We start from the raw sequence: 144,179 nt of genomic DNA on the forward strand, positions 1-144,179 counted from the left end.
ATATATATATATATATATACACACACACAGATAGACACACACACACTAATATGCAACTATTGGGCTTCTATCAATGAAAAACAAACTACTTTAAAATATTTTTTATTGCTCTGCACATGTGGTTGATTTATTTTTTAAAAAGTGTTTAGTTTTTCAAAAAACAAATTAGCCTCTGCAGATGTTACAATGATACATCAGCAACTCAAATAATAAATTGAAGTTTTAAAAACATGTAGTTAGTATTTATGCATTAAAGTAATTACATTAATTGATCTAAATGCCAAAGGTATCATCTGTCTTTGCTTTTAAGTATTAACTCAAAATCACTTTCCTCATGAGGCAGAATAAATATATGAACTCTCATTAGTCTCCCAAAGGTATTCTTTTAATACTAATCAAAAATTTTAATTGCTCCAAGACCAAATGGTTAAGATAAAAATTACATAATCTGTGAAGCTTAGACTACACATGTGAAGTGAGAAATTATACAACGGATAAGATTTTTTCCTCAATTTTAATAACATTTGTTTTTTAAGTAGGTTATCTGAATAATATCCTTCATTTTCTAGTTCCTTTTGATGTTTACATAAAATAGTAGTGGGATATTACTTTAGTAATACAATGCAATGAATACAATATTTTCATAAGTGCATAGTATTTTAATGAATATATAAAAACCTGGTATTTTTCTTATAGAGTAGTACTATCTATTATTTGCCAAGAGTATATTACATGCAAGACATGCATCTAAGTCCTTTTCTTACTAATATATTGATAATTAAATTAATCCAATCCTCAAAACAACCCAGTGGAGTAGGCACTATTTTTATCTAATTTTACAATTTAGAAACGTAAGAAGGAGGGCAGCCCCAGTGGCTCAGCGGTTTAGCGCTGCCTTCAGCCCAAGGACTGATCCTGGAGAACTGGGATCGAGTCCCATATTGGGCTCCCTACATGAAGCCTGCTTCACCCTCTGCCTGTGTCTGTGCCTCTCTCTCTTTCTCTCTCTCTCTCTCTCTCCCTCTCCCTATCTCATGAATGAATAAATAAAATCTTTAAAAAATAAAAACATAAAACAGAAAGAAACATTAGGAAGAATAACTGATTATGAATTTGTTGGAATGATGTTTGTGTGGTCATGTTTCTGATCATGTGCACAAGTATGGCTGAAAAGAATTATGTGGTTTTTTTTTTTTTTTTAGTTTTTATTTATTTATTCATGAAAGACACACAGAGAGAGAGAGAGAGGCAGAGAGAGAAGCAGGCTTCATGCAGGGAGCCTGATGTGGGACTCGATCTAGGACTCTAGGCTCATGCCCTGGGTGGAAGGCAGACACTCAACAGCTGAGCCACCCAGGCGTTCCAGAATTATGTGTTTTCAACAGTCGTTCTTTCATAGTTTCATAAAGGCCACCATCTTCTGATTTATAACTAACAGTGATATTGCTAACTAAGATGCCACTTATAAATTGCTGGTCGTGGCTCAGGTTTTTAATTTATAGAAACAATGTATTTGACCAAAATATTGATGTTTACAATTAAAATCTCCATAATTTAATTACCCAGAAATACGTCTTACATGCTACCATGATGCTAGCATTGTTACCTAATCATAAATAGTTCCATAATTGCATCTTTCTGGCAATAATATCCTTGTATTAGTAGATGGTCTAATTTCTTGGATGCTGCAATTGGTGATTACAGAGATTAATGAAATGTCCATATTATGGGCAACATTAATGGCACTGAAAAAAGGTCTCAAATTGGATGTAAGAATAACATAGCTACCCTACCCAAATATTAGTATGATTATAATTATTAATTTAACTATGTTAGTTATATATTATCAACTTTTTAACTTTTGGGATATCTATAGTATTTTTCCTTTAGAATAATATTTATAGTTGTCTTAACATATGCATTTTGTCATGTAACAAAGGGTTCCTCTATTCTGAGCTTTGAATATTTTTCTTAAACCAGGAATGGGTGTCAAATATTACCCAACGCTTTTTACATCTCTTTTTTTTTTTTTAATTTTTACTTATTTTATGATAGTCACAGAATGAGAGAGAGAGAGGCAGAGACACAGGCAGAGGGAGAAGCAGGCTCCATGCACCGGGAGCCCGACGTGGGATTCGATCCCGGGTCTCCAGGATCGCGCCCTGGGCCAAAGGCAGGTGCCAAACCGCTGCGCCACCCAGGGATCCCTACCCAACAATTTTTATTAAGATGACTACATTTTCAAATTTTATTCTATTGTTAAGATTTTTAACATCAAAAATTGTCCTGATTTTTTTTTTAACTTCAAGAGTGCTGAGATAATTTACTTTGTTTTGTTTTGATAAATTAAGTTACTTGCTTAGTTTTGATAAATGCTCAATGGTTATTAAGATGTTCACATTAGAGAAAGCTGAGTGATAGTGATTTGAGGACTCCCTGTACTATCTTTACAACTCTTCTATAAATCTAAAAAATTTTTAAAAATTCTTTTAAATGTCCCTGCCAATTTTAGGACAAGATTGTCTTATGGCTATGGGGTCATTATCCAAAGAACTCTTTTAATCAGTTAATATTAGTTCTATGGTCATTATAATTCTTGGTCCATGATAACATGTTTTAAAAGCCGGTATTCAATCAATAACAACTCACTTTAGTGAACCCACTCTGAAAACTGTCTACCTCATTTATTAAAAGTCAGTCTTTTAGTGAATTTACTGTGGTGGACATTACTCTAAAGATGATGTCACCACACTCATATATCTCTACCCAACAGAAAATATAAAGTATTACATGCCACATTCTTAAGACAGATGTCAACTCACTCTAAACTCTACAACCAACACCATCTTAAAAACAGAGGCTTACCAAATACTTTGAAAAACATCAGAATGCTTTGCTTAAGGACACCATGTCTGACCAGCATAGTACTCCTTTGTTTAAGAAAGCAATACATTCAAGCTTTTTCTTTATAGATATTAAGTGGTGCTTTCATAATTTGACAGTCATTTAGTCTTTTAATACAATTCACCTGGAGCTCATAATGAGTAATGGAGAAGGTATAAAACACTTAGACTACCACTGTCTCATTTTTCGAGGTCACAAGGTCTCCTATCTCTGTTGGTCCAGAAGACTATATCTCTCAGACCCAGAAGTAGACTGTTCCCATACTGTCAGTCATTGTTTGTAGTGACTAGTTCAAGTGCAGGAAATTTGTTCCACATTGGGCCAATTGGAAGCCTTCCTGGATTTTTAAAAATTGCTTTTATACAAGTTTAATACAACTGTAGAATCTTCTTCCAATGATATCTTACCTGGGCACCATGCTGTTGATATAAACCTCCCACCCCTATGTCCAATGGCACCCAGGGAAACCTGTATTGCTTTAGTCACATGTTATTCCAAAGCCTACATTCAAAAACTCAGAACTTGAACAATTTTATGTTTCTCTAACAGCAATACAACGATCTTTTTAGATAGATGTCCCAACTAGCTTAAATTATCACACTAAACATCATACATAAATGTAGACTACTCTGACTCAAACTGTATATAAAAACTAATGGGGGTGGGGGAAATGCCTGGGTGGCTCAGCAGTTTAGCGCTGCCTTCAGCCCAGGGCGTGATCCTGGAGACCTGGGATCGAGTCCCATGTCGGGCTCCCTGCATGGAGCCTGCTTGTGTCTCTGCCTCTGTGTGTGTGTGTGTGTCTTTCAAAAATAAATAAATAAAATGTTAAAAAAAAAAGAAACCTAATGGCGGTTAAATAGGTGGTGGGAATTAAGGAGAGCACCAGTTGTGATGAGTACCAGGTGCTGTATGGAAGTGTGGAATCACTAAATTATACAACTGAAACTAATATTACACTGAATGTTAACTAACTGGAATTTAAATTAAAACTTACAAAAAAGAAAAAAAAATCTAATGGAAAAGAATGAAGAGCTCTTTAGAAGGATATGATGAATACATTTAAAAATAGCTACAATATATGAAGGAAAGCTATATTCAAATAATAGAAATAGTTTTCCAACTACAAACAAACCCCAATGGAAGTTTTATTTCATTCTTTTAAAAAAAATATTTATTCACGAGCAAAACGGAGAGAGAGATATAGAGGCAGAGACACAGGCAAAGGGAGAAGCAGGATTCATGCAGTCCCAAAGTGGGACTTGATCCCAGCACCCTGGGATCACACCCTGAGCCAAAGGCAGATGCTTAACCGCTGAGCCACCCAGGCATTCCATCCCTTCCATTCTTTGTCACATGTTTCTTCTATCTGCAATTTCTAAACAAAGTTGTATTTTTAGGAGATTAATGATAGTAGATTATTAGGAGTTGCAGTTATCTTGTCAAAGAGTCTAGTAGGAGAGAACTTCACTTGGAGGTAGTTTCTGCATAAGTAGAAACTTTAAGAATATGTTACTCACTGAGTACATTTCCAGGGTTCCTATGTATCTATGGAGATTTAGTATATAAATATTATAATCTTATAACAATTTAGTAGTTTGTTTTGGTAAGTAAACGTAACAAATTTGTACGCAAAATCCAGTTACTGAATTTGTGATGAAGAGATCCAAAGTTAAGTATTTCTAATGTGTATATAAAAACAAGTTTCAAAAAATAAGTTTAAATAATATTATTAAAAGGATTTTGTTTATCTCAGAGAGAGTGAGAGAGAGAGCATGGTAGGGGTGGAGAAGACAGCAGGAGAAGCAGACTCCTCAACTTGAGCAGTGAGCCCCAACTTGGGGCTTGATCCTGGACTCATAAGATCATGACTTGAGCCAAAGGCAGATGCCTAACCAACTGAGCCACCTAGATGCCCCTAAATTGAAATAATCTTATTGGCACCAAGCATTCCTACTTCAATTCCTACCAAGCTTTACAATGAAATTTTGCTGCAGTTTATATGAATTCATAATCCAAAATATAGTGGTACCATAAATTATATATAATTTATGGGTTTGATACTCCCAGAGAGGCTCTTGAAGAATGCAAGGTCTAGAACACTTATCCATTCATCAGTGCAAAACAATATTGTAGATATCATAATAAATAATTACAAAAAGTAAACACTCTTCTCGGAGTTTATACTCTAGTGAGTGAGAAAAGACAAAAATCAAGATAAATAAGAAGATATATAGAAATATATGACAAATGCTAAGGAGAAAAATAAAACCAGAAATGTAATAGGGAATGTGGGGTAGAAATTATAGCTTTTGGTAGATGTGTGTGTGTGTGTGTGTGTGTGTGTGCACGCGTGCGTCCACACATGTGTTATGTAATGCTTTTCTTTTAGTGCAAGTAGTGCTTTTTGAATCTCTAGATTCTTGCTTCTCATAGTTTTGGGAAAGTCTCATACTGATCTTTGCTGTATTCATGCTTCTCTCATTCTTTAATGCCAATTGTACTTATATTAAAGGTTTCAATATTTCCCTTATGTCTTTTATCTTCTTTCTCTTTCTGTATTTGTAAATCTATATTTTTATTTCAAAATATTTCCTGTGACCATTCTTAAGATCTCAATTATCAATTTATCTACACTTTTTCCTTTTCTTAAATGTAATTTGAGTTACTATCAAGATTTTCAATTCTTTATGTTCCATTTTATTTCTTTAAAGTTAATACTTCTCCATTGTAAAACCCAGCCTTATTTGCAATAAACATTGTCTTTTTCAAAATTCTATATTCTGTTAGTGAGTTAACACTTGAATAACAATTACTGCTTTTTTTATAAATGGGCAAGAAAATCTGGACAAAAATTAAAAAATAAATATTTTAAAAATTTTTGACAGAAATGAGAAGGTAGATCCACAGAGTTGTCTATAAATCACATTTTGTGGCTGCATGCTTTAAATATTTTGGGGAAATTCTGAAAATATTAATTTATTTTAAAATAGAGGCTATATTTCTTCAGCAGATTTGTTTCATGTGTTTAAGGACACACTACAGCTGTCATGATGGATGGTAAACGTAAAAAATTATCTTGTGCACTTTGAAACAATAAAAATAATTATTTATATGAATAGCTAATATAAATTACTAAGTCCCTAGAGTTATTCAGCTTCCATCTATATTATGTATTTAAGTTTTATTTCTCATATATATTTCACCTGACTTACAATGAACAATTTCCCTTTTGATTCAGCTATCTCAGAATATCTTGGTGGCTTCATGGCATGGGCCTTAGGACCAGGGCTGGTACACAAACTCATTGACAGAGGTAATAGTGTTAATTTTTTTTTTTATAACCACTTAACATGGGAAAAGTTTATCTATCTAGGAGCAGATGATGTACAATGAACTTACTAGGGATATTCAGAAAATCAGTGAACAAGAATAGTTGGTAACAATTGTGTTAATATGATTTACAATATGGTTTTTCTCAAGCTTCTATTTAAATTCAAGCTAATTAACATACAGTTTGATATTAGTTTCAGGTGTAGAGTTTTGTGATTCAACACTTTCCCACAACTCCTAGTCCTCATCACAAGTGCCCTCCTTAATCCCCATCACCTATTTTGTATAAAATATGTTTTAAGTTAAACTACTCACCTAGGGAGAGTGAAGGATCTCAGTTCACACATGAATGATACAATTGAATTGTACATGTCAGGGAAACAGCAAGTGTGTGTTCACTTATAAGTTGATAAAAATGAAAATAATCAATTTACACATAATTTTAGAATTTACAAACCTCTTATTTCTACCTGTTTCCATTCCTGATTTTTCAAGGTTGAAAATGTAATTTCAAAAGGTGGGCTAGGGATCCCTGGGTGGCGCAGCGGTTTGGCGCCTGCCTTTGGCCCAGGGCGTGTCCTGGAGACCCGGGATCGAATCCCATGTCGGGCTCCCGGTGCATGGGGCCTGCTTCTCCCTCTGCCTATGTCTCTGCCTCTCTTTCTCTCTCTGTGACTATCATTAATAAATAAAAATTAAAAAAAAAAAAGGTGGGCTAACATGCCAAGGTTGTATAACTACTTAGTGGCAAGGTAAGTAACACAACCTGGACTATTGATTCCAAATTTAATGTCCTTTTCACTAGAGTACAGTTTTGCCTTTTGCCATGATATAATATAATAATTACAAAATGTATTGTATAGTATAGCAATAACAATATAAAATAATATAAAGTAAAACAAAATAACACAATATAACATATAAATTAATATATTGTCCCTGTTTTTATAAATTAAATTTTATTGACCTTTTATAGGAAAAGTCTGTGTCTTTCTGATTTAGAGTGAAGGAAATGGTTTAGTTTCCAACTCATGCAGACCAATACTTTTTCAAATAATAAAAAGGTATTAGAAAGCAGCCATGCATATAGATGACACATCAATGTCAAATACCTCTTATATTTATAAATATTTAACCTCAATCTGTGTACCTACTAGCAAAATGGATCCAAACGGTTCTTGGATCACACAGGTTCACTGAATGCGCGCTGAGTAGCTTGATTATAGAGGTAAAACAAAACAAAACAAAACAAAACAAAAACCAAACTAAAAACTCCATAAATAACTGCCTAGGTTGTTTTGATTCACAGTTCTACAACCTACTACTATTTATTTTGTTAAGGTACTTATATCTTTGTTTCTTATGTTTCTTATATGTGAGAAGTGTAGTAATAATAATAGTGAACATCAAATTAGTTCTTGTGAACATCAAATTAGTTAAAATATAAGGCACTTAGAACATGCCTAGCATGTATTCAAACATTATGGTACTAGCTATTATTATTACCTCTTACTATATAAAGCTGTCATAGATTCCAAAGATACCTGAACTATTTACTCAAATGTTAATTATTGTTTACTCTGAACCAAGGAAAATAAAAGTGTATCTCTGGATAATATTGGCCATGAATAAATGTAAAATTTGCATAAGGAAATCCAATTAAAAATAATTATTTTACCTCCTTTGGTAACCACTGAAACACTTTTTTAAAGATTTCATCTATTTGTTTGAGAGAACGACAGAGAGAGAGCACAAGCAACAGAGGGAGAGGGAGAAGCAGACTCTGCTGAGCAAGGAGCCTGATGGGGGACTCCCTTCCAGGACCGTGGGATCATAACCTAAACTGAAGGCAGACTCTCAACTGACTAAGCCACTCAGGTGTCCCCATTTTTTTTTTTTTTTTTTTTTTTTTTAGTGTAGGCTCCACATCCATCATGGGTCCAACATGGAGCTTGAACTCATGATCCTGCGATCAAGACTGGAGCTGAGATCAAGAGTCAGACTCTTATCCAAGTGAACCACTCAGACATCCCTCACTGAAACATTATTTTAATCAAATCTTTATTTTTGTGGACGAGTTTTAGATTCATAGCAAAGTTGAAGGGATAGTATAGAAATTCTCTATGTACCCCTGTCCCACACATGTATAGCTTTCCCCCATTACCTACTACCTACCTACTTCCTACTAAAATGGCAGATTTGCTACAACTGATTACATCATAATCACCCAGAGTTCAGAGTTTATATTACAGTTCACTCTTTACATCATATATTCTGTGGATTTGGACAAATGTATAATGACATGTGTCTATCACTATAGTATCATGCAGAGTATTTTCCCTGCCTTAAAAATCATCAGCACTCTATTTATCTCTCCCTTCCACCAACCTCTGACAACCATTGATCTTTTTACTGTCTCCATGGTTTTGCCTTTTCCAGAATATTACATAGTTAGATTTATACAGTATGTAGCCTTTTCAGATTGGATTCTTTCTTTTAAAGATATATATTTCAGATTCCCCATGTCTTGTCTTCTCCTGGCTTCATAGCCCACTTCATTTTCACACTGAATAATTTTGAAGCATTTTAAAAGGACTATGCTCTCCAAATGAAATCCAAATTTTAAAATGTCCATTTAAAAAAAAAAAACACGAAGGTAATGTTTTTCAAGCAAGGTTGAATAAAATCTGTTAGCTAGGAGCTACACCAACTTTTTGCTCAGTACACAACCTTCTTATTCAGATACTTTCTTTTGAACTCTCATTTACAATATACTACAAATATTATGTCCTTTGTTTATAATTGAGCTTCAGTTTAAAGTACCCACAGGCAATGATGCAGGTCACTTGTTCTCAACCTCATCTGCCTTTCTTTCAGAATTGTTTACTTCTTCTTTCAAAATCTCAGGTCTATAAAGAATTTGGAAGTCCTTCATAGAGGACAAACACTAATTTTTAAACATGAACTAGTTGATGTGTTTGTATTCAATATATGAAAAGATAGAATCATACAAAATGTTTTTTGGAAACATGTAAAGTTTATTCAAACCAAAATCTAATTAATGTATCATAATAAGATCATCAAATTATCAATACATTCTTTTCTCACCTCTGACTATATTCTGTCCTTTTAGGTCTCATCTCACATATCTCATTTTCTGTGAAACAGTTACGAATTTTTAATATCAATGATTAATCCTCATTCCTTTTAATGTCTAGGATGCCCAGCTTGTACATTTGGGCACTAAGTTGTCTGCTTTATACTATAGTCATTTTTTTCTTTTTAATCCATATTGTGAGCTCTTTAAGTTTAGAATTATGTCTTATCGATACTTGTAACTTTTTAAACTTAGTGTTTTTTAATTTTAAAATGTAGCCACCTAATAATAAAATTAAATCAGTCCATTTTGGCATGCCAATTGTGGAAAAAGAGGTCACAAATTACTGAGTTTTCAGGCAGGAAAAACTGGTGAGCCATTGATAATTACACAGATATTGATCATTTTATAGCTGTAAAGCTCACTTCCCCTCAAAAGCAACACAAAGTAATATAAAACATAGATTACATGAGAATAGCTTGCTTAATAACAAGCAATATTTATATAGTGATTATTTAATGTAATCTGATTTAATTTTCATACAATACAGGGAAATTATCATTATCACTTCATAGATGAAAGAAGAGACATTTGAATTTGTCATGTTGTAAACAATGGACTTAAGCCTTAAATCCTGGCATTTTGACTTTTTATATAGATTTCTTTCTTCTACACCATCGTTGATGTTATAATTTAAGTATCATTTTCTTATATATTTCTGGCTGATTACATTATAAATTTCCACTAACAAATAAGTCCACTTTTCTTACTTAAATTTTAATATTCTGACAATGGGAACCATTTTTGGCACTGGTTTAAACTATGATACGCAAGTGATATCTGGTCAATAACATTTAAACCCATTAAAGGATTTATCTCCCCTGCTTCTAGATAACAAAATTTTGCTTTCAATGTAATCTGACCAACACATTGACAGTGGAAGGGAACAGAAAATAGAACTAATTAAATAATAATTGATGGGTAAATTGCTCAATTCTTCTTGAATTTGATGAAACGGGGCATACTAGTGGGCAGGCTCTTTATCTTAGAATATCTATCTTTGATGTAAAGTACATCTAAAGGATTCTCATGAAAGAGTTGCATCAAAGTAGCCTAACCACTACACAATCTATTTCCAACAGTTGTCTGCCAGTATGAGTGCTTCTGTACCATTATAAAAATCTGTCAAGCATTCAAAACCAATTACACACAGGATGTCAAGTGTTGTCATGCCAGCTGTCCTTTTACTCCTGAGGGGCTCCCACTGTCCATTTTCAGTTAAAAATATATCCTGCTATCTTGAGCTTTTGCCAAGATAACCATTGCTATTTTTATGTCCATCTCTTTTTTTTTTTTTTCCATCTCTTAAACAAAAGTAAATGTGATTGTCTTTGAGTGGCCAATAATTATCAAAGATTACAGATGATTTTCCTGGTCACTGCATTCTACAAACTTCAATTATCAAGAAAGCCCTAAGATTAGTAACAAAGATGTCCACTCTCACCACTTTTGTTCAACATAGTACTCTAAGTCCTAGCCACAGAAATCAGGCAAATAAATAAATAAATAAGAAATAAAAGGCATACAAAATGGAAGGAAGAAGAAAAACTGTCACTATTTGCAGATGACATGATACTAGATGTAGAAGACCCTGAAGACTCCACCAAAAAAATTATTCGAATAAATGAATCCATTAAAGTTGCAGGATGCAAAACTAATATACAAAAATCTTTGCATTTCCATAAACTAATAATGAAGTAGCAGAAAGAGAAATTAAGAAAACAATCCCATTTACAATTGTACCAAAAAGAATAAAATACCTAAGAATAAATTTAAACAAGGAGGTGAAAGACCTTTACTATGAAAACTGTTAAGAAACTGATGAAAGATATTGACGCCAATATAAATAAATAGAAAAGTATTCCATGCTCCTAGGCTGGAAGAATTAATATCATTAAAATGTCCATACTACCCAAAGCAATCTACAGATTCAATGCAATCCCTAATAAAACATCTGCAACATTTGTCATAGAATTAGAATAAATAATCCTATTTGTTGGAACCACAAAAGACCCCAAAGAGGCAAAGCAGTCTTGAGAAAGAACAAAACTGGAGGTGTCAAACCACAGGTTTTCTGATACACTACACAACTGTCAAAACAGTATGATATTGGAACAAAAATAGACACATGAATCAATGGAACAGGTTAGAGAGTCCGGAAATAAGCCCAGTTTGATAGTCAATCTGTGACCAAGGAGGAAGGAATATATAATGGAGAAAAGACAAGTCTTTTTTTTTTTTTTTTTTAATTTTATTTATTTATTCAAGAGAAGGAGAGAGAAAGAGAGAGACAGGCAGAGGGAGCAGCAGGCTCTATGCAAGGAGCCCGACGCGGGACTCGATACCGGGACTCCAGGATCAGGCCCCGGTGGAAGGTGGCGCCAAACCACTGAGCGCTGACCCACCGGGGCTGACGCCCCCCCCCGCCCCCGCAAGTCTTTTTAATAAATGGTGTTGGGAAAACTGGCCAACTACATGCAAAAGAATGAAACTTGACTGCTTTTCTTTCTTTTCTTTTCTTTTCTTTTCTTTTCTTTTCTTTTCTTTTCTTTTCTTTCTTTCTTTCTTTCTTTTTCTCTTTCTTTCTTTCTTTTTTTTTTTTTTAAGATTTTTATTTATTTATTTAAGAGAGACACAGAGAGAGAGGCAGAGACACAGGCAGAGGGAGAAACAAGCTCCCTACAAGGAGCCCAATGCAGGACTCAATCCCAAGAGCCGGGATCAGGACCTGAGTCAAAGGCAGATGCTCAACCACTGAACCACCCAGGTGTCCCTCTTGACTGCTTTCTTACAACAGACATAAATAAACTCAAAATGTATCAAAGGTCTAATTGTGAGACCTGAAACCATAAAATACTTAAGAGAAAAACAGGTACTAATCTTGGGCAGGGATCTTAGCAAAGTATTTATAGATTTGTCTCCTTAGGCAAGGGAACAAAAGCAAAAATAAACTACTGGGGGTGCCTGGTGGCTCAGTTGGTTAAGTGTCTACCCTCGCATCAGGTCACGATTCCAGGGTCGTGGGATTGGAACCCCACATCAGGCTCCCTGCTCAGTAGGAAGCCTGCTTCTTCCTCTCCCTCTGCCCCTCCTCCTGCTTGTGCTCTTTCCATGTCTCAAATAAATAAATAACATCTTTAAAGAAAATAAACTACTAGGATTATGCCAAAATAAAATATTTTTGTATAGCAAATGAGGGAAACCATCAACATAACAAAAAAACAACCTAGTAAATGGGAGAAAATACTTGCAAATGATATCTGTTAAGGAGTTAATATCCAAAGTATATTAAGAACATATACAATTCAACACCAAAAAACCTCAAACAATCTGAGTAAAAAACAGATATTTTTTCCAAAGAAGACATATAGTCTGCCACTAAACACATGGAAAGATTTCAACACCACTAATCATCAGGGAAATGCAAACCAAAACCACAGTGACATACCACCTCATACCTGTCAGATAACTAAAATTAAAAACACAAGAAACAACAATGTTGGTGAGGATGTAGAGAAAAAGGAATCCTCTTGCACTGTTGGAGGTAATGGAAACAGGTGTAGCCACTGTGGAAGCCAGTATGGGGGTTCCTCAAAAAATTAAAAATAGAACTACCATACAATCAGACAATCACATTACTGGGTATTTACCTAAAGAATACAAAAAGGGGATCCCTGGGTGGCTCAGTGGTTTACCGCCTGCCTTCGGCCCAGAGCGTGATCCTGGAGTCCCTGGATGGAATCCCACATCGGGCTCCCTGCATGGAGCCTGCTTCTCCCTCTGCCTGAGTCTCTGCCTCTCTTTCTTTCTCTCTCTCTCTCTCATGAATACATAAATAAAATCTTAAAAAGAAATAAAAAAATAGAGAATACAAAAAGGCTAATTTGAAAGGATATATGTATGTTTCTTACAGCATTATTTATAATAGCCAAATTATGGAAGCAGCCGAAATGTATATCAATAGATGAATGGATAAAGATGTAATGTGTGTATACAATGGAGTATTTCCCAGCCACAAAAAAGAATGAAATTTTGCCATTTGCAACAATATCTAGAGAGTATGATGCTAAGCAGAATAAGTCATGTTGTCACTATTTGCAGAGAAAGACAAATAAGATTTCATTCATAATGTGGAATTTTAAAAGAAAAACAAATGAACAAAGGGGAAAAAAAAGAGAGAGACAACCTAAAAACCAGACTCTTAACTGTGGAGAACAAATAGGTGGTTCCCAAAGAAAAGATGGGTGGGGAAATGAGTAAATAGCTGAAGGAGATCAAGAGTACACTTACTAGAATTAAAAAAAATAAATAAATAAAGTAAAAAGAAGAAGAGAAGAACACTTAACATAAGATCTACTCTCCTGGCAAACGTTTAAGTATACTATTCAGTATTATTAACCACAGGCACTGTGCAATACAGTAGAACTCTAGGATTTTTCATCTTGTGTAATTGAAACTTGTACTCATTGATTAATACCTTCCCATTTTCCCTTCCCTCAATCTCCTGGCAACCACCATTTTACTCTCTGCTTCTGTAAGTTTCACTATTTTAGGTTCCTCATATAAGTGGCATCATGTAGTATTTGCAACAACATGGATGAACCTAGAGAACATTATGAAAAGTGAAAAAAGCCAGACACAGAGCTAGATGGTATTCTTGAGTGTAATAATCAAAAGCAGAACTTCCTAGTAATTAACTTAGAATAATGCAAAAATTGGTGAAGATGCACTGAACTGTATTCGCTAATGATGGGAGAGCAAATTATTCAATGGAAGTTATAATGTTTGAATCTACAGAAATCATTATTTTATTCATTCATTCAAAACAATAAACATTTTAGGTGAGATAACTGAGGCACACAGGCAAAATAATTTGTCTGACATCACAATACTAGTTTATTAGGTAGGTAGGATAAATGGTTACAGACCCTCAAACTTTGGAGTCCAAAACCATCACGGTTTAGTTCCTTGTCACATAATTGGTCAAGTTATAGTTCAGATAACAGGCAATTTCATGTCACATAATCTTTCTAGAATCCAGGCTGATGGATGCACTGCCACCTTTAACTTCTGGCTTCTGGAAGTCATGCTGGTCGTTGTAATCCCAGCCTAGCTTGGGAAAATGGAAACAAACAAACAAACAAAAAGCATGGCCACTTTCTTAAAGACCCTGTGTTGGAAGAGAAACACATTACTTCCATTCATATTTCATTACAGAGATATTCGTACAGGCCCACACTTAACTACACTTGAGGCTGGGGAATGTAATTTTGTTGTGTGTCAGTGAAGGGGAAATAGATTTTTGTGGACAGTTGCAGATTCTGTCCCAATCAATAAGTGACAAGTAGAGATTTCAACATGAGCAGATAAGAACAGAGTTTATGCTTTTAAATATTATTCGAAGCAAAGAACTGGCATACTAGAAAATTTTACTTTTGTTTTATTATTTTTTAAGATTTTATTTATTCATGAGAGACACAGAGAGAGAGGCAGAGACACAGGCAGAGGGAGAAGCAGGCTCCCTGTAGGGAGCTTGATGTGGGACTCCAGGATCACGTCCTGAGCTGAAGGCAGATGCTTAACCACTGAGCCACCCAGGCATCCCCCCAAAATTTTACTTTTAAATAAGTCTCTATAGTTAGATATCAATACAAATAAATACTTTCAAATTTAATTTAATCGAGTTTTAATTAGCTGTTTTTGCCCTGGACCTCTTTCTGTCCGGCCCATAGCTATTTTTTTTATTACTATTTCACATGGAGTGTTTAACAACTGTAAATACTGTGCATAGAAAAGTAAAGCTGCTGTCGACTCATCCAAGGTCTTGCTGACTAAAGTCAAAAATGACGGATCATGGGAAATTAGTAAAATTAGAATGAGATAGGGAGCCACTTTCATTCTGTAGCATTTTTTCCTTGTACACTAATTATTTTAATAATTGAAAATAGAAATAATTAAAATAGAAATGTTACCGGATTGAAATTTATTTACATATATTAAATACTTTATGTATATATATACATTCCTAAATATTACAAATGACATTCCTCTGATATATGTCTATCTGTAAACTGTCTACCTATTATCTTTACATGGTGCTCTCCCATATGGTTTCCTTTTGATTACTGGATATTTGCAAAGGAAAATAGTAACTGAAGCCCTAAAATACTGCTATTTTCTTGAAGCTATTTGAAATCATACCTAAAAATCACCATTGAGCCAAAAAGAACCACTACACAGATGTCTCACCCCAAATCCACAGAATTTGTAATTCTATTGATTTACAAAGCCCATTATTTTATAAAACTCCAAATCTCTCAACAATAAAATATCTAATTGTTCCACCTGCCAATTCTTTGTGAAAATAGAAATATTAATTTAATTTTAATTAAAACGGAAGCAGGAAACATGCAGATTGGTTAGGTGAGAGGAAAAAATTCTGAGAGGTCAAGAAATTTTAAAAGTCATATGCTTTTCAAAGAATTGTATTTTTCTTTATGTTAGATTATATCAAAGATCTATTTTAATATAAAAATTCTGTCATTCTAAGCAAACACATGTATTTGGCACATAATTTTCATGGCTAATACTTGTGTAAAGTTATTTCGTAAGCTGCAATTTAAACATGCATTAAAATTAGTTCCTAGAATTGAACAAATAAAACATACTTAAAAGGCGTCATATAAATATTTTTGTTTACTTGGAATTTCATGCATTTAGAGATGATAACAAGTAGTAATTATGCCATTAATAGCTGTGACTACAAAATAGTAATAATATTTAATGACTTTAGATACTATATTTTAATATATGTGCCACTGATTTGAGGTACTATCACTTCTGAAAATAAAGGAAACTATGTACAACTGGTACAGAGAAATAGCTTCTAAAAGTAAAATTATCAAAGCAATTTTTCTTGTTACTGTAGTAAATGGAATAAAACCAGGGAATAGAGAAAAAGAGCAAATCTGCACCAGCAGCTAATTTTTGGCAGATTGATCTTTCAGGAACCATGGTAAAAAGTGCATTTTAAGTAGCTATAATTTTGTTTTAAATAGAGAGATTCTAAGACACAGTCAGAGATGCCTTGGGAATAGGAAATGAGGAAGTAATATGCAATTACTTTACTTCTGAATCTTCAAATACTTTAAACCTACATTTGGGTCTTTAATTGGTAGGTCTGACAGTTTATATGATGGCTCAAAGTCCTTTACAGTTATACCTTATATGTCCACATTGATATTTTAATTTACATTCAATTGAAATTTTCAGTTTCTGTATTTTATAAGTCCAATTTCAAACTACCTGCTTAAGAATGTTCTTCTTTAATATTTCTATATATTTTTAAAATGTAAATTATATGACAATACAAAATGTTAATAAAAGTTTATTTGGAATCCTATTGCTAAAAATGCTTTCATAAAATTATAATTCATTATTAAATTCCTAATTAAAAATTTTCATTGTCATTTTAATTTGATTAATCAAAAATTGCTTTAATCCTTTAACTTGTTTCATATGTAATGATGGATTTAGAAGATTAATAAATGTTTATTAATTACTCCAATAATGATTTGTCTTTACTTTTGGATCCATGGTTTGGTGTCTGCCATTAATTTAGGGAAATTCTCAGTCATTATTGTTTCAAATATTCTTCTGTTCCTCTCTCTCTCTCTCTCTCATCGCCTCTCCTGTTCCCATTATGTATATGTTACACTTTTTGAAGCTGTCCCACAGTCCTTGGATACTTTGCTTTGCTTTTTCAGTTTTTGTCATCTTTGTTTTTTGGTTTTCAAGGATTCTACTGATATATTTCTAGCTTAGAGTTTCTTAACTGTGTCTAGTCTACTAGTAAGCCCATCAAAGCACTCTTCATTTCTGGTACAGTTTCTTTGATCCCTAACGTTTCCTTTTTAGTTGTTTCTCAGTATTTCTCTATATATAGTTCATCTGTTTTTGCATGATGTCTATTTTGTCTATGAGAGCCCCTCAGATATGAATTATAGTTATATTAAATTCTTGGTCTGATAATTTCACCATTCCTGCCATGTCTGGTCCTGTCGCTTACTCTATGGTTTTAAATTGTGTTTTTTGCCTTTGGTTACCACTTACAATTTTTTCTTAATATTTGGATATAATATAATAGGTAGAAGGAACTGCTGTAAATATTCTTTTAGTAATATAGCAGTGAGGGGAAGGGTTCTCTACTCCTATGATAAAGTCTCAGTTTTTTAGTGAGCCTCAGCGTATGGACTGTGATTTTCACAAGAGTTTCTCAGTTTACTTCTCTCCCATTACGTAGGACAGGATGGCAACCGTGGGCTGGAGTTAGGAATTTCCCTTCCACCAGGGCAGTTAGGCTCTGACAATAGCTCAGCTGCTTTATGTTCTCATTAACTAGTTTCCCCTGGAACAATCTGTGTCCCAGGGGAACTGAGTGTATATTGTGGAATATTACAAAATGATTCCTTTTCCCCTCCTCTCTGCTGGAAGCAGGAGGTGCAACTCACAAAACTCTGCCCCCCAACACCCTCATGACAGGCCCCCTGGAGTTTTTAACACTCTGATTTGTCTGCCTTGGGCCACCAGTAACTTGCCACTTAAGTTCAGGTCGTCCTACTCGGTCAGCGCTTCTATGGCAGTTTCAGCTCATAAGTCTCTCCTTTGGCAAGCCATGACTCCCCATATTCACCTGTCTATACCATCTTGGAGTAGGGATGTGCCCTGTTTCCACACCTCTCAAACATTCTAGAGGAGTTGCTGATTTTTCGGTCTGTTTAGCTTTTTACTTGTTGTTAAGATAGAGTGACAACTTCCAAGCTCCTTATATGCAGAACTGGAAAGTAGACATTGACATATTAGGTTTAAAGATGCAAATAATCTTGATAATCTCATTAACACTGACAGCAGGTTAATATTAATATATATATACATATAAATTCAAAAATATGAAGAAAGATTATCTGATTTAACTTTGAACAAAATTTGAACATTTAAATAGACATTTCACTAAGAATATACCCACCCATATATGCATGCAGGACACACACATACACAAAGTTCATTCTCACAGCCTTGGTAGTTACGGTCTGTAAAATTGCCACAAATGCTGAATCACGGAGTACTGAATGATTGATCCTACCAGAAATATAAGGTTAGGTTCCTGTGAGTCTCTGGTCACAACGTTTTTATCAAATGATTAATAAAGAGCCTGTTTTTTGTGTGTTTCTCTTTAAAGATGCCTACTCAATATATATTGTTGGTTCATTCATATTAAAGTTAAAAGCCAACAGCACTGGGCAGCCCCAGTGTCTCATGAATAAATAAATAATATCTTTAAAAAAAAGCCAACAGCACTTAGGTTATGAATGTATAAAAATTACCTAATACATATTTTCTGTCAGGTCAGTTGGGGGAAAATTTTAATAGCAAACTCATCAATGAAAACATAAAAATAAAAAATCATGGCACTAAGTAGACTGCAGAATGGACACTGTTTACAGTATGAGAGATGAAACAAGTAGGCAGAGCACTGCTTTGTTCACCTTCATCTAGGAACCATCATATTGGAGGATTTAACTTTTTTACGGCTCTTCACATGTCTATAAATGACTGTAAGTATTGATTTGAGAGATACAATAATTTTACCTAATAGGAGGTTTTGAAATATGAATCCTTGGATAATGAAAATGTGTATGTGTATATGTATGATATATGTAGATTTATTCTATAATGAATATATAAGTATGTTTGTATATACAATATATAGAAATAAAATATGCACATGTTTTCTTTATATAGCTATATATTTATATAAGCTCATAAAAAATACACATTATAACTATTCATCAGGAAAAATATATATTAATAGTACAGTGAGATGCCCAGTAGAATGGCTAAAATTAGAAAACACTGGTTACTGAGTGATAATAAGGACATAGAGAAAGAGAGCTCTTATTTAATAGTAGTAGGAATGTAAAATATTACACACACTCTGGAAAATGTACTCTTTTTAAAAGTTAAACATAAATTACTTTGTAACTCATCATTTTAACTACTATATACTTATGTAAAATAAATGAAAACACATGTTCTCAAAATGACATATAAAAACAGTTATTGCAGCTTTATTACAGCCCAAATCTGGAAACAACTGAAATGTAAGTCAACCGTTGAATGGATATGATTGAGGCTGTGATGGGAAATGACTGAAAAAATAAAAAAGAAATGTTTTTTGGGTGATAGAAATGGTCTATATCTTGGGGTGCCTGGCTGGTGTGGTTGGTTAAGTGTTTGACTCTTGGTTTACACTCAGGCTGTGATCTCAGGGTTGTGAGATCCAATCCCGTATTGCTCTATGCACAGCACCAAGTCTGCTTCAGGTCCTCTTCCTCTCCCTGTACCCCTCCCATTCATGGTCTCTCTCTTTCTCTAAAATAGATAAATCTTTTTTTTTTTTTTTAAGAAATACTCCACATCTCTATTCTCCTGGTGGCTATGTTGACATTTACATTCATCATAGTTTATCCAACAGGACACTTAATAAATGCTTTTTGTTGAGTGTAAAGTATACATTGGTAAATTAATATGAAAAAAAGAGACAAAGGACTTGGTAAAAGTAACCTATTTTATGTGCAAGTCACAAAAATGTATATCAAAACAATCAATATAATATGAAAATATGTTTAAAATCTTTGTAATAAGGCAAATTCCAATCGACACTATCAAGATACAATTATAAATCTAAAAAATCTAGAAAAATGAAAATGTCTGACAATATTAATGTTGACAGATGTCTACAGTTATTTGAAACACTATAGGTAAATTTATCAATGGATGTATCCACTTTGGAAAATGGTTTATTATTAATATGGTAAATTTTAAGATCTATATCCTTTGACATATCAATCCCTAGAAAAAAATTTGAGTCATGTACAGCAAAAAAAATATGCAGCATGTTCAAAACACCATTGTTTCTTAATAATTCCCAAAGGGAAACAAGTTAATAGTTAAGTATAATTATTTCACAGAATATTTTATAGCAATAAAAAAACTTTAGCCACATATAGCAACATGGATGCATTTCTCTCATATTGAACAAAAGAATGAAGTCACCAAAGAATACATAAAGTATGACTCCATTTACATAAACTTGAACAATATTAAAATAATTATCAGGGTATATACATAAGTAATAATATTATACAAAGGTAAAGGTAAGATATATCCAAAAGAATTAGTGCTTGATTCTAGGAGGAGATAGAAGGATGTGATATAGTGAGACATAAAGTTTACTGACAATATCCAATTCCTAGCCAATGTGTTATAGGCAAGTGTAGTTACTTCAAAGTTTATACTACAGTTTTATTGTACATCACACAAATACACATAGACACATACACACACAATAGTAAAATAAATCCTTGTGAGATACTTTATGGGCATACTGCTTTGGAAGAACACAGTAGGCAGACAAAAGGTAATGTGCTACATGTAAAATAGAAAAGTAGTGGGTTTTTTTACTTTAAAAAGTTAGTTTCAGCATCCCTATTTATACCAATAAGGAAGTAGCAACTAACTATGTTTATTAACTCCCAAGAAAAGAAAAAGAAAGTAAGGCTGTTGGGAGGGAAAATGAAGGCAGTGCAAATACGGAGAAGAGAGAGTGTTGTCAGACTCCAGATACTCCACCTAAATTTGCCTATTATATACTTTCCTCTTGACCAGGGGTATCAATGATATTTCCTGTCTTCTAGAGTTAAAGATGAGAGAAAACTGATATACAATTTCAGTCAAAAAATAAGGCCCAGGGGCATCTGCCTTTGGCTCAGGTCATGATCCCAGGATCCTGGGATCGAGTCCCACATCAGATTCTCCATGGGGAGCCTGCTCTCCCTTTGCCTATGTCCTGCCTCTCTCTTGGAGTCTCTTATGAATAAATAAATAAAATCTTAAAAAAAATAAAGGCTAGTATAAAATCAACAACCAAAAAAACAACACGTGTTGGGGAGGATGTGGAGAAAGGAAAGGGGAACCCTCTGGCACTGTTGGTGAGAATGCAAACTGGGGCAGATACTCTGGAAAACAATATAGAGATTCCTCAAAACTTTAAAAATAGAACTACTCTATGACCCAGCAACCATACTACTCGGTGCTTACCAAAAGGATATGAAAACACTAATTCAAAGGGACACATGTACCCTATGTTTACAATAACATTCTAACAATAGCCAAATTATGGGAAAGCCTAAATATCCATTAACTAATGAATGGATAAAGAAGATGTATACATACATATTCAGCTATAAAGAGAATAAAATATTGCCATTTGCAGTGATATGGTTACAGCTAGAGAGTACAATGCTAAGTGAAACAAGTCAGAGAAAGACAAATACTATATGATTTCACTCATACGTGGAATTTAAGAAACAAAACAAATGAGCTAAGGAAAAAAAAAGAGAGAGAGAAAGACATACCAAGAAACAGACTCTTAATTATACAGAACAAACTAATGGTTATCAGAAGAGGTCGGTAGAGGATAGATGATGGGGATTAAGGGATGCATTTATAATGATGAGCGCCGGGTGATGTATGGAAGTGTTGAATCGCTACACACACACACACAGCCATTCATTAGTGTGCAAGTTAGATGGAAAGCTTTCCTTCAAGCCTAAGTTCCAAATTGTGATTTGGATTCTCGTCTGCAGCTCACATTCCTATCTCCAAATTCTCCTTAGATCAGGCTTTAACTAGAACGTATTTGTCTCATGGAGAATCATAAATGCACATCGCGCTTGTTAATTCATATGGGCACATTTAATCAGTCTGCTTGCATCACTTGGCCAATATTTCATTAGCTAAAAGTCAGTAGGTCAGGGTAGTATCTTCTGCCTCAACAGAGAGGCATAGAGTAAATATTTGCTGAATAACAATACAATTTTTCAAAGATGTAGATGACCTAAAGTTGAGAGCCTGGATGAAAGTTTTTAAAGGTAACCTATTTTTGACTTTCCTGATCATGATTAACTACATTTGAAACAGAATATTAAGGAAGACATTAGTGACACCACTTATGCATATATATTTTAAAAGAATATTATGGGTTTATATATTTCTAGTGAATATAGAATGACATTTTTGAAATTGTAATTCCTATACACCTTAAAATGTACATTAATAAGGCCAAAACTAACACATTTGAATAACTATGTAAGAGTTAGCATTTCTTAAGTAGCTAAGAAAAGTTTTAGACAGGGAAGAAAAAAATTATAAAACATCTGTTCATTAGTGCATTTCATCTATAGGTATTCAAGTGAAACCTATACACTAAATACATGCTTAGACATAGAGATTGCTATTTGTCAATTGACTCATGACGCCTGGGTTTCATAAAATCAATTTTTAATCCCATAGTTTACTCTATATTTTTAACTTTCTCTTTGAAATTCATTAAATATTCTTTTAAAATAACAATTCCTTTTTAGACTATGAACATGCTTAGCTTGATAATTGTTCAATACCAATACCCAAAATATTTAAGGAATACTATCATTCTAATAAATAAAGGACACAAATGGAATAATTTCAAAATCTACATGCTGGTCAGGGTATTCTCAATCTGCTTCAAGATTTTTATATAAAAATAGATCACTAAAATAAAAACAAATAAATCCAAGAAAATACCAGGAGGTAAATTTGCTTTGGTCAGGATTATTTATCTTGCAATATATAGACTGTGAGCATGCCAATATAGTAATTATTTTTAGGAAAACTTTTAATTTGATAAGAGCTAAAATTAATAGGATAGTCATCTGAAATACCGTGACTATATTTACTTCTAATATTTTTATAAATACCATCCAGATTAAGTGTGGTACTTGGTTATAGGGAAATGCAAGGTAAAATATAGATGTTGTCACAATGACTTATGAGTCCTCTAGGTGAGGACAGGTATTAACTAATTCTACTGGTAAGAAGATCAAACTACAGAGAACTGACTCTCTCTAGTTTGTCATGTGAGTCCAATTCACAGTAGTCATTGATGATAGAAATAAATTAATCTCCTAGTCTCCTGACAATGACTGTTCGTCTTTCAAAGATTATTTCAATTATACCTGCTTGAAGAAATCTTATCTTTTTCCTGAGCAGAACTATTTATCATTTAGTCTCAAAGACCATAATATACCACTTTGTTTTCATAAAAATATATTCAATTTACTGTACACTTATAATTCAATAGCAAGTTTTGGTAAGACATGGACTTTAGTCAAATTATTTCAATTTATATACTGTCATCTTGCATAAATGAGATCTTTAGAAAATGCTAACTGAAAGAAACTGTATATAAAGCCTTGTGGATGAGAATGTACACATAAACTTCATTAGAGGAAAAAATAATATCAAGTGGGAAAACTTATTTAAAAATAGGTGGAAAGGAAACTATATTCCATTTTTCTTTTTCCAGTGGGTGACTTTATGTAAGAAGTTAAGAAGCGCAAATATATTTCCAACTCTAAATTAGCTAAAATCATTTTTGAAGGAATACTGGCCAAGAAATGAGGAGTGAAGTGAATTGACTTAAAAAAAAAAAAAAAATGAGACGGACGCCTGGGTGGCTCAGCGGTTGGGCACCTGCCTTTGGCCCAGGTTGTGATCCTGGAGACCAGGGATCGAGTCCCACGTCAGGCTCCCTGCGTGGAGCCTGCTTCTCCCTCTGCCTGGGTCTCTGCCTCTCTCTGTGTGACTCTCATGAATAAATACAATTTATTTATATTTATTTATTTACTTATTTATTTATATTTTTACTTTTTATTTATTTATTTGTTTGTTTGTTTTTATTTATTCATGAGAGACACAGAGAAAGAGAGGGAGGCAGAGACGCAGGCAGAGGGAGAAGCAGGCTCCATGCAGGGAGCCCGACGTGGGACTCGATCCAGGGGCTCCAGGATCGTGCCCTGGGCCAAAGGCAGGCACTAAACTGCTGAGCCACTGAGGGATCCCCAATACATAAAATCTTAAAAAATAATGAGAAATAGTCAACTGATGCTTTAGAATTAAAAATGGAAGGAGAGATACAGGAGAAAATATAAATGTCATGATCATGTCAACTTTAAAAACAGGCTTAAAATTAAGTTACGATGGGCAGCCCGGGGGGCTCAATGGTTCAGCACCTGCCTTCGGCCGGGGGCGTGATCCTGGAGACCCTGGATAGAGTCCCACATCGGGCTTCCTGCATCGAGCCTGCCTGGGTCTCTGCCTCTCTCTCTCTCTCTCTCTGTCTCTCTCTTTCTCTCTCTCTCTGTCTCATTAATAATTAAATAAAATCCTAAAAAAATTACTTAGGAAATTTGACAAGTCAGAGATTAGTATTGAATTATTAAATGTTTCTAAACAATAATGAAGCCTAAATGATTTAAAATTTTCAGGGAGCTCAAGGAATTCAGGATAGCATCCATACAAATAAGAAGGAAGATTCATAACACTTTACAGGATCCCAATGAGTTAGCTTTGAAAATTGTGGTTTTTATCCTTATATTTTATGTCTGTTTTGTTTTGTATCAAAGGCAGTGCTTATTGCTGCCTGAAGCCTGGTTCCCTCTCTCTTTTCTTTCATAGAATTTCTATTTTAGTATTCTGTTTCTATGGTGACAGACTTCTTTCTCATTAATAATGTTTTACTATTGATCATATGTTAGTATGATAATATTTTGGAGAGGTTGGTTAACTAAAATATAGTACCACATGTAATTTATCTGTTTATTACATTTTTAATAAAGCTATTAGAAATTTAAAAGTACATATGTGACTCATGGTATATTTAAAAATTTCTATTGAGATATAATTGACATAGAACATTGTATAAACTTAATGTATACAAAACGTTAATTTGATGTATTTATATCCTGCAATATAATTACCAGCAAGGCTTTAGCAACATCTCTTTCATGTCACATAATCAGCACTGTTAATTTGTGGAGAGAACATCCAGTCTCTTACCAGCTTTGAAGTATATAAAACAGGATTGTTGACTATAATTACTAGTTTGTACATTATATTGCCAGAACTTATTTATCTTTTAGCTGCAGGTTTGTACCCTCTAACAACATCTCACCAATTCCCTCACCCTCTAACCCCTAGTAACCACTATTCTACAATTTTTATGAGTTCAGTTTTCTTAGATTCCTCGTAATACTGATATACAATATTTGTCTTTCTATGTCTGACTCATCTTACTCAGCATAATGCCATCAAATTTATTCATGTTATCACAAATGGCAGGGTTTCTTTTTCATACATATACATATATATATGTGATATATATATGATATACATTATATATGTGTGTATATATATATATATAGTGATATATAGGGATATACAGTCACATATTCTTTTTTTAGGGAGGTTGGGGCAGAGGGAGAGAGAGGGAGAGAACCTTAAGCAGGCTCCATGCCCAACATAGAGCCTGACACCAGGCTCTATTTCACAACCTTGAGATGGTGACACAAATTGAAATCAAGAGTTGGACGCTTAAGCAACTGAGCCACACAGGAGCCCTTATACTCACATATTCTTTATACATTCATCTGTTGACAGACACTTGGGTTGTTTCCATATCTTGGCTATTGTATATAATACAGCAACAAACATAGGAGTGCAGATATCTTTTCGATATCCTGTTTTCATTTCTTTAGATAGATACCCAGAAATGGGATGCTGGACCAAATTATATTTATATTTTTATTTTTTTGAAGAACCTCCATACTGTTTTCCATAGTGGCCAAACTGAACCAATTTACATTTCCATCAAAGATGCACAAGGGTTCCCTTTCCTCTACACCCTCTCCTACAGTTTGTCTTCTTGATGGTAGCCATTCTAGCAAGTGTGAGATATTATTTCTTTGTGCTTTTGAGTTTCATTTTTCTGACAGTTAGTGATGTTGAGTATCTTTTCATAAGTACCTGTTGGCCATTTGTATGTCTTTGAAAAAAATGTCTATTCAGTTCCTCTGCCTATTTTTAAAAGGGGCTTTTTTTGTTTATTTGTTTGTAATTGAATTGTATGATTCCTTCCTATATTTTGGATGTTAAACCCTTATCAGATATATGGTTTGCAAATATTTTCTCTTGTTTCATATGATGCCTTTTCAGTTTGTTGATTGTTTTGCTGTGTAGAAGCTTTATAGTTTGATACAGTTTCACTTGCTTTTTGCTTTTGTTGCTGTGCTTTTGATATCATATCCAAAAGACCATTGCCAAAATCAATATAAAGGAGCTTCTACCCTATGTTTGCTCCTAGGAGTTTGCCTTTAATCCATTTAGAATCTATTTTTTAAGTCTATTTTTTCTGATAAAAGTATGGCTACTTCTTTTTTCTTTTGGTTACCATTTGCTTGAAATATCTTTTTCTATAACTTCACTTTGAGCCTATGTGTGTCTTTAAACTGATAGGTGTCTCTTGTGGACAGCATACATCCATTTTTCAGCTTGTTTAGCTCCTGTCTGTACTTTCTTATAACAAAACCTCTTCACTTTAAGTGGTAAAAACCATTGATCATTATTCAAATTTATATAGCCTCTGTTTCTTAAGAAAGTTTATCATATCCTAAGACAAATGAAATTTCTACTGTAGTAAAAATCTGCTTCAGTTTCATAAATAAGATTCAAATATCTAATCTATTAGCAATTAATATCTGTGTAGAGTATTGAAAGGATATTACATTATATTTTCCTTTCCCTTCCATAAAAACAATCTATTGTCCCACCACCATTTTTAGGATAGCCCTTTCTTCCCCAGAGATCGCAAAGCTAGCTATGTGTGGAGGGTGTCATAGGTTCCTTTCTAGTATCTACAGTCTCTTTCATTGGTCAATTGTCTTTATCCCTACCATAATACCAAACTCTCTTCCTAACAATAATTTTATAATGAGTCTTGATATTTGGTAGGTATATCAGATCATATCCCTTTCACGATAAGTCCTCATCATATATTTCTTATTTAGGAATATGTTGGCTCATTATGCCCATTTCATCTTTCACAAAATATTAACATTAATGTCTTCATAAAAATACTTTGAGCGACACCTGGGTAGTTCAGTGGTTTAGTGCCTGCCTTCAGCCCAAGGGCGTGATCCTGGGGTCTGGGGATCAAGTCCCATCACAGGCTCCCTGCATGGAGACTGCTTCTCCCTCTGCCTGTGTCTCTGCCTCTCTCTCTCTCTCTCTCTCTTTCTGTCTCTGAATACATAAATAAAATCTTTAAAAACATTTTAAAAATAAAAATACTTTGAGATACTGATTCAAACTGCATCAATTTTACAGGTAAGTTGTGGGATGATTGATATCTTTACAATATTGAATTTATCTAGACATAAACATAATTTATTAGAAAACATATTTAGAAATTCTTACAGTCTTTAATAATGTGCTATATTTTAACTATGAAGGTCCTATAATAAATAAAACATATTTTATCTTTATTTTTATATACCTTAATTTTCCATATGATTGTGAATTTACATTTTTGAATTTGCAGTTTTGAACTCTTCATTGGTGCTGTAATAAATTGTATTTATTTTTTGTGCTTTCCACTTATACCAAACATTATCATTAGACTCTGCCACTAATTAAACGTTTTCTGCAGTATTAAGGTGGTTGTGTGAATAGTGAAGGTTTTGTTTATTCTTTTTCACCTTTATGTCATTTAATATATGTTTTGGCATTTTTTTTCAGTGGCTAGAAATTCCACTACAATATTCATTAGAAGTGATAATAGTGGTCTTTGCCTTGCTATGATTTTTTAGGGAAACATTTCTACCATTTTAACATTAAGGATAATAAAATAATCCTCAGATTTTTGGCAGATCCAGTTGTGACCACTCATGATCAAAACTGTGCCTCAGGAAGAACAAACAACTGGCACTAAATAAATATCTGCTGAATTGATAAATTGGTGGAGCAAGAGATATGAGGAATTAGACTAGGGTATCATTTCTTGTTTATTATTAAGATTCATACCTGTACGTGGGCAAGGATAATGTTAAAAGTAACATTAAATATATTTGAATTTACTCAATAAAAGATAATAATTCTTATGAGAAAGAGACTTCAACATCTCTTCATTACTTATTGTACTTGTGTATATTTGATAGTGTATATATCTGAACACCAGTTATTATATCTAATCTAGGGGGGAATTGGCAATGCCTCTGAAAATTATTCAAAGCATGGCTGAAGGTGACTACCACAATTACAGGCTTCATTTTCCCAGAAAGGTTTTCTGTGGACTGTAAAAGCTTAACTAAATGTTAGCAACTTGACAGGCTGCACCTGCAAAAGGAATATTTTATTTCTAAATTACTATTCTGTAGACCCCATAATATTTAATCTTTTAAAGTGCCATAGTGATTCAGAGTAGATAAAATTGAAATGCATGTTTTCCAGAAGACAGGAACCGAAACCTATTAAGCCAGAAAACCTAGACCATTAATTTTCCTCTACCGTCTGTAACGGAGGTTTGTGATAGACTTGTGATGGATCCCTTTCCTCAGAGATCATTTCCTGCCTCTGTCTGTGCTCAATAAGATGTAATATCATCCCCCTGATAATAGGTATTTGTTACTTAGCAACAAGTTCTACTTGTGTATACTACAATTCATGGTTAATATATCTACACACTCTCTCCAAAAATGAATAGTTATAATGTTTTAGGCTGAAATCATACTTAGATTGAACAAAATGTTTTAAAAATTCAAACCAACTCTGCTAGCAGCTCTGAAAAAAATATTAAACTATAAAATAATCTAAATTTAAAATGATATAAACATGTTCAATTTGAATAAGTATCAGTACCTCCTGATTGTTTTGGCTTTTAAAGGTTGAAACTAAATAGAAGTGAAAATAATAAAAAATAAAGTATGATTTCCTTAAGAAATGAATGAAGGGGGTATTTTCGTTGGAATAGATTTCCCAAATTGAGAATTTTAAGTTAAACTGTAAACCCAGAATGACTAAGTACTAATGAGGCTGTTTGAAAGCTGAATGTGACTGAAGGCTACTTCAATATATGAGAATATTTGTTGGGAAAATGAATTTTCTGGCACTGTGATTTGTGTGACATTATGTACATTTTGGCTCAAAAATAAAATAAGTTGCCATAACATAAAATAGAACCATCTACAAATTAACCTATCAAAACATAAATACAGTTGATTCAGGACAAGTTAAGTTCCCATTACAATAAAAAATTAAGTGGAGACTGGATTATGTTTTGAGAGTGAAGCCAAGTGGGAAATTTATGCACTGCTAGAGAGTGGTACATATTAAATATGATTAATCCTGGGTTTTAAATTAAATAATAACAATAATAAAAAACCTGCAATCATTACATTATTTCTCCAAAAAGTTCTCATTAGCTTTTTTTATAAGTGATGTACTATTTAAATTGTTTTTAACAGAACAACTATATTTTTTAGAAGTATCAATGACTAAATGTTAAATGCTGTATTTTGCTGGTCATATATATACAAACTATGGATGTAAAATGTTGTCTTCTCAACACATCTATTCAATATTTAAAACTGAAATTTTAAATATGTATGATAATGATTCTTAAGCTTCTGAAATGTTACAAATCCATTAAAAAAAAATTAAAGCTGAGACTCTAACCCAGGAAATTGGATACATAAAAGTTGTTTTAAATAGTATTTAAGTATTACATTGGAGAAATCTAATAAAATACAATATTTAATGAAAAATATTATAACATAATTGACACAGAAAGCTATAATTTTGCTCTTCTGGTGTAATAATGTGAATACTCAATCTGCTTTTCTTCTGTCAATAAGAGATTTTTTTAAAATTATATAAGGCAAGAAGGGATTCTTTTGCTTCTTATTATTTGTGTTCTTCAGCACCATGCATATCAGATTTCTTTTAAGCAGAAAGAAGTCAAGTTTCTGTACTGTAGAGTGTTTTAAAGTCAAACACCATATACATAAAGTATTTTTCTGGATCCCTCTTAAAACTATCAGAGGATAGGCATGAGGAATAAAATTTGAAGAGTGGTAATAATTGATGTCTTGAAGTTTAGAAGAAAACATTGATTTCCATTTGAAATTTTTTTTAAATGTCCATTTCTTATTCCTTAATCCTGCTCTTGCTACAACTTTAACTTCCAACAGTTACTACAGGACCTTTAATTTCCTGTTACTACAGGAACTTTAATTTTAATGTGACTTAATATATCTTACCACTATAGCCTTTAACTTCTATGCCTAGATTAAGTTTGATTATTATGTACAAATTAATTGCACAATTTTATTTTTTATGGTGGCCAAGTAGTTATCTTCTTTTCTTATTTTAGAATCAAAGAAGAAAGGATGTGTTAAAGAATTCTTTTTTCTCTAGAACTGCTTCATATCTTGCTTCTCCATTTTATTTACTTTGTATACAAATATAAACTTCAAGGCATAGCTCTTTATTATTAAAGTATTTTTTCAGATTTTTTTTATTTATGAGAGAGATAGTGTATGTGTGAGATAGCATGAGCAGGGGGGAAGTTCAGAGGTAGAGGGAGAAGCAGACTCCCTGCTGAGCAAGGAGTCCAATACTCTGGACCCCAGGACTCTAAGATGGTGACCTAAGCAAAAAGCAACCACTTAACTAACTGAGACACTCAGATACCCTATGATTATAGTATTTTAATAACTAGTCTATGTAAGATTTATTTTTTGTTTGTTTATTTTTATAATTATAACTTAAATGTTATGTGTTACAAATAGTCCCATATATACAGAAGCTAATCTTCTGAAGAACAACGTTATTTTACTGAAAAGCAAGTTGTGTGTGACAATATCCTATGTCCTTAGCACACCAACAATATATGAGATCTCTAAATATCTCATTTCTCAAGATTTTAGAACAGAGCAGACACTACTCTATCATCCTGGGTTTTTTCCCAGGCTGCTAAATTAATTTCCTATAGTTTTCAATGATAGTTAAGTTTTGGAAAAAAACTCCAACTATCTTTTATAATATCAATAATTATTTTATTCTCTGGAATACTGGTACAAATGAAATTTATCGTCCACTCTTTTAAAAGTGAACTGTATACAGTTTTTCTTTTATGTCAACAAACTATTAGAATATTTGCATACACTCCTATCTTATTTCTTTATTTTCACTCCGATCTTTTTCTATTTTATTTTTTTAAATTCTCTTTATTACAAAAATAAGCAAAAATTTGTACAGAATGTGAAACAAAAGTAAGAAATTAAACAGGGTTTCAACACATCAACAGCTTTGTTCAATAAAAATGTATAGGAGGCTATTGCTACATAACATATACTCTACAAGTGGGAGGCTTAAAATAAGAAGCATTAAAATTCACTCATGTGTCTACTAGCTAGCTTGGAGTGAAATGATTTAGGCAGGACTAGCTAGGTTCCAAACCGCAGGTCTATGGACTGGATGGGTGGTGCTCCTCCACCTCTTTCATTTTCCATGGAACAGTAGAAAAGTCAAGCCCTGACTTTCTGAATGTCCTCCTAGACATGCAAGAGAGCAAGTGACCAACAGGAAAGCACATTTCAAGTATTTACTTGAAACATTTATAACATCCCATAGTCAAAGTTAATCATATGGCCAGCTCCAAAATCAATGGAACAGAGAAGTTTACTACGATCATAGGGGGAAAAAGCAAAGAAGAGAAGATTTACTGAAAAATAATCCAAAGTACTTCTTACAGGCATCTCAGTTTTAAAGATAATAAAAATATTTAATATATTTCTTGGATTTGGAAATAGGTTAAATGCATTTTCTAGGTTCCTGCCATTTCTCCTGCAGTTCCCTCTGCCAAGATGTTCTAGCTGACTAAATTCCACTTATATTTTAAAATTTAATCAGCATCGTGTTTTCTAGGAAGATTGACTAAGTGGCTCTACTATACTATATTACTTATTTCTTCAAAATTTTATTGAAATTCTAGTTAACACCCATGGTAATATTCATTTCATATGTAGAATTTAGTGATTCAACATTTACATGAAACCCAGTGTTCAACACAATTACTCTCCTTATATACCCATCACCCACTTAGCCCTTTGGCCACCCACCACACCTCCAACAACCCCATTTGTTCTCTATAGTTAAGAGTCTCTTAGGTTTGCTTCCCTCTCTTTTTTCCCCTTCCCCTAAGCTCATCTGTTTTGTTTCTCAAATTTCATCTATGAGTGAAATCATACGGTATTTGTCTTTCTCTGACTCACCGGTTTCCCTCTAACTCCATCCATGAATTTGCAAATGGCAATATTTCATTTCTTTTGATGGCTGAGTAAAATTCCAGTGTATATATGCACTTCTTTATCCATTCATCAGACAATGGACATTGGGGCTCTTTCCATAATTTGGCTATTGTTGATGACACTGCCATAACCATCGGGGGACAGGTATCTCTTCAAATTAGTTTTGTATCCTTTTGGTAACCACCTAGTCTGCAATTGCTGGGCAGAGGGTAGTCGGTCTATTTTTAACCTTTTGAGAAACCTCTGCGCTGTTTTCCAGAGTGGCTGCACCAGTTTGCATTCCCACCAACCCTGTGAGAGGGTTCCCCTTTCTCTGCATTCCTTGCCAACACCTGCTGTCTCCTGTGTTGTTAATGTCAGCCATTCTGACAGGTGTGAGGTAGTCTTTCCTTGTAGTTTTGGTTTGTGTTTCCCTAATGATGAGTGACGCTGAACATCTTTTCATGTGTCTGTTGAACACCTCTAGGTGTTCTTTGGAAAAATGTCTGTTCATGTCTTCTGCCCATTTCTTAACTGGATTGCCTTTTTGGGTTGTGGGTTTGAGAAGTTCTTTATAGATTTTGCATACCAGCCTTTTATCAGATACGTCATTTGCAAATATCTTCTCCCATTTCCATAGGTTGCCTTTTAGTATTGTTGGCTGTTTCTCTTGCTGTGCAGAAGCTTTTTATCTTTTTTTAAAATACTTTATTTATCTATTAGTGAGAGAGAGAGAGAGAGAGAGAGAGAGAAGGAGTGGGACTCCATCCTGGGACTCCAGGGTCACGCCCTGGGCTGAAGGCAGCACTAAACCGCTGAGCCATGTGGGCTGCCCCCTGAGCAACCAGGCTGCCCTCTTTTTTTTTTTTTAATTTTTGAAAATATTTTATTTATTTATTCATGAGAGACACAGACAGAAAGAGAGAGACAGGCAGAGACACAGGCAGAGGGAGAAGCAGGCACCATGCAGGGAGCCCAATGTGGGACTCAATCCTGGAACTCTGGGATCAGCCCCACGCCAAAAGCAGGCACTGAACTGCTGAGCCCCCCAGGATCCCCTGGTAACAGGTTCCTATGGCAGAGTTCAAAGAGGTTGCTGCCTTGGTTCTCCTCTGTGATTTTTATGGTTTCCTGCCTCACATTTAGGTCTTTCATCCATTTTGAATCTATTCTTGTGTATGGTGTAACAAGGGGGTCCAGTCTCACTGTTTTACATGTTGCTGTGCAGTTTTCCCAACACCATTTGTTTTGAAGGGACTATCTTTCTTCCACTGGATATTCTTTCCTGCTTTGTCGAAGATTAGTTGACTATATAGTTGTGGGTCCATTTCTGGGTTTTCTGTGCTGTTCCATTGATCTATGTGCCTATTGCTGTGCCAGCACCATACAGTCTGGATGACTACAGGTTTGTAATATAACTTGGAGTCTAGAAGTGCGCTGCCTCCAGCTTTGCTTGCATTTTTCAAGGCTGCTTTGGCAAATTGGGGTCTTTTGTGGTTCCATACAAATTTTAGGATCTAGCTCTGTTCTAGTTCTGTGAAAAATGCTGGTGGTGTTTGGATAGGGATAACATTGAATATGTAGACTGCATTGGGTAATATAGACATTTGTTCTTCCAATCCTTGAGCATGGAATGTTTTTCCATTTCTTTGTGCCATCTTTAATTTCTTTCATCAGTATTTTACAGCTTTTGGAGTACAGTTCCTTTACCTCCTTGGTTAGATTTATTCCTAGGTATCTTATGGTTTTTGGTGCAGTTGTTAATGGGATCTCTCCCTTAATTTCTCTTTCTGCTGCTTCATTATTGGTGAATAGAAGTGCAACAGATTTCTTATACTCATTTTGTATCCCGTGACTTTACTGAGTTCATGTATCTGTTCTAATAATTTTTATGGTGTTTTTGGTTTTCCATATGGAGATCATGTCATCTGCAAATAGTTTCATAACTTTTTAAAGATACTTTTAGGGGTGCCTGAGTGGCTCAGTCAGTTAAGCATACAAATCTTGATTTGGGCTCAGGTCATGATCTCAAGATCATGAGATTGAGCCCCACATTTGGCTCCACACTGAATGTAAAACCTGCTTAAGATTCTCTTTCCTCTCCTTCTGCCCATCCCCCAAGCCAGTATGTGCATATGTGCTCTCTCTCTCTCTCTCTCTTAAACAACAGCAACAACAAAAACACCTTTCATTTTTTAAAAAGATTTTATTTATTTATTCATGAGAGACACACACAAACACAGAAGCAGAGACACAGGCAGAGGGGGAAGCAGGCTCTATACAAGAAAGCCCGACATTGGACTCGATCCCAGAACCCCAGGATCATGCCCTGAGCCGAAGGCATATGCTCTACCACTGAGACACCCAGGCATCCCCCAAAATACCTTTTAGATACAGCTAAGGTCGTGGCATATTAGGAAGACCCTAGACTTGTCTTGTCTCTTGAGCATAAATAGATAACTATTGAATCATTGTAAATATCCTGGAAATCAACCTGGGACCCATGGAACAAGCTACACAGCTGGAGGGAGAGGAAAAGCCATATTGAAGAAGGTAGAGAATGCAGAGACATGGTTTGGGGGATAAATGGATCACCGATGCTGCAGAGGAAAGGAGCCATGATCATGGAGAAAGGAGAGGGAGAGGGAGGAGCACATAGGGGATTGTGCAGGGAAAACATTTCCCCACAGCCATTGACTGAGAAAACGAGAAGGGCTGATTTTCGAATTCTTACAAACAGTGGCCTTAAAGACTGGAATTTGAAAGATAATCAGGCTTCCCTGGGATAGCTGGGATAAAGACCTCAGGGCACTGCCCTTCTCCTGGAGAGAATTCAGGGAAACAAACTGGGAACAGATGGTGTGGAAATAGTGAAACAATGATCTGAAGAGTGCTGGGGCACAAAATGAAAGATTATTCACTCTTATTAGAGTGCACCACCAAGGGGTAGTGTTCACAAAGATGCCTCTCTGGGGACAAAGGTTCCACTGGTGCCATTTCTCTCCCCCACCTCTCAGCATAACCACAGAGCCTCCTATGAAAGCAGCTCAGCCCCTGACACAGGCTGCCTAACTTGCTTACACCAAATCCCACAGCTCTGAGCTCTGGTGCCACCGCCCTTCTTGGTCAAGGCTGCTGAAGTCCCAGTGCAGTGGGACCCTCCTGCGGAAGAGCAGTGCAGGCCCTTGCCCACGGCACACATCCCTAAAGACTGGGGTTTTATAAGACAGCAGGTTTGGCTGGGATGGAACCTGGAGGGCACTGTGCTGCTCCTGGAGAGAGGGCCGGCAACAACCAGGAGACACACAGTGTGATCTGAAAAAATGTCTAGACACACAGGGTTGAGATTATTTGCTCAATTCAGAGTGCATCCCCAAGAGCAGCATGCATGGAAGTGCCTCACTGACCTCTGCCTCTCAGCATGAAAGCAGAGACCCCTGTGATAAATAGCAGAGCACTTACACTGGCTGTGTAGCCTACTCACATCAAGTCCCACACCCTTGTACTCTGGTGGTACTGCCCTTCTCGGTCAAGCTTGTCAGTCCCAGCATAGCAAGCCCCTTCTCCAGAAGACCAGCAGAGACGCCTGCACAGAACAGATCTCCCAACCATAGAGTTCTGCAGGGATTCATTTCTAGTGGAAGTAGTATCAGGTCTCATTAAATGAGCAGACTAGAGCACATGTAGTTAAAACTTGCCACATTATGGCCAAAAATCAAACACTGCACACTGCAGTCAACTGGCAGTGATAGAACAGCCACAACACAGCAGTAGAGTACACGAAGTATACACCAGACACATTCCCTGAAGCACCAGGCGCTGGACACACTATATGACCTCTTCTTCATAAATCCATTACTCTCTGGAGCAGGAAACATAACAGGCTTTTCTAATACACAGAAAAAGGCAAAAACTTAGACAAAATGCCGAGATGGAGTAATTCATCCCAAATGAAAGAGCACGATAAGGTCATGGCCAGGGCTCTAAGTGAAACAGACATAAATAATATGCCTGATGGAGAATTTAGAGGAACAATCATAAGGATACTTGCTGAGCTTTATAAAAGAATAGAAGACTTCAGGGAGGCTCTTACTGCAGAGATAAAAGAGTTAAAAAATGAATCAGAAATGAAAAATACACTCACTGAGATTCAAAACAGGCTGAATGCAATGAACATAAGAATGAAAGAGGCAGAGGAATGAATAAGTGATAGAGAAATAATGGAAAATAATGAAACTGAACAAAAGAGAAAAAGAGGAATTATGGAACATGAGAATAGACTTAGGGAACTCAATGACTCCATCAAACATAATAACATTGTTATTATCGGAGTCCCAGAAGAAGAAGAAAGAGAAAAGGGGGCAGAAAATTTATTTGAGGAAATAATAGCTGAAAACTTCCCAAATCTGGAGAAGGAATCAGACATCCAGATCTAGGAGGCAAGGAAAATCCCATCAAAAAAAAAAATATATATAGCAGGCCAAAACCAAGATATGCTATAATTGAATTTGCAAAATATAGCAATAAGGAAAAGATTTTAAAAGTAGCAAGACAAAAGTAGTCCCTAACTCGCAAGGGAAGACCCATAAAGCCAGCTGCAGATCTCTAAGTGAAACTTGGCAAGCCAGAAGAGAGTGGCATAATATACTTAATGTGCTGAATGGGGAAAATTTGCAGCCAAGAATACTCTATCCAGTAAGGCTATCATTCAGAATAGAAGGAGAGATAAAGCGTTTTCCAGACAAACAAAAACTAAAAGAGTTTGTGACCACTAAACCAGCCCTACAAAAAATTATTAAAGGGGACTGACTCTTTGAGTGGAAAGGAAAGACCAAAAGTGACAGAACAGAAAGGAACAGAGAAAATATCCAGAAACAATGACTTAAGAAGTAAGACAAGGACACTAAATTACATATCTATCAATAATTATTCCAAATGTAAATGGGATAAATGCTCCAGTCAAAAGACATAGGGTGTCAGAATAGATGTAAAAAAAAAAAAAAAAAAGACCCATTTATATGCTGCCTACAACACTCATTTTAGACCTAAATATATACACAGTTGAAAATAAGAGACTGGAGAACCATATACCATACTAATGGATGCCAAAAGAAAGCAGAAGGAGCCATACTTATATCAGACAAAGTAGAATTTAAACCAAGGACTGGGGGAGGCTAGGTGGCTCAGTGGTTGAGCATCTGCCTTTGGCTCAGGTTGTGATCCTGAGGTCCTGGAATCAAGTTCTGCATCAGGTTCCCTGTGGGAGCCCACTTCTCCTTCTGCCTAAATCTCTGCCTCTCTAATGAATAAATAAATAAAATCTTTAAATAATAAAAAATGAAATAAACCAAAGACTGTAACAGAGATGAAGAAGGGCACTATATCATAATAAAGGAGAAAATTCAACAAGAAGATCTAACAATTGTAAATATTTTTGCACCCAACATGAGAGCACCAAAATAATATAAATCAATTAAAAACTAACATAAAGGAACTCATTGATAATAAAGTAGAATAATAGTAGGGTGCTTTAATGCCCCACTTATAGCAATTGACAGATCAAAGCAAAAAAATCAACCAGGAAAGGATGGTTTTGAATTACATATTGGACCAGATGGACTTAACATATATTTGGAACATTCTATCCTAAAGCAAAAGATTAACATTCTTTTCAAATGCATATGGGACATTCTCCAGAATAGATCACATACAAGTTACAAATCAGGCCTCAGCAAGTACAAAAAGACTGAGATCATAACATGCATATTTTCTGACCATATTGCTATGAAACTTGAAGTCAAGCACAAAATTTGGAAAGACCACAAACACATGAAGGTTAAACAGCATGCTACTAAACAATGAATGGGTCAAGTAGGAAATCAAAGAAGAAATAAAAAATACATAGAAACAAATGAAAATGAAAACACAATGATCTGAAACCTTTGTGATATAGCAAAAGTGGTATATAGCAATATAGGCCTACCTTAAGATGTAAGAAAAATCTCAAATAAACTACCTAACTTTACACTTAAAGAACTAGAGAAAGAACAACAAATGAAGACCAAAGCCATAAGGAAAGAAATAATAAAGATTAGAACAGAAATAAATAATATAGAAACAAAACAAAACAATAGAACAGAACAATGAACCCAGTAGCTGGTTCTTTGAAAAAAATTAATAAAATTGACAAATCCCTAGGAAGCCTTATGAAAAATAAATGAGAAAGGACCCAAATAAATGAAATATCAAATGAAAGAGGAGAAATAACAACCAACACCACAGAAATATAAACAGCTATAAGAAATAATATCAGAAACTACAAGCCAAAAATTGAATAACAAATGGAAGAAATGAATGAATTTCTAGAAACATAAAAAGTACCAAAACAAAAACAGGAAGAAATAGAAAACTTGAACAGATCAAAAACCAGCAAAGAAATTGAATCTGTAATCAAAAATCTCCCCACAAACCAAAGTCCAGGGCAACAGGGTTTCCCAGGGGAATTCCACCAGAATTTAAAGAAGAAACCTTTGTGAAATTTAAAGAATTTTAAAGAAATTTAAATTTAAAGAAATTTAAAGAAGAGTTAACACCTATTCTTCTGTCCCAAAACATAGAAATGGAAGGAAAACTTCCAAATCCGTTCTATGAGGCTAGCATTAGCCTTCTACCAAAACCAGATGAAGACTGCTAAAGAAAAAAAAAAAAAAAGAGAGAGAGAGAACTATAAGCCACTATCCCTGATGAACAAAGATAAAAAAATTTTCAATAAAATATCAGCAACTCAAATCCAACAGTACACACACACACACACACACACACACACAATCATTCACCATGATCAAGGGTGGTTTTGTACAGGGGCTGTAAGAGTGGCTCAATATTCATAAATCTATCAATGTGATAAACACCACATTAATAAAATAAAGGAGAAAAACTATATGATCCTTTCAAAAGATACAGAAAGAGCATTTGACAAAGTACAACATCCGTAATAAAAACCAACACAAAAGACGGGTTAGACATTATAATAAAAACCCTCAACAAAGTAGGTTTAGAGGGTTAGAGGCAAACCCTCAACAGAAAAAAAGGTCATATATGAAACCCCACAGCTAATGTTATCCTCAGTAGGGCAAAACTGAGAGTTTTTCCTCTGTAGTCAGGATAAGACAGGGATGTCCACTCTCACCAATATTACTTAACACAGTACTGGAAATCCTAGCCACAGCAGAGAATGAAAAAAAATAAAAGGCATCCAAATCAGTAAGGAAGATGTCAAACTTTCACTTTTTGCAGACGACATGATAGTCTAGTCTATCCGGAAAACCAAAAACACCATAAAAAATTATTAGAACAGATACATGAACTCAGTAAAGTCACGGGATACAAAATGAGTATAAGAAATCTGTTGCACTTCTATTCACCAATAATGAAGCAGCAGAAAGAGAAATTAAGGGAGAGATCCCATTAACAACTGCACCAAAAACCATAAGATACCTAGGAATAAATCTAACCAAGGAGGTAAAGGAACTGTACTCCAAAAGCTGTAAAATACTGATGAAAGAAATTAAAGATGGCACAAAGAAATGGAAAAACATTCCATGCTCAAGGATTGGAAGAACAAATGTCTATATTACCCAATGCAGTCTACATATTCAATGTTATCCCTATCCAAACACCACCAGCATTTTTCACAGAACTAGAACAGAGCTAGATCCTAAAATTTGTATGGAACCACAAAAGACCCCAATTTGCCAAAGCAGCCTTGAAAAATGCAAGCAAAGCTGGAGGCAGCGCACTTCTAGACTCCAAGTTATATTACAAACCTGTAGTCATCCAGACTGTATGGTGCTGGCACAGCAATAGGCACATAGATCAATGGAACAGCATAGAAAACCCAGAAATGGACCCACAACTATATAGTCAACTAATCTTCGACAAAGCAGGAAAGAATATCCAGTGGAAGAAAGATAGTCCCTTCAAAACAAATGGTGTTGGGAAAACTGCACAGCAACGTGTCAAACAGTGAGACTGGACCCCCTTGTTACACCATACACAAGAATAGATTCAAAATGGATGAAAGACCTAAATGTGAGGCAGGAAACCATAAAAATCACAGAGGAGAACCAAGGCAGCAACCTCTTTGAACTCTGCCATAAGAACCTGTTACCAGGGGATCCCTGGGGGGCTCAGCAGTTTAACACCACCTTCAGCATAGGGCGTGATCCTGGAGTCTGGGATCCAGTCCCACATCGGGCTCCCTGCGTGGTGCCTGCTTCTCCCTCTGCCTGTGTCTCTGCCTCTCTCACTTAACTGTGTCTCTCATGAATAAATAAAATCTTAAAAAAAATAAAAGAAAGTTGTTACTAGACGTGTCTCCTGAGGCAAGGGAAACAAAAGCAAAAATGAACTCTTGGGACTTCATCAAGATAAAAAGCTTCTGCACAGCAAGAGAAACAGCCAACAATACTAAAAGGCAACCTATGGAATGGGAGAAGGTATTTGCAAATGACGTATCTGATAAAAGGCTGGTATGACAAAAGACGGGTTAGACATTATAACCACAACCCAAAAAGGCAATCCAGTTAAGAAATGGGCAGAAGACATGAACAGACATTTTTCCAAAGAACACCTAGAGGTGTTCAACAGACACATGAAAAGATGTTCAGCGTCACTCATCATCAGGGAAACACAAACCAAAACTACAAGGAAAGACTACCTCACACCTGTCAGAATGGCTGACATTAACAACACAGGAGACAGCAGGTGTTGGCAAGGAATGCAGAGAAAGGGGAACCCTCTCACAGGGTTGGTGGGAATGCAAACTGGTGCAGCCACTCTGGAAAACAGCGCAGAGGTTTCTCAAAAGGTTAAAAATAGACCGACTACCCTCTGCCCAGCAATTGCAGACTAGGCGGTTACCAAAAGGATACAAAACTAATTTGAAGAGATACCTGTCCCCCGATGGTTATGGCAGTGTCATCAACAATAGCCAAATTATGGAAAGAGCCCCAATGTCCATTGTCTGATGAATGGATAAAGAAGGTGCATATTAGGGCAGCCTGGGTGACTCAGCGGTTTAGCGCCACCTTCAGCTCAGGGCGTGATCCTGGATATTGGGGATCAGTCTCATGTCAGGCTCCATGCAGTAGCATGACTCTCCCTCTGCCTGTGTATCTGCCTCTCTGTCTCTCTCTGTGTCTCTCATGAAGAAATAAATAAAATCTTAAAAAAGAAAACAAGGTGCATATATATATATATATACTGGAATATTACTCAGGCATCAAAAGGAATGAAATCTTGCCATTTGCAAATTCATGGATGGAGCTAGAAGGAAACCAGTTAGTAAGAAAAAGACAAATACTGTATGATTTCACTCATATATGGAACTCGCGAAACAAAACATGAGCATAGGGGAAGGCGCAAAAAAGAGAGGGAAGCAAACCAAAAGAGACTCTTAACTATAGAGGACAAATGGGGTTGTTGGAGGGGTGGTGGGTAGCCAAAGGGCTAAGTGGGTGATGGGTATATAAGGAGAGTAATTGTGTTGAGCACTGGGTGTCATATATAAGTCTCCAATCATTAAATTATATATCTGAAACTAATTATTACACTGTATGTTAAGGAACTTGAATTTAAACAGAAAGTTAAAAATAATAAAAGTATTAAAATAGAAAGGTAAACTGCCTTTACAATTTTTTGTGTGTCGCAGCAGTTAAGCATCTGCCTTCAGCCTAGGGGGTGATCCTGGAGACCCAGGATCAAGTCCTGCATTGTGCTCCCTACACGGAGCCTGCTTCTCCTTCTCCCCCTGCCTGTGTCTCTGCCTCTCTCTCTCTGTGTCTCTCATGAATAAATAAATAAAATGTTTATAAAAAAAACAATGTTTTTGGTCTTATCTGTGGCACCAAGTGTTGTCTTTTAATCAAAATTATGTGTCTCTATATCATGCTCTTCTCAGCTTTTACAAAGAAGCTGTTAGTGGGTATAAGCTTTACATCATCTGTTCCCTCCCCTGAGGATCTTAATTAATCCATCCAGTCTTTCATAGACCCCCATGATATTCAATGGCCACCATGTATCCACACAACCTAGGTATTGGAATTATGATAGTAAATAAGGTAGTGATTGACTTTTCCTCATGGAATATATGCATTCTCTGTTCCTGAAACTGAGTGAAGGCAACTGACTCCGTTAGGGAACTTGGAGGTAGGAAATACAGTACTGAACCTCAAATTAGTGTTATTCCTACTCAGCTAAGCAGACTGAGATTCCAAGTCAAATAATAGGGTTTCACTTTTATTTTATTTTACTGTTTCTCTTTTTAATCTTGTAGGTTTTCTGATAACATGCAAGAGCTTGAGGATTTTATCCCTATTTATCCTTATTTACAAGGAAAGAATCATCAAAGTAATTACCCAGTGGGCATATTTCCTAAAACCATGCATTGAGTCCCTCTGTCAGTAACATTAATGTCATGGACTGGATGAACAATTTGAAGTTTCTCAAAATTTAGAACTGAGACTCCACTGCAGGTCACATATTTCACTGCTTGGCATTTGAAACCTCACATCACAGTCTTTTTTTTTTTTTTTTTTTTTCTCTTTTTTGAGGTGAGGAGGGAGAAGAAATGGAGAGAGAGAAAATCTTAAGTAGGTTCCAAGTCCAGGGTGTGATCTCAATATGGGGCCTGATCACAAGCCTGAGATCATGACCTGAGCCAAAATCAAGAGTCAAGACACTTAACCGAGCCACCCAGCTCCCCATAAATATGTGGGGGTTTTAAGCAAGAAAGAGATGGAGGGGGAGGCAGTCAGACCTTTTCAAACTGTTCTGCTTTTATCCTCCAAACATCAAATTTAAGACAGATGCTAAGGAGCTTCAATGTCTCATTAATGTGGTGTCTTCCACTATCTGTTCCCCTCCATACAAACAAACAGTGCTTCTAATTACTGAATAACAAACATTTGATATAAGATATTTCATTTTCTACCAGTTTTTCTGTATATAATTACTTGACCTATTTTTTAAACTTGGAATTTACTTGATATGCAATGTTATTTCTATGATTCACTCAGTTATATGTGATTTTTTTCTAACAACAAATAGATTTATTTTTATGAAGTTGCTAATGACATTATTCCAATGCCAAAATTACAAATATTGAGCTTGTTTAATGTAGTAATTTTTTTAAAGGAATGAAATACTGGCAGCTGTGCTAATCCAGGAGACTATCACTACACAGCATGACATAATTTCCAGTTCAGCAATCTGAAGCTTGTTAAGATCATCAGAAATTGAAACTGAAATAATTTATTTTATTTGACATTGATAGATTGAAATTAAAATATAAATGAATTAGATATGTTATAGATAATTAGTTTTCAAAACTCTATTTAACTTAGGTGTCAGACTTGGAGTACAAATCTCATATCAAAGATTATTTTCTGATTTTCCATGACAAACAGATGGTCCCTACTCAGAGAGAGAGGAAAAGAAAAAATAAACTTCTTTGTAAATTTTTAAAACAGCATAGAACCAATTTAAAAATATTTGTTAGCTTAAATTTAAATAAATAATGGGCCAACTTCAATTATACATGTCTAACTCCCAAGCCATGATGGCCCAACAGAGCCAGAGGAGCTTTCAAAAATGAATTCTCATCTGGGATATAGGATCTCAAACACATTTTAAGTAAAACAACTACTTAAATTAAGACTTTTGGCAATGATTCAAGATACTATAATTATCTAGTAATTTTCAAAAATATTCACAGATGGAATCAACATTTTAAATGCTCAGTTACTATTGTAATAATTTACAATTTTATGAGATGTATTTTAAATAAGTTAAAGCGTGGTGTAATACTTCTGCATCAAGATTTCTACAGGTCAGCTTTATTACTCATAATGAATAATTATTAATGAAAGCAAATGAGATGATAGCACTCTCTTGTCTTCTTCTCTTTAGACTATGTTAAATCTCTATAAGCAGCATGAAACCAGGATGTATGCAGGTACTTGCGTTGGAATACCTTTGTATACTTGCATATTTATAGAACACTGGCTCTCAATTTAATATTTGAAACTTAAAAAAAATATAAAAATGGCAATCATCATAAAATTCTGATCTGTTTATTCTTGATTTGAACTTTTGAATGTTTTTTTTTTAATATTCACAGGTTATTCAAATGAATTGGTATATTTGAGAATTACTTTTATAATTAATTATATTTAAATATTTGTTCTTTTTCACTCCAGTTTGTCAACTTAGATCTAAAAATGTACACTGTCCTCCAAAATAACTTGTTAGAGAGACTTCCCTGACTCAGGCCACCTCTCCGAGTCATGGAACCTCGCCCAGGAGCGCTCCTCATTAAAGCACTGTCGAACCTAAAAAAAAATAAAAAAATAAAAAAATAAATAACTTGTTAGAAATGAGATAAAGGTCTTTAAGAAAAAGTAATAATAAATCATATTGGGAAAATTTAAAAAATAATAATTAAATTTATTGTGTCTAAATCAAAGTAATACAAAAATGTTGTATTTAAACATGGTGGAGGTAATATTTGCATTTATTTTTACTCCTTGAAACCCAAGGGAATAGCAGTAAAGAGAATAAAACTGAAGAGACATCAGCAAAATTGTGATGTTGAAAATTAGGTAAGAAATCCTGAATGATTTATGTTTTAGCTTTCTCCATTTGGTTAAGTATTCTCAAGAGATGAACCAACAAAAAGCAAAGTAATGTACAACAGAGTTTCTCAGAAAGAATCAGGAACTGGAGACATCAGTTATCTCTGAAGGCCAAGGTTTTGGTGGAACTGAAAACTGAAGGCTTTGAGTAAAATATAAAAAATGCATAGTGAAGCTCCCTGATTTCATTCCTCTGCCTGCACAGCCAGCAAAAAATTTTCATACTTGGGCAGAAGACAGAGGTTTTACTATTTGGAAAGACTGATAGAGAACATCAGCTGTGGTTTGAAGGGGCTCACTGAGAAATAACGTGAATATCTTTGGACATTATAGAATGACACTGCAAGATACTTTTTCCTATCACTCCATATGCTGCCTATAACATACTGCATACTTTTCTCTGGGGTAAGTTTCTTAATCAGAAGAAAATTCCTATTGATATTTGGAAGCCCTCAAAAGAAACAGCCTGATTGTGCCTAAACATCATTCCAAAGATCTGGCAGTTCACCAACTCCATCAATTTATGAAGATGTCTTCTCAGTTTTAAATTGATTGATTAAAAAACATGAGGAGATCATCAATCATATAATCTATTTTTAAATTAATTAATTTATTTTAGAGAGAGCGTGAGCAGGGGAAGGGGCATAAGGAGAGGGAGAGAGAGAATCTCAAGCAGAGCCTGCACCAAGTGAGGAGCCCAATGGAGGCCTGGATCTCAGGACCCTAAGATCAAGACCTGAGCTGAAACCAAGAGTATGCTGCTCAATGGACTCAGCCACTCAAGCGCCCCAATCATCTAATCTTTGGAAGGCGGGTCTAGCATGAAAGAGAAGGAGCACAGTATATAAAGAAGAAAACTAAATTGGAGATGAAACAGAAAAATGCAAGAAGCAGAAAAAATATAAGAACTAAAATCACTACAGTTAACGTACAGAAATAATTAAAATAACTTACATTCATTAATGAAAGATAAGATGCCCCTTAAAAAAAGTGAAAGTCAAGAGTAAAGAGAAAATTTTTGGAAATTAAGACTATTATTACATTGGGACGTCTAAGTGGCTCAGCGGCTGAGCGCCTGCCTTAAGCCCACATCGTGATCCCTGTCCTGGGGTCAAGTCCCACATCGGGTCCCTGCGAGGAGCCCACTTCTCCCTCTGCCTATGTCTATGCCTCTCTCTCTGTTTCTCTCATGAATAAATAAATAAAATCTTTTTAAAAATAAAAATAAATAAAAAAGAATATTACATTAATAAAAATTGAAAGAAATACAGTAAAGTTGAGAACGTATTGAAGAAAATAGAGAAGCAGTTTTATAAAACAACAGAAGATAGAAAGTAAAATTAAAAGACTGTCCGGGACACTTAATATGGGACTTATATGTATACCAGAAATAGAGAACAAAGAAAACATGAGATGTCTAAGAAAAATTTCTAAGATACTAAAGATAAGATTTTTCTAGAAGGGTCCAATAAAAACTCAGCCTTGTTTAAAGAACAGAAAACTTTAAAATAAGTGACAAGCTTAAAAAGTTCCAGGGGTGGGAATATATAGTCACATACAAAGCACTGAAGATCAGGATAGTGTTTGCATATGAATAGAAAAAAACAAAACAAAACAAAAGACAAAGACCATGTTATTCACATAATGAGAGTAAATAGTTTGCAACTTGGAATTCTGTACTCAAACCATCATGTTAGCTCTTTTTTTTTTTTTAAGATTTTATTTATTTATTTGACAGAGAGTGGTAGAGAAAGAAAGAACAAGGGGGGAGGAGAGGGAGAAGCAGGCTTCCCCGTGACCAGGGGCTTGATCCCCAGGACCCCAGCCAAAGGCAGCCACATAACAGACTGAGCCACCCAGGCACCCCACACATGAGCTCTTTATATGCTCCTGCTTACGCCTTATACATTGGTCTTTGCCTGAAACCTAAAACTCAAGAAACTCCTGATATTTATTAATTTCCATATTATTTTTTCCTTTGAATCTACAAAAAAAAAAAATTGCACAAGACACTGCTATTTCTTTTCCTATGAATCTCCTACATGTGCTTTAGAATTTATCTGCCTCATCTCCTTCTGGGAGCCATCCCTGAGATTATGCTAGTTGTTTCCTTTGGTTCTCACATAATTTATTGTCACATATTATTTATATTTATATTTATATTTATATTTATATTTATATTTATATTTATTTATATTATATTTATATTTATTTATATTATATTTATATTCATACTTATATTTATAAATAAATGTAATTTATTTATAATTTATTTATACATTTTCACATTCCTTTGTAATAATCTTTTAAAATTCAACCTCAGGGCACCTGGGTGTTTCAGTGGGTTAAGCTTCTGCTTTGGCTTAGGTAATGATCCCAGGGTCCTGGGATCAAGCACTGCATCAGGCTCCCTGCTCACTGGGGAGCCTGCTATTCCCTCTCCCTTTGCCCCCACCCCTCCTCATGCTCTCTCTGGTTCTCTCCCTCTGTCTTAAATAAATAAATAAATAAATAAATAAATAAATAAATAAATAACATCTTTATAAAAAATAAAATATCAATCTCTTCTGTCTGATGTGTCCTTCTAAGTAAGGAAATTACTTTTGTCCAGAATATAACACAATGCCTATTTCATAGATGATACTCAAACAAATATTGAAGGGAAATATATGAGGGCTTAAAGTTTGAAACAAAAGCATTAGCAAAGAAAAACATAACTTTCTATAAACGGAGAAAAGTTTCTCCATAGATTTACTTATTAATTTTTAAGAATCCAAATAAAAATCTGGCTTGTTGATCTGTTTGTATCATTTTAAAAAGAAAAGAGTAATATGAAAGACATTACTTTCAGGTTTAGAGTTCTATATGCCTATTTGAAATTCAGTCAGTTGAGACTCAAATTTTGGGGTAGAACATGAATATGCAGTTTTGCCCATTCCCTTCAAGGTAAAGTGAATAAATTATCGTGGAAAGGATGATTAAAGGCTAGGCTAACATTAGTTTTCAGCTTTATATACTCCAGAGCAGGTAGCGGATTGGAAAAAACAAACAACAGGATAGAAGAATTTTAACACAACAAATTTTTAACTGTATTTGTGGAATTCATAGAAATGCTAAGTGTTGCTTTGAGAAACAAAACATTTTTGCTAAGCTATTAGCAGCATCATTAACAGCATCTGCCAATGCACTTTCTGATAATGAGGAGGACAATACAGCCATTGATAGAAGAGAAGAGGTGGAGGGCTTCCAGTAAACAGGCACACACAAACACATTAACACGTGCACTCATATTGTCCATTCATTTCATTATCTTAATGAAAGAACTTTGGAATTTCCAAAAAGATTTACCAGTATACCAGGTACCAAAGAACTAAATTTTGGCAACTGAATTAATAGTATGGTTTGAATATTTTCTAAGCTTTAATACTTCAAACTGAAAAATAGAGAAGCAATTGGTATTTAGATGAAAGAAAAATTCTCTTTCCTACATTATTAACTCTGTTGGAAGCATTAAGTTGATGGTGCTTCTTTATGTAAGATTGACAAAAGCAAAATGATAGAACAATAATTATCAAAAATGTTACGTTTATTCTAAAGTAATAGTAAATTGTTTATGAAGTAAATTATAATATTCCTATGATTTACTCAGCAATTATTTTAGTCCCCAATTTGCAAAATGAAAATATGCATGGCATTTGATTTTGCATCTTGATTTTCATAAGTTACCAAAGGTTGAACTTTGTATCTGAAATATTGTGTAGAGATGAAAATGTGGTGATGGCGGGAAGGTGGTGACAGTTGGTTCCAGATAAATTCAATAGTCTTGTGCAATAACGTTTGGCTTCACAATGTTCTGATGGTGATATTTGGATGACAAGGACCTGTAGTAAGAGCTAATGAAGGGCTGCTCTCCAACTGCCAAGTCAGGAAAGAAGAGATTTATCCAAATTATCAGGTCAATAAAGACTTGCTTGAGCATGCATGCATTTTAGCTTACCGGACAAGAGAGAAAGAAATATTAGCAATCCCACATTGATCTAATTGTAATAAAATCTGCAGTCTCTACTCATCTTGCTAGTGGACTATTCCATTTTTATTATATTTAGAGTTCCTTTTTACCTTACATGAGATAATATAAAAAATCACGCCCAAATTAAGTGGTGGATTACTGGGAAAAACTGTGAAGAGTGAGGTCCGTGATTCTCACCTCTGTTTTGCCATCAGTTGCTGAATGCTGCTATTGAGGTCTGATTATCACTGGTTAGGCAATATGGTCCAGGGTAGACCAAGGAATGCTTTTCATAGTAAAGCCATATTACTCTAATGGTTGCAAACTTATGCCCAGAGTTCCTTGTCAAGGCTGCTGCACATAGCATCAAAGTTCTGTAACTTATTCTACATTGATCCTTGATTTGAGGCCATGAGTGCAAGTAGCATCTATGCCTCAGATACTGAAAAAAAGAAATCACTCTTCTCTTGGTTTCAGGTATTGTCAATCCTCCCAATTTGGACTGTTGCTTATCTCTCTCAATACATTTAGAACTCACCTCCCATGTGTCAGGAAAACCCTTTTAATATTCCTCAAATGTCCTGCATCAAAATAAATTCTTTTTTTTATATAAAATTGGGATGCAGTTATGGGAAAAATCTCAGATCTTTAGGATAAGTATAGTAATTTTAATTAAAGCCAGGCCTCGGCAAAACCACCTATAATACTGCATTTGTCTACTAGTAGATTATTATGTATCAAGGTGTTTTTTTTCTCTGAATCTTGTATCTCCTTCTCCTTCTTTCTATAGTTTTGAGTTTCTAAATTGTGTTCAAGTATTTGGAGTGATAAATGTGTTTTTTTCTTCCCCTAGACTAACTCCTATTGTAAATTAGTATGACATATCCATATATTAATTATTTTTCTTTGCAGATCTTACAGTGAAATTCCATGTGTGCCCTCTGGGTTTTTCTATTTTTTCTTACTTATGCAAGGAAAACAAGAGCTATGACATTTTGGGGTTCTAAAGCAAAATAAGGACTATCTCCCTTCTTCTCAGTAAGATAATCATATGAGATTTTACTGATCATATGTTCTTTATCATATTGTCAGTATTAGGGATAGTTTTTTTTTTTTCAACTAAACTCCAAACTAGGCTTTAGAAGTTTTAGTATGTCCTCACATGTCTCCTTTAATCCTTGTGATGCATACTATTATTTTAAAAGAGTCATTCTTCTGTTACACTACTGCCCATATTTCACAATGTTTCCCCCCATGGTATCTTCTCTCTTACTACTCATGTGAGATACTGGCATCTTTATGAGACTCTTTCAATGGCTAAAAAAGAAATTAAGCCTAAAATAACAATGTAATACAAATCCTGTAATTTGGGCATCTTTTACAATATACAACACAAGCAGAAGAAAAATACTTTAGCACTGCATAGACAGGTATAATGAACAAATTATTTGAAATAAAAATAACAGAGAATCTCACTAAGAACTCTCATAAGGGAGATACAAAGTAAAGAGAGTAACTTTAACGTTGTAAACCTTGGAGTACAATGTAAAAGCATAAGTGAATAATACTTTGTGATTAAGACAGAATAACATTCCATTCCAAAGAAGGCAATTTTTAACATATGGGAAATGGCAATGTGCAGCATAAGAATCCTTTTTCATCTTCACAGTAAATACCAAGAAAGATTTCTCACTAAGGCAACTGAAAATTCTCTGTGACCACAGACTTAAGGAATTTAGCAAAGGAACACGGGTCCATGGAAAACTGGGTCATCTGATGGTATATTGTTGTTGGAAAGATAGAAAACTTGTCATTTATAGGATTAGCAATATCCAGGGAATATCTCTTTAAAAATTAAGGCCATCCCAGCTTATTCTTATCAAGTGGATGTACAAAAACCTTCATATCAAATGGGAGACTGAACTTTTCCTTTAGCTATATATTTAAGGATTATTAGTAGCAGGGAAAATGAGTTAATAGAAAGCACACACATACAAATATTCAGACATATACATATGCATACATGGTATATATGATGGGATGGAAAAATATGGAAGTAAATTTCCCTAGCTAAGGAAAGACTTATTAGTTGAGTAGATATGTTTGAGCTTTTTGTATGGACTAGAGTTCTAGAACTTGTACAGAATTATAGGCTTTCTGAATAGCATGACACCTTTGGGAAAGTATGAGCAGGATGGCTGTGAGTGATCAAATACTCTGTGTGGAAATATTGATCCATGAACCCAGGAGCCTCCTAGGTGAAACCTGAAAACTGGCCCCTGTGTGCAGAGGATGAGGATAGATGGAAGAGAGGCAGGCCACTCCAGAGCAGTAGGTGGCAGGTTTAATATGTAACGAAACTTACTTACCAGGCTTGTCTTGGGAGATGGCAAAATGAGATGTCTGCACCCATCTGCCAGAATAATAAACATTTATGTAGAGGCCTTACTGGGGTTCAGTCACACATACAGTGACAATTGTCTCAGCCACACATTGCTCTCTAAAGACTGTATCTTTTTAAAATACTAAGGCTACAGGAATGTACATTCCAGAGATGGGGAAAAGATGAAGGGCTTCCAAATTACCCAGATTCTGCTTTCAGGCCAACTAGTGATCATGTCCTCTCAAAAACCTCCTCCAACACTCCACTTTTTGTTCCTAGCTCTTACATTCTTATACACCCCCCTTTTTAACAATGTGCCCTGAGCAGTTAGCAAAAGCTTTCACTAGCATAGAAATGGCTTGTTTGGCAGCTATTTGGACACACCTGGAGTCAGAGACTACAGGAACAATAGAAGGACACAAAAGAGAAAACACAGATTAAGTCATTGATTCTCCAAATAGTTAACAATTTCTTCTACCAAGAGCCACTGGGGGAAAAAAAAAAAAGCCACTGATCTGAACTCCTAAATTATTAAATCTCTTAGTCTGGGATCAGACCCCTCAAGGTGGACTTATGTGATTTAATAAAGAGTACAAATTAGCATACTTCTTAGAGCACACAACATTCTGTTTGGATGATGGCACAAGTGCCTCCTTTTAAGGCAGCAATAAAGTTCAAGGCCATCCTTGTTTGGTGGACAGCCATCTTCATTAGATACATTTCAACGTTCAATAAAGATAGGCTGTGGCAGCTATCATTTAACACTTGTTGGGTGAATACAGTAAGGATTTCTATGTATTTCAGGTCATTGGAGGGAATAAAGATGGTGGGCAAATGATATGCAACGAATCAGTGCCAAACCAGTTGCTATCTTATAATGTGATAGAATAATTAAACAGTTCCAGTGATAGCCATCCTGTATCCCTGGTGCAATTAGGTTGTTTCTGTTTAGAGTGGTTTTTCTGTTCCCAACATGGGGGGATCTGAGTGCTCAAATATCCATAAACCTGGGGTAAGCCACATGAACTAATCCCAAATCTGAGCATAGCCAACTATCATTCTGATGGTGCTATTTTTAGGACCCTTCTGGTCAACAGTTTGGTGGCCTGCATATGTAGTTTAATTGACAGAAAAAGTACATCCATGCTCTGTGTGTGCTTTATTGTGAGTGTGTGCCACAGGCCAGGTTTCTGCGTTGGTATTGATGGCATCGTATGAATTGTGAGGACTAGTTCTTCCTCAGTGTACTGTTATAGAGGTTCCCAATCCTTCCCCTAGAGTGTGACACCCACCATGGTAATCCTGACAAGCTAGTGAGGAAAATCTTTCTTATGTACCTAGCAACTGGATTGATATCATGGATGGGCATATGAGTGGGCCCTCTGCAGAAAGACATTTCCATCAAAAGCCCATTCCATGACCAGATACCACAGAAGCAGAAGAATGTTAAGGTCAGAAAAACAGATATTTCATAGGTACCCGTATGGGAATGTCTTCCCCCTCTGTAAGAATTACACTTGTGGCCTGATCCTTAGATGTTAATGTGGCTGCAGCTCTGGGAATTTGGTTGTGTATAACATGTGTTGGCTGGAGGAGGTAGCACTGTCAAGTGTGAGAAGTTAGACTGGGGTAGGATTTGCCAGAGCAGGATCTCCATCTTCTCCCCTCTTTCAGTGATGTGTGTTCCATTCCAAGATAGTGCATTTCCACAGGTCCAGCTTGCAGCAGGATAACAGAATCCCTGTGGAGACTGAGTAGTTCTTCCTCACACATGGGTGAGAAGTAACTCACTCATTCTGGTGGAACATCCAATTGGAAATTCCAGCAGATAATGCTTTACCCAGATTTGGCCAGGCTTCATGTTCTCAGCAGCATTATATGTTGATCCACGGTGATAGTTGGGCAATGGCTATCTCCTGACACTTTCAAAACTTTATGATGGCGTTGGGTATATCCCTAGGGGTGCCCAGTCTAGCATAAGGGGCAACAAGCCCCACCCCATTGGTTGATAGTTTGAATTCATTAGAGTCAGTCACAGTACTTTAGTCCACCTCACTAAGGTAGTTTTACCTGTTACTCATTTAATCTGCTGCTTCAATATTATGTTTTTTTCCTTTCTATGAACCCTGCTACTTCTGGGTGATAGGTGAGATGGAACCTCCATTGTCATAATCTTTTACCCAGTCTTGCAGGTCATAATCTTTGAAATGTGACCCCTGATCACTGTTTAATTGATGAGGATATTTATACATGGTACTCAGCTTCTTTAATTATCTGCTTCTCTAATTCCCTAACAGTGGCAACCTGGTTTACAAGGTGACTAAGAAAGCCTGGGCTAAGTCAGATGTAATCCATATACTCTGAGGCATATTGGAGGTAGTGGGCCAATGAAATAAATTGCCAATCCCTCACCAGTTCATAACGCCACTGGATGGCTCCAGACACCTTTGGCAGTTACCTTGGGTGTTGTTTAGAACACACAGAACATCCTGTTCCTGTGTTATCCCAAGTCACTCTACTTCAAGGGCAGCCCAGCATCCTTGGCGGTATCCCATCCCACCTGGTCGCTACAACCACTGCTCTTTTTATGCACTCAATCTGCTCTAACTACTGAAAGGTTAGTTGCCAAGGGTTGTACTCAAGATAGGGCATAAGCATTCTTTCTTTCTTCCTTTCTTTCTCTCTTTAGAGAGAGGGGGGGCAGAGGAAGAGAGAGAATCCTAAGCAGGCTCTGTACAGGGCTCAATCTCACAACCCTGAGATCCTGACCTGAGCCAAAATCAAGAGTTGGATGCTTAACTGACTGAGCCACCCAGGCATCCCATGGACATTGGCTTTCTGACTGCTAGGGGGAGTCAATGGCTTATGAGCCAGGGTGTAAAAACACTGAAAATTGCTTCAGGCTCCCACAAATGAGCCCAAAATGTCTTTCTCCATATCCTGACCCCACAATGGTGCTATTCATGATCACCCATCCCTTCGCTTCCTATTCTCCAAGTTGTAGCCTCTAGAACAGCCTAATTATCAGTGCAAAGGTTTAACAACCAGGGTTCCTGAGTGAATGAGTTCAACCCACTGGAAGCTGTGGTTTGTTCCTGTTTCCGTCCAGATGGTGTTAGTATTTGGCTGAATGGTGACGGTGGTCCAAGTGGGCAGGTCTCAACAACACATTGCTATCTCAGACCTGTCAAGAGTCCTGTCTCTCTCAGTGGGAATTGTTGGCAAAATATGTATTCCAAGGGCAGGGAAGGGGTGAGGAGACTCCAATTGCCCAGGTCCAACTCGCTGGTCAACCATCAGTTATATTCTTTCAATGGCCTCTTCCAACAAGAAGAAATACAGAAAATGAGTCTTAAAGTTAACTTTTAAAAATGTACGGGATCCCTGGGTGGCGCAGCGGTTTAGCGCCTGCCTTTGGCCCAGGGCGTGATTCTGGAGACCCAGGATCGAATCCCACGTCGGGCTCCCGGTGCATGGAGCCTGCTTCTCCCTCTGCCTATGTCTCTGCCTCTCTCTCTCTCTCTGTGTGTGACTATCATAAATAAAAAAATAAATAAATAAAATATTAAAAAAAATAAAAATAAAAATAAAAATGTGCATGAGGGCAGCCTGGGTGGCTCAGTGGTTTAGTGCCACCTTCAGCCCAGGGCCTGATCCTGAAGACCTGGGATCGAGTCCCATGTCAGGTTCCCTGCATGAAGCCTGCTTCTCCTTCTGCCTGTGTCTCTGCCTCTCTCTTTCTGTGTGTGTGTGTGTGTGTGTGTGTGTGTGTGTGTCTCATGAAAAAATAAATAAAATCTTTTTTTTTTTTTTAAAGTCTGCATGTGATGCAGAGTAGCATGGACACAATTAATCAGGGATTAGGATACGCTAAATAGATGGAAGTAGCAAGAATGCTGAACAGATACAGTGGCCACCCATTCTATTTGCTTGCCTCTCTCAGATGAGCAACTTTCTCATCTCTACCCCACGGTGATTCTTTAATCATGTTGCCATGAAGCACTGAAGTTTCAATCACACTGTCATGCCAAAGACATGCTCATAAGAGTGGGAAGAATGACCAAACATGGCACCTAGTTTCCATGTAGTTTAGACAGAAGCAATCAATTTTATTCTATGACACTGGTTTGAGAGAGGCACATGGTGTTGTCATTTTTGGGGATCAAAAGTTTTAAGGCTAATACACTGTGGAAATATTGTAGCTATCTTTAGTTAGAGTAATAAACCAACTAAAGTAGGAGAAAGATATTACTATTAAATGAGAAATAGTGAACCAAGGGGAAAAGAGGACTATGGAAATACAGAACTGTAGCAATGGTGAATGATCCACTGTACCTGTCTAGATAAGAAGTGGATGATCTCCAGCATCATAAACATATTAGATGACCTGAGCCATATATATGCTAACATATTTCCATTTCATATATATATACATTTTTATGCTAACATATTTCCATTTCGTATAAACTATTTTGTTTGATAGTTCTTACTTGCAATTGCTATTGAATCCAAATCTATCTGTGATGAAGTTTATGTGTTTCAATGTGGGGAAAGGATCAGAGAAAAGTCATTCCTATTGTTGTGAACAAGTCTCAATGCTAATTGATAGTGGAGAAACAATATATTTTTTATAATCTTAGTGTCATATTTGGGATCAAATGATATTTTTTAGATATTTAAATTTTAGTACCATGAAAAGAAAATTCCAGAAAGAGAATTTTCACTTGCATGTGTGAAGAAGAGTCCATTTTAGGACAATTTAAAAGCTGTAATCTGGGGATCCCTGCGTGGCTCAGCGGTTTAGCACCTGCCTTTGGCCCAGGGCGTGATCCTGGAGTCCCGGGATCAAATCCCATGTCAGACTCCCAGCATGGAGCCTGCTTCTCCCTCCTCCTGTGTCTCTGTCTCTCTCTCTCTCTCTCTCCTCTCTCTCTCTCTCTCTATGTCTATCATGAATAAATAAATAAATAAATAGATCTTTAAAATTTTTTTTAAAAATAAATAAAAGCTGTAAACTTAAGAAAAACCGTATAGTCATGTTGATGTATCAAGTATTAGAACCAAAAACTCTGGAGGAGGAAGAGTTGCAGTAATGTGAAAAGACTGCAGTTGCATTTTCCTTGAGTACATAAAATAATTACAGATGGGATGCAGAGCAAGAGAGTAGGGATCTGGGCTTTCGTCTGGCTGGCAAAGGGTACTTCTGGGAGACAGAAAAACAAGCAGATTGCTTCTGAAAAGGAGAGCTTTGTTGCTGGCAGTCTCAGCATGGGACAGAGACAAAGATTATAGGTTGGTATATGCCAGGAGGATGACAAATGTCAACAAACAAGGATCTCAGTTTTTAATTCCCGAAGACCTACAATTTAGGTAAGCAGAAATTTAGTAAAACTGCAAACCACACTCAATTTAGTTCAGTCCCTAATTGAATTACAGTTATTATCTCGCACTCTAGCTGTCTAGCAGAGGAAAGGATAAACCTCTCTAGAGAAAGATATCATAACCAGCCTCTGTAATTTGTTAGGTATTCAGTATTCGATCAAAAATTACTAAGTATGTGAAAAGATTGGAAAATATCATTCAGAATTAAGTCCTTAAAAAATGAACAACAGAAAAAGTAATAGATTCATGCATGATCCTGCTAATAGATTTGATAGTCAAAGACCTTGAAATAACTGATTGATTTGCTCAATAAAATAGACAAAAATTGGAGAAAAAGAAAAATACGATTAGAGAAATTCGTCACTGGTGAACTTTACAAAGATAAAACAATCAGGGAAAAAAAAAAAAAAACAACTCTGAATGAGTCCATAGCTGTTAGCATAGACTCAAAAGCTACAAAGTACAATCAGACACAGCTAATGAAATAGACAAATCAACAGTTATAGTGGAAATTTACACATACCCCTCCTAGTAATTGAAAGAAAAAAAACTGGTGATCTGGAAACAGACCAATGTATATGGTTCCCTAGTTTATGACAAAAGTATTACTAGAGTGGAATAAAGAAAAAAAATCTTCAATAAGTGATTCTGGGTCATTTGTACATCAATACAAGAAAAAATTAATTTCCTTTTCCCCTACTAGAAACATATAAACATTGATTTCAGGAGTATTAATTGTTGGGCATAATGAACTTGAGAGAAGAAAAAGAGATAAAGAAATAATATTAGTTAAACACTTTAAACCTATCTAGAAATGCTACTAAATAGTGAGAATCGATTCAGAGATAAGGAAAAGATATGTGCAACACATACCTCCAGAAGAGTGCTCCTATCTAGAATATAGAATTTCTAGAGAAACAGGTGGGCAATTTAATAGAAAGTAGAGTTGGTCCCTTAACCAACTGAGCCACCCAAGTGCCCCAAGAAAACAATTTTTTTTTAAGTCAAGCATATCTGAATTCTTGAAGTAGAGATAGAAATAGAAAAAAGCAACACTTGAAGAGACATTTTGCACAAGTTTTTCAAAATTTACTTAAAATAACATGTCACATTCAAGAAGTTATATGAATATTAGACAACATAAAATAGAACGAAGTACACACAAGACTTTAGGCAAACCATGTGAAATTTTTGATAAAAGAACAAATACAAACAAGACAAAAAAGAACAAACAGGGCAGCCCAGGTGGCTCAGTGGTTTGGCACCAGCTTCAGCCCAGGGTGAGACCCTGGAGACCTGGGATCAGGTCCCACATCGGGCTCCCTGCATGGAGCCTGCTTCTCCCTCTGCCTGTGTCTCTGCCACTCTCTCTCTCTGTGTCTCTTATGAATAAATAAATGGAATCTTTTTTTTTTTTTAAAAAGAACAACAACAAAAACAAAAAAAATTAAAAGCCACCAAAGGGAAAAAAGCACATTGCTTTTAAAGGGTTATCTGTAGGGACGCCTGGGTGGCTCAGCAGTTGAGCACCTGCCTTCGGCCCAGGGTGTGATCCCAGAGTCCTGGGATCGAGTCCCACACTGGGCTCTCTGCAGGGAGCCTGCTTCTCCCTCTGCCTCTGTCTCTGCCTCTCTCTCTGTCTCTCATGAATAAATAAATAAAATCTTTTAAAAAATAAATAAAGGGTTACCTATAATACTAATACCTGAATGTAAACACAGACACAAAACAACAAACAAACAAAAACAACAGGAGATATTTGGTATATCTAAATTTTAAAGTTCCAATAATAAAGCGTCTAGAAGATAACAAAGGACCAAATAATTAAAACTTTCAGATAGGTAAAGGATTCTTAAACAGAGGACATAATAACCATAAAGGAAAGAATGATAAAGTTAAATTGAAATGATACAATGAAATATTACTCAGCCATTAGAAACGACAAATACCCACCATTTGCTTCAACATTAATGGACCCGGAGGGTATTGTGCTGAGTGAAGTAAGTCAGTCAGAGAAGGACAACCATCATACGGTTTCACTCATTCGGGGAATATAAAAAATAGTGAAAGGGATTATAGGGAAAGGAGAGAACATGAGTGGGAAAAATTAGGGTGACAAAACATGAGGGAATCCTAACTCTGGGAAATGAACAAGGGGTAGTGGAAGGGGATGTGGGCAGGGGGATGGGGTGACTGGGTGACGGACACTGAGGGGGGGCACTTGATGGATGAGCACTGGGGGTTATACTATATGTTGGCAAATCGAACTCCAATATAAAATATATATTAAAAATGATGAATAACCATTCATCAAAAGACACAATTCAGAAGATACTTATATATATATATATATAACAAAGCAAACAAAAAAAAAACTCATATCCACTCATGTCCACAATATATAAAAAGCACTGTATTAGTTTCCTAAGGTCACTATAACAAATCAGCACAAACTAGGTGTCCTAAAAAGACAAAACTGTATTGCCTCATAGTACTGGAGGAGAGAACTCCAAAATCAAGATCTCTTCAGGACCCCAACCCTACTTCAGGGCTCTATGGGAGAGTCATTCCTTGCCTCTTCCAGTTTCTAGTGGCTCTTGGTCCTTGGCTTTCTTGGTTTGTATCCACAATACTTTACTCTCTGACTCTGTCTTCATATTCTGTTCTCCTCATCTGTTTGTCTCAAATATTCCTCTGCCTTTCTCCTGCAAAGACAGTTGTCACTGGATTTAGGACCCACCTGGATAATCCAGGATTATCTCCTCAATTCGAAGTCCTTCACTTATTCATATCTGAACAGATACTTTTTTCCAATAAGGAAACATTAACACATTCCATGGATTTGATGTGGCTATCTTTTAGGGAGCTACATTTGGCTTAAGCAAACATCTATATGTCAACAAGAAAAAAAAAAGATTAAAAGCTTACAAAATCTTTTTTTTTAAAGATTTATTTATTTACTTGAGGGGGGGCACATGTGAAAGCAGATTGTGGGGAGGGGCAGAGAAAGAATCCTCAAGCAGACTCCCTGCTGAGGATGGCTTTCCAAACAGACCTGATCCCAGGAACCTGAGATCATGACCTGAGCTGAAATCAGGTCTACCAGTTTACCAACTAAGCCACCTAGGCACCCCCAAAAGCTTACAACTTTTAAACACACATCTCCAAATGACCAATTCTCTTTGTTTCGCTTCTCCCCTATAAATACATACATACATACACAAATACATAAATACACAAATACATAAATAGCTATGCAAATAGTTTCCTTTAGGAAGGAATTTAAAGGAATATGATTAGGGTCCCAGAAAGCATGAAACAGGAAAGGAAGAGTAAGATATGTTATTGAGTCTATTATTGCTATGACCAATAGGAGAACAATTCTGGGTGTCTTGTGAGAACTCACATAGATTGTATCTATCTCAACATCGTCTGCCTAGGTAAAAGAGGAAAAAATATTTATCCACTAATTCATCTCCCCCTGTGGTTGATGCTTGGCCCATAAGCTACTGACTTCCTTGCCCATGTATCAAAATGGCTGGTAAGGTTCTGTTAGGCATCTCCTCCGCAGGACCCCAGGTCCATGACAGGAAACAAAAGTGTAAGAAGCAGTCAAAGTGATATACTACTGAATTAATCCAGCAAGCATCTCTTTTCCCTGACAATAACTGAAAGGAAAAGATGGGTCCATGTTTTGTGAGGTGGGACCATATGCAGAGACCACCACAGGTATAAGGTCAAACTTCTAAGTAAATTATAAACGTCATTTCAACATCTTTCTAGTCAGGAAAATTCAAACTACATCTTGATTAAGATTAAGAACCAGTGGGGTGCCTGGATGGCTCAACCAGAGAGGAGCACCCAACTCTTGATCTTGGGGCGATGAGTTTGAGACCCATGTTAGGTATAGAGATTACTAAAATAAATAAATAAAACTTAAAAAAAAAAGATGTAGAACCAGTGAAATTCTCGATTTTATAGTAGCAGTATAAATGGGTACAGCCATTTTCCAAAATGCTTTGACGGTATTTACTTAAGCTGGATTATACCCTGTGACACGCAGATCCTCCTATCTATATACCTAACATGAATTCAACCAAAAGATACGCATGCACATATCTTTGATCACTTCTGATTGGTATCACTAGGAATAAGAAAGCCTTCACGGTGCATCCATATGAGAATGCACAATGGAGGCTTACTCATATAATGAGTATCTATATGGTGATTAATAAGAACTGCAAAATAAAACCTGACTTAAAAAAAAAAAAAAAAACCTGACTTAAAGAAAAACCACTACATCTACATGCAATAATATAGTAAATAGAGGAAACCAGGCAAAAGAGAGCATGTTTCGTGCGAATTCATTTTAAAAAGTTTTAAAAAAGGCCAAACTGATCTACAATGATAAAAGTCAACATGGTAGTTACCCTTGTGAGGCCAATTGCTGGAACAAAACACAAGTGGAGTGTTGTAAGTAGAGTAGGATTTTATGTCTCATTCTATATCATGGTTACAAGAGCATGTCCACTTTGTGAAAATGTATCTGTGCATTTCTCAAAATACATGTTACATACTTCAATAGAAGTTATTCCTTAAAATTAAAAAAAATACGTATTTTTTCATATTTCAGAAAACTGGATATGTGAAAAAATAAAGAAAATAAGGTAAGTATTTCATCATTCAAATAACATTTAGCTCCCTCAGATATTTGACCTCGTGTGTACAGGCGGCTCTTATTTGGACACCCACTAATAGCTGTTTATGACTAACAGGTTTCCCCACCCGCTCAGTAGAGTTCCATAATTAGGCAGCGGTGATTGCCAGCCCTTGGCATGTTCTGTGAAGAGGAGATGAGCTCCCCGCAGGGTTCGTGGAGACAACCTGTGAAGTTGAAGTGGCTCAGCTTGGATATTGTCTCTTCCACATAGGGTGTCAGTCAGAAATAGTTATAACCAATTACTGACTTACTTGGTTTTTTATTCAGAGGGAGAGCAGGGGGGTGAAGTGGGGGAGGGTGGAGGAGAGAGAAAGAGAGAACCTAGAGCAGGCTCCGAGCCTGACAGGAAGGCTTCATCTCAGGACCCTGAGATCATGACCTGAACCCAAATCAAGAGTCGATGCTTAATGGACTGAACACCCAGGCGTCCCAATTACTGATTGATTTTTATGATCTGTGTGTGCACAAGGCATCCCGCCCCTATTATGCTTTCCAAACTGCTATTTTTATTTTTATTTTTAAAGACTTTATTTATTCATGAAAGACAAAGAGAGAGAGACAGAGACACAGGCAGAGGGAGAAGCAGCCTCCATGCACGGAGCCCGATGAGGGACTCGATCCCAGGACCCCAAGATCACGACCTGAGCCAAAGGCAGACGCTCAATCACTGAGGCACCCAGGTGGCCCCATAACTGCTATTTTTAAATATTTGTTTTGTTATTATTTGGTTGTTTTTAAACTGTTAATGGGGCCCTCTGTGACCTCCTTTATCATCATTAAGCAGTCAACAGTTTACATTTAATATTTTATATTTACAAACTTTATTAGTCCTAGACATTCCACCATGTAACATAGTGCCCCAGTGTATGTGTTCATGCACTTGGAGTTTGGTTTTAAGGGTATCCCTAAAGGAGAAGGCAGGAAACATGAGTTCAAAATCTTTAGCAAAGCACCCCTTTCCCTATAACTATTCCCTCTACTATCTGAGAATAGAGGCAGTGGGTATACACTTTTGAAATTATACTATATTAATTACTGGAACTTTTATCACAAAGTGTCAGTCTTGGTAAATTGAGGCTACATATAAGAGTCTACTCTATTTATGTAGGCCATCAGTTCTGAAACTTTAGTGTGTATTAAAATCATCAGGAGGGAGTACCCAGGTGGTTCAGTTAAGCATCTGCCTTCAGCTCAGGGCATGATCCTGGGGTCTTTGAATGAAGCTGGGTGTCTTGGTGCTCAGTGTGGAGCCTGCTTCTCCCTCTCCCTCTGCCCCTCCCCTCCACTTGTGCTCTCTCTCTCAAACAAATAAATAAATCTTTTAAAAAACCATCAGGAGGGCTTGTTGAAACACAGACCCCATAAGCAGAGTGACTGATTTTGTGTATCTGAGATGAAGCTTGAGAATTAATTTTTCCAACAAGTTTACAGGTGATGGCAATGCTACTGGTCAGGGGTCCTTGCTAGAGAACCACTGTGGACTCAAGGGAACCCAATTGTTAGCCCCCTTACCTGCCTCCCATCCTCATTTCACCTCTCTATACATAGCAGCTGCCCTTGACTGCTCAGTCAACTTTACAGCTCCCCCGCCCTTTTTCTAATAATAACGATTTTTACCTCCTTTACACTTCCTGGGTGGATCTAATGAGTGTTAGTGATTATAGTGAATCTCTGTCCCTACCACAGGTATACGCACATTAATACAAATGAAATAATAATCCCAGGTGAAAGATTAGCACAGTGTAGTGATACGACTCAAGCAAAGTCCATCAGTATAGATGCGTGCATGTATAAACACAGGCAAAGACAGAACAGTATAAACACAGGTAGATGTCAGTCTTCCATTCAAAATTCTCTAGTAGCCCTCCTTTTTTTTTTTTTTTTCAGAATACAAAACTAAAATGTTCTAAATGGCAGACAAACCCCTAAATGATCTATAATCCACATCCCTCTACCCCAGACTGATGGCATTTCTTACCCTGACTTCCAGTTCTGCTCCAGTTCCCATGGGCACATCCAGTACTCCCTTTCTGGACTACTGGGAAAGCTCCTCATTGTCAGCCAAGACGTCTTCCCATGACTCTCCTCCGGGTACAGGTACCAGCTGCTCAGTCTGGATGACTCTATTGTGCTTACCCTTTCAGTTTTCCCTGACCTGAGTCTTCTTCCTCCCTGCTTTTTCTTCATCACCTTCAGATATACTGTTAAATAAACAACTTTTTGGTGCATACTTCACTTCTTGCTACTTCACCTAAACATAACGTATTGAAGGCAATGACTTTTGTCCCTTTTGCTCACTGTTATGTCCTTGGCAAACTAAGAGTATTCAATAAATATTTGTTGAATTTCTATTAATGGGTATAAACATATGAATAATTAAAAATGGATCACACTGCCACTTATTTCAATAAAATATGCCAAGGTGTACTTTAGTTAAATTTCGCTGAAGGAAATCAACCTGAAGTAACGAGAAAATCGCTAGCCTTCCAATAAACATTTCTTTACTATAAATGTTTATTCTAAAATCATTCCTTTAAAGTTTTTTAGTCTGTAAAGTTGAAGTCATTACAAGCTCTATTGTCCACCAATAAAGATAAGAGCCACAGTGCCTTTACACATTTCTCTATCTCCACTCTTCCAGCACATTTCTCTAGGTTTTATTTCTGTATTTTCAATGTTAATATTTATATTCTTATATTTAGACATGATTCTTACTTTTCTACTAAAATGGATTCTCCACCGTTTTACCAACAAGTCTCTATTATTGGCTGAAATTCAAAATAAGTAGCTTCCCTTCCCTATCCCAGTGATATCACATGTGTGAATAATTGAGAATATATATTATTATCCAATTTATCTTTCATTAATTGCCTCTGGCATATTCATATGACTTGTCTTTTAGAGCTACTTTCCAAACTGTTATTTCAAACCAGGTTTCAAAAGACATGACCCTAAATAAATAAATAAATAAATAAATAAATAAACGCCATAATTTTCATCTTCTCTGTGGCTTTTCTAAAACCTTGCATCACATCATTTCCAAAAAAAGCCACACTGATGATTCTTTTCGTGAATCTGGCACTTCCTCTGGCACCTTCTGTAACCTGCTGATTGGCTTTCCAAACGCCCTTGGATTGGCATGCAGAATGTTCTGTCATCTTTGTGACTCATGGGTTGGATCTGCCATGTGTTATGCTCATTGAAGATATTCTGTACACAAGCTGGCATTTCCTAGTCTTTTCTAGTATTTAGAGAATTTTCATTAATCCTTCTAGTCATAGCCCTTTCATCATGAATATTTTCCTTGACTTTATTGAAAAAAAACTCATTCCTCACCTCCTTGTTCTGATCAGAAGCTAATATTTATTTCTTCCCTGTTTGATACCATCTTCACCACAGCAAGAATATCGTCAAAGATCTGGTCCCTTGATGTCCTTCTCTTTTATCCCCCAGTGATGTAGATCTCCTTTCTTCACCTTTGTGTTTCTTCAAACTTTTTAGTGGGCTCCTTGAAAAGCCATAGATTCAATGTAACTAAAATATTTGACAGGAGAGGAAAATATTTAAAGGGGATACTGGAGAAGGATTTTGGTAACTGCTTATGATGAGATATTTTGGTAATTGGTTGTAATGTGATTATTACCTCTTCTTGAAAAAATGTCTTTTATCAATATATAGCACACTTCTTCATTATTCATTTTCTTTTTAGCTTTAAAGCTATATTTAAATTATATTTAGTTTTTTATATTTAGTTTTACAATAAAATTTTCTACAGGTTATATCAAATTTTGTGAGTGTATGTGTGTGAATACACACTTATATGATTCCATTAAAACTTAATTATTTTTTCTGTATCTTTGCAGACACAAAGATAATAGATCGCTTGATCTTTGTTTTTAATAAATTTGGAATTTATCTTTTCATAGCAAGTTTAATTAATTTATATGTATATTGCAATTATTATTTTGGAAGTGTTCTCTGTTAACCTAGTTTTTTGTTTCACATTTTAATTTTTATTTATTTTTTTAAGAAAATATTTTTTTATTCATGAGAAACTCAGAGAGGCAGAGATACAGGCAGAGGGAGAAGCAGGCTCCACACAGGGAGCCCATGCAGGATTCGATCCCAGGACCTCAATATCACGAGGTCAGATGCTGAGCTGAAGGCAGATGCTCAACCACTGAGCCTCCCAGGTGCCTCATTTTACATTTTTAATATTCTCTCTGATTTCATATTATCTCCTTTCTTAATTTTCCTTGATTCCTTGCATTTTCTCTATTCATACATTTAGTTTTATTCTTCTGTTGGTTGTCATTAGTTTATTATTATCCATTGTGTATACTGACAAATGTTAGTTTAGATTTCCAATACTTATAACTATCTATCTTCATCCCAAACAAGATAAATTACTTAGGGTCCACTAACAATCCTTAACAACCACTCTCTTAACATCATTATTTTTGGCACTACTTATTTAGACAATGAAATTTACAGATTTATTTGCTTACTTTCATTTTCCATGATATTGTCCTTCTACTTGGAGTCATTTCTATTCTTGCTGTTGTACTTTTGTAAGTGCTTTTAAAAATACCATTGGGTAATAAACTTTCTGAGAACTTATATTTCTGAGAATTTTTGGAATGGTCAAGGTATCCAAATGATACTCTACTTGTATGTAAAATGTGATGCTCAAGTGATTTAGAAAAGAACTATTAATATCTGTAAGCACCTTCAAATATCGTCTAGTGAGAAGTTTGAAATGATTTCTGTCTCTTGCTGGTGAACTTTTTTTCTCTTCTGGTGGTTCTGGAATCATGTTTTCTTTGAGGTTCTTAAACTTAAAACCTAGACTTCTAATTATGTGTGTGCATGTGTGTTTGTGCATTTGTTCATTTGATTTGCCCTTTTTTAATCTGCTGACCATTTCTCTGTTTGATTCTTGGAAATTCTAGTTATGATGTCATTAAGTATTTCCATCCTCCTTTATTTTTTCTCTTATTTGGTATTCATAAAATTTCTGCTCATATTTCTAACTCAATTATTTTGGGATAGTTCCCTTACCTCATCATCTAGTTCATTAATTCCAGCTATTGACCAAATTCATTTTTCTCTACCAAACATTTATTGAGATCTTTATTTCAGCAATTAAATTTTTATATGCCATAATTTAAATTGGCTTGTTTCTGCTGCTAGATTTAACTTCATCTCTAACCTTTCTTGGCATATTTATTGTGTGTTGTTGTGTTGTTTTTTTTTAATTGACCTGCCTTATATATATATTCAGTTGTTTAGTTTGTTATCTTTCTTCATGATGCTTGTGGTCTTCAGATATTCTGCTTTGTTTCTTTTTTTTAAAGATTTTATTTATTTATTCATGAGAGACACACAGAGAGAGAGGCAGATACACAGGCAGAGGGAGAAGCAGGCTCCATGAGGGAGCCCAGTGTGGAACTTGATCCTGGGACCCCAGGATCCTCAAACATATGGTATTTAGTTTATCCACTGTCCTCCTCCATAGCTAATCCTCAAAAATACCCTTGGACCTTCTGATTCTTATGTTTCAATATTAAGTTTGGTGTTTCCTTTAGGTTACTAGTAGATATGTTTTACCTTAAAAGAATACACACAGAATTGTGGTTTGTGAAATTTTTAATCATTAGTATATATTTAATTATAGTTTTCCTGAAACTGATGATGTTATGGTTCTATTTATAAATCTTGGTTGATTAAGAAAACATTTCTGAACAAATCAGGACATCACAACTCTCCTCTGTTATTTTGTAAGTCTTCAGGATGAGTAGGTGAAGCAAGACAAGGGGGATGGTATAACTAAAGTTAATACAAAGTTAATATATTTATGTGAGGGAGTTTCCCTTCAAATGGGGCTAGAAATGGAGTATTACCTGTGTTTGGAGGCTTTATGTGATTACAGCAGTACCAATATTTCTAAGCAAAATATTTTGTCCTTTATTATTCTTACTTTTTATTTGCTGTGATTTCCTTTAGGTCTCAGCTAGTTATTTTGGTGTTTGTTTCCTCTTCCTTGAATCAGAAAAAAATCAATGTTGGCATGATGTTAGCTGATTAATGGGATGAATGGATTTTCCTGTGTTCTCGTTGTTATTGAATTTGGTAATTCTTGAAATCCTTCTCTAAAATTTGTAATGCTTTGCCAATTGCTGTAAATTTACATTAATACATCAACGATTCAGTAGCCTGAAAATGGGGGTGAGATGGAGTCAGCTCTGTGGTGATTCATTCATCCTTAATGAATCCCCAAGACTTTCCATTTCTAACATCTCAATGTGGCTGAGTCCTACTGGTGAAATGGCATGCAAGTGAGTTTTGTTTTTGTTTTTGCTTTTCTTTCTTTTTCTTTCAGAATGTCCCATATGTTTTCATCTTCAGCCCTTGCTTTCTCTGTTGTGGGTATTACTTGGTTTCTTATGGCTTTTCTCCTTTTACTATCTGGTAACATTTCTTTTTCTCAGAGGGGATAATTACAAATCTAGTACTTGTTCATTTTCTCTATCAAACTCATCCCATCTTATTATATATTATTATATATTAACCTCCCCTAATTTTTAGTGACGTTGGAGATTACTGTCATTTTATTTGTAATCCCTTTATTCATTTCCTAAGATATATAGAGCAAGCAGAAAATGAGTTGATACAGAGACATGATATAAGTTAGGCCTCTGTACTTACTCTACAATATTACATGGACATCTGTAACAAAGAAAATCTTAGTCAATTTGCCTCTTGAGAAAACCATAGAATATATTCACTAACTGGCTTGCTCGGGTTTTCATGTGTTATCCAATACATTTATGCAACATAGAAATAATTAAAGTAACTTCGATTTACCCACTTGTATCTAATACTAATTTTTGCCTTAGCAAGATTTTAGGTGTGCTTTCTTATGACTCTAGTCTAATTTAGACTCCAGATGTAATTCAGGAGAATTAATTTATGTATTTTTTTTCCCAAAAAAGAATCAAGATAGTTAGGGTCTCTCAAACTTAAAATGATTAGATTGTGGAATGTAACAAAGAAGTTAAGCATCCTCAATTATCACTCCCTTCTAGACTGGATGATAATTAAAGGATTATTATGGATGAAATATTAGTGATTTAAGATAAACATATATTTCCTTCTCTCCAATATGTTCTCTCTTAAACTAGGTAACTCACATATAGGAATATTTTGAGATATAATCAGAGAAAATTATAAGATCATCTGGCCATTTCAATGAGATGATTTTGTAAGGAAAAGAACAATTTATTTAATGTTTTCTGGTTAATTGAAGTTGCCATTTGGGGAAACATGATGAAACATGATGGAATATAGCTCACACACAAAAAAAGATGTATGTTGTATATAGAGGAAAAAAAGTAAATACTACAGTTAAATATCCACAAAATGAAAGAAGGCCAGAGCTGCATAAAAACAGACCCTTTCCAACTAAACATTGTGTTTTAATTGAATTGCCTGCTGAGCCAAATAAAAATCAAGTCTCTCCCAGAATCAGACTCTGACTGTCATGCACTTTAAGTGAAGGGAAGCAAAATGCCTCTCCAAGCTTCCAGAGAGTATTATGGCTTTCACAGGGTTTTGGAAAGCTTTTCAACAGGGTTTTTCATAATTGTATTTTTCCCTAGGTTAAAAGAAATCTCTAATCACAGTGCCTTTTTTTATTCCCTCAGGTACTTCCCTACCTGTGTTACATGAGAAACCACTGTGATTCACAGGAGGAGCCCTCTTTGCCAGATTCAAACTAATTTTATACAAACTTCGTTGAAGCTTTAGAGTATTGGATTTTTTAAGTAATGCAACTGCCTTTACAGACCTTTTCCAATTAATGTTTGCTCCTTCATGGAATCCTTTATTCTTTCTAACTGGTACAGAAAAAGTTTGTGCAGTATACTATATGTATGTTAATATCCATCCGCAGCTTATATTAAATAATATATACAGATACCTAGATACTATATATATGTAAATACAACATATAAATGATAGTCAAGCAATTTTTTTGTCTTTTTAATAAATATTTATTTATTTTAGAGGCACAGAGAGAGAGAGAGAGAGTGCATGCATATCCATGGCAGAGCGTGGAGGGGCAGGGAGAAGAAGAGAGAACAAATCCCCAGCACACTCCACGCCCAGTGTGTGGAGTCGGATGTGGGGCTCCGAGGCTTGGTCTCAAAACCCATGAGATCACAACCGGAGATGAAATCAAGAGTCGGATGCTTACCCTAGTGAGCCATGCAGGAACCCCAAATTTTTCTTTTTATAGCAAAATATATAACATAGAAAAGAGAGTATATGATGTGTTCATTTAAAAAATAGTTAAAAAGAAAATACTTATTTTATCTCAACATGACTAAGTACTAGAACATAGTTCCTTAGAATGCTACTTTATGTTTCTTCCTCCACTGTATACTTCTTTCTTCCCTAGTGTAAATCGCTAGTCTAGTTTGACTTTTGTGATAAACGTTATCGAACTTTTTTATATTTTATCATCTCTGTATATTCCAAAATTATATTAAGTTTTTCCCTCCTTTGAGAGGTAGTAGAAATGAAATCCAGGCAACTGTTGGTGAACGCTTATGTGATTCATTATGTTATTATATAGCTTTTTTGCTAGTGGATATTTGGATTCATTTTAGTTTTACACAAGAATAAACTGCTACAAATACTACTGTATGTATCTGTTTGTGGTCATGTTCTAGTAGGTTGCATGCAGATTCACTTTTAGGAGAAAAAGCAACTTGTTTTTCAAAAAGGTTTTTAGCATTTTATACTCAATTAGCAAATAGACTAAACTGCTATTACAAAAAGGCTAAAAAGTACTGTAACTTGGGTATTTATTTCTCTTTCATGAAACATTTGAGTCGAACAGCTTTGGGCTGACAAAGCAGTTCTACTTATGAAGTCATTAAAGAACAGGGTCCTTGACTTTGTTCTCCTCTCCCTCCAAAGGTTTTGTCTTCACCTATACAGTAGAAGATCTCACTTTCATATCCACTTTCCTACTCAGGGGAAGAGTTAAGCAGAAGTATAGGACAAGTGGCTTGTTTTAAAAGAAATGATCCAGAAGTTACCGTCATCTTTCCACTTTGCCTTCAAAGCTATGATAGTATAAATGGGAAATTAAGTAGAAATTTGGAAGAAATTTTAATTTCCAAGGATATTATATTAGAACCTTAAAGTTGAGAGTACTTCCTAGAAAATAAAAAAAAAGACCAAGTAATAGACCAAATTATAAATGTCCAAATAATATGAGCACTAGAAAGAGTCAAGAAAGAAATGGAATGAAATGGGAGATTTTAGAACATAATAAATAAATAAATATAAAAACTAACCAAAGATCTTGTCTCCAAATTAAAAGCTTTATAAAAAAGCATATCCTCAAATTTAGAAACTTCATGATAGATCTTAAAAGAGACAGAGGAAGAAGGAGAGGAAGAGAGACAGACAGACAGACAGACAGTCACTCAAGAGAATTAAAGGTTGTATAAAATTGGTTGGGAACCAGAGTAGCATCTGATTTAGAAATAACCTAGAACCTAGAAACAAAAGAACAAAACTTTAAAAAATCTAGGTAATTATTTCTAAGGGCATTAATTCTAAAATAAGTGTTTCTAAAATAGTTTCCATAATTTTTAAACTGAAATTTTAGTATGCAAAATAAGAGTCCGATGTGATTGCAGACTACATCACATTTAAGTGCCAATGCTCTCACATTCCCTTTCACAAAAAGCTACCTAAAAGTTATTCTGCAGAAAAAAGAAACATATCAAGAAAGTAAAAGATAGGAGACAAGAAAAATAAAAGTATACTATAATAGAGAAGTGTTGTTGTGTAATTGGCCCAGAAAGCAACTAGCCCATATTTAAGTAGTAGAATGGAAGGATTCAAGACACATGTTTTCAAAGGTTGAATCCTGATATTTATGAATATATTAAGAAGAAATTTAAAATACTGAAAGACAGCTTATGGATTAATAAAAGATAGGTATATAGAAAACTAAATAAAACCAAGAAAACCATGATTAATTGCTGGGAAAACAAAAACTATACAAAGCAATGCATACATCTACTCAGCATTATGGAAGCCAACTGGGAATAATGCATAATCATAAGTATATAAATACAATAATTATATAACTCAAATAATTGTGCTGACAGTGCAAGAAATGAGCGTGTGTGCTGCAGGCAAAAGTATAGGAGGAGTGATAGAGTATAAAGAAAACAAACTACAGCTTTCCTTAGAAACGTATTAGATATAACACTGAAAACTTAAAGAATTAAGATAGCCACATAGCGCCATTAGCTTTACCTTTTTGTTTTCTCTTTCTATAAGAACGGGTAATATTATATACAACACCAGTGTGTTATGCAAATGAAATGACATAATGTCTGTAAAACCTCTAGAACAGAGCCTCAAAGGCATATTGCAGGCATTAAACTAATGTTGCATCTGCCATTTTAATTGATCAGGGAACCAAAGTCTAGAAAGATTAAGTGATATGACCTAGTGGTAGGGGAGTAAAAATAGGAAAGAGAATCCAGATTAAATCTCTCTCTAAAGCATGACTTTCCTTATGCTAGATTTCACCTGACAAATATATAAAGTATATATTATATTTGTGCTCAGTAAGATGATTAAAAACAAATCCAAAATATTCCAAGGGAAAGTCTCCACCTAAATCTGTCATATCATTATCACTTTGAAAGTGGGAAAGGTATAGATTCACAAGTGTATGTCTAATGAATTTCAAATTATCTACGGCTCCTTTTACTTTTTAAATTTTCTATATTTACAGTTCACAACGGTTTAATTAAAAAAAATTGTCTGAACTTAATATCACTGCCTTGAAGCCATAAAATGATAGGGAATAAAAATGGAGTATTTCTGAATGCTTTTCTGATACTTTTGGTAAATGATAAAATTCATCATTAACTCAGACCTTTTTTGCTCTTGAGTAAACATATGTGATGTATAGTTTTGAGTCGTATTCAGAATTCAACAGAACTACAATGTATACAGCAATAAAAAATGCATTAATATCATGAATGCCTGTGAAAGAGCAAACTTACAAAGGAAAATGGACAATGATGTCAAAATAAAATTATATTACATGTTATTCTCAGTTTTAGTGCTTCCATTACTGATAAGGGATTTGGGAGATTGTGGAGGAAGCATTAGCACCAAGTGATTTTTCATTAGTGTTGATCTATCCATGTTATCATACATACACATATCAGAGAAGTGAATATAGATTGTGGTTTAATACTTAATAAATACATATAAGTACAGATTTTATGCAGGATAGTGTCTTCCTAAGTGTGAATAATAAATAGCACATCTTGCTGGTAATGTTTTGAATTTATGTGAATATTGTTCACATTGTTGGTGAAAAAGCATTGCTGGTGTCAACCTGTGCTTAAGGAGGTAAGGATTGATGTACTTATATTTAATATATTCCAGCGTTAGAAAGAGTCAAAACTGCATATGACTTGTTTGTTTAATTATATTTCCAGTGCTTAGAATAAAGAATGGTATAGTCTAGACATTTATTCCTTCATTAATCCTTTTAAATTTCATTTATCAATTCATTAAACAAATATTTATCATGAATCTGTAACAACTACTTTCCACTTTTTTGTACTGAGAGTAGAATAAAATGCAAAATAAATCAAACTTCTTCCATCACAGTGTTTAAAAGCTTGTGGGAGGAAACAGACAATAATAACATAAAAAATTACTAAAATATATAGAGTGTAAGATGGTGATATGTATCACAAAGAAAAATGAATTAGGAAAAGCAATAGAGAGTGCCAGATGCAATTCTAGATGGAATGGACAGTATTATGGGTTGATTTGGGTCCACCAAAAAAAAAAAAAAAAAAAGATATGTCAAAATGTAACCCTTGGTACCTCAGAATACGAACCTATTTGGAAATAGGGTTGTTGCAGATGTAATTAGTTAAAGTCGGTTATGCAGGAATAGAGTCAACTCTTAATTTAATATCACTGGATGTCCTTATAAGAAGGGAAAAGAGACAGAGAGAGAATTTGGCCACAAGAAACAGAGAAACAGAAAATGCTGAGTGAAGATGGAGGCTGTGATTGGAGTGATGCACCCACGAGGCAAGGTACGCCAAAAGTTTGTGCTCAACAACATAAGCTAAGAGAGAGAGACATGGAAGAGATTTTCTTTTAGTGCCTTCTGAAGGAACTAACTTTTGATTAATTCCTTGACATTAGACTTCCAGCCTCCAGAACTGTATGAGAATACATTGCTGTTCTCCAAGCCACCTAGTTTGTATAACCTTGTATAGAAGCTCTGGGGAATGAATACAATCAGGAAAAGCCAGAGGCAGATGGTGATACATCAGTTTAGACCTGAGAGGGACAGACCTCTGTGAAAATCACTGGAAAAAATTCCAGGCATGGGAAAACACAAGTTCAAAGTTTCTGAGGCTAAAAGGTGGCTCCTATCTGGCTGGAGATGAACCTAAAAGAAGAGGTTAATGGGAGAAAAGTTTCAAGAATTAGGAGGGTGGGAGAACCATTCACCCTTGATATTAGGGGATTTGGAACAGAAGAGTGAATGGATCATATTATGTTTTAATTGGCTAAATATAGATGTTATGTTAAGAACTGACTGAAAAAGGACAGTGGTAGAAGCAAGGGAAACATTCAAGAAATTATTACAGTTATTCAAGAAAGATTTTATGCTATTTTCCCAGAGTAGTAGCAATGACTGTTTCAGAAATGGATTAATTGGGCATTCTAAATATACTCTGAATGTAGAACTCATAATGTTGGTTAGGGATCAAATATAGGATGTAAAAGAATGAAGTCAAAATTGCCTGTAAAGTCTTTGTCCTAAAAATCTACTGGAATGATGTCATTTATTACAGAAAAGAGCAGAATAGAGCTGACTATAGGGGAAAGCAAAACTACAGCAGGTTTTGATGTTAAGTAGATATTCAAGTGGAAATATTAAATAGGCTATGTGTGAGTCTGGAAAGAAATCTGTGTGCTTATTTATACAAACATGAAAGTAGATGAGCTCATTAAATAAATGTGTATAAATAGGAGTGCCTGGTGGCTCAGCGGTTGAGCATCTGCCTTCAGCTCAGGTTGTGATCCCAGGGTTCTGGGATCGAGTCTCACTTTGGGCTCTCTGCAGGGAGCCTGCTTCTCCCTCTGCCTGTGTCTCTGCCTCTCTCTCTGTGTCTAAAAAATAAATAAAATAAAATAAAATAATAAATAAAATAAAATAAAATAAAATAAAATAATAAAATAAAAAAGTATGTAAATAGAAAAGAGGGCAGGGCCAAGAACTGAAGCCTGGGGAACTCCATGGTTAGAGGTCAACAACATAAAGAACCAAAAAATGACCAACTAGACAGAAAGGTAGGAGGGCAGATAGGATTTTGTTTTTGAAGGTAAGTGCAGGAGGTTTCAGGGAAGAAAAAATAGGAAAAAAAAAAAGCATCTGGGCTATGTACTGCTGATCAGTCAAATACAATCAAGACTATATTTTAACCACTGGGTTTGGCCACAGAAGGATCATTAGTGATTAATTAGGGGCAGTTTTAGTGTACCTTAGGAATTGAAAGTCTGGAGGAAATAGGTTGAAGTGAGAAAGAGACCAGAGGCATCAAAGAAAATCTAACAATTTTCTGTAAAGATTAAAAAAAGAAGAAGAAGAAAAGAAATGTGGTGGTATCTAGAAAGGTCAAGTGATTTTTTAAAATATGTTTGTGAGAAGATGCAAAAGATCCAGTCAAGAGGAAAACATAAACTGATTCAGAATTAAGACCAGAAAATTGTTACATAGTTATCTTTCATTAGATTAAGGGTAAGGGGTACACAGCTAATTGAATGAGAGTACTAGTTAGAGAGTTTGACTTCTGTTGCAAAAAAAAGATTGTTCACCTATAGTAACAAGAGTAACTACAGAGAATAGGAGCTTAAGGTAAATATAGCAGTAGGACTCACAGAAGTTCTCTTACAGTTTCAATTCTCTCATTCAAAGAGAAAGAAAGGTCAGGAGCTGAGAGCTAGAATTGGGTAAGAAAAGATTTATTAAGAGATAAAAGGCTATGGGGCAGCCCTGGTGGCTTAGTGGTTTAGCGCCGCTTTCAGCCCAGGGCCTGATCCTGGAGACCCGGGATCAAGTCCCACATCAGGCTCCCTGCATGGAGCCTGCACAGGTAGCCTGCTTCTCCCTTTGCCTGTGTTGTGCCTCTGCCCCCACCCCACCCCGTGTGTGTCTCTCATGAATAAATAAATAGGGATCCCTGGGTGGCGCAGCGGTTTGGCGCCTGCCTTTGGCCCAGGGCGCGATCCTGGAGACCCGGGATCGAATCCCACGTCGGGCTCCCGGTGCATGGAGCCTGCTTCTCCCTCTGCCCGTGTCTCTGCCTCTCTCTCTCTCTCTCTCTCTCTCTCTCTCCCTCTGTGACTATGACTATCATAAATAAATAAAAAAAAAATTGAAAAAAATTAAAAAATAAATAAATAAATAAATAAATAAATAAATAAATAAAACCTTTAAAAAAAGAGATAAAAGGCTATGAAATTAATGACCAGTGGGTGAAAGAGTGAATGAACTAGGACAATATTGTGAGATTGGCAGGCAGCATTTGGAGCGCATTTGAGGTAAATGGTAATGACGTTAGAGTGAGGGGGTCAGCATTGCTGTGGATTTTTTTCTCAGTACCTGATGTTGCCAGGTTCTCAGGCATGAAGTAGATAGAAAGTTGGATTTCACCAACAAAGGTATCATATAACTTAATCTTCCTTCACATAATCACCTATCACTCCCCTGATTCTTCACTGTGTTCTAAATACAGGTCATCTTGCCTGTTCCCGCTACAGGCTGTCTTGCTGTTCCTCAATGTTGCTATGACTTTAGGGCTTTGTGCTTCCAAGTTTCTTTCTTGTTCTTCATATTACTTGAATATTTTGTCAATCAGAAGTCTAAAGGAAGGTCTTGCTTGCTTGTCTGTCTAAATAGCTTTTCATCGCCACTGGAAGCCCCATTTCCTTTCCTTCCATATATATTATTGACATTGATCACTACCTGACTTTAAGATACTCTGTATTATTTATGTCTACCTCACCTTTTCCTCTCTTGAATGGTAGTAAAGGGAATACAGACTACACAGAGTCTAGAAGATTTTAGATTTCATGGAGAATGATAAGAAGGATTATTAAATGATTTTGTGTATAGGTGTGCTATTTTCGGATTGTTAAGTCTGAAGGTGACACACTACTGAGTGGAGACACTGCCATAGGCAAGAGGACAACAGAAATCATAGACATCAGTTTAGAAGCTCTTGAAATATTCCTGATAATAGATGAAGCTGTCTTAGATTAAAGATGTATTAGCACTAATGGTAAGATTTGGAATTACAGTAACAAAACTTGGTGAAGAAAAATGTGAGGAAAAGAAAGGAACAGGGAATTCTAAGTTTTTGGCTTGGGAAATCGAATACATCATGGCAATATTTAAAGTGTTAATATTGATTTTTGCATTTTATTGAAGATGAGAAGTTTGAAGATGAGAATCTAGAATTCTACTCTAAATCAGAGATAAACTAAACTTTAAGTTTGAGGTTACAAAGCATTGACAAAAATTATTTCAATATAATGGATATTTTTGTCACTATGAATGATGGCACAAGGTACTACGAACTATACGTAAATTAACATGTGATTTTAACAAAAAAAAATCTGAGGTTGGTGTTATTGTTGCTTCAATTTACAGGTAAGGAATTTGAGTAATACAAAAATTAAGGTTATTCTTGCTATTAAAATAGCACTGACCTTTTAGATGTTCATGAAACTGAGATTCATTATTACTACCCAGTAAAGATTTTAAATAATGTATTAGTCAACTCTTTTCACAATAATTCTAAGAAATAAACCATTCTAAAACCCAGAGCCTCAATACAACGATTGTGTATCTCAGGACACCTGACTGACTCAGTTGGAAGAACATGTGATTATTGACGTCAGGGTTGAGAGTTTAAGCCCCATGTTGGGGGTAGAGATTACTTAAATAAACCTAAAAATATTACTTTTTTTAAAGATTTTATTTATTTATTGGAGAGAGAGAGCACAGTGAGCTCTGGAGAAGAAGCAGATTCTCTGCTTAGCAGGGAGCCAGACACAGCCAAGCCCAGGACCCTGAAATTGTGACCTGAGCCAAAGGCAAACAGAGCCACCCAGGCACCCCTGAGCTTTATAACTATAACTAAACTATAACTATAACTATAACTGTAACTATAACTATAACTAACTAATTAACTAACTAAACTAATTTATATATATATATAAAGCCACTTCACTATATATATATATATATATATATATATAGTGAAGTGGCTCTGATTTCTATTGCAGTCCTGTGGGCCAAAGAGACACCAGCTTCCGGTGTCTGGCACCAAGAAGTTAATCCAAGCCAAATCTTATGGCAAATAACAAAGGTACAAGGGAGGAAGGCCTAGCCTCAGAACTGGCACATGGCCACTTTAATTCTATTGCTTTGACCAAAGGAAGACACATAGGCAAATACAAAGTAGAGAAGTAATGAGCTTATTCTATCAATAATAAGGTTAATGGCAAGCATGTGTATATTAGACCTGAAAATTGTGGAGAAAAATTAAAGCCAATTGTTAAGTCTTTAATAAATAGTCTACATGTCTGCGTGGAGTTTAGTGGAGATGACGGAAGTGGCGTTTGTTGTTACCTAGCATAGTCAAGGTTTTTAAACATGGAGTCATATGGTAAGAATGTGTAGATTAAAAAGAGGGTGTGCCTTAAAGAGTTAACAGGTTTAAGCATTCAAACTGCACATTCCAAAAAAAAAAAAATCCTGGCCATTGACCAGTTCCTAGGATTTAATCTCTAGGCACTTGAAACATCTTACAGGATAAAAATGTCTTTGTATCTGCAGAGCCTTGAGTCATGCCAGATAGTTTATGTTAACTGTGATTTACATAGCCTTGGGTAATTCTCTATCAATTTGGCCTCTGGAGAAGCTGGAGACTGAGTAACTAAGGTCAGTTACACAGCACTTCATGTCGATATAACTATCCCTTAATAAATATACTGGATATCAAAGCTCAGGTGAGCCCCTCCAGGGTTAGCAATGCTCAAATATACCATCACACATTGTTGCTGGGAGAATTAAGTACTGCCTGTAGGATTCTATTTGGTAAATAACTGGGAACTTGTGCTTGGACTCGGCCTTATCTGTCTTTTGTCTTTGTTGATTTCAATCTCTATCTGTTTGCCATAAGAAACCATAACCATAAATATAAAAGCCTTTATAAGTTATATGACTCATTATAGTGAATCTTTGCACCTGAGGGTGGTTTTGGGGGGAGCAAAAATAAAGTCTGAGAATGCAAAGTTTAGGAGTAAAAAATGAGAAGCCAGATAAAAATTTGATAGATTGTAAAACAGCTGCCAGTGAAAGTGACGGAATAGAAGACTGTAGCATCCTATCACACAATGGGAATAATGTTTTCCAAGATGGATATCACCTCCTTAGTGAGAATGATTAAAATTAACAACCCAGGGAACAACAGATGTTGACGAGGATATGGAGAAAGAAAAAGCTATTACACTATTGGTGGGAATGCAAACTGGCACAGCGACTCTGGAAAACAACATGAAAATTCCTCAAAAAGTTAAAAATAGAGCTACCCTAAGACCCAGCAATTACACTACTAGGGATTTTTCCAAAGGATACAAACATAGTGATTCGAAGGGGCACATACACCCTAATGTTTACAGCAACAATGTCGAAAATAGCCAAGATATGAAAAGAGCCCAGATGTTCATTGACAGATGAATGGATAAAGAAGACCGTGGTATGTGTATTTGTGTGTGTATATGCACGTGTGTGTTCAATGGAATATTACTCAGCCATCAAAAGGAATGAAATCTTGCCATTTGCAACAATGTCAATGAAACTAGAGGGTATTACACTAAGTCAAACAGCCAGGGAAAGATAACATATAATTTCACTCATATGTGGAACGTAAGAAATAAAACAGGTGAACATAGGGAAAAGGAAGGAAAAATAAAATAAGATGAAAATAGAGAGGGAGAAAGACCATAAGAAACTCAACTCTAGAAAAAAAACTAAGGAGGAGGAGGGGAGATGGGTGAGGGGATGAGGTTACTGGGTGATGGGCATTAGGGTGAACATATGATGTAATGAGCACTGGGTGTTATATGCAACTGATGAATCAGTAAATTCTATCTCTGAAACTGAAGAAAAAATAGTGAAATAAGATTTCAGCAGATGGTCTCTTGAAGTGTGTGCTCATAAATTTAGAGTAAAAGCAACTGATATGGTTTGCTTTCATACCAATTGTGCTCAGCTGCCAGACTTCAGACTTTGTGTAAAAAAAACTGATGAGTTTAACCAGATTTGGAGTTTTTGTAAGTAAGTAAAACCAATACACAAGGAAGTTGAGGATAAAGATAAAGGGATAAAGATACTGATGAACTATGATAGTTAAGAATAAGGTATGTAGAGAGGTCATAGCAGGGGCAATAAACACAGGTAGGGATATACATATAGTAAAGGACTCTAACTAGGCAGAGAATCTTAAGAAGGTAGCCATGTATATCTTTTACATAAAAATAAGTAAAAAGTTTGATGATTGCAACCTTTTAAAGTTGATGCTTAAGGGACGCCTGGGTGGCTCAGCGGTTGAGCACCTGCCTTCAGCCCAGGGCGTGATCCTAGAGTCCCGGGATCGAGTCCCACATCAAGCTTCCTGCGTGGAGCCTGCTCCTCCCACTGCCTGTGTCTCTGGCTCTTTCTGTGTCTCTCATGAATAAAATCTTAAAAAAATTAAATAAAGTTGATGCTTAAAATGAAATAATGCTTTAAATAAAGTACAATTATTTGTAATTAGAAACTCCAGCATGTGAGCGTGTGAGTGAATGGTCGAGATGCTGTGGATATAGATCACTAGGAGAGAAGAATACCCATAATGAATGTGAAAATTACTCTAATATTAACATCAAAATTATGAAAAAATATCTTGATAGGTCAAAGGGAATATTTCTATACATACATATAATTTCCATAATATTGTATGGACATCAGAAAAACATAAATAAAAACAGATTCTTACACTTAGTAATTTATCCTAGAATCAGTTTTATTTTGCAGTTCATTCACGGGCCCCCTTAACACTATTCTTACTGTTGATACGCTTTAGGAGTTTCATGTTTCATAGAAGCAAATAAATTGAACTGAAAAATATCTAGTCATAAAAACCTTGATTTTAACTTTAGTGAAAAAGAATTAATCTTCATATATTAAGTCACGCCAAGTAAATTTACTGAATCAGTTTCCATGTTAACTATGTAATCACAAGAGAATTACAGTAAGTCACCTAAAGAAATTATAGTTTGCAGCGACAACAAGCTCCTTAATTTATTAAAAATGTGTTTGTTTTTTACTTACTAGAATCAGTCTGCAAGATTCTCAAACCATAGAAATGTTACATTTCTTGTTGTTTGAGGAAATATGCTTATTATACATTTGTACAGATTTTACAGCTCTGGACAGAGATTCTTTTCCATGTGAACAAAAAAAATCATAAATCGCAGCAAGAGCAACTGATATAATAATCCACATAGAAACTAAATGTTGTTTTACCCTCTGATAGGTCTCCTGTTTTTGTCATTTCTATATTGGAAGTCTGGTTAGTGAGAATGTGAGCATTTGTCTACACAATTATGTTGCTTATTTTTCAAATGTATTTGCAAAATTTGGATTCTCTTTTTATTTTGATGCCAGTATAACGAGGACTCTCAATTTATCGTATAAATAATATGACAAGCCTAACTAAGGCTTGTGTGTTTGTTGTTGTTATTTTTGACATTATGAGGATGGAAGCATATCTTCATTCCACTGCCCCTCTCTCATTTTTTATTATCCTCTATTTTAGATGTAGACAGTTCTTTAGCTAGGACAGGGGCTTATAGTTCGCCTCTAAAGTCTGTTATGAAAAAGTCAATGCCTTTACTTCCACATTAGGTAAACTAATATTCTATAACTTAATATTCCAAAAAATTTTAAAAATCACAATATTCCAGCATACTAAATTCCTAAGTGTATATGAATATCTTCTAGGTTCCAATGTGTCAAATTGTTCGATGATGTGAACAAACTCCAAATAGCTGTCTACCTCGGATCATCCTGGTGACTCAAGGTTTCTTATCCTCTATTATTTACTACCCTTTCATTCAAAATGACAGCCTTTTTCACAAACTCTATTCCTAGAAGTATTTGTCAAATTTCTTGTGTCTAATAATAACAATTAGGTCATATGCTTAGACCAGTATCTGACTTCTAGGCAATTTACATAAGAGATAATCCCTACATTTTAGGAAATGGTATAGGTAGGAGTCCTCTCAATTGTTCTGCAATGGTCCTTTGTGTACGCTCCTCACACAAGGTGGATTCCTCTGACATACAGAAGCAACATGACTTTGAGGTGTTCTCCTGTTTAAGCTACAGAATATAATAATGTCGTTTATATCAGCCAATTTTTCCATAAAAACTAATCTTTGAAGAAAAAGCTTTAGAAAGATCACATCCAATTTTCCCACAGGAATTGCTTTCAGGAATGCCAAAAAACTTAGAAGAATTTCTAATTTTTTTAAACAATTAGAAAACAGCTCTTGTCCATCCCCAGCTGTATCTACATAAAAAGACAAATGAAGCAATAGAAATTCATTTTTCATAATATTATGCACATATCTGTCAAAATAGTATACACACAGTTTTGAATCTAATTCAGGATACACTGAGCTATATTTAAATAAATGAACAAAATACAAACCAACAAAAACTGATCTCTGATTTCTCTCTTGTTGAGTTCCTACTACATAGTTTTTTCACCTTAAACTAGAGTTTATTTTCTCAAATTTTGCTTGAGGATTATTGGAAATTCTTTCTTTTTTAATAGATAGTAAATGCAAGGCACTTAAGACAACATCTGGAACATAGTAAGTGATCAGTATGATAGTGGCAATGACTTACTTGTCCCTTATTATGTATTGAGAATCAAAATTTCTATTTTATTTATCAATGGCTATTTTTAGGTGACATGTTGTACATAAATTTGGCTGCACACTATGATGAATCCTCTGAAGGCATCCTACATTCTTTAATTATTAGCATATTTTTAGAGGTGGTTGTTTTTTCCTAAATAACAAACACTTTGGTCTCGCTTGAGCCCATTTTAACTTCAGTATATCAATCCACCATTTTAAATGAACATGAATAATCTTAATAAAAATAGTTTCATCTCAATTCTTTCAGATAAAAGAATTTGGCAATTAATCATGCCCAAGAATTTTTTTCTTTAGATCACTCAACATTTGCATATTTGATTCTGTAAAGCCTACAACTGTTGTAACAAATGAAAATCCATAAGTTAGCAACTATTTGAGATAATTTGCATGAATTTTAATATATTAACACTTCAAAACTAACATCTAATTTTCAGAAAGAAACCTTATAAAGTGAATGTTGCAACATTATTGTGGCAGACTGAATTAATTAGCTCCTGTAAAATTTCCCTAGAGTCTTTTCTTTCACACCTTTCTGTAGGAAGTTATGCTTTTTTGATTTTTAGTTCCATAGGGATCAGGATAATGCCCAACACTTTCTAATCATTTTCCAATGTACAAATTACCAATAGGTGTTGAATTACGAGTTGAATACATTACAAAAATGATGTACACCCAGAGAATGTTTAGGTAATTTTAATCTTTTAATCTTCCTTTTTTAAAGGCAAGAGAAAGTTTTCTAATTAGAAAAATAGAATAATTCAAACTTTGTCATGCAATTTGCAAATGTTTCATCAAAATTTTGATCATGTTATTTGTGAAGTATCTCCTTGATAAAAAGACACTATCTGTTACATATTAGGATAAGTTAATCAAATGAAATCGGATTTTTCAAACAACGGATTTTATCAAACCATGCCTTCAGTGTACTTTCAACCAAAATACTCAGTCTACCAGAGCAGCACATTTATCACCTTTTGCAGCAGATAAATGATTAAGCACATATAATCTTAATCCAAATTGACAGAGCATAACTGTCATTTCCACCTCCATGTTCTCTATTTGGAGAGTGTTATCTAACACTTGGAATCTCAGTGTCCTCCATTGCAAAATTGGAGATAACCATAGTACCGATCTCATTAGATTATTCTGAGAAAGAAGTGACTAACACATATAGATCTCTTTGAACAAAATTTAGCAAGACTGAGTACCTGAAAAATATCAGTTTTAATTCTAAGGAATTACACTGTAGAATGGCCCATATTCAGACATTATGTAATGTGATATAACTATAGCATGGAGACTTTATTTTGGTTAGTTTATTTTTAAGACAAAATAAAGGGAAAACTGGGTAGCTCAGTCAGTTAAGCATCAGAACTCTTGATTTTAGCTCAGGTCATGATCTCCAGGGTCATGGGATGGAGCCTTGTGTGGGGCTCCAGGCTCAGTGCAGAGTCTGCTTGTCCCTCTTCCTCGGCTCCTCCCTTCCTCGTATACTCATTCTCTCTCTCAAATAAATAAATAAATAAATAAATAAATAAATAAATAAATAAGTAAATACATAAATAACAAAAGTAGATATTCATGCTTTTATCTCTTATCTATCATTTTCAATATTATATTAATATCTGAAATATCTTTACTTGTACAAAAATAATCTTTTTACTTATTTTATTTCCCTTACTGTGGACTCACTGAAGGCAGAGACTAGCTCTTACCTACTGCTATATTTCAAGTGCCTAGCATACAACCTTACACATAGTAAATGTTCAATTAATATTTTTGAGATAAGTGATCATTTAAATAAGTTTCTCAATATTTAATATACAAACAGAGGCTCTACTGTGTGGGTAGCAAAATACATTAAACCCATTAATTATAATTGAAATAATTAATAATAAAATAATTGTATATACAGGCATACCTTGTTTCACTATGCTTCACTTTATAATGCTTTATAGATGTTACATTTTTTACAAATCAAAAGTTTGTGGCAACCCTCCATCCATCAACTCTAATGGCACCATATTTCTAACAGCATTTGAGCACTTTGTCTTTCTGTCATATTTTGGTAATCCTAGCAATATTTCAAACTTTTCCATTATTATATTCTTTATTATATGTAATTTACATATACAATATATATTAATGTATTATACACTATTATGGTGATCTGTGATCAGTGATTATGACTCACTGAAAGCATTTTTTAGCAATAAAGTATTTTCTAATTAAGGTATGTAATTGGTTTTTTTATTTACTTATTTTTAGAGAGAGAGCACAAACATGAAGGGCAGAGGGAGAAGGAGGGAGAATCTCAAACAGACTCTGTGGCAAACATGAGCCCAACATGGGGCTTGATCTCACAACCCAGAGATCATGACCTGAGCCTCAAAATGGATGAAAGATCTAAATGTAGACAAGGATCCATCAAAATCCTAGAGGAGAACACAGGCAACAGCCTTTTTGAACTTGGCCACAGCAACTTCTTGCAAGATACTCCATGAAGGCAAGAGAAACAAAAGCAAAAATGAACTATTGGGACTTCATCAAGATAAAAAGCTTCTGAATAGCAAAAGAAACAGTCAACAAAACCAAAAGACAAGCTACAGAATGGGAGAAGATATTTGCAAATGACCTACCAGATAAAGGGCTAGTATCCAAGATCTATAAATAACTTATTAAACTCAACAGCAAAGAAACAAACAATCCAATCATGAAATGGGCAAAAGACATGAACAGAAATCTCACAGAGGAAGACATAGACATGGCCAACATGCACATGAGAAAATGCTCCACATCACTGGCCAGCGGAAATACAAATCCAAACCACAATGAGATACCACCTCACACCAGTGAGAATGGGGAAAATTAACAAGGCAGGACACCACAAATGTTGGAGAGATGCGGATAAAAGGGAACCCTCTTACACTGTTGGTGGTGAACTGGTGCAGCCACTCTGGAAAACTGTGTGGAGGCTCTTCAAAGAGTTAAAAATAGATCTGTCCTACGACCCAGCAATTGCATTGCTGGGGATTTACCACAAAGATACAGATGCAGTGAAACGTGGGGACACCTGCACCCCGATGTTCACAGCAGCAATGTCTACAATAGCCAAACTGTGGAAGGAGCCTTGGTGTCTATCAAGAGATGAATGGATAAAGAAGATGTGGTCTCTGTATACAATGGAATATTACTCAGCCATTAGAAATGACGAATACCCACTATTTGCTCCAAGGTGGATGGAACTGGAGGGTATTATGCTGAGTGAAATAAGTCACTCAGAAAAGGACAAACATTATGTGGTCTCATTCATTTTGGGAATATAAAAATAGTGAAAGGAAATAAAGGGGAAAGGATAGAAAATGAGTGAAAATATCAGTGAGGGTGACAGAACATGAGAGACTCCTAACTCTGGGAAACGAACAAGGGGTGGTGCAAGGGGAGGTGGGTGGGGGATGCAGTACCTGGTTGATGGGCACTGAGGGAGGCACCTGATGGGATGAGCACTGGGTGTTATACTATATGTTGGCAATCGAACTCCAATAAAAAATATGCAAAAAAAAATTGTCTTTTGTAGACATGACACCATCGCTACTTAATATAGTGTTGTGTAAACATAACTTGTATGCACTGGAAAACAAACAAAAAAATCATTTGATTTGCTTTAATGCGATATTCACCTTATTGTAGCAGTCTGGAACCCAAACCTGTAATGTCTCCAAGGTATGCCTGTAAAATATATTTCTTAATGTGTGCAGATTATGTAATATGCTATATGTTCCAGGAATTCCTCATAGGAACAATCAGCCTATTCGTAAAGCATTTCCACAAAAGCCTGATTCTGCTGTCTTTCATCTCTATTAATATGATAGAGGAGAAAGTTGTGTAGAAAAAAACTGACTTTTGCTATCCTGCCAAATGTTACATCAGTTATCCTGAGATTATCTCACTGGACAAGATGGAAACTCAATAGCAAAATATAAGCCTATAGAATAATATTTTTAAAAATGTCTTCATTACTTACAGTACCAGTTATAGTATACAATAAGTATACTTATAGTATCATGCAATTATATCATGAAATCATTATGTATTTTTGTAGTAAAAATAATCTCTAAACAATCATATGCCTTTCCAAGTCTAAAATACCTATTCAGTTAGGGTCCTTTTTAGCTCTTTTATGAATAAAAATACTAAAAATTGTTTATTCAGCCAGTCAAGCATTCTGATGTTTAAGTATTAGTCCCAGCTAAAGGCTGAATTAAATAATTGCATGGTTTGGGCAAAAGAAAATTTTAACATAAGCCTGTCTATATAAAAATTTGATGAATTTTCCAAACAGTATAGGAATGTGTATGGTACTATATTTGTAAATTAAATATACTCATAGGGTGAGTCATCCTTAATGTGTCAACTAATTTTCAAATAATTAGCAGATAAAATAGAAAAATACGATCTTAAAAGTTTATTTCCCAATACTGTTGGTAAGTCCAATACACGGCATAAACTAATTAACTCTTCATTATATTTTTATGACTATATTCAGGGCTTAATAGAAAACAAAACTAAATTCCTTCAGGCCAACATTTGCCATCTAAGAAAATCAATATCTATAAACATAATCAATATCATAAATTTTAATTAAAAATTCAAGCACTAGCTAACACACAAATATTTTAAGTCATTTTAGCATAAAAAAGTAGACTAGGTCCCCTTGTCAGCTGAATTAAAAATAAAATGAAGAAAAAAACTATACATGTAAAAGGAAATATCCTTAATAACTATTGCTCACACATAAGATGGGTGCTTTGCTGTGACCTTTGAAGTGTAGTAGTATAAAATGCATTTCAATAGCTATTCTTAGATCAGTTTATTCATTTTACATTATACTCCCTACAAAATCAATGGACTCATCTTTATAAAACAAAAATCCAAAGAATATCACTTCTCTGCTCACACACTTTGAATAGCTCATCACTGTAAAGAAAATAAAGTCTAAGCTTTCGATTTGCTATATAGATGTTTCATGACTCTTGCAAGTTCTGTCTCCTGCTTTACCCGTATAGCCCCCTGCTCCAATTATGATAGGAATGTGTCTCGATTCTCTAGCATACAGGAGTCCCTTTATGCCTACATTCTGATCTGGCAATTTCTTCTCTCTTTCATACTCTTTAATTTGGACTCAAGCTCTTATCCTGCAGGGCTATGAATTTATACAGGAAGCCTCAGATGCTCATTGACCATGCTGTTATGTCAACTCTGTGAGCAACTTCTGTACTGCATATTAGGTCACAGTTTAACTGTCTCTTTCTACACCTGTCTTAATGGCTCATGAATCCCCCAAGAGCAGGGCAAAAGTCTTATTAATATTTATATCTGCCCTCTTTAGTACAGTCCTCCACACATACTGTTTCTACTTTCCCAATCTTCTATGTGCACAAAATCAGGAAAATTTCTCATCTGTTTTGAGCCTCTTCTTTGTCTTACAAAAGAGGCTAAAGATATTTTCCTCTACAAAATAAATAGGGAGTATTTGGGGGAAATTAAGCTTTGTATGTAAAATTTACCATTCTCTCTTAGAAACGTGTAATGAGGGTTGAATAACTATTAGCTACCACAATTTTACTTAACTTCCACTACACAGTAACAATTGTTATAACTTATTGAAGAATAATGAATGATGAGAATATGATATAAATTAAAGGTAAAAGAGAATTAATATATTTATCTAAGATGAAAAAATGTAACTCCACTCCAAGAGTCAATTCTTCACTAATTAAAAGGAAGACCAGAAGAAGTATTTTAGAAGTATTATAGGACAGTCTTTCCAAATGCAGCATATGCTCTTACAAGAGCTCTGTACTTGTTTCTTCTGCAGGACATGTTACCTTCCAGACATCTGCCTGGCTCATTCCTCTGCTTTTCAGGTCTCTATTCAACTGTCTCCTCTTTAGAGTATTTTACCCAAAATAAGTATATTTCCTATTTCTCACCATCTTCTCACTCTGCTTTATTTTATTTTTTGTAACCCTTAGAACTGCAACTAATATTTTTTTTGTATCTATCTCAGACTAGAATATTATAAGCATAATGGTAGAGATTTATCTGTTAAAATCACATCCTCAAGCAGCAGCTAGGAAGATGCCTACCTTAGTCTGTTCAGGCTGCTATAACAAAATACTACAGATTGGGAGGGCTATAAACAACAAACTTATTTCTCACAGTTCTGGAGGCGGGAAGTCTGATGTCAGAATGCCAACATAGTCACTGAGGCCCCTCTTCTGAACTATAGACTGCCGGCTTCTCACTATCCTTGCATGGTGAAGTGGGGCTCGCAAGCTCTTTGGGGCCTGTTATAAGGGCACTAACTCCAGTCATATGGGCTCCACACTCATGACCTAAGCACTTCCTCAAGGCCCCTCCTCCTAATTCAATCATATCAGATTTTAGGATTTCAAAATGTGGGGCACCTGAGTGGCTATCGGTTAAGCATCTGCCTTCAGCTCAGTTCATGGTCCCAGGGTCCTGGGATTCAGCCCCACATTGGGCTCTCTGATCAGCCAGGAGCCTCCTTCCCCTCTTCCTCTGCCTGCCATTCCCTCTGCTTCTGCTGTCTCTCTGTCTCACTCTGTCAAATAAATAAATAAATAAAATCTTTATAAAAAAATTTTAAAAAGGAATTTCAACATATGAATTCTGGGAGACACAAATATTCAGATCATAGCAGTGCAGAACACAAAGTAGGTGCCAAATAACTGAATGAATGCAATTTGAAAAGGATTTAAAAAGCATTCATTTCCTAATATAGTTTCCCCACTGGCTTTTAGAGTGCTAGAAACTCTTGCCAAGATATATTCTGAGGTTTGGTAAAGGCACTTTCCGTCAGTGGATGCTCAAAAGGACATAAGAAAAGGAAGAGACACCACAACTCTCTCTCTCCATGCATACACACAGAGAAAAGGTCATGCGAGGACACAGTGAGAAGGCTTGATCTGCAAGCTGAGAGAAAGGTTTCACCAGAAGCCAGTTCTGCTGGAGCCCTGATCTTGGCCTGCCAGCCTCCAGAACAGGGAGAAAATAAATTTCTGTCGTTCAAGTCACCCAGTCTGTGGAATCTTGTTATGGTGGCACACGGAGACTAATACAGCATGTGAATAACAGATTGGAAACTTCAGAAGATGCTAACACAGTTATTTATTTCCCTCTGAAACCTTTACTGACTTCCCGGGCCATGAGGGAGACTTGGAAATTAGGCCAAAGCTTTTAAAGGCAGAGTAAAATTTCTTGCAATCTCCCAGTGCTTAGAGAACAAAAATAACTAGGCAAGAGGGACAGCTCCAGGGATAAGGTCATCCTACCGATCAACATACTGCAGGATTTTTTTTTTTTGCTTGTTTTTTTAAAATTTTTATTTATTTATGATAGTCACAGAGAGAGAGCGAGGCAGAAGCAGGCTCCATGCACCAGGAGCACGACATGGGATTCGATCCCGGGTCTTCAGGATCACGCCCTGGGCCAAAGGCAGGCGCTAAACCGCTGTGCCACCCAGGGATCCCCATACTGCCAGTTTTTGAAGCTCCATCAGTAGGATGCTGGGAGCGGGGGTGGGGAATTCTAAAGAGGTTAATCTCATAAAGACTTCTGTAGCTGAGGGAATCATGATCCACAAAAGTCTCAGTCAGAAGCCCTAAAGGCCATATCCAAGAGTCAGGCTTAAAACAAATATAAAAGGAGTTATATTGGGACACCTGGGTGGCTTAGTGGTTGAGCATCTGCCTTCAGCTCAGGGCATGGTCCCGGGGTCCTAGGATCCAGTCCCATAATGGGCTCCCTGTGGACAGCCTGCTTCTCCCTCTGCCTCTCTCTGTGGGTCTCTCATGAATAAATAAATAAATAAAATCTTTAAACAAAAATGAGTTCTAGGGAATCCCTGGGTGGCTCAGCGGTTTAGCGCCTGCCTTCAGCCCAGGGCATGATCCTGGAGACCCGGGATCGAATTCCGCGTGGGTCTCCCTACATGGAGCCTGCTTCTCCCTCTGCCTGTGTCTCTGCCTCTCTCTCTCTCTGTGTGTTTCTCATGAATGAATAAATAAATAAAATATTTTTTAAAAAAGAGTTCTATTAAAAGTGCCACCTAGATAGTGGCCAAGTGTAATAGTTAAATAGATTGGGATGATCAGCCTTGGACCTTACTTACCAAACAAAGAAATGGGGAAATCTCTGTAGTAGAAGATAATACTATTTGGAGTGTATATTGTTTTTAAACACAATATTTGGTGTATAATAAGGTATTATGAGGCAGAGGAAGATGCAAAGATGTATGACACAATGAAGAGAAAAAACAGAAATAGAAGCAGATCTATAGTCTATTCAGACGTAGATTTAGTATGAAGAACTTTCAAATAATTTGATTATAAGAGCAAGAAAATAGAGTCAGAGGTGAGAAAATAGACCATTTTACAGGAATATTGGAATTTATGAAAAAAAATTCAGCAATACTCCAGAAAGAAAAACAAACTATCTGAAATTAAAATCTTGACTAATGATTGTCATAACAGTTTGAACATAGTTGTTCAAGAAATTAATTACTTACAAGACAAAAAAATAGAAGATATTCAAAGTGAAGCACTGAAAATAACAAATAATAGGGGGAAGAGTTACCAGAGCATAAGATATACATGTAACATGTTTTATTTTTTATTTTTTATTTTTTTAGGTTTTTTTTTTTATTTATTCAAGAGAGATACAGACAGAGAGAGAGAGGGAGGCAGAGTCACAGGCAAAGGGAGAAGCAGGCTCCACGCAGGGGGCCTGATGTGGGACTCGATCCTAGGACTCCAGAATCATGCCCTGGGCTGAAAGCAGGCGCTTAACTGCTGAGCCACCCAAGGATCCCTGTAACATGTTTTAAACACATGGTCTCTCTCTATTTTTTTAAAAAAATAAAAGTATTTTAAGAAGCACTTGGGTGGCTCAGTCAGTTAAGTGTATGTTTTTGGCTCAGGTCATAATCACAGGGTCCTGAGAGGGAGACCTGCATGGGGCTCCCTGCTCAGCAGAGCGTCTGTTTCTCTCTCTGCCCCTCCCTCTGCTTGTGCTCTCTCTCAAATAAATAAATAAAGTGTAAAAAAGAATAAAAGTATTTTAAGTGAGGGAAATGTTTTTATCTGCATGATGGACATTAAAAATTGTAAAATGTATTATAATTAGGACACTAATGGAACAAAAATTTGAATAATTAATTTTTGTTAATTGAAAGTCAGTAAAAATGGAAGAACAAAGAATATATAAAATATATGGGCCAAAGATAAAATGAATAGTGAAATAGTAAATATGAGCCCAAACATGTCAGTAACTAATTTAAATATTAATGTAGTCCACATTCCTAATAAAAGACTGATTATCAGAATTGTGGGAAAAAAACTCAAATGTTATTTAACCAAAACATACTTTAGATATAGAGAACAGAAATACTGACTCTACAATAATGAAAAATATGCTATTAAAATCCATCCAAATTGTATGTAGAAACTATACTAATATCAGACAAATTACACGTTAAAGCAAGAAGCATTCCCAGTGCTGAATAGTATTTCATAATTAAAAGTGGGTCAATATGATAGGAAGATATTATAATCCTAAGTGGAATTCACAGCTTCAAAATATGTAAAACAAAAAAAAAATTACAGTGTCAGGAAGAACAATAGGAAAATCCACAATCATTGTGAGAGATTTTAACAGTATGTTTTCAATCTTAAGGTAGGAAAAGTCTATGGACATGGATAATATTAACAATAAAATTAACAAACATAGTCTGATTGATAAGATTATACATTACACCAAAAAAACCACAGAGTTTTAATTTTTTTCAAGTGTATGTGGAACATATGATGAAATAAGGATTCAACAAATTTCAAAATATCAAAAGTACCTGGAATGTATTATGTGACAACACAGAACTAATGCAGAAAAAAGCTAACTTAAAAAGCTATATTTTGGGGGCACCTGGGTGTCTCAGCTGGTTAAGCACCTGCCTTAGGCTCAGATCATGATCCCAGGGTCCATGGATCAAGCCCAACATCTGGTTCTCTGCTCAGCAGGGAGCCTGCTTCTCCCTCTCCCTCTGTCTGCTGCTCTATCTGCTTGTGCTCTCTCTCTTTCTATGTCAAATAAATAAAGTTTTTTTTAAGTTGTATTTCTAAAATTAGAGTACTTGTATAAAATTAATTGATCCAAGGAGTAATTGTAACAGGATTTTTTTTTTAGGACTGAAATATAGTGACTGAATAACATCAAAATTTGGGGAATTTATCCAACTTAGTGCATAAAATAAAAAACAGTCTTGAATTCATGTTAGAAAAGAAGAAGAAAGGTAAAAATAAATCCTTTAAGTTTGATTTTAAATACTAAATAATAGTAAGGTAAAATATTAAATGTAAAACAGAAGAAATATTTTAAATAGGAGAGCAAATTCAAGGAAAAAAAAAGTCCTAAAATACAAAACAATGAACAAAGTCAATTACTGTTTTTTTGAAGATATTAATACAGTTGATAACACCCTACCAATAATGATTAAGAAAAGGGAAAAAGAAGACAAGTTGATTATTTTAGAAATAAAAGGGGCATTGCTACTGATTTAAAAATCTATAAAGAATATTAAGAAAATAGTACAAACAAATCTATGCTAATACATTTGACAATATATAGAGAATAGAAAAATCTCTAGAGAAATCATACCAAAGTTCAAAGACATAGAAAATCTAAATTGATAGACATTAAAGAAATATGTTTTAAATCATTTCCATAAGAAATGACAATCTTGAACAAACTCTATTGGAGAACAGAAAAGATAACACATCCCAATTTTTTTCTGAGACCACCATGATGATGCATCCAAAACTTGTCAGTGACATTTCAAGAAATAAAACTAGTGTGATTAATTCTGATACCTGAGATGGGCTGAGGCACAGACTAAGTGCCATCAAAAATCTAAATTAGAACTTTAATTAAATTCATTTTACATCTAGTTACATGGTGTAGAAAAGCGAGAAGGATGGGTAAAAATGTCTAGAGGAATACACACACATTGGTGGGGAGGAGGGAGAAAGAGATACTGACTAGTTATTTTGGGACAGTGAACCCACTGAGAATATTCCAAACTATTTCTTTGAAAAACCAGCTTGTGAGCTAGAAAAAATAAGTAAAAGTTAGCCAGATGCTGAAAGCTACAGACAAAACGCATTGTAGAGAAAGGTAATGGCATGTTCCAATTGCGAAAAGTGTGAATTATTTAGGGAAAACTACATATTTTGGTAAAGTTGATGAATGTCTACTAGATTATATTTATCTCCTAAGAATTAGCTCATGCATCACTTCTCAAAACACAGATTTTATTTATTTATTCATGAGACACACACACACACACACACACACACAGGCAGAGACACAGGCAGAGGGAGAAGCAGGTTCCATGCAGGGAACCCGACGCGGGACTCAATCCTGGGACTCCAGGATAACGCCCTGGGCCGAAGGCAGGCGTTAACTGGCTGCTGAGGCGTTAACTGGCTGCTGAGCCACCCAGGGATCCCCTCAAAACACATTTTTCGTAAACAATGTTGCATGTTCAGGAAACACAAAAGAGTTCACCAATTATTGAGCATGATATATATGTATATCTCACAACGGGAGATAAGGGTGGAAGTATAGGGAGGTCTGAATCACTCAGCCAATTGCATAAGAATGTTATTTAGGATAAGGAGCTGCTGACACAATTTAAACATGAATGCATCATGATTATTTTTGTAATCTAGAAAGAGCAGTCTGGGAGGAGTAGATTGAATGAATAATACGGGAAAAATCCTGAAAGTGAAATCGTCTGGGAGGCTCTTCCTGAAATTCATGAAGACAACGATGAGAACTTGGTTAAGGTTAAGAGTATAGTGATGGAGGTGGGTATTCTGTTCTACAAATGTTTAAGAAATAAAATGAATAGATTCAGTGATCATATTGTTAGTAAGGTGATGTAACAATTTTTAAAAAATCAGTGTTGCCCTTGGAAACTCATAAAACCATCACAGGATCATTTTCGGCGAAATATTTTTTACATTGGATGACAGCGTGAGACCATCTTTAAACAGTTCTTTGAAAAAAAAATTCAAAAATGATATCCAAATACTAGTGGGACTAAATGCTCCTGAAATATTTTAGTAGAGCAATTAGTAATGACCATGTACTGCCTATGATTACCAATTAATAAACATCATTAACAAATGAATATTCTTTCTGAATACTGGTAGGATTTGATGCCAACTCAATAAAACGGGGACTCTGTAATCCATAATTTACACCTAATTAGTGTTTAATCTTTTTTCAGTCCTGTGATTTAATTACAAATGTTTAGTTCAGCGAAATGAAAATCTTTTTTTGTCATTATTGTTCAGTTAAAATCAAGAAGGTTTCCTGATAGATATAGATTACCAATACAGGTTTAACATTTTATAATTACTCTAAAGATTAGGGCAGCAAACAGAAGTCACTAAGAGATCCTAAGTAGCAGCAATGACAAAAGATATCTAAAACTTACTATTTTTGCTAATCTGTCCATCGGAAGTCAAGGTTTATTTGTTTCATAAATGTGTTTCTCATTTCTCTTGGGAAATATAAACTTGTTGAATTAAATATGCTATGGTATTACTGCATATATTTAATACAGTTTGAAAAAATTTTTAAAGATTTTATTTATTTATTCATGAAAGACAGAGAGAGAGAGAGGCAGAGACACAGGCAGAGGGAGAACCAGGATCCTCACAGGGAACCTGATGTGGGACTCGATCCCAGGACCCCAGGATCATGATCTGAGTCAAAGGCAGATGCTCAACCGTTGATCCACCCAGGCACCCTCAGTTTGAAAATTTTAACTGTATTTGTCTCTAATTATTCAAAGCCTTTATATATTTGATAAAGTGACAGAGATGATACTGATACTGATCAATACTGGTATTTTTCAAAGATTTCTTCTTTAATAATGAAGAATATTCCTGAAATTATATGAATTGATCAAATAGTAAAATACATATATTCTACATTTATCTACAAAATAATGAGTTTTTTGAAATTATAAAATTGAGAATATTTAAATTAAAATTGGTATGGGGCACCTGGGTGGCTCAGTGTTTGAGCATCTGCCTTTGGCTCAGGCTGTGATCCTGGGGTCCTGGGATCGAGTCCTTCATCAGGCTCCCCACAGGGAGCTGACTTCTTCCTCTGCCTATATCTCTGACTCTCTCTCTCTCTGTGTCTCATGAATAAATAAATAATATTTCTGAAAAAAATAAAATTGGTATAACTGGAAAGTTCAAATAACAGCAATTTTTAAAAGAATGTGCCCCCGCGCCCCCCAAATTTGGTGTTAGGCAATATACCAGATCTTTTCAAGGAAACTGGAGTATAGTCATATTTCAGAAAATAGTGGTAATAAATATACAGCAGGCAAAATATTCACTAACCAGATGACATGCAACTACAAATATGTATATGTATGTACATACACATACACATCAAATATAACCTATTGAACACTAATATATATGTAGCATTTTCCCTTTTAGCCTGAGCTGCCCTGAGCAATCATTTCTTTGCTAAAATTTGTTTTGATGCTTCAGGTTGCCATTAATTCACTAAACTTTTTTTAAGAAATTTTATTTATTAATTCATGAGTGACACAGAGAGAGAGAGAGAGAGAGGCAGAGACATAGGCAGAGGGAGAAGCAGGCCCCATGCAGGGAACTCGATGTGGGACTTGTTCACGGGACCCCAGAATCACACCCTGGGCCAAAAGCAGATGCTCAACCACTGAGCACCCAGGCATTTCCAATGAACTTTTATCAGAAACTGGGTGCTTCCTCTAAGCTTCTTAGTGCAGCGTTACTTGATAGTTTGGTCCACTGATAATTCCAGTGGTCACTATGTTTCACTTTCTTAAGAACCAGGAGTATCTTCAAACCACGGAGAATGAACAACAGTAAAAGGAGAGTCAAGAAAATATAAGGGATTGAGCGGTTCTAACATGTCAATTCATCGGGCATCCTTTATCCCTGTACATATTACCTAAACATTAGTGGTACAAAACTTCTTACAATAGAAAACAATCAAAAGCTTTTAGTTTCGTTGCACATTAGCTATCTAAGAAAATCAAATAAATATGAATGATTGAGATGCTGATGAAATGTCCAGACATATTTCACATTGAAATATCTGAGGCTGAGAATGGTAGGTACCTACCCGAGAGATACCAGGAGATGAAAAAGAAGCTAAATTACAATTTGGAGACAGGTGTTTGGTTTTTACATAGTAGATACAGAACATGTGTTCATACATATAGATATAAATTCACATACCAATGTTGTAATATTAACACCTCAGGCAAATTTCAGTGGTTGCCGTTGCATCAGAGATAAGTTCTTTCGAAAGCAAGAATAAAGAAAATCCAACTGACAGTGGCTTAATTAAAGATTACTATATTCCTAGGGTACTCAGTTGGTTAAGTGTCCAACTTTTCGTTTTGGCTCAAGTCATGATACCAGGGTCCTGGGATCTAGTCCCATGTTGAGCTCCATTCTCAATGTAGAGTCTGATAGAGATTCTCTTTCCCTCTCCCTCTACCCTTTCCCCTGTTCACACTCTCATATAATAGATGATGATAGATGATGATGATAGATAGATAGATAGATAGATAGATAGATAGATAGATAGATGCCTTTAAAAAAGAATAAAGATTAGGACACCTGGGTGGCTCAGTGGTTGAGTGTCTGCTTTCAGCTGAGGTAGTGATCCCGGGGTCCTGGGATCCATTCCTGCATCAGGCTCCCTTCAGGGAGCCTGCTTCTGTCTCTGCCTATGTCTCTGCCTAGCTCTCCGTGTCTCTCATGAACAATAAATAAAATCTTTAAAAAATAAATAAAGATCACTATTTCCCAATACCAAGATGTCTGTGTATTTGTGGCCAGTGATATTGATTCAGATATTCAACAGCGTCTTTGCAAATGACTTGATTATATTATTTGTGTTTGCAAGATGTATATATGTTATAAGTCCAGGCCTCAATAACTGTTTAAGGAAGGAATAAAATATATTCAGAGAAAGTGATGCCACCATGTCTATGTCATTGACTAGAAAAGTGATGGTTTTTCAAGATAACCCTCTTCTTTCTAAAAGACCTCCCTTTAGCCTTTTATTGGCTAGAAGTAGATTACAAGGTTACTACTAGCAGCAAAGAATAAAAAGAAAAAGAACATCAGAACCTTAGTTGGCTTAGAGCAATCTTGATCCATTATCAGGTGTGATCTTGCTGTTGCCCAAACATGTCAAACTCTACCAGCAAAAAATCAGGAAAAATGGACAGGCCACTAACAATTTCTTTGACTAGTGATCCACTGCAACACAATCCGATGCTAGGTATTACATATCTGAAACCTCAATATAATAAACATTGCATTTTTTTTAAATAAAATGCCTTTCCAAAATTCCTTTAAAACTTGGAGAGTGAAGTAAAAAAAAAATCTAAATAAAATATATATCTCCTATTTCTTGTACTGTAAACATCCATATGCCACTTTGTATTTTTAATTTAGCACATGCAATGACACAAAGCTCACTATTTGGAAAATTTTTTTAAAGGCCAGTGGGGGTGAAATATTGAATATGAAGTTTTTGTGAGTGTTATTTTTCAAATAACAAACTAGAGAAAAATTATTTCTGCTGATGTTTTTTCATAAAAAATTTCTTAATAAATCTAGAAATAGATATCATTTGGACATATTTAGGGGTGATATATCTTAGTTAATATCACTCTATGTTTTATCTCATTTACCATCATTTTACTTAAATGCAATGATAGTGTAGATAAATTACTATGGATGGGACTTGAAATAAAAATAGCCTGCCTATTTTTAAATATATGGCCATGAGACAGAATCTCATTTAAGAAATCAAGTTATAATGCTTAAGCTAATATAATTCTCATATCCCTCTAGAACAAGTTGAATGAATTAATCAATTGATGAGACAACTTCTAGCATACACATGACAGTAACACAGAAACAGTTGCTTATTTGTCAGACACGGGCACTAATACAGATATGCCAGGACCATAGAACCGGCCACAACCACTAAAGAAATACCTGTGGTTAACAAAGTCCTATGCATCCTTTACAACAACCACCCCTCGTTATGAACTGTCCCAAACTGAATTTCCAGTTGGTTTACTTTTTTATCTTCTCTCTAGTACTTCAGATCATCAATTTCTTTCTGGGATTATTTTGGTTTAGTGAAACTTGACACAAAGTTTTTTTTTTTTTTTTTTTAATTTTTAGTTAATTCCAGTTAGTTAACATACAGTGTAATATTAGTTTCAGGTGTACAATTTAATGATTCAACACTCCCATACAACAGCTGGTGCTCACCACAAGCACCCTCCTTAATCCCTATCTCCTATTTAACCTATCCACCCCCCTACCTCCCCTCTGGGAACCATCAGTTTGTTCTCTATAATTAGAAGTATGTTTCTTAGTTTGCCTCTCTCTCTCTTTCCGTTTTTTTTTTTTTTTTTTTTTTCTTCTCTCTTTGCTTGTTTGTTTCTTAGATTTCACATATTAGTGAAGTCATATGGGATATGCCTTTCTTTGCCTGGCATATTTCACTTGCTTAGCATTATAGTCTCTAGCTCCATCCATGTGAGTTGTGTTTTTTGTTTTTATGGGTTGTTTTCTTTTTTTACTACTCAAATCTGGAGTGTTCCTTTCCTTTTTCTTCTGTTCTTATTAATCTCTGTCTCTCTCTCATTCTTTCTCCCTTTCTCACTCCACACTTAAGTTTTGTCCTTTTCTACTAAAAAAATAATAATAATCATTTTATTTTTCCCAACATGTAGGTTTAAAATGCTAGTGGCCCCTAAACAGCTGCATTCTAGTTCTGGTTGGAATCTGTGGATCTCTGGGGTATGAATTTGTAAATTATCAGCTTATGGTTCCTCCCTTTACCGTATAATGCTTTGCGTATACTCATAGGGAGCAGAAATCAACCCACCAGAGTTACCTAAGGATTATATGAAAGTTTTTAAATGATATTCATAAGTGATTGTGTTAAAATTATCTTCCAGGGGAAAAGCGAATTATAACATTCATTTTCCGGTTATTTCCTGTACTTTCAAGCATGACAGTGTAAAATTGTTCAAATAGGATTGGTTTTATATGTGATCCAGTTTTACTCCATTGGAGACATGCTGAATTTAAAATATTAGGTAGTAAAAAACAGTAAAGTACTGAATTCATCTAGTTTGCTAATACTGAGGCAAGGCTCTACTGGATAGATGTGGAGAAAATATGAGATTCATTTACCCAAGTGGCACCTATAAGAAAAGCTGCAATGGTTGAATTATGAGGAAAAAAATAGGTTCCTTTCTTTTTCAATTTACATCCACATTAAATCAATTAAGCATATTATAGGATATTTAAGGGAATAGAATTTGACTATTGAATTGAAGCATGACTAAAAAAACCTATATAAACAGAATAATTGATACTTAGAATATTCAATAGATTTAGAATATTCAATAGATTTTTTTATTTCTAATGCAAATGATTGGATTCCAATCTTTTCACAGACAGAAGTTTAGATACAAAATAAATATTTGAGTCAACTAGGACACATGTTCATTTATCAAATGAGGTCATTAACGTTCATGAGTATTAATTTCACAGGGATTCATCACTAAATGGTAGCCAGGCTGCAACAATAATTTATATACTATTGTTTCCAGAATTTGAAGATTTCCCTATGATGTTTTAGAAAAAACATCCTTATTATGAAATAATTGAGATGGCATATTTTAAATTGCCTTGCACACCAGAAAGATAGTATTATTATTACTATAATTTACAACATAAATCCCCATATTAAATAAAAAGGTTTGTTACAAGTATTGAAGAAAATATAATATTTGGTGATTTATTTAGATACATACACGAAAGGTGACTAGAAAACACCAAACCAGCCAACTGGTACAAAGCTGGAGTTTTAAGTCTAATTCAGAACCTTAATAGAAGTCCTGCAAAAAATTTAAGCAGTGAGCAGGGGCTGGGGGTGTGAAGTGGCAGGGAGGAGACAGATATAAAAATATGTTAAGAAATTAGCATCTCAGCATCTAGCTATATTTGGATATTATGGTTAAAGAGAAAGTTAGACATGATTTTCAATAATGAACCAGGATGGTGAAAGAAAAAGGATAATTTTTGAAGACAACCAAATGACAAGATTAAACCTATTGATTTTGAGGTGCTTAGAGCACCAATATTATCAGTCTGTTGATGGATTCTAATCTTTCGATAGTACAACAGGGATATGACTTGTCCTTGCGCATCAACTCCATTGTGATCACTATTTCACAAGAGTCAATACACAGGGAGCCTATATAGTCATATGAAGAAAACAAAGAATTCTGAGAAACACCAAATAGAGATTAAGAAAACAGGAAAGGAAGCTGAGAATGAAGAGATGAAAAAGAAAATTCAGAAAGCCAAGAATATACAAATGCTTTAAGGGACGATGTTCCACAACTATCAGCAGACAGGAAAATATGAAGAATGCTAAGAAATGAGATAAAGCCTCCTATTAGTTCTAAAATTATAAAAATTGAGATGGTAGCTTGGAGTTACTGTAGCTTTTGTTTTTATCATTACTTATGACAGTCTAGATATTTAAGAATTTTGTGTATGAGTCCTTGAATTTTACTCTGATAGGAATTCCTCTATATTCTGGATATTTTAAACCACATACTTGAATATCAGTCAGGCTACTGCATGTGTTACCTGAAAAAATTGGTGTTGAAGAAACTGTATTTTCCTAACAAACTGAAAAATGATAACTTTGGTTTTTCTTTCAAAATTACACAATGGCAATAACATAACTAGTTTTCTATTAAGTGATTCAGATTAGAGGAGATGTTTTCATTTTCAGAATGTGTTTAATTATCTGAAATCCTGAACTGCATAAGTAGCAATTTCTAAATGTGGGAGCATATGGAGAACTTGTTCATAAAAACTGTATTTACACTAAACAATTTTTCTTTGTTTTAAATGATAGACTCTAAAACTTTTACTAATATCATTGTTAAATATGTTAACCTTTCTCAATGACAAAGTGATACAGGCATTTGTGCTTTTATATAAGAAAATGCATGTATAAAAGAACTCCTTTTTTCTTTGAAGAGCATCTGAACCAAACTAAAGTGGAGTTCCTGAAATGTTGATAACTACCAATATATTTCAACAAATTAAGAATTCTTCAGTTTGACCTAAAAAAAGAAAAATATCATAATTTATAAATTTGAATTTCATTGCTAATAATGTAGTTTCAATGGTTAGTACTTTAAATCATAGTATATAGTGAGAAAATTTTAAGATATTTTACATTTCTGTCATATGTTCCATCTATATAGTAAAATAGCTTTTTTATTAGGTATAAATAATTTACCAAGAAAAGGAGCAAGTCCATAGAATCAGTTCTTAATTCTCTTAAAATCTCAAACTTATCAATTTATAGATTCCCAAAATAAGAGTCGTTTGAAATATCTGATTAAAAGTTTAAATCTAATCAGCTTTATTTGCTGAAAATACTGTTTTTCCAAGAATTCAAGATCTTTTCTACAGAAAAGAATACTAAGTGATTCTTTGATAACATAAAATACAAGCAATTCCCTGATGATTATAATGGTTAATTTTATGTCTCAACAGGGCTACAAGGTGCCCAGATCTTTAGTTAAAAATTATTCTGGTTATTGGATAAGATTAACACTTGTGTTTGTAAACTGAGTAAAGCAATTTTGGAGGCTTGGAGGTTTGTGTGTGGGGATTGGGAGGAGGAGACCTTCATCTGATCGTTAGAAGACTAAATTGAACAAAAAAACTGAGGAAGAAAGAATTTGCTATTTCTGTCTAACTATCTTCCAGCTGGGACATTGGTCTTTTTCTGCCCTTGGACTAGAACTCAGATTAGAATTTACACTATCAGTTTTCCTGGTTCTCAGGCCTTCTGATTTGGACAGAAACTATATTAATTCTTCTCCTGGTCTCCAGCTTGCAGATCTTGGGACTTCTCAGCTTTTACAACTGAGTGAGTCCACTTATAATAAATATCATTGCATCTATCTATCTATCTATCTATCTATCTATCTATCTATCTATCATCTACCTATCTATCTCATCTATTTGTCTGTATCTATATGCTACTGGTTCTGTCTCTTTGGAGAATTCAGACTAATACAGAGTTTGGTATAGAAAGTCTAAAGGACCAGAAGCTTAATTGAGTTTTCTGAATTGGTTCTAAAGTTCTAAAGTTCTAGAATTGACTCTCTAATCTGATTAAAGATGCTAAAAACTCTGTTTCCCATCGAAAAGAGCGTTGATAATCTGTGCCATAGATCAGGCAATAGAGATATACAAAAATATCTCCATTGGATACTCCTAATCAATTGCTTATAGGACACAAGAAATGGGTAAAACTGCATATTGTTGTTTGGGGCATTTCTGGAAAACTAACAAATATAGTGAAGTTGAGTGCTTGTTTCTAACATCACTGGAAAAAGGGATGAAAGAAAAAAATAAAGTTTATGTAGCACATATATCTTTTACAGGAAGTATTTATAGAATATATAAAGAACTTTTATAATTTTCTTTATAAATATATAAAGAAGGCAAACTTTTTTAGAAATTTTATTTATTGGGATCCCTGGGTGGCACAGCAGTTTGGCGCCTGCCTTTGGCCCAGGGCGCGATCCTGGAGACCCGGGATCAAATCCCACATTGGGCTCCCGGTGCATGGAGCCTGCTTCTCCCTCTGCCTATGTCTCTGCCTCTCTCTCTTTCTCTCTCTGTGACTATCATAAATAAATAAAAATTAAAAAAAAATAAAAAAACTAATTTATTTTATTTTATTTTTTTAAAAAAACTAATTTAAAAAAAAGAAATTTTATTTATTTATTTGAGGGAGAGAGAGTGTGCACAAACGGAGCAAGAGGTAGAGCGAGAGGGACAAGCAGACTCCTTGCTGAGCAGGGAGCCCGATGAAGGTCTGATCCCAGTACCCTGAGATCATAACCTGAGCTTAAGTCAGACACTTAACCCCTAAGCCAGGCAGGGCCTTGAAGGCAAATATTTTTTAATTTGCCAAATTTTCAAACTAAAAATTCACACAGGCGGTTTTACAGATAAAAATAAGCACATGAAAATATGTTCAGTATCATTCATACTTTAGGAAAGCAAATTAAACTGCAATGAATTACTATACTCATCTGATAAAATGGTTAAATTTTTAAAAGACTACCCATAGCAAATGCTGCCATAGGTGTGAAACAACAGCTGGTGGGAATATATAATGATATAACCATTTTGGAAAACCATTAGGCAGTTTTTCAAAATTAAATATTTACTCATCATATGACTCAACCATTACATTCTTGAGCAATAAGCAAAAGAAAATGAAACCATATTCATATAACCTGTACATGAAACTTCGTAGTAGCTTTATTTTTAGTAGCCACAATCTGGAAAATAAAAAAGTGTTCAAGAGGTAAAAGATAAACAAACTATATACTCTTCTACATAAGAGAATACCATTTTTTACACTTAAAAATACATGAAATGCTGATACCACAAAATAGATGAACATCAAAATAATTATGCTGAATTAAGGAACCCAGATAATTAATCAAAATTACAGGAATCAATTTATATAAATTCTAGAAATCTGAAAGTAATCAATATGGACAGAGAGGAGTGATTGCTTGGGGATGAGATGAAGGAGGGAAAGACAGATTACAAGGATGTATGAACAGGAATTTTGGATGTCTTGATTATTTTTATCTTGATAGTGGTTTCATGGATATTTGCATATGTCAAACTCACTAAATTGTAACATTAAATATGTGTGATTTATTATACAGCAATTACATACCAGTAAAGCTCTTAAACAGTTATTTTCTCAATAAGGAATTCTTATGCCACTATATGTAAAATTTCACTTACCTTCTTGACATTTATAGTCCCCTTTCTTTATTTTGTTTAATATTACCTTAATATTTATCACTATTTAAAAACATGTAATTTATTATTTCAAGTGGATTACAATGAGGCATATTTTCTTATCTGTTTTGTCTACTGATTTATTTCTACTGACTAGAAGATTCCTCACCCAGAGTTAATGCAAACCAAATATTTGTTGAATGAATAAATAAATGACCCAACAAGAGGTATGAAAAATTGATGGTATTAATCATATGTCTCAGGGGGGTCAACGGATGGTTGGAGTTGGGTTGCTAGCACTATTGTGAAAGAAACTAAGAGGATTCTCTAAAGACATATGCTTGATTAGAGATGTTATACTTATTGGCAATGATAATGTCTAAATTTTTACCACAGGACTGAGTTACTAGATAAGGTGGGGAAAGCAATATTTGAAGGGTAAGAAATCAAGACACTGAGCGGCCAGAGTTTTGGAAGTATTTTCATAGATATTGATACCAAATTTAAGATAAATTTAGTTGGAAAGATTTATAGTATGTCAAGAGCTAATAACTTCAAAGGAATAAAATGAACTCTCTGATGACAAATTTCTCCAAAAGTAGATACATTAGTGGATAAGTTGATATCATGAGATTCAGAGTTTTCTTGCTTTAGGAAGAAGAAACATATACAAACAAAATGTAGCTGCTACACGCAACCTACTCAAATTTTAGATAGCAGGAGAAGAAACAGTCACATCCTGAGAAAGCTGTGACGGAAACTGTGTTCTAAAGAAACAAACCAGAACACAGTGAAAGAGAGAAAGCCAAGGGATCATTGTGTAAAGAGGTTAAGGGTATAGGAGATTTGGTTGATGACTGACTTTGAAGATTATTTACAGAGCTTTGCTCAGACTTAAGGGAAATTTATAATGGATAATGAAGGAGCAACAGGATTGAACAGATTCTATAAGCCCATGAAAGACATCACTGTAGGAAAGGAGTAACAGGAGGTTTGGCCTTCAATAGAGGAATGGGGCCAGGTCAAACCCCATCCCTGCAAGGTCACAGACAGGGGATCATATATCCTGACCTCACTTTTCACAGACTCTGATTTTCAGATGGTGGCTTCTAATGACAAAATCGACACAGAAAAACTGGAGACAAAAGACTATGGTTCTTGTACTATATAAACGTCAGCCTCCTGAGGCAGATAACAATGAAGAGAGGTAGAGAGTGAATTTGGAGGCACAAGTGATGATTTTGTAGTACAGAATCTCTCAGTGTTCCTCAGTGATAAGACTCAACTTTAAAAATATGTTATTCTCTCGAAATTATTTCAAAAGTCAATAGAATCTCCTTTAAAAATAACATTTGTGTATCATTTTGAATAACATAGTTGTCTAAAATATTTTTAGGAAAGGATTAAGTTCTCTGATTTGTTAAGTTGACTTGGAAAACCAAGAGTAAAGAACCATATTTGCCTTACTAAAGATGTTCTTTGGCATTATAGTAACAAAATTATTTTGGGACTATTTAAGAACACACAGTATATGCCACCCTAATAGAACAGAGACCTCAGAGATAGACCATGTTTATATGAAAACAGGTGTATGATAAACTAGGAATGTCTAATAAATGAGGGAGACATGAAATGTGTTGTACAGTCCTTTAAAAAATTACCCAATGTGGGAAAATTAATGTTAACCCTGATAAACTTTTAGCTCCTGCTTCATTTGCAGTAAGCTTGAAAATGATGTTGTCGGGATCCCTGGGTGGCACAGCGGTTTGGCGCCTGCCTTTGGCCCAGGGCGCTATCCTGGAGACCCGGGATCGAATCCCATGTCGGGCTCCCGGTGCATGGAGCCTGCTTCTCCCTCTGCCTCTCTCTCTCTCTCTCTCTCTCTGTGTGTGTGTGTGTGACTATAATAAATAAATAAATAAATAAATAAATAAATAAATAAATAAAAATTAAAAAAAAAAGAAAATGATGTTGTCCTCTCATTTATAAGATAAAAAGCCAGACAATGCACAAAACACAACTGCTCTTTAACTCATCAGAAAGTGGAGATCATAGGACAACTAAATAACCTGAAATTTAAAGAAAGATAAGTAGATTCCAAAGGAAAGATGGTGTATATGACCTGGGGCAGATGCTGACATCCAGACAGCATGGAAGTCAATAAGAGAATTCAACTAAAATTTGTAATGAATTTCCCAAAGCCAAGTGTAGGCTAGACTAATATTATGGAAATTCTGGAAGTGAGAGACACAAACTGAATTTGTACTCATTTTTAGTCTCTTCACCACAAACTTGGTTTTCACATGACAGTTTGGGAGCTGAGCGGGAGTCCTGAGAGTCTGTCATGGTGTGCTCCGGGGGAAGTAAACAGAAGCTGTATAAGGGAAAGCATGAAGCCCCATTTGCGCCCATTCCCATGTTCCCTATGGAACAAAAGCTCCTACCTACTTGAGAAAGGGCAGCAATGTTGCTGTCTGTAGGGCACAAGTGAAGACCTAGTGGAATGTGGAAAGGTCCTGGGCCCAAAATACGAAAGGTCTTTTAAAGCAGGCGGAAGCTTAGGTAGAGTGACTGAGAAGGCCTCACTCCTGTGCTGAGGGCCACAGTTCCTGTAAGAAGCTGAAACAAAACATTTCTACAGAGAATGCAGCCTCCCCTTTCACTCCCTACCAACTTCAGGCTAACAATATAAAGTAACAATTAACAGTAGTTTATTGTTAGGTAAGTTAGAGAGGAAAGAGGTGTTCCCTGAGGAGGAATTACAAAGGGAAGACCTAAAGCCGAGGGCAGAACAAACATTAGGAAGAATTCACTGACAAACCAGCCCCTACAACGTTAAAAGGGAAATCTAGAAATATTTATAGCTTATGGTGCTCTGCGGGTTGTAACAGCAACAATAAAATCTAAATGCTGCTCAAATCCCAATTTAATTGACTAAAAACCTCAGACTGGCAATATTTATAAAGGCGGATAAGGCCAACAAGTGGGCTATGACAACACAGGAATTTTTATGTATCCTAGAAGACATATAGACATTTGCATCCATGTAACCTTATGATCTACCCCTGAGAAAAATGTCTCACAATGGTCCATAAAAAGAATGTTCACTGATTGTTAGTGGTAATGGAGAGTTGAGAAAAACTTGTTTCCATCACCAGGGCAATTGTTAAGGAAAGTGGGTTCATTTACCCCATGAAATATGCACTTGTTAAGAGCAAAACAAGGTGCTATGCAGATTGGTGTTTGAATCCTCAAAGCATAGTGCTGTGAAATAAAAGAAAGAAGACATTGATAGCAGGTACAGTTTTTTTAGATAAAATTGCATGCACATAAACAAATTAAATATAAAAACTAAATATTTAATGAGAATATGTATCAATAAAATGATACCCATGAAAGCCATTAAAATGGATGATCATATAAGGGTATGGGGATAGGAAATGAAGAATAAAGTGAATAGACAGATAAATACACAAAGTAAAAGTGAGCCTTTTTGAGGACTGATGTTAATTCACTGCTATCAGTACAGGAGAATAGTTAGTTTAAATCTTTGACCTTCAGTTAAATGACCATATAAACAAAATACAACCTGTAGTGGTCACTTAACATATGGGTTCTCTCTAGTTTGATTACAGAAAAATATGCAGAAGTACCTAGGACATGTGTGTGTGTGTGTGTGTGTGTGTGTGTGTGTGTGGTTTAAAGAAGATGATATAGGGCAGCCCAGGTGGCTCAGCGGTTTAGCCTGATCCTGGGGTCCTGGGATCGAGTCCCACGTCGGGCTCCCTACATGGAGGCTGCTTCTCCCTCTGCCTGTGTCTCTGCCTCTCTCTCTGTCTCTTTCTCTCTGTCTTTCATGAATAAATAAATAAAATCTTTAAAAAAAGATATATTAGTCATCTACTGTTTATAGATTTTTTATCTTGTCTAATATTTATTTACGTCAAATGACATTTAAATACATGATATTTCTCAACTGTAACACAAATTCAACTTTAATAAGATCCATATTTACAAAGTAGGAATAATAACACAATGGAAGTAGTGTTTTTAAATTATTTCCTTACTAGAAACCCTAGAGAATGAATCACAATCCCCTCTCATTGTGTGCAGCAAAGTGACAAATCTGATGAGTGTTATAATGAGAGTTTAAGTACTATAAATGAATTCATGAAAAGATCTTCCTTTGAAAGCACTCAGAGAGAGTTTCAGAGTCTCCTAGCTTGCTGATAGGCTCACTCAAACAAAATAGTGACACTCGAGACTGGGCAGTCCTAGATATGAGACTCAATTTTCTTTCTTTTCAAGATTTTATTTATTTATTCATGAGAGACACACAGAAGGAGGCAGAGACATAGGCAGAGGGAGAAGCTGGTTCCATGCAGGGAGCCTGATGCAGGACTTGGTCCCAGGACCCTGGGATCACAACCTGAGTCGAAGGCAGACACTTAACCACTGAGTCATCCAGGTGGTCTCTCAATTTTCATTCACATATCAGTGTGCAGATGCATGTTGTTTCCCAAATAAGAAGAAGCACTTATTACCATTATCCAAATATTATCCATAGAGGAAGACATGGACCATGAATGTCTGGATATCCCAGACAAAACCCCAGAATATTTATCTTGAATTTTTGTTGAGGAAAAAAGGCACTCTTTTTTTAAAGAGATATTTATTTATTTGAGAGTGAAAAAAAAAAGAGTGCAAGCAAGGGGAGGGACAAAGGGAGAGAGAAAGAGAGAGAGAAAATGTCAAGCTTACTTTCCACTGAGCATAGAGTCGATGTGGGGCTCGATCTCACAACGCTGAGATCATGACCTGAGCTGAAATCAAGAGTCTGACACTTAACCATCTGAGCCACCCCAGAACCTCTGGGGAAAATACAGACTCTTCTCTACCAGTCACTGATTCCAGTCATCCCATCATCCAATCACATACAGCTAAGTCCCTTTCATTGTTTCACCAGTAACCATATGTACTAGTTTAAACTTAAATTAAGTAAAAGTTAAAAGTCAATTCTCCAGTCACACTAACCACATTTTGAATACTCAGTAGTCACGTGCAGCTAGTGGCTACTATACCGACAGTGCGACTTTAGGTCATTTCTATCATCACACAGACAACCTCGTTGTAAAGCATATACAGCAATGATTGGTTGCTAAAATGAGGGACAACAATCTACTCATTTCAAAGAGCATCTGTTATGCTGATAATGTAAAGAAGTATTCTAGGAATCTGTGCTCTATAAATTTTAGTGTCAGTGTCCAACATGTAAACGGACATCCAAAATGAGGGTGGGTTACACAGATGCAAATAGCACATGCAATTCAAAGGAAGATGAAATATACTCAAGAGACATAAGCACACAGAATGGGAAAACTTGCTGTATGATATTGAACACAGACACACACATATGCATATAGTGTGCAGCTTTATGTATTCAAACAAAAATCTTCTAATATATTAACTATAAAGAGATACAGTGACTTTATGTAGTATATCTTATGTTACACTAAAAACAAATAAAAATTTCCCATAACACAAGTTTCTAAAAACAAATTTTATTTAAAAAGTCCCATTATCAAACTTTTCACACTGTGATGAAAGTTTTAACACTATCGATTCTCCAGTGTACGTATGTACATAGTAAGACTTCTAGGTAAGATTGTTACTAAGCACAGGTCACCTTTTTTGGTTTTCTTTCTGAGCCTGATCTGTGAGAAAGTTTGATTACAAAGGCAATCTCCTAAAAATGACCCCTGGAAATTGTTCCATTGTTGTTGCTTTCATAGAAATGACATGCAAACAGTTTTAGATTTCTGGTTGACTCACAGTTTTCTTGCTACATTGCATATAAAAAACATCAATTAGTAGTTGAGTCCACTTACTTATGAAATGATTTTTTATTTATTTTTTTCTTACAATTTACTGGTTTTAAAGGGAGTTCGCCAGCATCAAGAAATAAAGTGCGCAAATCAACACTATTTGGATTAACATTTAGTCTAATAATAATAATAATAATAATAATAATAATAATAATAAATATTGAAGCCAGTGGTTGGAGTCCTACCAATGACTAACTAAATATACAGAAGATAATTGAAATATAGAGACATAAATATTATGGTTAAGATTTTAAAAACATGCTAAAAGCAAGAGGAAATAAAATAACTAGAAAACAACATGCCAATTAAAGCATGAAATTGCTACCAATTGTCTAGATTTTGTTTGATGGGTCTTATGTGGGATCTGCCCACGTCATGCAATTATTTTCTTGATCCAAAATTCCTGGGTAAAGCCTGGTCTCCTTCTGTGCCAGTTATCTATTTACTGTCTCTCAGCTCCAAATTCACATTTTGTTTTTTGCCATATGACGTGGGGTCTGTAAACATTTTTTTCTTTGCCAGTTGGTAAGATGTTAAGCTTTGTTAGTAGAGATTACTAAAGACACATAGCAGGAAGAAGGGTTTTCTTCCTCTTTCCAATGCTCTCACTTGGCTGGTTCCTGCAGCACACACAACTTTCCTACCACCTAATTCCTGCAGAGTGGGTGGCTTCTACAGCATCCAACACTTTCGGTACCTGGTGCTCAGCAGTACCCAGAAACCAACAGATTCCTTGGGATATGGCCTCCCATGGTAATTTTGTAGCAGAGTAGCTCTAGCTTTCTCTAGAACCTTGACAACAAGTTCCAGAGAATAGACTCCCAGTTAGGTTCAGCCAGAGAGCATCACGACTTCCTTGCTCTTCAGTGAGCCACCGCACTACCCTCTCCAACAATTTCTGGATCTGAGCTTTGTTCTATATCCTTTACAGTTATTCTTATTTTAGCTATTCCCACATTACTCAAATCCCGTTATAGTTAATAATTCTTTATATTGACTTTTTTCTGTTCAAATTATTGTGTGGTTTCTTTCTCCTGACCAAACTATGACTGATATACCATCTAAAGCCATTTATTTCTGGAGGGTTATTAAGACTCTTAGTTTTACATTTCCTGATATAATGACAGCCCGTGTCTTATATCTTTTCAGCTAGGACACATTTAGCCATGGATCAATACTCTGAAGATTAAGTGTGCTTTAGTGTTCAAAAGTATTTAATAGGGTCTTTTCCAACATGATTCTAAGGCATTTCCCTGTTCTGGTATATTTTCCAGAAGACAAATTCTTCTGTCTTCGGTTCTTTAGAGCAGACTGCAAGAATGTGAAGAAAGGAAGTTTGTACCTGCTGATGATAAGACCAGATATAGGGCATGAGTCCTATGCATAATTTGTGGTATTCCTCAGCAAAGTTAAGAGTCTAAAATCAGGAGTGCAGCAGCCAACCTCACTGAGTGACTTGTGCCAAACCTGATAAAGTCATGAGCCTTGGAGAGTGTGGGCCTCATGGACATGAAGGCCAGAGATAGTACTCTTGGCCAACGAAGCCCAAGAGCATTAGTTAACTTTGCTAACATAGTTTAAAAATCTCCCTGATTCTCTTTTCTTTTCCTAAGCAGTAAGGGTGACAGAAAAAATTAAGTCTTTTAAGTAAGTGGGAAGACTGTTCAAATTTGCCCTCTTAAAAATCCCACTAAAATGAATGTCTCTCTCATTGGAGACTCAGGTTGAAACTACTCACCCTAGGGCCAAAAAATCAAGTCAAAGTTTTGCCTCAGGCCCAGAACTCTCTAGAAAAAAGAACTTTACTATCTAGAAAAAAAGAAAGAAAAAAAAGAAAGAAAGAAAGAAAGAAAGAAATAAGAAGAAAGAAAGAGAGAGAGAAAGAAAGAAGAAAGAAAGAAAGAAAGAAAGAAAGAAAGAAAGAAAGAAAGAAAGAAAGAAAGAAAGAAGAAAGAAAAAGAAGAAAGAAAGAAAGAAAGAAAGAAAGAAAGAAAGAAAGAAAGAAGAAAGAAAGAAAGAAAGAAAGAAAGAAAGAAAGAAAGAAAGAAAAAGAAAGAAAGAGAAAGAAAGAAAGAAAGAAAGAAAGAAAGAAAGAAAGAAAGAAAGAAAGAAAGAAAGAAAGAAAGAAAGAAAAAGAAAGAAAGGAAGGAAGGAAGGAAGGAAGGAAGGAAGGAAGGAAGGAAGGAAGAAGCGAAAGCGACAGAGAGGAAGGAAGGAAGGAAGGAAGGAAGGAAGAGAAAGAAAGAAAGAAAACCTTATTTTCAAACCCCGTAGCAGGTGGGTGGTTGTTGAAATCTATTTGGGGATGCTCAAGGGGACACTGAGGTTCAGACCACTATCCGTGTTCCACCTTCACACTTTTGTTGGGATAATCATTGTGAGAGATGGTACATGTACCAAGACACATTAGCAACCCTAATGTTGAATTATATTCCTCTTTAAATTCACGTGTTGAAGTTTTCACCTCTAGTATCTCTGAATGTGCCCTTATCTGAACATAGGGTTTTTATGGAGGTAATCAAGTTAAAATGAGGCCTTAAGGGTAGGCTCTAATATATTACTCTTATTCTAATGTCCATATAAAAAGGAGAAATTCAAGCACAGAGAAGGAAGACGATATGAAGATAGAGGGAGAAGGTGGCCATTTAAAAGCAAAGGAGAGAGGCTTGGAACAGATGCTTCCCTCAGAAGGAGGAATAAACCTGCCAACACCTTGATCTTAGGTTTCTAGCTTCCAGAATTGCAAAACAATAAATTGTTGCTGTTTAAGCCACCCGGTCGGTGGTACTTCATTATGGAAGTCCTAGCGAACTAATAAACCATATATAAACCATATAAGTCTTTCTAATTTACTATCCATACTGTGATCAATTGATGATACGTTGTATCACTTTGCATATTTTAAACACTATAAAACAGTATCATACTTTCATTAACTTTTCTCTTGTTAGTAACATGAGAGATATATCTTGGAATATTGTTTTGGTTCATATATTTTCAATGCTATGTAGAATTTTTCTTTATTTTCATTGCACGACCTCCTCCACTTTCTTGTATGTTGAGATTGTGAGCATAGTTTTGCAAGTGAGGGGCAGTGCAGTTGCATTACCATAAAAGCAATTTAAGTTTATAGGAATTTATGAGAATTGGACTCGGCCTCCACTTAGAAGTGGATACGGTAGATGTTCCTACTGGAGTGAGAGGTACTCCTACTTTCCTACGGGAATTGTTTGTAGACACAGCGTCTTTGGCAAGCCAGGGCACAAAACTGGGTGGGAGGGCAGTGCCTGCACCCAGGTAACCCACTGACACGTACACATGAGAGCATTCTCTGTGGAGTTAAAGCAGATCATTCTGTCTCTCCTTACACACCTTTGACCTGAGTGTCTCCTCAAACTATCAATAATATTTAAAGTTTAAGAGTAGGGTCTTGTTGACTGGACTGGGTAAAGCCTTCTCATGATACAATGTAAATATTGCTCACTTCTACATCCCCTGTTCTCTCAGAATTGACCTTGTTCTATGCTGATTTTCTTCTTCATGCATTTCAAATGCAGATATAATCTGTTTTTTCTTTACATCGCTAACTTTTCATTACTCTTCTCATTAGTATCTTCGGTGTCCTCCATTGTTTTTTGTTTTTGTTTTTTTTCATTTTTTACTTTATTTCTGCAATTTTTAATTCCTCTTTTCCCCCGATTTCTATTGCCTTACATTTTTCTCACCCATTTTTTCCCATCTTTTATCTTCCTTGTGTTCTTCTCATAGGCATTTGTGCTTTCCCTTTACAGTGCTAAATTCCCATGATTATTTTATTCACATTGTAATATTGTCTCAGTTTTAGCCATTTATCTTGAGTGCTCTTCAGCTTGTTATTTGTTTTGCATCTGAGTCTTGCCCTTCAAAATAGTATCTCCATATTGATAGTATTATTCTTTTCCTTTTTAAAATAATTATCCTTGAAGCAGGAGAAATTCACTCAGATTATGGATCACAACTTTCTTGGGTATGGGTGAAGTAAAAATCTGACTTTCAAAAGGCTAGTATTTTCCTTTTGTGTTACACTTCTGTTCCTAAGAGTCTGTATATTTTATTTCTCCCTAAACTGAGACAGGAGCTGAGCATTTTGCCCAGTGGAAAATCTCCACTCACTCTCTCTCTGCCCTTCTGCCCCCAAATGCAGTTTCATGGAGAATTGATGCCTCTTGAAAATATGACTTGCCCCTGAATATTCTCATTTGGCCTATCCCAGTGATTCTCAAATTTAATGTGGATGCACATCATTTAATCATTCTGCTGCAATGCAGATTTGGGCTAAGTATGGCTCAGAGCTTCTGATTTTGAATTTCTAACCCTCTCCATAGTGATGCTGATACTTTGCTTCTAAGACCACACAGTAGCAGGAGCTTAGCCTAGTCTGATTTTTGGCACCAATTGATTCTACAAAAGATGCTCCAAAAATGATATTATACCCCTTTGTCCAAATATTTTGTAAATTATATCTCACTACTTGTAGCTTGCCTTTTGTAAGTTTATTTTCCCAGCATTTTCTAAGAGCTGCATCCATGGCATTTGCTCTCCATTTCCTTCAATGCACATTTTCTGTTCTTTGGTTAGTCTTGTTACCTTGTTTGTGCTTTAACTCTATGTACATTAAATGAGGAATTTGTGTTTTTATTCTCCTTTTTTATTTATATGATTTCTAGGGAGAATAAGAAAACACCTAATTACATCCTGTCTTAAAACCTAAATTCTTTTTCATAATTTTATAACTGGATTTTATTACAGTCAGAAGAGGTGACCTATATTGTTTAAAATTTTTAAGGGACAAACATGCATTAAGTCTAGTTAATAGACAAACATGGATTCTCTAATTATTATATTGACTTTTTTAATTATGTGTTCAAAATTTTTTGTCCCTATTTATTTTTTTGCTTGAGCTATTAATTTTTTGAGCTATTAACTCTTGAGAAGGTTTGATAAAATCTTCTAAAATAATGATAGAGTTTTCAATACCCACCTGTTATTTTACCACTTTTAGTTTATATATACATTGAGAATTTTCACAAGAATGTAGAAAATTACATCATATAAATTTATTATGACTATGGTATTATTTGTGATTATTTGTAGTATCTTATTTTGAACTTTCATGACTTACCTACATTTATTATTCTTAACTATACATACATATAATATGTTTTATAGCAGTTTGTAGAATATACAGTATATTTTTATTATTTTGTGCTCACTCCTACTAGCCAAAATAAATATTTGATGTAAGAAAGATAAATCATACATTTATCTATCTTGCATTAATAGTACAAGTGTCACAAAATCTTTTAATTCCAATTACCATTTGTATTAGTTTGGTACAGCTGCCAAACAAAGTATCACAGACTGGGTAGCTAAAACAAAAATTTATTTTCTCACACCTCTGGAAATGAGAAGTCCGAAGTCAAGGTATTGGCATGGTTGATTCCTTCTGAGGGTCATGAACGAAGGATCTGTTCTAGACCTTTCTTTCTCCTTGGCTTATAGATGGCTGTCTTAACCCAAATTTTCATATCGTCTTCCTTTTACTTATATCTGTATCCAGATTTCCTTTTTTAATAAGGATATCAGTCATACTATATTCAGATGCATCCCAATAAGCTCATTTTAACTTGATTACCTCTGTAAAGATTGTCCCCAGTTACAGTCAAATTCATGGGTACTGGGGGTTAAGACTTCAAAATAGGAATTTTGAGTGGGACACAAATCAGCCCATAAGACCACCCTAACACATTTGCCTATTATTTTTAACTAGAAAATTAATTCTATACCTTTTTAATAATTATATATTATAGTCAATGTAATCTCAAATTTAACCACTTGTTTATATACATATCTACTATCAATTGTCCTTGACTGTCTTTTGCTCCATTTAAGAAAGTTTTAGTATATTTTGGATTCTGTAGATCAATTAGTATGTTTCTAATATTATCTGTAAATTGAATTATCTTTATCTTATCTTAGATAGGTTTTGTTATGTGATTCTAAGAAATTTTTTAAAATCTTCAATTATTTCATCAAATAGTATTTCTTCTCTGTTATTACTATTTTCTTCCATGAATCTAAATATATATAGATATAAATTATACATAGCTAAAATAATATATAAATATATATCATATCACATATGATATATATTTATATAAATATATGATATACATTTATATACTTATATAAATATAATGACATATATTTATATTTATAAATTTATATATATTTATATTTTCATACTAAATATTTATTTATTTAATTGATTAATATATATCTATTTAAAATAAATATATATATTTTTATAATAAATATGAATATTATATATATATTAGTCTACCTCATTTTAACCTCTGTGTGTCCTTTCTTCTCTTTAACATCTCTTACTCATATATTTTTGTGTTGTATTTGAGTATTTTCTAAAAATCTACCTTCTGGTTCATTGATCTGTTTTCAACTTTTTTTTTTTAAGATTTGTTTATTTTAGAGAGTGTGGGGGTAGGAGCAGAAGGAGAGGGAGAGAATCTCAAGCAGACCCCTTGCTAAGCGAGAAGACTGACTTAGAGATCAATCTCAGGACACTGAGATCATGACATGATCTAAGCTGAAATCAGGAGTCAGACTTTCAACTCACTGGGCCATCCAGTTTATAATCACATGTTTAATTTTTCATTTATTTTATCTTTTCATTTTATTTATTTATTTGAAAGACAAAGAGAATGAGAAAGGAGGGGAGCACAGGGAGAGGGAAAAGCAGACTCTGCTCAGCAGTGAGCCCAACACAGAGTTTGATTCAGGTACTCTTGGATTATGACCTGAGCTGAAGGCAGACACTCAACCAACTGAGCCACCTGGGTGCACCTAATTTTTCAAATATTTTAAATAATCTTTATTGAGATATTATTTAGGTAAAAACAAACACACAAACAAATATTACCTATTTAGGTTATGCAAATTGTTAAGTTTTTAAAACTATTACAGTCCCAGAACAAGAAATACATAGAATATTTCTCAATCAACACATAGAATATTTCTATCATTCAAATTTTTCCTCAAGTTTCCTTCCAGACAACCCCCGCCCCCCCCAAGCTTGAACTCAGGAAACCACTGATCTTCTAGTTTGCCTTTTTTCTAGAATTTCATATACAAAGATAGAGACCATGCTCACTCTTTTTGTCAGTTTTATTTAATATATTGTTTTTTAAATTTAGCCATGTTACTTTCTGTACTTAATGTTTGTTTCCTTTTATTGCTGATATGCCAAAGTTAATTTACTTGAAGGTAAACAGTAACACATGATAAGATGCATGATGACCAACTCATTAGAATGGTCAACATTTTAAAAAAACAAACAAACCAACAACTAATAATGCTAAAAGATGATGCAAATGTGGAGTGACTGGAACTATTATATCCTACTGGTGAGAACAGAAGATTGCATATCCATTTTGAAGAAAAGTTTCTTATAAAATTTCTTATAAAATTAAATGTAAACCTATTACATGACTCCAGAAATGCCATTCCTAAGTATTTAACCAAGAGAAATAAAAACATGCTAATATATATGTAAAAAATATATGAACATATAAACATATCTTTGTATAAGAATACTTACAGTAGTATATATTATATTAGCTAAAAACCAGAATCGAGGGGGATCCCTGGGTGGCTCAGTGGTTTAGCACCTGCCTTTGGCCCAGGGCACCATCCTGAAGTCGCAGATCAAGTCCTGCGCCGGGCTCCCTGCAGGGAGCCTGCTTCTCCCTCTGCCTGTGTCTCTGCCCTTTCTCTCTCTCTCTCTCTCTCTCTCTCTATCACGAATAAATAAATAAAATCTTTTAAAAAATTAAAAAAAAACAGAACGGATTGGGTTTTTATTTTTAACTACGAGATGTAGCATTTAATTTTGCAGTTTTCTTATTTTTGATACTATATTTTCATTACTCATATTTTAATGGTATTTTGGTTGTTTTTTTGTTATAAGTCTTTTGAAATTAACTTATTTTACCTATACAATAATTCTATTTAAATCCTTAGGTGTCTAAGTGGGATATTTCATGGTTTTGTTGACTCTCTGTTGTGGTGCTTTGAGTCCTTGTTAGTGGTATAAATTTTAAAAATGAGTACTAGTTTTCAGTTCTGTAAATGAGAATACTATAAATTATGCCTGAAAGTATCCTCCTTCAACTGCATACCCTATGGAAATATATTAGGCCACCTTACTCTAACACTACCAATTTGTGTTCATGTCCAAATAATGCTGGTAATACTGATTTTATACAATACTTTGCTCGTGGCTAGAGTACTGATTTTAAATTCTCAGACTATCTTATTTGTTAATCTGAGAGCTCAAACTTAAAGAAAAATTTCCTTTTAATTTCCCCTTCCAGCTACCAGAATAGTTTCTAGCCTTTATTTTTTTTTCTCAGTGTGTAGCACTTCGACTATTCCGTTTTTATCAAGGGGTGGGGGGAGTTTACCATTTTCTGTCTTAGTTGTTTGTATTCAAGTATTTGTCTTTTATAACTTATGTGATCATTAAAACCCAAGCTTCTAGGTCCCAAAATTTCAAGAATGCCCCAAGTTCACCTGCACTTTGGTATCAGCTTACTGTTTTGATTTTCATTTCACTCTTTAATTTGGGGGTCTTGGATTTTGTCCTTAAGTTTTTTAGTTAATTTACCCCTATATTCAAGAGTTTGTTTCTGTAAGACAAACACTTATAGTATTTAAAACATTATTTTTAAAGGGATAGCTTTTCAGACTGTTTATTCCATATTTGCCAGAAAATGTGACTTTCTACTACTTTCTTAATCCAGATTTTGGTAAAGTATATTACTTGTTCATAACTATATTCTCCATCAATGCTCTTGCTATAGACACAGTATGTTTTCCGAATTCATTAACTTTGGGTATGGCCATACATCTCTTTTCAATCACGGGATATGGATAGACAGACACGTTGTACTCTAAATCTTAGAAAACATTTTAAATACATTTGAGTGGTTGAGATACTCCTACATCTTAAGGCTTGGAATGAAGTGATATATATAAAGGCGGGAAGAGCTACAGCTGACCCACACAGCCCTCCTAAATACAAGCAAAAAAGTAAATGTTTATTACTGTTAGCCATGAAATCAATTTGGGATTGTGTGTTATCATAGCAAATGTGACTAATACACCAAGAAGTCTGGGCTCATTTCATCTTGGTTCTTGTTTCTTTCACTACTGGTAAGACAGATACTTTGCTATGCTTTCTAGGCTGCCTCTTTCTTTTTCTTAAATAAATAATTTAAAAAAAGAAGAAAGAAGAATATAAGCTGATATACTGATAAAAATAGTAATGTGGCAGTCAAAAGCTCAACTATATAAGTAATTGAATAAAATGCAAATTGAGTACATTCTCTATGTAAAAGATTGATATTGTGAAACTTGTTTAAGGAAAGTTAAACCTAAGTATATGCTGTTTTTAAGACATGTATTTTAAATATAATGATGTTACATACAGAGGAAAGAAAAAGGATAAAAAGAGATATACCTGCCAAACAATAAAGAAAGCTGATGTGGTAATACTAATATCAGACAAAAAGATGTTAAAGCAAGAAGAATTGTTAAAAATAAATATTGTATCTGCAGCATTATTGTAAATATTGTTTCCTTTGCACAGATCTTTTAAAGTTACTTGAATATTTTCTGATAATTAGTCCAATTAACACTAAGCTATAAAATGCAGAGATATATTAAGTAGAGCACAAGTAAATTGTGATATGTCATATTATGCTGAAAGACACAAACTAATGATTGTCAACTAACTTGACACTCTCCATTTTCTTAAGATATCTCATACATGCACTTCCAATAATAAATTAAGTGATTATATAGTGAAATTTGGTAATTACTAGCAAAACTTAATTCCTCTCAGCAACATAACATTGATTTTAAGAAGTTAACCACAGTGATTCAATTTGGACAAAGTTTAAGAATCTGGCAAAATGAATCCCTGTAGAATGGAAATCATAATTGTTTAAAAACCTGGCAAAATGAATCCATGTAGAATAATAATCACTGGTTACCCTTCCAGGACAAGACTTGCAACAGAAAAGGGGCATGAGGGAGCTTTTGGGGTTTTCATAAGAAGTTGTTTCTTGATCTGGATGATTGCTAAACAGATAAACTCACTCTGTAAAAATTAATCAAGCTTCACAATGATAAGCTGTACACTTTTCTGTATTATGCAATATTTCAAATTTTCAATAATTACTAAACTGCTTATAAAAATATTTTAAGGGAACAAAAAGTCACAAAACAATACTAAAACTGCTAAACTTTACGTGTTTTCTATATATTATTACCAGTAGGATAAGCAAAATTTTCCTTTTTTTCAATTATTGTTGGTCTTTTCATTATTTCAAGACAAATTATTAGTAATATTTATTTATTTTGTTTCTCATTAGTAATATTTCTAAAGCACTTTTCAGTATTTGCAATTTTTGATGTAAGATATTTGCACAAAGCCAGGGAAACACATAATATCTAGAAGGAAAAAATAAACGAGAGGACAGAAACTGTCATCTGCTACATAATTTTAAATTTTAAAATGTAAGTTTCATGAAAAACTTTTTCTCTGAATCAGACTGAATAGGAAAAGTTTTCTAGCTGATTAAAAAAAAAAAGATAAATAAAGGCCAAACATCTGAAGGAGGTAAATATATTTTAAAAAATGAAAACAGAGCATTGGCACGACAGGATTAATGTCCACAGCTTCAGTGTCAAAAAGAAATATGAGAAAGAATTAACAATACATGAAGCATGAATATAAACCACCTGAAACAAATGTTCGACAAGAGGATAAATGGAACATGAAACACTCTGTCCTTAGCCTCAGATATAGAGACAATAATTGAGAAGATTATGCTTTGTGATCCACTGTGATAAATTCTATTGACAGATAGAATAGGATGGGCATGGAGCAGAAACCAAACTTCTGCTGCTACAAGGATAATGAAAACTTCAGATATGGCATTTTAAATTCAATGACCAATTTAAACCTTAAAACTAATTAGGTATGCTTCTCAGAGTATAGTTGCACTTAATACTTTACAGAAGATTTTTGCATACAGATCTGTTGAATATATGAATCATAAACATTTTTAAGAAATAATTGATACAGATTTTATTTATTTATTTATTTATTTAAAGATTTTATTTATTTATTTAAAGATTTTATTTATTTATTTGACAAAGAGAGAAAGCATAAGCAGGGGGAGGAACAGGCAGAAGAGGGAGAAGAAGACTCCCTGCCTGGCAGAGAGTGCAACATGGGGCTTGATCCCAGGACCCACAGACCATGACCTGAGCTGAAGGCAGATGCTTAACCAACTAAGCCATTCAGGTGCCCCTGGAAGCAGATTTTAATCCTGACTGTTATTGATGGTTTAATAGTTGGTGTTTTATAATATTTTAAAGAAAAGGGACTAAAAGAGAAAGTTCCGTTGAAATATTGATACTGTGAGAACATAATTTTTATTTATCCAACGTTTTTTGCTTTTTTATAAGCAACTATAAGTTTCAATTGATTGTCATATGTATAGAGAGGATTAAAAATCTTACATGTATTTCAGCTTAAATGCACACCAAACTATAGAAGCTCAGCACTGGAAGTATTTAGATGAAAGAATAATTATTAGAGCAAGCAAAAAAAATGAATTCATTTAAATGTGAAATGATTTTTAAATAGTTCATTTTAAGATAAAGCAAAAAATGCCCTAATGCTTAAATGCTTTAGTAAATAAATAGTACATTCAATCTTATTTCAACATATGTTCTAAGAGAAGGAATACAGAAATGAACAAAAGTAAAAACAGGAATGTAAGGTAGTTCCTGAGTGGAACATCATATAATGGTGGAAACATTAAAAAAATTAAGTTAAATTTGATAAATTCTTATGTTGCTAAGGGAGCAAAGGAAGGTAACATATCCTGAGACATAGAGGTTAAGGTCTCAAATGAAGGTGTAGTTCAGCAGGGAGTCTAGTATATTAGACTTTAGAGGGCAATACTGTGTGAAGCAGAGTAAGGAAAGGTGTGAAGCCTAACAGTCAAAATAGGATGGATCACAAGATGAGACTACAACCTAAAATAGGTACTACTATAATGGGATTCTTGCTTGCCAGGACAATAACATTAACATTATAATAATAGTAACAATAACATTCTTGAAAAGTGAAGAATAATTTATATAAAATATTTAGTCAAGAGCATACATTTTATACTCTAAAGGGATTATGCTTGGGGGATCGTTGAAAATTTGCCTTGTAATATTACCAGAGAACAGAAAGGCTATTCTGTGGGTAAAATATATTATTATAAATCTCTGGGGCATGTGGGTGACTCAGTTAAGCATCTGCCTTAGCTCAGGTCACGATCCTGGGGTCCCAGAACCGAGCCCCATGTCAGGCTCCCTGTTCAGCAAGGAGTCTGCTTCTCCCCTTTCGCATGCTCATGGGCTCTCTCATTTACTCTCTCAAATAAATAAATAATCTTAAAAAAACTTTAATACTTTATACTATATAGTTATGCTTTACATTTATTATGCATGTTTTAATATATGAGTAATCTAGATTGCTATAACTATTATTGATTAAATATTTTTGGATATTTAACCTCTGCAAGGAGAGTATAATGGTAATGAAAGAAGAACACAAATCTCAACTAATGGGAGACACACTTATAATTTCAATCCATTCTCCTGGGAATACCCTTTACTCACTTGCAATTTGGTTGACTTCTCATGTAAGTCTTTCCAGGCATTTTATATAGCTTTTAATTTTCACATACCATGTATCTGGAACAATCTAAGCTCTTGGAATAAAATGGTCAGACAGAAACTTACAGTAACGTGTGATAAAAAGCACATGCCAAGAATTCTGTAGCTGAGGGCCTTGGAGAATTATAATAATTTCTCTGTGTTTGATAATGTCATCTATAGAAAGCTGTTGAATAACTAGGAAGACCAGTAGATCTAAACAGATATATTTGCCTGGACAGAAGAGGACAAATAATTGTTTCAAGGTGCATGTGTCTGGTACATGCTTTCTTCTGAGTCTTGAAAATAGCCCCCTGGGGGGAAAAATTAAAAAGATTGAATTAAAAAAATGTAAAAATGATATGTTCAGAAATAATACAAGGCTTGTAACTTACATAGGTAATTATTTTCAAAAATAATAATTGTAAAGGAAAAGAAGAATCAATCTTATTTTCAAATCAAAATTCTTGGTTTATGTTTCAAAGAATTCACAAAGTAATGGTAAATGAGAAGATATGCAGGATTTCCTTTCAGCATTTTTCACCATGTCAATACATTTCATCCAAAGCACAGTATGCATCACACTATGTCCAATACCAAAGCCAGGCAGGAGTTAAATAGCACTTTTTCAGCGTGTTGGTGGAGAATTACAATAATTACTTCATAAATCAGATCCACTGGGATTTCAAAGAAAAGAACACTAAATTATGGTTTGTTATATTTGAATTCCTAAAATACTAGCTTAGTAATGCATGTATGATGAAAAAGCAAACTATGCAAATGATCCATTTGGAGGTCAAATTCCAACACTCCTTCATGCCTTATACTCACATTCAAAACAGAGAATTGTCCAATGATAAAAATTATGAGTTTTATGACTCATATTGGACATGGGGGGTAATAAGTGGAATACAGCTAAATCCTAAGGCAAGAGAAAAATGAGGAAGAAATAAAAACCTGAGTTGGAAACTGGAATCATTTTAGGTAAGGTGAAAGAAAATGCTATGAAGAGCTAACTATGAAGTACCCAATAATAATTTGTTCATCATTATTCCTGAGTAGCACAGTGCTGCCCTTCTTCAAGCAATGTTACCTGTACAGTGGCAAGTGTTATCCATTTTTATTGAAAAAGGGGAAAAGAAGCTTCATCATTTTTCATTTCTTTTTATCTAATAATATTGAGTAGAGACCCCTGTCATGTTAGATGTGCTATAAACAGAATAACCCATTTACAGGCAAATTTATTAGCTCTTCAGAATTTTTTAAAATTTATTTTCTATATGCTCACTTCACAATTTACTGCAACAGGACTACTATAGTTTGTTGCTTGCCTGAAACATCACTCACTAAGTGAGATGAAAACATTTTGGTCTAATGTCACACAGCACTAGCTCATAAAGCATTTGAGTTGTTTGCTATGACAGCTATTTCATAGATAAGAATATGTTGACTAGTGACCTATTGAAAAAAATAACAGAATTATATATGTTTTCCTTCATTATGCCTCTAGAATTAATGTTTCGAGCTATAAATGACACTGTCACTCCAAGTGACAAATATATTATCTTCGAGCTCATCCTTGATCTTTTATTTTGCTGATGACAGGAATACATTGATGGTTATTTGTTGTAGCCATATCCTACCTTCTATATTCTTACCTTTGCACACAAACCTCAAGCTTTTCATTATTTCATCTTCAAAGAAAGCTACTCATTATAAGCCATCTGCACAGATAAAACTGTAATATCCTCTTCCTTAATTTTCATTGTTTAGACGAATTCCTTCTAAATGATGACTACTAAATTGTGTTTTCCTATTAATTCTTAATAATATGCCTATAACCTGGGGTGCCTAGGTGGCTCAGTTGGTTAAGCATCTGCCTTCCAATCAGGTCATAATCTTGAAGTCCTGGGATCCAGCCTCACATCAGCCTCCCTGCTCAGCAAAGGGTCTGCTTCTCCCTCTGCTGCTCCCCCTACTTGTGCACTCTTTCTCTCAAATAAATAACAAAATCTTAAAAAAATAATATGCCTATAACCTGAATGAGAAAAACTTCCTTTATACATTTATGAAATTATTATTATTAATAATAACAGGGCTTTAAAGATTGGAATCTAGCCTTGGTAAGCAAATTCTGCATATTGTGCCTTTGTAAAGGGTTCCATATCAAAAGATAATTCAAGATTTATAATTTTTCCTTTATTTTAATTACTTTTTTTACAGTATTGCAATAGTCACTTCAATTGCCTTTTAAAAGTCCATTCAAGATGATCAGTGAGCATATAAATATCCATTAATGATTTCCTGTTTGTTTTGCATGCAATATTCCCCACGCCAAACCTAGACTGACAGAAGAAATATCTGAAGTATTCAGTGAAATGAATGATGATTTTTTAATTGATTCACTAAACAAGCACACTCAGATTATTAAAGGGAATGTGTATGTTCTTGCTTCAAAGCTCTATGTTATTTTATATTGCTTACCTCACAAACCAGGAAATCTATATAATTAATGAGTTTATTTTCTCTCACAGCCAAAAATCCTAATATAGTAGGATTTCCATGCGTATTTATAGTTATATAATCCAGAATAAAAACGGGAAGGAGAAAAATTAATTTCCTTCAATATCTACTACATGTCAAGTTCCATACTAGTTTCTTTCTATGTATTAATTTATTTAAACCTCAGCATGAAGGGACATTGTGAAATTGAGAGATTCAGATTTTTGGTATCATGACTACGTCAAAAGATGTTTTGAAAGATATTTTTTCTCATGGCCTTAAATGTCTTACGTTTAGAAAGGAATTTTGAAATAGTAACTAATTTATTCAAAATAACAGTTAATGAGAACCAGATGAACAAATATCAAGAACTGCTTATGTCCTGGTGAGGCAAAGATGAATAAGATACTCTTGTAGTTCTCAAAAATGGATGTGTTCTCTCATTAATGAATGTCCTATTTTAAAAATGTGTAAATCATATTTTGGTGTGAAAGTGTGTTTATGAAAGAGAGAGAGAGCAAGAGATTAAGAATTCTATGTTCTATGTATCCTTTTATATTCTATTCATAATTCAGACAAAGTGGGATCTACTAAACATACATTATGGCAGATAATTGGTATTTCACCCTCTTTCCTCTCTAATGAAGGCTTTTGTGCTTCACCTTTAATTAGATTAAGTGAAGACTGTCATATGAAGTAGGTGGAGTGGTCCCTATTTTAAAAATAAAAAGCCAACTTTAGGGCTGCTTATCAAATGGAAGCTGAGTTTTCCACAGAAGAATAGATAACTATTCATGTTATATACGCCATACAGTTTCTAGGATCACCTCTGAAAAGTAGTTGAGGCCTTTAAACCATTGTTGTGATTAATATGTGTGATTAATATGAGACAAGGTTGTAATTTCTATAAGTGCCCCCTCTAGAGGCCTATTCTTGAAATTCTTTGACTTTTACAGTTTTGACTTTTATTACCCCACTTCAGAATAAGTTCCAAGTGGTTTTCATAGCATGTGAGAAATGGCATAGGTAGGGAGAACTGAAAAATCAGTCAGGAGAATGGAAGGAAAGTCCATGAGTAATAGACCAATCCTTCTATTTATTTTGCCTCCAGACAACAAGTAGCATCCAGAGCTTCATGATGGTTACTGTAATACCTCTAGTCTCTGCAGAGTTCAGCTACTCAGTCCTTATCTTCTGCCCATTAACTTGTATCCTTTCTGGTGAAATACTGCTTTTTTAAAACTGTGACAGTTGATTGAGCTACCTATAGTAGCTACTCCTGAAGAAGTTTTCCCTGTCTCCAGACTCACATACTATCTTGAGCTAAATGGCTTAAAAACTATCTAGTGGATATACTCCATTAAATATGGATGTATTCCAGCAAAATATGAATTTTCCACTGCAAATCCTAATTATAACCAATTAACAATCTACATCTAAGAGATAATTCTGTGAAGAAATGGGTGTTCTTTAATATGCTGAACTACCCTGATCACCTATTCTAGGACTTTGTTTTGATAACTAATGTATCTCCATCGTTTTCATTTTCTCCTTCTATAATAATTAATTACCATTAGTATAAAAAATAATATTTCCCATATAAGAAACTTGACTTCTCTATTTTCATTTAATTTCTATTTTATGTCTTTATTATACCTTGAAACACAATTTAATGAAAATAGTTGGCTTTATAGGAAAGCTTTCCTCTTTCACTTCTCTTTTGTGTTCCACTGAGGGTCCTATCTGAGTCTTTACCCCTATCTACAATTTTCCCCATGAACACCCAAATAAGGCCTACAACAGGGCCTCTGAATTGGCAAATCAGTGAATTTCAATGGGAAATATGAAACATAAATTCAGAGATCTAAAGACAAAAAAAAAATGTGCTGAGGCTACAGACTCATGGAGTAATACCTAGCAATCTAAAATATGTGTAACTGGTGCCCCAGAAAAGAAAAAAAAAAAGAACAAACATTTCAAAAGTAATACCCCAAATTCTTTCCAAATTTGATGAAAAGTATAAATCCATACATCCAAATCATTAAATAAACTCAGAGTGGAATAAATATAAAGAAAGTAATAAGCAGACATATCAAAATCAAATTGCCAATAAAGCAGTGATAAGGATAAAATCTTTTTTTAAAAGCCAGAAGAAAAATATACACTATATAAACAGAAAAAAGATAAGAATGACAAAAAATTTCTCATCAGAAACTAAGCAAATTAGAAAATGAAGATACTTTCTCAAGGGATTAGAAGAAAACAAAAACAAAAATAAAACTGTCAACCTAGATTTCTATACGGCCCCTTAAAAAATAAAGGCAAAATGAAGACATTTTAACACCAACTACGACACAATAAAATGGCTATAATCTTAAAACCATCTTCATCATTGCCATCTTCATCACTTAAATTACCATCTGCTGCAGGGGACACAGAGCAACGGGAACCTTTGCAGTTTCTGACAAACTTAAATACAGTGTAACATAGAATAAGGATCCTAAGTATTTATACAAAATATTTGAAAGCTATGTCCACATAAAAGTCAGAATGTAATTGTTTAAAGCATCTTCATAATCCTCAAAACTGGGAAAGCAAGAGCAACAAATCGAGGAAGTCGTACTGGATTTTATTCCAAAGTATAATACAAGTACTGTGTTTCCACATTGGTATAAAGAAATGAATAAATGAATGGGAGATAATGTATAAGTTTCTTATGAAAGCATTTTCAGGGAGGGAGGGGCAAGAAAGCAGGGGAGCAGGGGTCCTCACCTCACCTGGCCCCACCAACTTACCTAGATAACTTCAAACCATCCATATGGTTAGCACCTATGAATCCGATCTGAGATGTAAAGAAAGAACAGCTGGACGCTACAGAGAGAAGGGTTTTCACTTTTTTTTTTTTTTAATAAGATTTTATTTATTTATTCTTAGAGAGAGAGAGAGAGAGAGAGGCAGAGACACAGGCAGAGGGAGAAGCAGGCTCCATGCAGGGAGCCCGACGTGGGATTCGATCCCAGGTCCCCAGGATCACGCCCTGGGCCGAAGGCGGTGCTAAACCGCTGAGCCACCCGGACTGCTTGATTTTCACTTAACAAGGTAGGAAGGTTTTCCTAACAATGTAGGAAGGGAGAAAAAAAAAATAAAAAATGAAAAACAACCCAGTGGGGGAGGGGCCCCGTGAGGAGCCGGGCCAAGGGGGTGAGGAGCCTCAGTGACAGGAAAGTCCCACCCCAGAGAAGCAGGAACCTTAAAAATCCATCCTGATTCTTCCCCGAGGGAAAGGCGCTCAGCAGGGAAACCGGGCAGGATCACAGGGGGCAGGGGCGCCTCCAGCCTCCCGAGGTCACTTGGAGAGGAGGGGCATCCCGGGGAGAGCGCACCCACACCGCGGACGATCTTGGTAAAGGGCTGGAGCGGCCCTGCAGAGCCTTGGGAGAAGCCGGTCAGTGGGCGGGGCGGGGAAGGGGAAGGGGAAGGGGAAGGGGAAGGGGAAGGGGAGCTCTGAGCAGAGGGGGCTGCGCCCTGCTGCCTTTCGGAGCCGTGGCCCTGGGAGCATGATTCCAGCAGCACAGGCCCCAGATCCCAGGGCGCCAGGGACACAGCCCAGGATCCTGCACTCCCCCCACCCCAGGAGGGCAGGGGCAGAGAGGGCCCAGGACAGCGGGGACTCTCCTGCCCCAGGTGCCCCCAGGGAGAGGCAGGGAGGGCCCAGGACAGCAGGGACGCTCCTGCCACCGGGTGCCCCTGAGCTGTGCAGATCAGCGCACCTGCCACCCAGGAGCACCCAGGCCAGTGTGGATTGGGAGCTGTGGGTGGTTACTGGGGAAGCAGACTCCAGGGCTGGAGACCTGGTCACCGCCAGTGTTATTTTTCCTCTGTGTTTCCTCCTGTGCCTGGGAGGGGCGGGGCGCCAGGGGACAGAGGCCTCTGGGATCAACAGTGCCCACTGAGCCCAGCACCCAGCTATGGGGAGGGAGGGCATCTCCATCAGGTGCACACACCTGAGAGCAAACAGCAGGCCCCTCCCCCCAAAAGACCAGCTGGAAGGACAGGGGAAGAGCAAGTTCTGGACCAAGCAGTGCTGGAGTGTTGGGAAGTCCCAAGACTGAGGGAAAATAGTATATAGAACAAAAGAGTCCTTTTTTCCCCCATTATGACTCGTTTTTATATCAGACTAAAAATTTCCAATATTTTTTCTCTACTTTCCATACGAACACAACTGAATACACATTCTTCTCAAGTGCACGTGGAATATTCTGCAGAATAGACCAAATACTGGGTCACAGATCAGGTGTCAACTGATACTAAAAGATTGGGATTGGCCGCTGCCTATTTTCAGACCACAATGATTTGAAACTAGATCTCATTCCCCACCCCCCCAAAAAAAAAGAAAAAAAGAAAAAAAGAAAAAAAAACAACTCAATCACAAGAAGAAATTTGGAAGAAACTCAAAGACAAGGAGGTTAAAGAGCATCCAGCTAAAAGATGAAAGGGTCAACCAGGAAATTAGAGAAGAATTAAAAAGATTCATGGAAACTAATGAAAATTAAAATACAACCGTTCAAAATTTTTGAGATACAGCAAAAGCAGTCCTAGGAGGGAAATACACCGCAATACAAGCCTCCCTCAAAAAATTGGAAAAAACTCAAATATACAAACTAATCTCCCACTTAAAGGAATTGGAGAAAGAACAGCAAGTAAAGCCTACATCAAGGAGAAGAAGAGAGATAATAAAGATCCGAGCAGAACTCAATGAAATAGAGACCAGAAGAACTGTAGAACAGAACAACAAAACCAGGAGTTGGTTCTTTAAAAGAATTAATTAGATAAACCCCTAGCCAGCCTTATTAAAAAGAAAAGACTCTAATTAGTAAAGTCATAAATGAAAGAGGAGAGATCACAAGCAATACCAAGGAAATACAAATGATTTTAAAAATGTATTATGAGCCGTTACATGCCAACAAATTAGGCAATCTAGAAGAAATGGATGCATTTCTGGAAAACCACAAATTACCAAAACTGGAACAGGAAGAAATAGAAAACCTGTACAGGCCAATAACCAGGGAAGAAATTGAAGCAGTCATCAAAAATCTCCCGAGATACAAAAGTCCAGGGCCAGTCGGCTTCCCAGGGGAATTCTATCAAATGTTTAAAGAAGAAATAACATCTATTTTACTAAAGCTTTTTCGAAGGATAGAAAGGGATGGAATACTTCCAAACTCGTTCTATGAGGCCAGCACTACCTTGATTCCAAAACCAGACAAAGACCCCACCAAAAAGGAGAATTATAGACCAATATCCCTGATGAACATGGATGTAAAAATTCACACTAAGATACTATCCAATAGGACCCAGCAGTACATTAAGAAGATTATTCACCAAACCAAGTGTGATTTATTCCCAGGATGCAAAGGTGGTTCAACACTTGTAAAACAATCAACGTGACAGATCACATCAACAAGAAAAAAACAAGAACCATACGATCCTGTTAATAGATGCAGAGAAAGCATTTGACAGAATACAGCATCCATTCCTGATCAAAACTCAGAGAAACACAATCATCATATTGTTTTACTTATACAGGGAATATAAGAAATAGTGAAAGGAATTATAAGGGAAAGGAGGAGAACTGACTGGGAAAAATTAAAGAGGGTGACAAACCATGAGAGACTACTAACTCTGGGAAATAAACAAAGGGTTGCAAAAGAGGAGGTGGGTGGGAGGGGGGGTTGGAGTAACTGGATGATGAGCACTGAGGAGGGTACTTGATGGGATGGGCACTGTGTGTTATACTATATGTTGGCAAATCAAACTTAAAAACAACTGCAAAAAAATAAATAAATAAAATAAATATTTTTTTTAAATTTTAAATCATTGAATAACTCTCCAATCTTTAATTGTGGATTTCATACAATGATTTAATTCGATAGAGTACAGTATTGAAATGAGGAACATATTATTCTTTCAGTGTAGAAACTTGACATACCTTACCTGAACTAAATGATTAAAGTTAACATCAGTAGTGATATGTATTATTGTTAATAAATATTCTTGAAATGATATGATGAGAATGGCACTTTATCTCTACAGTCTACCTTCTGTAATCCCACTATGATAAATAAGGAGCATTCTATAAAATACATGATCAGTCCCTCTCAAAACTGTTAAGGTCATCAAAAACAATGAAAATCTAGATAATATTACTACTTAGAAATGCCAAGAGATGTAATGACTAAATGTAATGTGGTATACTTGATAAAATACAGGGACAGAAAAAGGATATGAAGTAAATACTAAAAGTATCTGAGCAAACTATGGATTTCAGCTAATATTAATGTACTAATATTACCTCCTTAATTTGAACAAATTTGCCCATAATATGTAAATTGTTAATAATAGGACATACTAGGTATTTGTTATATGGTAGCTCTCTGTATTACCTTGACAATTTTTTTCTGTAAATCTAAAGCTATTTTAAAATAAAAAAGTTATCAAAATAATACAAGTAAATGAATATATATGCAAGCATTACAAGAAACTGAAGAAAGCTGGAGTGAATAGATTATCAGATAAAGCAAACTCTTCAGAAGGAATATTCTTAGGCATGCAGAGAAACATTTCATGATGCTAAACATATATTCACCAAGAGATCATAAACATGTTGAATACATAGTAGTCTAGTAGGAGAACTTCAAAGTTCCTGAAGCAAATAATTATAAAAGGGCAAGGAAAAATAACAAAAGCTTCAAATGTAGTAATAGATTTTGATACCTCTCTTAGTAACCAACATAAACAAGTAAAAAAATCAGTAAGACTACACTGTGACCACAAAAACATGATCACTAAAACTAATCATACCCCCTACTAATCATACAAGTATGAGGATGTACTTTATTTCAAGTTGCACAAGAAATAGTCCATAAAAGAGACTGTATTTATGGCCATAAAACAAGCTATGATTAATTTAAAGTACTAAAATTAATCAGTGTAAGTTCTTTGGCCATACAGAATCAAAATGTAAATCAATAACAAAGGTATACAGAAAATCCCAAAATATTTAGAAAGTAATCAAGACATTTTTAAGAAATCTATATATTGTGTCATAATAAAAATAACTAATGAAGTTAGAAAATATACTGATTTGAATTAAGAAGAAAATACAATATACTTAAATATGTGTGTCCATACCTGGTGTCTTAGTTGGTGGCATCTGGTGTCTTGGTTAAGCGTCTGATTCTTGATCTCAGCTCAGGTCTTGATCTCTGAGTCATGAGTTCAAGTCCAGTGTTGGGCTCCATGCTGGGTGTGGAGCCTATTAAAAAAAAATGTGTGTATGTGGGGGATATAGTTAAAGCAGCATTTACAGGAAAAATTATATCTTTATTTTTTTAAGATTTTATTTATTTATTCATGAGAGACAGAGAGAGAGAGAGAGAGAGAGGCAGAGACACAGGCAGAGGGAGAAGCAGGTTCCATCAGGGAGCCCTACATGGGACTCAATCCCAGGTCTCCAGGATCACACCCTTGCTGAAGTTGGTGCTAAATCGCTGAGCCACCCAGGCTGCCCTAAAGTTTATATCTTTAAATACTTATATTAGAGGGAAATGTGTCAACTCAACAAACTATGGATACACCTTAATAAACTTGTAAGGAAGAACAAATTAACTCTTGAGAAGCAGGAATAAGGAAACAGCAAAGGCAGAGGTGTAGAAAATTAAGAGAAAATCAAAATAGTAAAAGAAACATCTGGGTTCAAAAAGTTTATAAAATTGATGGCTATCTAGCTAGACTGATCTACTAAAAAAGAAGAGAGAAAGAAACCCAACAGAAGAGTAGGGAACATTTCTCAATGGATTTTAGGATGATTGATCAGCACCATGATAACAAAATCTATTGAAGCCATTACAAAAAAATGGAGACTAAACACTAATATTGTGGACACAGATGCAAAAATTCTAAACGGTAAGAAATCAAATTTATCCATATATAAAAAAGAGAATTATCAGGTATAAGTAGAATTTATCCCAGAAATGCAAGATCGACATTGGAACAATCTATGCAATTCAATTTATTAAAACGATAAAAAGAAAAACCTAAAAATCATATCAATAGATGCTGAAAAGCACTAAAAATTCAATGTCAATTCATGGTAAAATCTTACCAATTAGAAATGAAAGAACATTTCTAAAGCTGGTAGACGGAAACTGAAAAATTCACAGCTCATATCGTTTTTAGTAATGAAAGATTTCAAGTTTTTCTCCTAAGATAAGGAATAAGACAATGTTGTATAGGGGCCCAGATGCCCCTATACTCAGTTTCTAGTAAGTAAAAAGAATGGAAAAGAATTAGAAAATAAAAAAGAAATAAAAGCATAGATATCATAAAGTAAGATGTACTTTTGTTTGTATATGACACTATCATGTATATAAAAAATGACAAAGAATCTTTTAAAAAGCTACCATAATAAATGAGTTTAGGAACACCTGGCTGGCTCAGGGTTGAGCGTCTGCCTTTGGCTCAGGGCCTGATCCTGTAGTTACAGGATTGAGTCCCACATCGGCCTCTCTGCATGAAGCCTGCTTCTCCCTCTGTCTATGTCTCTGCTTCTCCCTGTGTCTCTCAGGAATAAATAAATAAAATATAAATAAATAAATAAATAAATAAATAAATAAATAAATAAATAAATAAATAAATTTACAGGGGCGCCTGACTGGCTTGGTCAGTGGAACGTGGTGCAACTCTTGATCTTGGGGTTATGAGTTTGAGCCCCATCTTGGGTATCGAGATTACTTAAAAATAAAATCTTTAAAAAAAAATAAATGAGTTTACAAGTTTATTTGACTGAAGGTCAATACTTAAAAATTAGATTTTTTTCTAAATATTATCAATAAAACTTAGAGCATTTAAAATCATACATATCGCATCAAACATAGAATAAATTTTAAAATGTAAATATGTATATGGTTTAAATACTAAAAATACTAGACATTGTTGAAGTAAATTTAATAAGACACAAATAAATGGAAATTTCTACCATGCTCCTGTATTAAATAGCTCAATATTTTTGAGATCTCAATTTTCCCCAAATTTATCTGTAATTTCAAAGAAATTCAAATTGCAATTCCAAAAATGTGGTGGGCTTTTTCTTGGTAGAAATTGATAAGCCAATCGAAAATATACACAGAAGAGCAATGTACATGGAATAACTAAAATACCGAAACAGTTTTTAAATAGAACAAAGATGGAGAAAAACTCTGTTTTAAAAACTTACTAACAGTTATAGTTACTGGGATGCGTAGGTGGCTCAGCCAGTTAAGCATCTGCCTTTGGCTCAGGTCATAATCCCAGCCCCTGCCTCGGGCTCCCTGCTCAGTACAGAGTCTGCTTCTACCTCTCCCTCTGCTGCTTCCCCCTGCTTGTGCACACTATCCCTCTCTCTCTAATAAGATCTTAAAAATAAATAAATAAAAACTAAAAAAATCTTTAAAAAATTAATAATAAAGCTATAGTAATCAAAACAGTGTGTCATTAAAATCCATCAATGCATCAACTTTAGTGAATGAATTTTATTGTATGAAAAAATATACCTCAATAAAGCTGCTTTAGTGTTTTACTATTACATATGAAATTATATACAATATTAAATAATGTAGCATAATATAAATATATATTAAATATATTAAGTATACATAATATTAAAACACGAAATTAAAACACTAAAACAGATTTATCAGGTATATTCTATTCCATGGAACATATTATATCTAATAAAACAATTATATATAATTATTAAATTATATAGTATATATATATATAATAATATATATTGTAAAACATTGACCAACAGAATAGAGTCCAGAAATAGACCCATCAATTAATTGATTTTTGATACTTGTTCCAAAGTAATTCAGTGGAAATGCAATAATCTTAAATCTGTCAATCTCCAATATGATGGGTATTAGCTGATAGGTCTTTTTGGAGATTATTAGATGGTAATGAAAGCAGAATCCTGGTGATGAGACTAGTATCTCTATAAGAAGAGGAAGAAACCATTTTTTTCTTTTTTTCTGCCCTGTGAGGATACAGGGAGAAGGTAGCTGTCTGTAAGGTAGGAAGAGGGCATCACCAAAAACTAAATATGCTAGTACCTCGATGATGGACTTCCCATATTCTAGAACCATGAGAAATAAATACATGTTAAGCCAGCCAATCTATGGTATTTGTTATAGTAACCTGAGCTAAGATGCTTACTTTGCATCCCATATAAAAAAAATTGAAATTGATTATAGACCTAAATGTAAAAACTACATCTATAAAGATTCTAGAAGAAGAGCATAAAAGGAAATTGTGACTTTGGTTAGGGAAATGATTCTTCAAATGAAAAGAATATGAACCATATCTAAAACAAATGTACAGACTGAACATCAAAAATTTAAAAATATGTTCATGTCATTGTCAAAAAAGTGAAAATGAAGATACAGATGAGAATAATCAGTATTTATTTATATTTAAGTAATATATTATATATATTTATGCTTATATGGATTTATAGCTGCATAATAAAGAATCCTTACAACTGAATAATAGTAATAATTAAAAAACAATTCATAATATGTGTAAAAGATCCAAAAATAATTTTCATCAAAAAATAAGATTCAATGGCCAATGAGCCCATTAAAAGTGTCTTATTATTATTAGTTGTTAAAAAAGGTAAACTAAAATCAATGAGAGACCATCCCCCACTAGAATAGCTAAAATTAATACTAGAAGAGCTAAAATTAAAAAGACTGTGAAAACCACTATTAACAAGGGTCCCAAGCATGGGCATGGAAATGCAAAATGGAATAGTCACTTTAGGAAACAGTGTGTTGGTTTCTTATACAATTAAGCATACATTTCCTACGTTACTCAACAATCCACTCCTAGATATTTATCCAAGAGAAAAGAAAACAGGTCCACACAGTGATTTGTATGCAAATGTTCATAGCAGCTATATCATAACAGCTCAAAGCTGGAAACAATCTAGATGTCCATCAAATGGTGAATGGATAAACACATTGTTATACCCTTACCTTGAAATACAGCCTGATAAAAATGAGCGAACTCCTGATGCAAACCACAACAGAGATGAATCTTAAAAGCATTTTGTTATATGAATAAAGGTAGACACAAATTACAACATACTGTTTTGTGCTGTTTATATAAAATTCTAGAAAAGGCAAAATTATATGTGGCATAAAGCAAATCAGTTGCTAGACCGGGGGAGGTTGTTAGGTTTGGGGGGAGGTTCTTAATTGTAAAGGGACCATAAGGGAATTTTTGCAAGTGAAGGAAATGTTCTATAGCTTGTTATATAGCTTATGACAGTATTACAAAACTATATTAGCTTATCAAAACTAATCAAAGTATAAACTTTAGTAAGTGAATTCTATTGTATGAAAAATATGTCTCAATAAGTTAAACATTTTTAAGGATATGCTTAGCAAAGTGTTTACCTTCTAGTAAATGCCAAATACACAGCCAGATAAAATGTTTTTATTAGCAGGTTGCAATAGCCTCTTTAAATATAAGCAGAACTCACTTAGATTTTAAGTACTACAGAAAGACATTATGAGTCCAAGCTTTGGTAAAATTTGGCTTTAAGGGGAATTGAACTAAGAGCAAGTTCACCCTCTTTCATAATAGCTAAATATTTAACTAGGATTCAAGTCATCTTAGACTGTTACATGAAAAATACAGTCCTTAATGAGTAATACATTTTACCCATTGGAAAGAAACATTTTCATGCTCTTTTTCCTGTGCTTTCACAATTCTGACACAATGAAAATCTCCTAGTCTTTAAAAGCCTGCTGCAAACATTAAGCTTACTTTGGCCAACTAACAATTGAATAGGAAAGGCATGTTACTGCCCAACGTAATCACTCTTCTCTTCAGTAGCATCAAAATATTTGGAATGCCAGTTGCAGAAAACTCTTCAGCAATTATGAAGTGAGTGTTGGATCCACGCCCACATCATTTTGAGCAAGTTCCAGCTCCCTAAAATGGCACCACTTTAGAAAATGGCATTATAACACTGTGGGTGAGCGAGAACGTTCAGCATCCTCTAACACCTGGGCATAATGGGGGGCAGATTTAATGACCTGCCATTATATTCTTTCTCCTTTGCTGGTAAATTGTATTCATAACCACTTCTGGTGCTCTATTTTTGTTTCCTAATATTTTCTAGTAAATTTTTAAAATGATATGAATTTTTCCCTGATTTGCCATGATTTTCTGAATTCTATCTAGAAATCTACCAGAATTTTCACCAGTTGGCATGATTATTTTCTCAAAAACATTTTCAAATAAGAAACATGATGTATATATCACTTGAAATTTCTGCTCACCTTACAGAATTGGTAGGCTGAGAATTAGGCTGTAGAATTCCTGTCATTTTCAAGTTTCTCTTAACTTTCATGACCAGGGCAGGAAGGAGGGCTCATCTACCACTTTTGTGCTTTCAGAAAGGTTCTCCTAGGTGACATTTATTTCTGTGTCCTTTAGGAATTAACCTGCTTCCTCTCTCAGTGACCCCCTCTATAGACTCCTATATTTCTAGAAGTGCATAGAAAGCCAGAGGGTAAAACTGTGTCAGGAAAGTGTATCAGGAGTTAAGTATAAATCTTTTGCTGATTTAATAATTACACTGAACAATACATATTTGTCTACTGTTTACTATTTTTAAAATATTTTCAATATACTATCTCATTTGATTTTCATGAAAACTCTTATAGAGCAAGTATTGCCTTCTCATAATAGATAGGAAAATTGAGAAATTCAAGGAACTGTAGTCTGGGGCCATCAGGCTCATAAGTAGTGTTGAAGGAAATAGAATCATATTACTTTATCCATTAATGTTTTACAATATTATAAAAATGAAATCCAGGTAGGAAGGTGAAATCTCCTCATGTTGTCATATCCACAATGGAGACTGATTTCAACTATTAGAATAAAGGTAAAAATATATTGTCCTTGATCCAAGGAATTAGCCTATATTTTGATTGCATTGGTTATTACCTGGGTGTACATATTGTCAAAACTCATCGAAGTATATACTTAAAATGGATGTTTTTTATTATATGTAAATTATACTTCAATAAATTTACTTGCACATTACCTCTGAAAAAATTATCTGTGAATTTTAATATTCTGCATCATTAGTTCATGTAAAATAGTTGATATGTAAGCATCTTGTACTGGCACATACATTATGCAACCATTTTGGTGATTTAATATACGAATATTGAATTAAGTAATTATGCTTTTTGAATCAACCGCTTATTATATTTTTAATATAATGTTTCAGTTTTTTTAATATCTATTCTGATAAATTCTCCAGCAAGTTTTTTAAAAAAATAAAAACTCTATTATGGAGAAATTCTAAGTTAAAATTTGCATTTGATACTTTATATGTAAAGTGTGGCTGATATTTACGAGAAACGATTGAAATTATCTGTGGATGGTTTACCAAATAATTCACTATTTTCAGAACAGGATTGTCAACTGCTAACTGCTTGCTAATAATATTTATCCTACCAACTTGGGAGTTACCTTAAACATAACCCCCCCATCCCCGTCTGCCAAAATAACAAAACAAAGCAAAACAAACCTTTAGATTAATTAGAAGAAATGATTTAGAAAATGATGATTGTGGTGATAACCAAAGTTAAGTTTCTTTCCTTTGTTTCCTCCCTCCCTTTCTCTTCCAATGGGTCAAGTACCTGCTGTCACAGTGCATAACAGTGGCTCCCAGGTTCCTTTCAAGAAGCGGGAAGAAGGGGGATGCCCGGGTGGCTCAGCGGTTTAGTGCTTGCCTTTGGGCCAGGGCGTGGTCCTGGAGTCCCGGGGATCGAGTCCAGTGCAGGGCCGCTGGCATGGAGCCTGCTTCTCCCTTTGTCTCTGACTCTCTCTCTCTCTCTCTCTGTGTCTATCATGAATATATAAATTTAAAAAAAAAATCTTAAAAAAAAGAAAATTTCCTGGGGTGCCCAGGTGGCTCAGCGGTTTAGCACCGCCTTCGGCCCAGGTGGTGATCCTGGGGTCCCGGGATCGAGTCCCACATTGGGCTCCCTCCCTGCATGGAGCCTGCTTCTCTCTCTGCCTGTGTCTCTGCCTTTCTCTGTGTGTATGTGTCTCTCATGAATAAATAAATAAATGATCTAATTTTTTTTTCTCTGAGTTTTTCAGATTTTCCACATAGACAGTCATTTCATCTGCGAATAGAAAATATTTTATCTCTCCTTTTATATTCTGTATACTTTTAATTTATTTGACTTGATCATTGCATTGGCCACTATATCCAATGATGTTGAATATGAGTCAGGAGTGTTCTTGCCTTGTTCCTGAACTGAGTGATAAACCATACAGTCCTTCACTATTAAGTATGATGTTAAAAGTAGGTTATCACAGATACCCTTGTCAGATGGTGGAATTGCCTTTTATTCCAGACTTATTGATAATTTATCATAAATTTATTTTTTTCAAATGCTTTTCTCTCCATTTATTGATAGGATCTTGGGCTTTTTCTTGTTAGGTCTGTTAATATGGTGAATTACATTGATTGGTATACAGATTGTTGAACCTGCCTTGAATTATTGGAATAAATTCCATTTTGTTATGATGTATTATTTTTTTTATTTATTGCTTGATTCCACTTGCAGATTTTTTTGTGGGGGACACTTGAGTTTATGTTCATAAAAAGTTATTTCTAAAGCTGCCACACTTCTGCCAGTATAGCCAGAAATGATCAAAGAATAAATTCAAATTTACCTGATGGTTATAAGAAATTTGTGTCTTGCTAGGGAAATGCCTGTATTTTTACTTTAAAAAAACAACTATTTGTCTTGAATTTGCTTTATAGCATTATAATATGTTTTTATTTACTGTGAGTAGCAAAATGAATGGTGATTGGAAAGGATGTTGTTTATTTAATATAAGTATTAAGAGAGGCTTTCTTTATAACTTGCAGGCACACTTGGGATTTTTGCCCCAGTTTTAAAGAATGACAGCAAAAGCACCTTTATCTGACATTTAGGATGATTAAATTTTGAAAAATCACTTGGCATATTCAGCATGACTCCACAGGGTGCTCTAGCTTTATAAGGCAATGGATCATGTTAGCTTAACTTATATTTAAGATTTGCTGGCCTGATATTATTGTGTTAGGCAGTATTGCTGAAATGGAAACATAAAATTTTGCTGCCATGAGATCAAGTTTGTGCCTGCCCTACACTATAAATTAGTTCCATAAAGTTTTAAAATGCAGTGTTTATTCTGGTTCTAATAGTATTGTGAAATAGCAAACTGTGCTTAAATATATAAAATTAAACCTGCTCTTTGTGAAAACAGATTTTTTCATTCATGTATCATTGAAATTCGGGAGTAAAGATTACTTAACCACTAAGAAGGTTTATATGAAGCTGAAAGAAAAAAAAGCAAATTGTGTGGAGAGTTCATTTTTAAAAGCAGCATATCCTTCTGGCCCATAATGCCTAATTTTTATGAGCCTGCATATATATTGGCTACTACTGCAGTAATAACAAGAAATGTAATGAGACATGCAAAGATGACTTTAGAATAATGCAGTGTTCATAAAGAGTGTACCATCCATGATATTCTACTTTGAAAGTATGCATGTTCAAGCAGAAGTATTAGATAAAATGAAATAATGAGTCAAACTCAGTTTTAAAAGCACAAAATTGGTTTGTTACATGTGTTAATCATTTGAAGAAAAAATTCACAAATGACATGTGACAAAATAATCAGTTAACATTGGAAAGTAACTTGAAAAATGTGGATGTGGCAAAGTATCACTTTGGCAAAGAAGCAAAGAGTAGACAATTTATGTAGCTCATTTGTTTTTTTCTGCCCCTCAATATTAAAAAAAGTCAGGAAATAGTGTCTCTTTTAAACAAAGTATAAATGTATTGGAAGAGTGGATCATTACCTGGTAGGTATAAAATGATCGTAATGTTAGCAGCTTATAGAATAATATTGAACACATACAATCTGTCAAAATTTATAACCATTTAATAATTTTCTCGTTTAACAATTATGTATAATTTTATGGAAGTATTTTTATTTGCATATTTGCAAGCATCTTTTCTTTTCTTTTCTTTTCTTTTCTTTTCTTTTCTTTTCTTTTCATTTTTGCCAATGTAGGACAAATTAAGTAAAATGGTAGCTTTTTTTAACCTCAAATATTTAAACTATTGTAGAAAGGGAAAAAGGCAGTAAAACGCTCTTTCGGTATTTTGTATAAAAGTGACTGTAACCACTTCTAAGTTTTTATATGTAAGAGATAATGTGTCTGAAATTATCTTTTTAAGTATATTTATTGAACTAGACCTATCTACTGAGTAATGCAAAATAATATAGGCTATATACAATTTCAATGTGGCAAAGCAATAAATGATAGGATGATAAAATTTTTAATTTTATCCAATCCCTCCCTAAAATAAATTTTTAATTTAATTTTTTAGTTGTGTAATTAGCATACAGTGCTATATCATTTTCAAGTGTACAACAATGGTTCATCAATTCAGTGGTCACCACAATAAGTGTAGTCACCATTTTTCACCAAACAATATTATTACTTTGTTTAAAGACTTATCCATTTATTCATGAGAGACACACAGAGAGAGGCAGAGACGCAGGCAGAGGGAGAAGCAGGCTCCCTGCAGGAGCGCGATGCAGGACTCGATCCCAGATTCTGGGACTACACCCGAGTGGAAGGCAGTCGCCCAACTGCTGAGCCACCCAGGCGTCCCACCAAACACTATTATTATAATCTTATCAACTATGGTTGATTTAAATGTACTGGAAAGATAAAATAGCATCTATCATATATGATGTACTTGAAAAAGGGAATTTCATATTATTTATTTGACAATTCTAGAAATCTGTGAACACTGAGCATTATAAGATAAATTGATAACTACAAGAGGTATTGATGGATTATGAGTATCACGGGTCAAATAAAAGGGAATTATCTACAGATAATGATCTATTTATCCCACTTTTTTTTGTAGCTATTCTCAAACCTTAGTATACAAAAAAATGTGAATTTTTAAGTTGTCCAAACTTAAACTTACCTTGTGATGTTCATTTCATTTTAAATTTTTAAGAAAAATTTAATATACTCCAAAATTGGTCAATAAGCAGAAATTGAAAAATATTTACACTATTAAATTAAGAGACATGTAAAAATATTAAGTAATAATATCTCTTTGATTAACATATCAATTAAGCATAATTAATTACATTGGAAATTGTGTTATATTCACAACTATTATTAGCAGACATTTGTGTTGGGTACATTTACGTATTGGTAGTAATTTAGTCAATCTAATATATAATTTGGAAATTATTCTAAAGTTATATGTTACTCTAAGATTTAGGGATGCCAAATTGATTTTATAGGACTCCATATCAAGAGTAACATTTTATGTTACTGTACCTGGTCATCAAGCACTATTGCAACACACAGTTGCTGGCCAGAGTGTTACGACAGCAAAGGTTTCATCCTAAGCTTTATCATCAATGTGAAGAAATGAACATATACAGTATTAATATTTTAATGATAATAGAATATTAGTATTTTAATTCATCCTGTTTATATTTTTTGAAATAAATACTCTGCAAATTCTTTCTTTCATACTCAAAAACTTTCTTCAGTTTTTACTGTAATTAGGTATGCATTCCCTATAAATAAGGTCATTTTTATATTTACTATAAATTATAGTGACTTTCATGTCTTCTTAAAATGTCATACAATTTTATTTGAATTTCCTTAAGGAGATGCTTTATTATTATTATTAGTT

Source organism: Canis aureus, chromosome 8, assembly GCF_053574225.1.
Source record: "Canis aureus isolate CA01 chromosome 8, VMU_Caureus_v.1.0, whole genome shotgun sequence".
NCBI classification, from domain to species: Eukaryota; Metazoa; Chordata; class Mammalia; order Carnivora; family Canidae; genus Canis; species Canis aureus.